This window comes from Solanum dulcamara, chromosome 10 (genome assembly GCF_947179165.1).
Source record: "Solanum dulcamara chromosome 10, daSolDulc1.2, whole genome shotgun sequence".
Classification (NCBI taxonomy): Eukaryota; Viridiplantae; Streptophyta; class Magnoliopsida; order Solanales; family Solanaceae; genus Solanum; species Solanum dulcamara.
This window is the reverse complement of record NC_077246.1, coordinates 66,457,280-66,601,458: the sequence shown is the minus strand read 5'-3', so window position 1 is coordinate 66,601,458 and position 144,179 is coordinate 66,457,280. Positions and strand designations below refer to the sequence as shown.

The window sequence follows — 144,179 nt, the reverse complement described above, 5'->3', positions numbered from 1 at the left end:
TGTACCAACTTCGGAGGCAGATTTTCGAGAGGCGATTGCTATGCTCACTCAATTAGTGGCTGCCCAAAATGGTAATCAGAGTTCGCCAACTCTTAGCTCTAGTTCCCAAGAGGCATCTACTGCCGCCAGAATTAGAGACTTTCTAAGAATGAATCCACCGGCATTCACGGGGTCTAAGGTTGATAAAGACCCCCTATATTTTATTGATGAGATGTGGAAGATCCTGAAAGCTATGCATGCTACGGAGATTGGGGGGGTTGAGTTAGTATCATACCAGCTTAAGGATGTGGCAAACATCTGGTATAACTAATGGGAACAAGGTAGAGGTGAGGATGCTAAACCTGCTATGTGGGGTGAGTTTGAGGGAACCTTTCTTGACCACTTCTTTCCTCGAGAATTGAGGGAAGCAAAAGTGGAGGAGTTTGTGAATCTGAAATAAAAAAGTATGACCGTTAAAGAGTATAGCCTGAAGTTCATCCAGCCATCCAGGTATGCTTCAGAAATGATCCCAAATATGAGGTCAAAGATGAGAAAGTTCGTCTCCGGATTAGGGAGACATATGAAGAAAGAGTGTGAAGTAGCATTGTTGATCTCTGACATAGATATTTCCAGATTAATGGTGTATGCTCAACAGGTGGAGGACGAGAAAAGGAAGGATAAGGAGGAGCATCTGAGCAAGAAGGCAAGATCAGCTGGGCATGAGAATGAACAGAAGCAGAACAAGGGCAACATGTCCTTCTTTCAAAAGAGGCCTTCCAACTATACCTCGTCCACCGCAAGTGCACATATGCCGCAGAACATGCTTGATCGGCATGGGCAGAGTCGCCACAATTTTGGACCCCAAGGTTCTCAATCCCAGGCTAGCGTGGGTCAAGGTTTGAAAGATAAGCCACCATGCGGCAAGTGCGGTAAGCTCCACTTGGGAGAGTGCAGAGCGGGGAGGGCTGGTTGTTATAAGTGTGGCCAAATGGACCATTTTCAGAAGGAGTGTTTAACATGGGGACACAGAGCCCAGTTTTCTACCACCGCACTGCTAGCTAGAGGTAATCAGAGGGGCACTACTTTAGGTACGAGTGAAGGTACAAACTGTCTATATGCCATGGGTAGTCGCCAAGATCAGGAGAACTCTCCAAATGTCGAGACGGGTATGATTCGAGTTTCTTCTCTTGACTGTTATGTTTTGATGGATCCGGGTGTCACCCTATCTTTTGTGACTCCTTACATGGCTAGTAAATTTAATAAAATTCCTGAATGTCTTCTTGATCCTTTCAGTATATATATTCCTGTCGGTGATTCTGTCTTAGCCGAGAGAGTCTATAGAGATTGCACTATGTCAATCTATCACAGGGATACCTTTGCTGACTTAGTTGAGTTGGACATGGTGTATTTTGATGTGATCCTTGGCATGGACTAACTTTATGTATGTTATGCCTCTATTGATTGTAGGACTCAGATTGTCAAGTTCAAATTCTCGAATGAGGCTGTCATAGAGTGGAAGGGTAGTCCTGTCGTGCCTAAGGGTAGTTTATTTCCTACCTTAGGGCCAGGAAGGTAATCTCAAAAGGGTGTATTTATCACATCGTCCAAGTGAGAGATAACAATGTTGAGTCTCCATCCTTTGAGTCAGTCCCGATTGTCAATGAGTTTCCTGAGGTCTTTCCTGAAGATCTGCTTGGAGTCCCTCCCGATAGGAAGATCGACTTTGGAATTGATGTTCTTCCAGATACCCAGCCTATCTCTATCCCTCCATATAGAATGGCTCCGGTTGAGTTGAAAGAGTTAAAGGAACAGTTGAAAAACTTGTTATATAAGGGATTCATTAGGCCGAGTGTCTCACCATGAGGTGCTCCTGTCCTATTCGTGCAAAAGAAAGATGGGTCCCTTAGAATGTGTATTAATTACAGGCATCTGAACAAGGTCACCATAAAGAACAAATACCCTCTCCCTAGAATAGATGATTTATTTGATCAACTTCAGGGTGCTACCTGTTTCTCAAAGATAGACCTAAGATCGGGCTACCATCAGTTGAAGGTGAGGGAGTGTGATATCCCGAAGATAGCTTTTCGGACCCGCTATGTCTATTTTGAGTTCTTGGTGATGTCCTTTGGGTTGAATAATGCCCCCACACCTTTTATGGATCTCATAAACCGAGTATTTAAACCATATCTTGATATGTTTGTGATTGTATTCATAAATGATATTTTGGTTTACTCCAAGAATGAGGAGGAGCACGCCCATTATCTTAGAGTCGTCTTGCAAACTTTGAAGGAATAAGTATTGTATGCAAAGTTCTCCAAATGTGAATTTTGGCTTGCATCAGTGGCTTTTCTAGGCCACATTGTTTCTAGAGATGGTATTCAGGTTGATGCTCAGAAGATTGAGGCAGTGAAAAATTGGCCCAGACCCACATCCCCGACAGAGATAAGAAGCTTCTTGGGTTTGGCCGGCTATTATTGAAGGTTTGTAGAGGGATTCTCATCTATATCATCACCATTGACCAAGCTGACCCAAAAGAAGGCTAAGTTCCAATGGTTCGATGCTTGTGAGAAGAGTTTCCAAAAATTAAAGACCAAGCTAACCACTGCTCCTCTTCTAACTTCGCCCAATGGAACAGAGGGTTTTGTGATTTATTGTGATGCATCTAGAATTAGTTTGGGCTGTGTGTTGATGCAGAGAGAAAATGTGATAGTCTATGCTTCAAGACAGCTTAAGGTTCATGAGAGAAATTACCTAACTCATGACCTTGAGCTGGCAGCTATGGTATTTGCGCTTAAAATTTGGCGCCACTACTTGTATGGAGTGCATGTTGATGTGTTCACCGATCACAAGAGTTTACAATACGTCTTCAGCCGAAGGAACTCAACCTGAGACAAAAGAGATGGCTTGAGCTACTCAAGGACTATGATATGAGCATCCTCTACCATCCAGGTAAAGCTAATGTTGTTGCTGATGCTCTTAGCAGGTTGTCTATGGGTAGCACTACCCATATAGAGGAGGGAAGGAAAGAATTGGCGAAGGAGGTACATAGATTAACTCGATTTGGGGTTCATCTTGAAGAGAACTATGAAGGTGGAGTTAATATTCAAGAAGGGTCTGCATACTCACTTGTGGCAGTGGTAAAGGAGAAACAAGATCAGGATCCTATCCTTCTCCAATTGAAGGAAGTTGTTTACAAACAAGAGGTGATGGTTTTTACCAAAGGGGGAGATGGTGTGTTGAGGTACCAAAATAGATTGTTTGTACCAGATGTCGATAATGTTTGAGAAAGGATTATGCACGAAACACATAGTTCCAAATACTCTATTCATTCTGGCTCTACAAAGATGTATCATGACTTGAGGGAAGTCTATTGGTGGAGTGGGATGAAGAGAGACATTGCGGAATTTGTTTCCAAGTGCTTGAATTGCCAACAGGTGAAAGTTGAGCATCAAATACCATGCGGTTTAGCTTAAAATATAGAGATTCCGGAATGGAAATGGGAGATGATCAACATGGACTTTATTACAGGTTTGCCGAGGTCCCGAAAGCAACATAATTCGATTTGGGTGATTGTGGATAGAATGACGAAATCAACTCACTTCTTGGCAGTTAAGACTACTGACACCATAGAAGATTATGCAAAATTATATATATAGGAGATCGTCAGATTGCATGGGGTCCCCTTGTCTATCATCTCAAACCGAGGAGCTCAATTCACTTCCCAATTTTAGAAATCCTTCTAGAAGGGACTGGGTTCAAATGTGAACCTTAGTACGACCTTTTATCCCCAAATGGATGGCCAAGTAGAGCGCATTATTCAGACATTGGAGGATATGTTGAGGGCTTGTGTGCTTGACTTTAAAGGAAATTGGGATGATCACTTACCTCTCATAGAGTTTGCATATAATAATAGCTATCATGCAAGCATTCAAATGGCTCCTTATGAAGCTTTGTATGGAAGGAGGTGTAGATATCCCATTAGGTGGTTTGAGGTTGGTGAAGTTGAATTGATTGGGCCTAATTTTGTTCACCAAGCTGTGGAGAAGGTGAGAGTTATTCAAGATAGGCTAAAGATAGCCCAAAGCCGCCAAAAATCTACACCAATGTGAGGAGGAGAGACTTAGAGTTTGAGGTGGATGATTGGGAGTACTTGAAAGTGTCACCCATGAAGGGTGTCATGAGGTTTGGAAGGAAGGGGAAGCTTAATCCTTGCTACATTGGTCCTTACCAGATTGCAAGACGGATTGGGAGTGTCGCCTATGAGTTGGAGTTACCCCTGGAGCTCGCCTCTATTCATTCGGTATTTCACGTTTCGATGTTGAAGAAGTGCTTAGGTGATCCCACATTGATAGTCCCAATTGATAGTATTGGAATTAAGGATAACTTATCCTATAAAGAGGTTTCGGTCCAAATTCTTGATCGCCAAATTCGCAAATTGAGGAACAAAGAGATCGCCTCAATCAAAGTCCTGTGGAGAAATCAGCTTATTGAGGAAGCCACATGGGAAGCGGAGGAAGATATGAAATCTAAATATCCACATCTATTCGTGCCTACCGATGAGAATGTTGAAGGTAATGTACATTTTCTTGACTTGAATTCATTTGTGCATTTTGAGTTTGGATAGTAATTTATTTGAGAATTTAATTGGTTGAATGAATGATTTCTGATTGTGATTTGTACCCCAAGTCCATCCTTGGTTACTTGTTATTCAAGGACGAATGATCCCAAGGGGGAGAAAATATAACACCCCCTAAAATTCTTCACAAAGATTCGGACCCTTCTTATATACGTGTAGGATCGAACTCGACTATTGTGAAATATATGCATGAGTTAGGATGAGTCCCTGAGTAATTAAAGAGTGTTAGAGGTGATGTGGGGTCACAAAGGACCCCTAGGAGCAAGCTAAGTTCAAAGGATTCATCGTGGCTAAGTTATAATATGAGTTTGTATAAGGGGTCGACTTCTAATGACCATATATTTTGAGATATGATGATTTGGGTGGCTCCTAACCTATTAAATTAAAGGTCTTCGAGTCTTCTTTCCAACGCTGCTAAGATCGTAATTTTTGGAATTCGGAGTCAAAAGTTATGACTATCCTAAGACGAACTAGCACGACAGGAATTTCAGGCCTGGGTTGCAACTGCTGGAAATCTGGGCTTGGCGCTGTAGTGGCGCGATGTGCCACTACCTCGCCAGGAACAAGCCTCAGTAGTTTGGTTCCTGGCACGGCACGCCACTACGAGATGTGCAGGGTTTTCAAGCCTATTTTCCAGAACCCAGAAAACTTAGGCTTGGTGCTGTAAGGGCGTGACGCGCCACTATCGCGCCATAAAATAGCCTCAGTAGTTTGGTCCCTGGCGCGATGCACCACTATTGGATTGTAGGGTTTTTTAAGCCTATTTAACTTGGCGCTGCAGTGGCGCGATGCGCCACTATCGCGCCAAGGGTGTTTTTGGCCTATTTTCTAGATTTTTGGAGAAAGGGCAATTTGGGTATTTCCTCAAATTATATATATACTATCCTTGGACATTTTGGGATCATTTTTTAGTCCTTCTCTCACTCTCTCTAAGCCCTAATATTTCCCTCTTTTCTTTTTCTTCTTCTCCAAATCCTTGGTGCCTTCAAGAGTTTTAAGAATTCAAGCCTTCCATTGAAGACCTAACATCAAGGTTCCTCTAAAGTCTTTATAAGGTATGTAAGGCTACTCAAAACATGGGTTGAGTCCACCCATGTGCCCCATACTTCTTGAGGTTAAATGTTCATAAGAATGGAGTTTCTTGATAGGCTTGTGTCCAAATAAGTCATGCCATCTATTAATTTGATTCTTGTTATGTTGATGTTGTTGAGCCAAGAAATTTCTAAAAAAAACCTCCATGTTAGTATGAGTTGGGTTGTTAAACATACTCTATTGATTTTCTTAATCATGATTGATTATGTTAAATGTGTTAATTTGCTTAATAGGTTGTTCACCTTGAATTGTTGGTTTAAAACCTTGGAGTTGAGATGAGTTCCAAAGATGTGTTAAATGAATAGAGGAATGATTGGATATGTTTGTATGTTGCTATAAATGTACATTTAATTTACTCTTGAAAGATATGTTTGGGATTGATCGGATAGTATGATTGAGAGATGTTTGATTGTGATAGAGTTGATGAGTTGGCAAGGTCCTAAATGAAACTTGTTGATGTGATTTGATTGAGTTGATTGGATGGAGTTTTTTGAGCATTGGTTCTTGGGAGGAGTATCGAGCACCGAATTGGGTAAGAGTAAGTAATAACTTGAATCCAATAACTACGCCGTCAAACGTAGGAGGGGATTCAACCGTTAAAGTCGGATGCTTCCCCAAAATTATTGTCATGATATTATAGGACTTGGTTGGATTGGATCCATGATTGGTTGATTCGTTCATACCCTGGCAAAGTATGAATGGACGTGGCAACAACGTCGGTTTGTTGTACTGTCACTGGCTCATAAGTGATGGTTGTCGGATAAGAGAAACTCCGATATAGGTCTTGATAGTACTCTGAGTCGGATTGAATTGAATTGTATGTGATTGGGTCCCGTTTAAATCATATTCTTGTTTAGACTTAGGGCGCTTGATTGAGTTGTTCTTCTTTCTGAGTTGAGATTCTCGAGTTGATTTGGTCTTTTCTGACGTTGTTTCATTCGGCCATTTTACATACTCGTACATTCCATGTACTAACGCCATTTGGCCTGCATCATTTCATGATGCACAGACAGGTACTAGAGATCATCAACCGGCGCACCATTGAAGATCTACTCACTCCCAGCTAGTTGGTGAGTCCTCCTAGTTTCCGGAGGATGCCGAGATCTTCTTTACAGCTTTGTTTTGTCTTTTTTATTTTGATTGTTGATAGCCATGGGCTTGTCATTAGCACCTCCCAAATTGTTGATAGAGGCTTCATAGACCAGAGTGTGGAAATGTTGAATTATTCTTTTGAATAGTTCTATTATAACTGTTTGTTAATTTGATAGTTGTTTGGCCTTCAGCCCTAAACTATGTATAATATTTCTATGATTGAGTCTTTTGCTGAGAGAATGTGATTGAATGAAAGTGTGACTAGATCAGGTGGTTCGCTTGAAGGCCAGAAATGGCTTTCGAGTGCCGGCCACGCCGAGGGTACCCTTTCGGGGCGTGACAGTTGTAGCTTGATCGATTTAAACCCGATTTAAGTGATTTTTGAGGCTAGATTATGGGGATTTTTGCAAGAATCATTATAGTATAATTTGTTTGGGTTGGAAGGGTCTTGATGTTTCAAAATTAGATGATCAAGAAGCTGTGAATTATGGTTGCATGCTCTTCCCGCATAGTTTCCCATCCCGAATTATGTTATACTGTTGATTTGTGAGTATAGGGTGACATTTGGAACCTATTTTCAAGGTCACTTTTGAAATTTCAGACACGAGTCCTACATCTCTAATTTTAGACTCCAAAACTGATTCATTTCCGAAAATTATGAAATTAGTGTTTAAATGACCATAATGACATTGTAATTCTGTTTTTGGAAGCATAGCAGCATTTCGAGGCTGTTCAAAAGGGAAAGCTTCGACACAGTTATTTGGAGCTCGCGTGTTTAGCCAACATGTAGGCTATGACTTTCCTTTCTATAGATTGAGATGGAATGTGTGAAATCATGTTGAAATTAATGGAATTTGGATTAGGTAGATTATCTATATATCTTAGGTGTTATACATCATGTTTAGACTTTTTATCGGGTTTTCAGGTATCTGGAAGCATGTGTATCTTATCGTTATTTGTCGGTATTGTTAGGAGAGTTGAATGAGCATGTTGTTGATATTGTGGAGTATGTTGGCCTTAATATAGGTTATAAACCTCCTTTAGTTGCCCCGGCGTCGCTTCAGCGGACTTAGATCCCTGTAGAATGGTGTAGAGAACTAGTTCATGATAGTTGACCTTAGCTAGACGATACCCTTGCTCTTAATAAAACCCTCATACATAACTCGGTATAATCATGACTTCGAGATGCATCGGTAATACTAGATTTCGTGACTATTTGGCTTTGACTCTGGTTCAAGTTTTGGCGGCATATCAGTTGGCACATTGGGGAGGAGATTCTTGGTACTGTTATTGTCTAGTTGGAAAGGAGAATATTTGGCAACATGGGCTAAATGACCTGCGAGCATCCGAGTACCTAGTCTCGACCTTTGTTCTAAATTATTGGAGAGCATCCTGGTACCCAGCCCCGACCTCTGCCAATTTGCTAGTATGACGAGCATTTGGGTACCCATTCCTGGCCTCAATCATATCAATGTGTTATGGCGAGCATATGGGTACCCAGTCTCAGCCGCGACTGCACCGATGTATTATGACAAGCATCCAGGTATCCAATCTTGGCCTTGGCCTTGTTGGACATTCAGGCAAGCATCTGGGTCCCAATCTCGACCTCGACCCCTAAGGCACCACTTATTCGTTGACTCTTGGAGATTCTGGGTTCTGAAATGATACAGTTCTTCAATTCATGATGTTGCAGATTCTTGGTTCCCAACCTTGATAGTTGTAGCTATTCTATGTACTCGGCGGGCTTATGGGGGTTCGTCCAGGTTTTTATTTAACTTGCACACGAGTGTCCTTGCTGGGCTTATAGGGGACCAGTTGGGTATAGTTAGCTGTAGTTCTCATAGACAATACTTTTTTCACTTTAGAGGCTTATGTTGATTCCTTTTTAGGCTTATTCCTTTTTTTCATATTGTTTTTATCTTTTCTGCTCAGTCGGCCCATGATGCCTACTGGGTACCTGTTGTCTTGGTACTCATACTACACTCTGCATCTACTTTCATGATGCAGGACTGAGCACCAGCTACCGCCATGGATAGATCGAGCCTATTGCATCAGCTTCGGAGACTAGGATGAGCACTTGGCATTTTCAAATCATTTTTGTTTCCTTCAGTATGGATGCCCGTCTTTTGCTTTTGAGACTAGCCAGTTGTTGTTATATATTTTTGATCCACTTTCGGGACTTGTACTCATATTTTATTTTATAGCATCTCTGTACTTGTGATTTCCAGGTTCTGAGAGGGATCTTTTGTTATTTATATCATATTTTGGTTTACTTCCGCTTATTCTTTCTGCTTATCTTTATAATTCGCCACTCTTATTTAGTTTCTCCCCTCAAACCCATTACTTGAAGTTCTGGGGTTTACGGGTTGTCTTACCTACCAATGGGTTAGTAGATATCATCATGACCTTAGGAATCGGATCATGACAATTATTGACAGTGCATAAGCATCCTTACATCTCTGTGTGTGATATACTTGATTCTTGTGATTGACCTGTGTGATACTTGTAATTTGTAACAATTGAACTGAGATTGTGGAAGTTATTTGAACTGTGCATTGTGAACTCTAGGTTGGGCTGATTTCTATGCAGGTTATACTTATGGAGGTTCGGTTAGGGTGAAAGGAGTTTCCGTGTTCTATTAGATTTACCTTATCTTAATAATTTACTTGTTGGGTACCGTATTGTTAGTACTCACTCCTTACTTCTACATTTGTGTAGGTTTCAAGCCCAGACTGTGAGTTATATAAAGTTTCTTCATGTTCATCGAGGCTTTGAGGAGATCTTGAAAGGTAGCTGATTGACGTCTCTCTTCTCCCTTTACTTATATTTTGTTCTATTTGAGATTATGAGACTTGTATCGATCTTTTGATTATGTTTTTATTAGCGGCTTGTACACATGACAATCAAATTATGGGAGTTATTTGAGATTGTTAACGTCTTCCGCATTTGTTTATCTCATCTATTACTTATTTTCTTGTTATTTTCCAAAATTGTAGGATTTAGGCTGACTTGTCCTGGTGGGATAGAACAAGTGTCATCACACCTAATTTCGGATCGTGACAAAAATAGAGAAAAAAATTAAAAAGTTTAAAGTGAGGAGGAAAATAAAATTTTACAAAGAAAGAAATGAAAATAATTAATATGTATAAGTTTTAATGTCAATGATTATGTGTACTAACTAATTATAAATAGACCAATTAAAAAAGGACATGTATCTAAATTTTTTTCTTTGTTCACTTGTCTTCAAGAGAGTGTGTACACTCTCTATTCGACGTCAGCTTTAATTTTAGGATTTATTTATTTTTATTTTAAAATAATTTTTTTTTGGGGGGGGGGAGAGGGTAATAGGACCCTAGTTAAATAAATGTGTGTCGATGTGATTTTGATCATAATTTAGTAGGAGACTTATGCCTTATCCCATATTTAAAATCTATAAAGAGCTACAAGTTTTAAACATTTCCTAACCAACTTCTTTCCGAACCTTATTGCTATTACAAGGAAAAGAAAATATGGGTGTGAAAGGGAAGTTGATTGCTTCAATGGAGGTGAAGTGTGGAGGACACTCGATTCATGATATTTTTCACACCAATTCTCATCATCTACCCAACATAACCCCTAGTAGGATCAATCATTTTGAGATTCATGAAGGTGAAATTGGAAAGATTAATTCGGTTGCTAGTTGGAAATATATTGAAGGTAACATACATTTCTCCTCTCTTGCTGTCAATATTATTTGCTTGCATCAATTTTCTATATTTAGGTGTATTTCACTTCACGAAGGTCATTATTCAAGAAAATTTATTCTGTGAAAAAGTTAGTTGATGGCATAATACATAAATATGTCTTTTGACCTGACCCCATTTCACATTTATGTCCTCCAATATTGAATGTGCACAAGTGAACATTTTAACTTATATAAAGTTGAACAAATATACACATGAGTTCTACGTGGCATAATACATGTAGGATGCCACGTAGGACGTGTGTCTCTATTTGTTCAACTTTATAAAAGTTTAAGTGTCTACTTGTGTACAACTAAAATTGGAGAATATAAATATAAATTGAGGTCAAATTAAAGGACATATTTATGTATTATGCTTAATTATTTCAGTAAAATAGTTCGCATCAAAGAAGGAAAAGTAACTTATTTTACTAGGCTGGAGTCATTTACCTCAATTAATACTATCTTAACTTGTAATTTTATTTTACTTGCTCCAACGAACACTTAAAAAGTTAAATATTATGATTTATCAACTCACATTCATCAATTTAAAATATTAAATATTACTAGTCTTTAATATTTGATTTTCATCTTATATTTTTCACTCACAAATCAAATAACTCAAAATATTTTTCGAACATTTTGCTGAAAAATTACTTCAGTCATCATTTCAATCTTCACGAGCATCAGATCATTTTTATTAAAATGAAAATGATAAAAGAGGCAAAATAAAATAAAGAAGATGAAGATGTTAGATTGTATATGTTTAGCTCTTGTATGATGATTTGAATTGGGAGTAACATCTATTGCATTTTCTGATCTTAATGAATAGATGGAAAAGAAATGTTTGCTAAGACTATGCTTGAAGCCATTGATCCTCAAAAGAAATCAATCACTTGGAAAGTGATTGGAGGAAATCTTTTAGAGTTGTATAATTTCTTCACTGTTATTTCATCTTGTGAGCATCAATGGACTACATTTACACTTGTGTACGAGAAGAAAACTGAAGATACCCCAGAACCCCTCGCTCTCTTGGGTCATTTAATTGGTGTGACCAAAGACGTAGAGGGTCACCTTCTCAAGAAATAGAAAAATTATGATGTTCAATGATCCTATATGTGTGTGATGAGTATTTGAAAATATTGGCTAGTTCTAGCTAGCGTGTAAAATAAATAATGTTATATTTGAAGAATAAATATATAATAAACTTACTTGTAATTTATCAAAAAATATTTCCTCCACCATATTTTAAAAGGAGATTTGGTAAAGTCCCATAAGTCTTTGGACAATTATTTTGGTACTCTCTCAAACTGGGTGAATAATCTTTGAGTGAATCCTATTCTAACTATCTGATAGTTACTTTTAAATTCATTTTTTACATTATTAATTAATTTAAATCATTTAATTCTAATCATATATGTAATCCCTTAAGCTATCTGGTAAAATTATAAATGACATTTATCGCAATGAATACTGATCATTAATTAGCTCATTACACATGATAAGATAATTAAGTACTCTACAAAAATGATATTTTATGTCCTGTTTTCTTGATTCTCGCCAAAGGTGGATACAAAAATTGAAGTTTATGCATTGCATTTTTACTGTGATCTCAATTTAGTATACAATAATAACTAAGTTCACATTTAAATATTTTTAGATATCTAGTGGATATTTTAAAGAGTAATACATGATTTGAAAAAATAAATATTACTATGTATTCCTGAAATTACACGTATAACACTCTGGATCCGCTCCTAATTCCAGAAGTTAAATGACTTACTAGGGGGTGGGGGGGGGGGCAATCCATTGTTAGGGAAGACCTCATTTACGTATTGATCTTGTAGGAAGATCAATATAAAATTTATGTGCTAGATGTTACATATAAAATTAGGACTATTATTGTTGAGAAGATGAACCAACAGACATTTTTCCAAACCAACCACCAACCAAAGTTTCATTTTTTCACAACTTACATCTATATAACTTGTTCAGACTGAAGCATAATTAAGTCATGAATTAAAGCATTAATAAAGTAGTAGTGTTCAAGAATTTTTCACCTTCAACAATGGCTTATTACCATAATCCAACTTTTTTCTTGTTATTACTCATCACTTTGTCGTTAGCAAGCAACTATGCAATTCAAGCAGAAGCACGCCATATTCTTGAAATAACTTTGCCTGAGCTTCCTAAGCCTGAATTGCCACATTTACCGGAAATCCCAACTTTGCCTAAGCCTGAATTCCCTGAAATTCCAAAACCTGAGCTGCCAACTCTGCCAAAGCCCGAATTTCCTGAAATTCCAGAGCCAAAGTTTCCACCAATCCCAAAGCCAACTGAACTTCCAACGATGCCAAAACTCGATATTCCTGTCATTCCCAAGCCTGAAGTGCCAACTTTGGCAAAACCAGAAATACCTCAAGTGCCTAAAAAACCTTGAGCGCATGGACGTATGAAATTTCTCTTTGCCTTATTGAAGCAACATTGTTAAAATGTCACATTTCATTATGTTATGTGATCATATATGTTTTCATTAGTTGTGCTACAATCATTTCCAGCTCCCTGTTTTGAGGGGATTATTTATGTAATTGGTTATGTAATTGGTCTGTTATCAGTTCACTAATATAATGTTCTTGTGTTTCTAGTGGTATTATACACACATTGTTTTTGTTATCAGAAAACTTCTAATCTTTGAGGTGAGTTTTACCTTTAACTAATTTTGTAGTTTCCAAAAACTGAAATTGGAGACAGACAAATTATGTAACTAAACAACTATTAGGAACGAATTATCAAAAAATTATGTTAGGTAGCAATTTAGCGACGGATTAGCCACAAAGTTAATAGCTAATTTGTTTTTTTGTAGTGTATTCACTTGCATTGACATATCTTATGAGTGATCAATGGCAGAGTCATGATTATTTATCAGGGAATTCCAAAATATTAAAGAAGTAATTATACGAAGATGGAAAGGAAATTCAGCATTTACTAAATATACATAAAATATAATATTAACCTTTTATATATGGTGTGAATTTCGCCGAAAAGGGTTAGGATAAACCCTCTTCCACCCAATTGGCTCCGCCCCTGTTTCTGTACAAACCATATTTTGTACTCCCTCCGTTCTATTTTAGCTGCACAATCTTTAAGAAAATATTAATTAGGAGCGTTATTTGAATAATATATCCTTATTAATTCTTTGATCTTTATCTATTTATGTGTCTCTTAATTTTAGAATAATTAATACTAAGGGTAAAGTAGGAAAAATATAATTAATTCTCTCTTGATTGTTTAAATTAACAACTATTTTGGGACAACTAATTTTAATATATACGACAACTAATATGAGACGGGAAAGTAATATTCTGTTTTGTTGATTCCAGCAACGGCTTGCTAGCTAGCAATCCTTTGTTAGGGACATTTTAAGTAATGAAATAACATCAAATTCAAATCGGATTGCAACGCTTATCACATTAATGGGAATTAATAAGGTAGAATAGATTGGTACCCTTCTGAACTTGGCGACTTTTATTAATTGCACGCCTAAACTTTACATTAGCCTGATTACCCTTAACCCCAAGATGATTCCAACCCATGAAAATGCCACACAAGCGCTACCACATGGATTTTCTTTTGTCAACATGGCATTTCATTACAACAAAAATAGCTTTTAGCGACAATAAATATTCATATTATCAAAGAGTGCTAAAGCCTTTACCGACATTTGTTAATTGTCATTAGATTCAATGTTGCTATTAGGGCTGTACAGGGCAAACCGATAAACCGCATCAAACCGACAAACCGAACCAAACCAGAAAAAAAATCCGACTAGTGGTTTGGTTTGACTTAGTTTGGTGTTTGAAAAAAAACCCCGACCATTATAGGGTTGGTTTGGTTTTAACTAAAAAAAGTCAAACCGAACCCAAACCAACCCGATTATAGATATACTACTTTTAAATTATGTTATACATAAAAATATTTATTAAAATGTAATTTATAAATATTTTTTAAAACTTTTTCATAATTTTTCTTTTCTTTCTTACATTTAGATTTAGATTTGAGAAGCTCATCTAAATAATATACAAAAAAAGCTCATCTTATAAAGTTATATTATAAAGTTAAAACTTCAAACAGTGTTCTGCATCCATCTTATATGTTGATATTTTGTACTAGAACTCTTTTTAAGAATTACTGCTCTGTGCTTTTTACTAGATACTATGAAAACCCGAGAAACCCAAAAAAACCCGAAAAAACTGAAAAACCCGAAAAAACCGAGAAAATTGATATAAAAAAACCCGACTTTTATTGGTTTGGTCTGATTTATAGATTTAATAACCAGACACAAATGGTTTGGTTTGGTTTGTAAAAAATTCGAACCAACCCGGTCCATGTACACCCCTAGTTGCTATAGACTTTAGTGACATTTACAAAAGTGGTAAAATGTAATTGTCAATAGTAATTGCCTTTAAAAAAATATATTTAGCGTCAATTAAGCTATTGCGCGCGTTAATTAATTGTCGCCCAAAATTATTTTTGTGACATAGTGTTTTTAGAATAAAATGTAGGAAAAATTACCTAATTACAAGCTTTTATTTATCATATTTTTCATTACTTTCATCCATTTTTAAAAATTACAAAAATCCCTTCTTTCCATCCGAATACATTAATTCAGTAATTTGGATACATTAATTCTGATTCATAAATTATCTCTATGTTCAATGTATCATGCTTTAAATATTACCTGCTGATACATAAAAACCTAATTAATGTATCCGGATTACTGAATTAATGTATCCGAATTATCATATTTTTAAGGAATTTTCTAAATTGAAAAATGTTACGAAAAATTGGTAATTAGTCCTATACACTATGTGATTTAGGTAAGTTTACTAAAATATATACACTTTGTTAGGTCCACCAACTACTATGCTCTCCATGCTTGATGAGAAGAGGAATGGAAGTCTATTTCGACTGCAACATCCTTGCGCCAAATTATAGAACAATTGAGAGTGTAAGCAAAATTAAATCAAACATTTCAGATAGATTCTCTTTATAGGTAAAACAAAGAAGGAAAAAAAAAGAGGTCAGGGAGCAAATAGTTTCTAAAGTGTCTAGAAAAAGAGGTCAGGGCTCATATATACATATATGGAACTAAAAAGAAATAGTTTCTAAAGTTTCTCACTGGCGTGTTTTTTATGAAGGAAAATGTTTTTCTGGGGAAATGATTTTCTAGAAAATATTTTTTTGAAAATAAATGGATCTCTTACTCATTTTTTAGTGTGTGGTAAGAAAATAAGAAAATATTAATCTAAGTATGTATGTGTATATATATATATATATATATAAATATGTTCTTAACTTGACCTTATTTCATATTTATGCCGTCCAACTTTGGGTGTGCACAATTAGGCATTTAAACTTGTATAAAATTGAACAAATATACACACGTGATTGCCATGTAGGATGTCACGTAGGACGAATGTGTCTATTTGTTCAAATTTTAGATAGTTAACGCACATACTTGTGCACTAATAAAGTTAAAAGTCATAGGTGACAGATGAAACCAAGTTAAGAGTCATATTTATGTATTATGTCATATATATATGTTACCTAGCAAAATATTATGGAGGGGGTGGGTTGGTAGAAGACAATAAATTTGGAAAACAGCTTGTTTTCCCTACTTCCATTAGAGAAGTCATTTTCCTTATTTTTAACGAACTTATTTTCTAGAAAATGTTTTCTTCGATACTTTTGCAGTTCTTAAAAAAATAGCTCAATTACTAGTCTAGAATACCGTCAAGCATGTATACAGAGGCATGTAAATTCACTTTTCTTGAAAAGCTTTTTCTCTTGACAATCCGGTAGTAGAGTGAAGAGTTTGTACATGTCAAACTAATTAGGAGGTTATTGTTGAGAAGATGAACTAACAAACATTTAGTCCTACCAAACCACACAACCAAAGCCTAATTCTCCAATTCCTATATTTCCACATATGACATATCTATATAAACTTGTTTGAAGTGAAGCATAATGCATAATCAACCAAACCATAAATTACTAGTCTTGAAACATTTATCACCTTTCAAAAATGGCTTATAAGTGTATCCCATCTTTCTTTTTATTATTCATCACTTTGTTTATAACAAGTAGTTATGTAATTCAAGCAGAAGCACGCCATCTTCTTGAATTAACTATCCCTGAGCTTCCTAAGCCCGAATTGCCACATTTACCTGAAATCCCAACTTTGCCTAAACTTGAATTCCCTGAAATTCCAAAACCTGAGCTGCCAACTCTACCAAAGCCTGAATTGCCAGAAATGCCAAAGACCGAACTTCCAACATTGCCAAAGCCTGAACTTCCAACGTTGCCAAAATTAGAGATTCCTGCCATTCCTAAGCCTGAAGTGCCAACTTTGGCAAAACCAGAAATCCCTCAAATGCCTAAAAAACCTTGAGCGCGTGGACGTATGAGATTTCTCTTTTCCTTATTGATGTAACATTGTTAAACTGTCACACTTCATCATGTAATGTGATCATATATGTTTTCCTTTGTTGTGCTACAATCATTTCCAGCTCCCTGTTTTGGACGGATTATTTATGTGATTGATTATGTTATTGTTCTGTCATCAGTTAACTAATATAATGTACTTGTGTTTCTAGTGGTATAATACACACATTGTTTTTGTAATCTGAAAACTTGGCATCTTTGAGGTGGGTTTTACCTTAGCTAATCTTGTAGATCACTATCACAACTAAAAAAAATGAAATTGGCGACCGACAAATTCTCTAACTAAACAACAAAATTTGTCTTTAATCCTATTTACCGACGGATTAGCGACAAAGTTTGTAGCTGGTTGTAGTGTATTCACTTGCATTGAAATCTCTTATGAGTCCAATGGTGGTACCATGATTTTTATCACGGGGTCCAAAATATAAATAAAAAGTAATATCCAAAGAAATTAATGGAATTCAACATTTTCTGTATATAAATAAAACATAATTTTCACTCTGTATATTTAATATTCGCCCCTATTTCTACACAAAGCATATTTTCTCTTCTGTTTTCTTGATTCAAGCAACGGCTAACTAGCTAGCAATCCTTTTTTTTTTTATAAAAAAGTTTTATTTATTTATTTTGATATGAATGAGTTACATCTTGGAGTTTGGCATACCAAACTTAATACAAGATCTTGGAGTACATAAATAAAATTAGAAGGTTTGACCTGCTGCATTCTGAAGGAAGGGAGCTCCCATCTATCTGTGTTAATTAATCCCCTAACTTTCCTAGAGAGATTAGCGAAAGAGTTGAAATCATGTGTTGCATCAATACAATAGCTCCAGGATGCTAATTTATCGGCAGGTTTGTTGGCTTCCCTAAAGCAATGACTGATGGTAAATCCATGAGTTTCAACTAATTGTTGTACTTCTTGGATCAACTTATCCAATCTCCAAGGCGTTTTCCATTCTCTTTTTATGCATTTAGCCAAGAATAAGGAATCAGTTTCACCCCAAACCTTATCGTAACCTCTACTAACACACCATTTAAGACCATAAAGTAGTGCTTGGGCTTCAGCCATGTTGCTAGTGCCTTGGCCTAGACCCAAAGAGTAAGCAAACATCATGTTGCCTCGGTTGTCTCTGATTAGCCCTCCTCCACCACAACTTCCGTTAACACAGCTTCCATCATTGTTGAGCTTTATCAAGTTTCCAGGTGGTTTGAGCCATTTGAATCTAATAGAAGTTATCTGGTTGATGTCCGCTTCAAAGATTTGATAGAGGCTATTCCAGCTTTCCTCTATCTTTGTTTTATCAAAATTCTTCTGAGTAACCTGCAATAGAGTGTAAGTGATGTTAGTTTTGGTTCTGAAAAAGGAAGGCTTTACAGCCTCAAATTATTGCTACACCTAGTTCTCCACAGTTCCTAACAAATGATGGAGGGTAGAGCTATAGTTATGAAAGCTGCAATGGGGTTTTTAGTCTTCAAGTTCCACCAACTAAGTAATATCATCTTGAGGGTGTTGTGCCTATGTCCAATTCCCAGCGGCCCTGCAAAAAAAATTCCATATTCTTTTAGCTTGAAGACCATGACAAAAAAGGTGATCAACATTTTCAATATTTGTGTTAGAGTCATCAGAAATGTAACAATGACATCCAGGGCCTATACTAATTCCAAACTTTTTAATAACTCTTTCATCAGTTGGAAGTCTATCTGGATTGCCCTCCAAGTTAAAAAAGTCATCTTAAAATGAATGTCCTTGTTCCATACATTTTTAGCCATAATGTTGATCTCCTTTTTATGCTTAATGTTATTCCAGGACGAGCTAGTGTTGAATTCCCTAATAGGGTTATCAGTCCAGATAGGATAGTCTTCTTTGTTGCTTTCCAGGTGGATACCCATACTGCTGATCATATCTTTATTTTCTGTGGGGAGCTGATAGTGCAATGTATCCCAATGCCAAATTCCCTCTCTCAAGAGAGAGTTGAGTTTGATATAACAATGGGAGTTGTCATTAGGGTGTAGAAGATAAAGTGGTCCCAAATTGGACTAGTTATCAAACCAAAATGACACATCCCCTTTTCCAACCTTCCAGTAATTTTTTTTTTTAGTGTTATGTTTGACCCTACATAGAGATTTTCAGTATTAAGAGTTGCCTCTTGTCCATTGGACCTTCATAGGGTGTTCATTGTTCCAGTACTTGGCTCTCACGAAATCACTCCAAAGAGATTTAGCAGTTCTGAGCTTCCACCACTGTTTGGACTTAAAGGCATTGTAAATAACTTCAATTCTTCTAAAATTGGCTCCACCTTCCTCAAATGGATAGCACAAGCTATTCCAAGAGATCCAGTGATGCTTGTTTCCAGTGTCTTTCTGGACCAGAAGAACCTAGCTAAGCATTTTTCAATAAGATCAAAAGTTCCCTTAGGAGGATTCACAGCACTGAGAAGATGAGTAGGAAGAGCGAGCAAGATATGTTTAATGAGGATGGCTCTTCCACCAGGAGAGAGGAGATTAGAGTGCCATCCTCTGATTCTGCTAGTAACCTTTTTGATAATATCATTGTAATAAGAAATCTTCTTTTTCCCAGTGATTAAGGGACAACCAAGATGCTTGATGGGAAATTTATGGTAAACCATATTGGTGAGCCTTTTCATTATAGTGATAGTGTTAAGACTAGCTTTTGATTTTAGGGAAAAACAACTCTTATTTCTATTTATGATTTGGTCAGTGGTGTCCTCATAATTCTTGAGAGTGTCCATAATCATTTTGAGGGATCTCTTGTCCCCATTGCAGAAGATTATAGTGTCATCGGCAAAGGTTAAGTGATTGATCTGGGGACCAATGGCACTCATGTAGAAACCTTCGTACATGGGGACATTTTAAGTAATGAAATAACATCAAATTCAAATCGAATTGCAATGCTTATCACATTAATGGGAATTAATAAGGTAGAATAGATTGGTACCTTTTATTCATTGCACGCCTAAATTTTACATTAGCCTAATTATCCTCTACAAGATATTTTATTATCCTCAACCCCCCAAGATGATCTCAATCCATGAAAGTGTCACACAAGTGCTACCATATGGATTTTCAGAGAAAAGAATGACCAAAAGTAGACCTGCCTAGCGGCGATAAATATGCATATTAACAAAGAGTGCTAAAGCCTTTACTGACATTAGTTAATTGTTATTAGATTCAATGTCTCTATAGACTTTAGCGGCATTTAAAGAAATACTAAAATGTAATTGTCACTAGAAATTGCCTTTTTTAAAAAAAAAGTAAAAATTAAGTTATTGCGTTAATTAATTGCCGCTAAAAATTATTTTTTAGTATAGTGTTTTTAGAATAAAATACATACACTTTGATTGGTCCACCAATTACTTTGCTCTCCATGCTTGATGAGAAGAGGAATTGAAGTCTATTTCTACTAAATCCTTGCGCCAAATTATAGAACAATTGAGAGTGTAAGAAAAATTGTCTCAAAATATTTCAGATTGATTCTCTTTTGTAGGTAAACAAAGGAGGAAAAAAGGCATAATACATAAATATGATCCTTAATTTGAGTTTCGCAGTCAACTATAACTTTTAATTTTATTAGTGCATAAATAGACACTTTAACTATCCAAAACTTGAATAAATAAATACATTCGTCTGACATCCTACATGAAAATTTTGTGTCCTATGTGGTGTTATGCGTGTATTAAGCCACGTAGGACACGCGTGTCTATTTATTTAATTTTTTACAAATTTAAATACGTACTTGTGCACACCCAAAATTTAAGGTCATAGATGTCAACTGACACCCAGTTAAAAAATATATTTATGAATTATGCCCCCCCAAAAAAGAGGTCAGGGAGCAAAGAGTTTCTAAAAAAAGGGCGCATACATGGAATTAAAAAGAATTAGTTTTTAAGGTTTCTCACTGTCTTTCAAGAATACAAGTTTGGTTGGAAGGAAAATGGTCTCTTACTTATTTTCTAGTGTTTGGTAAGAAAGCAAGAAAATATTAATTCAAATACATATATATTGAAAGCATGAAGACCCTTAAAATATTAATTGGATTTTTTGCGCTTCATTAAAAGACTCCACTTTAGATAAAATTGTCTTTGCATCATATTTATTATTTCTTTCAATATTTAGACATTTAAATCAATTAAAACTTTATTGCCTTAGAAAAATATTTTTGTTATTATTGTCCTCAAATAATTATTATTTAATTATTATCTTAATATATTGAATAAGATTATACTAATTTAGGATTTATATGAGATATACACTAGGATTCATATTCTACAATGAAGTTATTTACCACTATTTTCTTTATATTTTAGTAGTTTAAAATATCAACCAAAATTTGAGTATTAAGACTTTAAAATTAATAGCTTACCTTGTGTATGCTTTCTGTTCATCTTGTGCATATGAGTTGTGTAAGTTACCATTGTTTCCTTTATTTCAAACTTCCTGTATTCCTTGTGTTGCAAAATCATTGATCCTGTGGTGTAGATCCCCTTAATTTGAATGTCATTTTTCCTCTGCCACATAAAATCAATTGAGTAATCTGTTATATATCCGAGTGGCTTGCTTAGAAAAATCATGTCTACTATGTTTTTCCAGCACCAATGATAAATGCTTCCTGCTTTTCCTTGTGGCTGCTGTGTTTTAATTCTTTGGTGCGAATCCTTAGTGTAGCAATTTGTTGTTTGTCCAGATTTACAATCTTCTTAGCATGTGTAAGAAGATCTGTAAATGTAGAAAAACTGAACCTATTTTCATGCTCAAACGCAAGGTTTGCAAAGAAGTCTGCTAAACAATTCCCTTCTCGGTACACATGTTGTAGTTGCACCTCACATACTTGAGCAAAACACTTTATGTCTTCCACTATAATCCCTAAATTCCATGGGATTTCCCAGACTCTAGATAATATCTTAACTATAATCAATGAGTCGGTTTCAATGCAGACTCTATTGAGGTTCATGACAGTACAGTGATAAAGAGCACTGCCTCAGCCTCGATATTTGTTGATTCTTGAATCTCTTCCCCTTGTGCATATATTAGGTCCCCCGTATAGTCTCTCAAACAAAATCCATATGAGCTCCTGCCTGGATTGCCTCTTGAGGCTCCGTCTGTATTACATTTTAGGATTCCTTTCTCTGGAAGTTGCCACTTTACTGCCAAAAAGTGTGGCTTTGGCTTATAATTCTCCAACATATTAATCATGTCCGGCCATCCAGTCGGGTAATGAGGGAGTCTGGGATATAGAATCTTCATCAGTCTCCATAGTTCCATGTTAACTTTGAGAACTAGACTGTTGTAGGATACCCTTCTTCCATTTTTTAGACTGTTCCTCCACTTCCATAGATGCCATATAATAAAAGCTGGTACTGCTGAATATATGGGTTTCAATTTCGGGCAGCAAGGTGTTGTCCACCATTTGATTTGTGAGATCCATTTATTTTTATAAGGGTTTCTCTTTTTATCATAAATCATTGTTTTGATTTTTGGTTGTGAATATAGGTGCAATAGTAATTGGTTTCTCTTTTTATCTTAGACTATATTAGAAAAGGACTCTTATAACCACGTCTTAGAAAGGTAATGTTTGCTTTTAGAACTGACTAATCTTTTACCTTATATATATTTTATTTTGTTTTTAATTTGATCACTCTTGTGTATGAGCCCGTTTGGATTGGCTTTAAGTTGGTCAAAACCAACTTAAATCCCCTTTTTAGCTTTTGGACGTGTTTGCCTAATGCTGATTTTAAGCCATAAAGTTCTTAAAGTCAGTCAAAAATGAAAAGTTAGGATTCCTAACTTTTTTTTTCCAAAGTGCTTAAAGTCATTTTCTTTGACCATGGAAATTACTTTTATATCCCTTGTATTTTAACTAAATTCCCAAACTACCTTTTTTATTCTTTTAACCCTAAAATTCACATCATAAGCACTTTTATCCAAACACTCAACTGCTTATTTATAAAAATAACTTTCAGCACTTCAAAGTTCTAAAAGCACTTCAAACATAAAAGTTACTTTTTTTAATCCAATCCAAACGGGCTCTATATCTGTTTTTGATTTGGTATATATCTTGGTTAGGTTTAGTTTACAGCAAATACCAACTCACGAATAGAGTTCAAGAAATCTAAAATTAAATATTCAAATTTTTGAAAGTATTTAAGTTAACAAAACTATAACATAAATAATAAAAAAATTGTGTGGAAATATATTATGTAATAAAACAAAAGTGGTTATAATATAGCAGGTAAATCTTTTGATTGCTGAATTCCTTTGAATTTTTCTTTATGTGATTGGTCTTCTGAAAATTGGCAATTATTTCCTCAAATGAAGTATTTTTTAGGGGAGATTATGCTTCCAATACTTTTTATTTTTTGTATCTGTCATATGTAGGTCACTTGACCAAATCAAGTTAATATATTTTGAGTTTTTATTTTATTTTATAATTTCTCTTTATTATCATTGTTCAAGATTTCTTTTGTTAGCTTCGACATTCCATTATTCAAACCCAACAACATGATCATAATTTGAGTTCAATAATATTCTAAAAATATATTAAGAATATATGATAAAAGGTGGATCTATTGATCAGTCATGTCATATAGGTCCGAGTTGGACATTAAATTGCTTCGATTTGAATTATTCGGAAAATGAAATGCCTGATATATATCAAAAAAATGGACTCATTGTATGACATGGTTCGCGTGAACATCTTTATGTCTTTTTGGGATCCAAAAGTGATTAACAAGAGTGTACTGAAAGGTGGATCTATTAATCAGTCATGTCATATAGGCAAAAGGTGGATCTATTGATCAGTCATGTCATATAGGTCCGAGTTGGACATTAAATTGCTTCGATTTGAATTATTTGGAGAATGAAATGCCTGATATATATCAAAAAAATGGACTCATTGTATGACATGGTTCGCGTGAACATCTTTATGTCTTTTTGGGATCCAAATGTGATTAACAAGAGTGTACTGAAAAAGAAATTGAAGTGAACACGCGATCATTGTGTAATCTAATCAAATTTTATCGGCATAATACATAAATTGGACCTTTAACTTGGCTTCAAATTATAAATTTGACCTTTAACTTTGATAGTGCACAAGTAGGCACTTAAACTATTCAACGTTTAAACAGAAAAACACTCGAATCCTACTTGACAAAATGCGTGAAAAACACCTTAAGTTACGCACGTCAAAGGTAAAGTTGAGGGCCCTAACAGTTTAAAAAAAATGTTGAAAAGACAATTATATCCTTAATCAATTATTTATATATATATATATATATATATATATATATATATATATATATATATATATATATATATATATATATCTTCATTAATTAAATTTCCAATTTATTCTTTTTTTAATTTCTCGAACAGCTTTTTCTTTTTTGTTTTGGCATTATTTGTTGCTCATTGCTAATGCAAGTGGTGGCATTTAACTATTTTTTTGTCATTGTGGAAAAAAAAGTTATAATGAAGATTTCTTGATTTGCAAATAATTTAAGGTCATAATGTAATTTGTTTTGTCTATTATTGTCAAAGTTAAAGGTATTTTTAAAATTCTCGTGTATTTATTTTAATTAGGTGGCAGCCATTCAGTGTCTTAGTAATCCACGCCGGAGCATATGCATATCACGCGTTTGGACTGTTATATTCGAGTGTTTTTTTGTTTAAGTGTTGGATAGTTAAAAGTGTCTACTTGTTCACTGTCAAAGTTAAAGGTTATTTTTAAAATTCACTGTATTTATTTTAATTAGGTGGCAGTCACTGAGTGGCTCATTAATCCATGTCGGAGCGTCTGTGTATCATGCGTTTGGGCTGCAATAATCGAGTGTTTTTTTGTTTAAGTGTTGGATAGTTAAAGTGCCTACTTGTTCACTATCAAAGTTAAAAGTCAAAGTTATAATTTGAAGTCAAATTAAAGGTCTTATTTATGTATTATGCCAATTTTATGGCTTAATCTGTTGAGGCAGGTTATGCAATATCAAAAACAAAAAACATAGAAATTGTCTCCTAATCTATGGTATGTTCCTTTTTTATTTGTTATTGAGTGTGTAATTCTATAGATTGATATTATTTATAGCCATACATTGGTTATTGCATAATTCTCTTAAAATATATATCTTTCAAAGTATGCAATTTTATTATTGTCAATATGATCAATAGAATTAAAATATTTGCAACGTACACTTTTAACGTTTCTCTTAGTGTAAGACATAAGTTTTTTTAATCTTAAAAGAGGAATTTATCTTAAAATGCAATTTGTATCTTAAAAAATTTTACATTATTTTATTAAACTTTTATACTTAATAATATAAACACACAATAATATGTGTTTTTATATATATTTATTATTAGTTAACGTGATACAAACGTGCAAAACACGTACACTTTACTAGTATATATATATATATGTGTGTGTGTGTTGCCTAGCAAAATATTATGGAAGGGGTTAGGGATGGGGAGTGGGGGTTTGTGTCACGCCCCGGGAGGGTACCCTAGACATAACCGGCACTCAGAAACCATTTCTGGCTCCCAAGCGAACCACATAGCCTGATCACACGTCTGTTCATTCATTCATTCAGCGGAAGATTTAAAAATAAAGAAATAATTTGGCGGGCAATCCAAATTAACGCTCTAATTCAAGAAAGAAAGGCCATGAGCCAACAAATCAAACTCCGATTTTTGTCATTAAAATAGTTCGACAAAAATAATTCAAGAAAAGAAAATACTCAATCGACCCATCACTATCTAGTCTATGAAGCCTCTATCACTACTATCTATTTGGTGCCAATGACATGTTCATGGCTACCTCAAACAAAAATGAAAAGGCCTAACTCGATGTAAGAATGATATAAGCGGTGTCCTCCGAATGTAGGGAAGGACTCACCAATACGCTGAGTGTGAAATAGATCCCCAATGATGCTCATATTGACGATCTCTTAAAACCTGTCTCTGCATCATGAAATGATGCAGGTCCAAATGGACGTCAGTACGTGGAATGTACGAGTATGTAATATGGCAGAATGAAACATACCTTGAGGAAGAATAACATCGGTCCACATATCTCAAATCAGAAAGATAAGAGGGACTCAAATAAAGCATCGTAAATCTAAAGAAATAATTCATTTTTAGACCAAGATCAATCATATACCATACAGTCCAATCCAATCATATACAATACAATTCAATCAAATCATTTACAATTCGATCCCTTTCAATCATGTACCATCCGATTATATACACTCAACTCAATATTCAACTCAACAATCAGCTCAAAGGACTCAACTCAGTAAATATGCAAATTAAATCATGTAACGTTTCACAATTCAACTCAAAGGACTCGACTCAATGAATATGCAAATTAAATTATGCAATGTTTTTCAATCCAACTCAATCATCAACCAATCTCAATCAAACCAATCATATCATGCACAAACCACTCAATTTGGGAGTTTCTCTAACCGACAACAATCCCACCACCTATATATAGGTGATGCACAACGAGTCACGCCGTTGTTCCGTCCGCTCATACTTGCCAAGGTATGAACAGTTCAAACCAATCATGGATCCGTCAATCAATCAAGTCCTATCATTTCAGGACAATAAAGTAGGGAAACATCCGACACGGTACAATCCCTTCCTATGTTGGCGGCGTAGTTTATGGGATTCGAGTATGGACTATACTCTTACCCAATTCGGTGCTCAATACTCCTCCCAAGACTCAATACACGCATAGCTATTAAGTGAGTAAAATATTTAAAATACCCATTTAGCCTCATCGGACTCTTTCAAATCAACTCATTTAGTCTCATTGGACTCTCTTCAAAACTCAATTAAATCTGGCCTCATTGGACCCTCTTTCAAATCGACTCATCTCCAATCACCAAACTCTTCTCTTTAAAAATCTATATAAATCTCAAAATTTACATTTTTTTGGAAAATAATGATCAACTCATTTATACTCCAAATACTCATGTTCAAAAATATTTAAAATGACTTCTCAAACTCAAATCATGCTTAAACTCTTTTCAAATCGTAGATGAAAATAATCATTCTTTAAAACTCAAAATAATGTGTAAATAATTTATGCAAAAATGTTCACAAAACATTTATTTAAAACTCTTTCTCAAAAGATTATTTATTTTCAAAATATTCGTAAGACTCCAATCAACTCAAATTATGCACATCACATACCACAAAATCACATTAGACTCCAATCCACTTCATCACACAACATCGTCAAATACCATTATTAACATCGTCATCAAACGTCATCATCACATTATCATCATCATCAAACATCATCATCACATTATCATCATCATCAAACATCTACTCCAAAATCCTTATTTTAGTCCTATGTTCAATTTATAGAAGCAAAAGAACATTCTTAACTGTCTAATTCATTCTTTTTATTCCAATCAATACATATATACACGAAATCATCCATCTCAACTCAAGACCAATTATGACCAAAGAAATTTCATCTTGGGTTCATGTGAATGAAACATGAATCCATACCCTCAACAAAACTCAACTCAAGAACATCGTCAACATCTATAAATCTATATACAAAGATACATTTGTAGTCAAAAATATGAAAGATACCTATTTAGTAACTCAAGTCATTAAAATCATCAATCAACTAATAGTACTTAAAAACATTCTATAGTTTAGGAAAACTTTCAAGAAAACCTTCTTAGAAGGTTCAACTCTTTCACAACTTCTATCCAACACATCTATGGGCATATGGAAGAACTAAATCCATATTTTAGGTTAGCCTTACATACCTTATTTGAAGACTTTGAAGGAACTTGATGTTAGGTCTTCAATGGAAGACTTGAATCCTTGAAACTCTTGAAGGCAATCTTTGTTGGAGAGGGATTTGGAGAAGAAGAAGAAGAAGAAGAAGAGAGGGAAAAGTATTAGGGCTCTTTAGAGAGAGAGGGAGGACAGAAAAATGGTCCAAAAACGTCCAAGGATGGTGTATATATAATTTGGAAAAAGTCCTAGTTGCCCCTCTTCAAAAATCTGAAAATTGGGCAAAAAATCTTGCTGGCACTATAGTGGCGCGTCGCGCCACTGCAGCGCCAAGCCAAAATAGGCTTAAAAACCTGCACATCTAATAGTGGCGCGTCGCGCCAAGCCCCAAACTACTGAGGCTGTTTTCTGGCGCTATAGTGGCGTGGGGCGCCACTGGAGCGCCAAGCCCAAATTTCGCCCAGGCTTGAAATTTCCTACAGTACTAGTGTATAGTAAAATAGTCATAACTTTTGACTCCGAACTCTAAAAATTGTAATCTTGGTGGCGTTAGAAAGAAAACTCAAAGACCTTTAATTTGGTAGGTCGTGGGACACCCAGTTCTTTATATACTAGGAGATATGGTAGTTTGAAGTTGACCCTTATACTAACTCGTCCGAAAACTTAATCGATTGGAGTTCTTTGGACTCGACTTGGTGTTAGAGATCCCTTATGACCCCTAAACACATCTAACACACTTCAAATACTTAAGAATTAATCCTAACTCACGTGTAGAATTGCAAGTCCTCCGGTCCGAGTCTACCCACACGTAAAGAAATGTTCGAGTCTTTGCGAAAATATTTCTGGGGTTCCACAGTTTGGGGGTGGGATGATCAAGGGGTGAGGATTGGGGATGTAGGGTGGGTGGAGAGGAGACAATAAATTTGGAATTTCACTTATGGTAACTTGTTTTCCCAAACCGTCAAGCACATACAGAGGCAAGTAGATTCACTTTTCTTGAAAAAACTCTCTTGACAATCCGGTAGTTGAGTAAAGAGTTTGTACATGTCAAAATAATTAGGAGGTTATTGTTGAGAAGATGAACTAACAAACATTTAGTCCTACCAAACAACACAACCAAAGCCTAATTCTCCAATTCCTATATTTCCACATATGACATATCTATATAAACTTGTTTGAAGTGAAGCATAATGCATAATCAACCAAACCATAAATTACTAGTCTTGAAACATTTATCACCTTTCAACAATGGCTTATAAGTGTATCCCATCTTTCTTTTTATTATTCATCACTTTGTTTATAACAAGCAGTTGTGTAATTCAAGCAGAAGCACGCCATCTTCTTGAAGTAACTATCCCTGAGCTTCCTAAGCCCGAATTGCCACATTTACCTGAAATCCCAACTTTGCCTAAACTTGAATTCCCTGAAATTCCAAAACCTGAGCTGCCAACTCTACCAAAGCCTGAATTGCCAGAAATCCCAAAGACCGAACTTCCAACATTGCCAAAAGTCGAGATTCCTGTCATTCCTAAGCCTGAATTTCCAACTTTGTCAAAGCCAGAAATCCCTCAAGTGCCTAAAAACCCTTGAGCGCGTGGCGTATGAAATTCTCTTTCCCTCAATGAAGCAGCATTTATGTTAAAATGCTACACTCATTGTGTTGTGTTATTACTTTGTGGTGCTACAATCTATCATTTGAAAGCTTTCCTTTTGGAAAGATTATACATGGTTAAGATTTGTTTATGTAATTGTTTTGTCATCAGTTCATCAATGTACTTGTGTTTCTAGTGACATTATACACATTTTTTTTGTATTCTAAAAACTTGCTTTCAATTGAGCTAATTTTGTAGTTCACTGTTCACTTGCATTGTGATCTCCATGTGTTGATGATATTTGAAATCATAAGCTGAGGCTCCAATATGCTGATGCATCATATGACCAGTACTCTGCACAAACCATATTTTGTACTCCCTCTCGTCCATATTAACTGAATTATTGGAGTAAGGCGCACCGCACATTTCTTTAAAAAAATATTTGAGCACACAAATTAAAGAATACTTCACTATTACCCTTTTGATTATTTCTACACTCAAGACCGTGTCAACAAGATTGGGGCCTAAAGTCAAACTTCTTTAAGAGACCTTAATTTTTTTCTCTAGGTGACATATACAAATTCAATGACAAAAATAACAATAACATACCCTATGTAATCCTACAAGTGAGGTCTGTGGAGAATAGGATGTATATAGACCTTATAAAGTAAGAAAGTATTTGGCTCAAGAATTTAATAAATTGATATGTTGATATCGAAATAGTATTGTGCTAGCTAAATCTGATAAGTTGATATAATTATATCGAAATAGTATTGTGCTAGCTAAATCTAATAAGTTGATATAATTATATCGAAATAGTATTGTGTTGCTTCAATATAATAATAACTTGTTGCAATGCTTGAAATTTGAAGACGACATCAAAAAGCAGGTTTGATCTTTTTGAAAAACACATAACAATAAATTTTGTATAATATAAAAGGTTTAACCTTTGGAAGACTTCAGAATATTCCATAATAAGAGAATTGCTCAGGATGGTAAACATCCCTCACTTCCAATCCTAAAGTTGTGAGTTCGAGTCACCAAGGGATCAGAAAGGGTGGTAGCTCCTAGGAAGGACTAAAAAAGAAAAAAAGAAAGGGAAGTGGGTTCATGCTAGTAATCAATATATAAACGAGACAACAAAATAGCCACGTAAGAACAAATACTACAATTACCTAAAAATCATTGCATTTTTCAATTATTACAACGAAATACATATATACATATATAATACATTTTAAAGAAAAATTGGAGGCCTAAAAAAAATTGGGGCCTTAGCCATTGCTTTAGTGGCTTTATGATCGAGACTATCCTGCTACACTGGTCTTTTAGAAAATTTAAAGTAATTAAAAACCTTATTAAATGAAGTGTAAACATGAAAAAAGTGTCAATAATTTTCTTGAACTATGAATAATTTACATATTTTGAACTATGAAAAAAATCTCAACAATTCACTTAATATGGACTAGAGGGAGTATTATGTTTTCGGTTTTCCTGATTCCAACAATGGGAATTAAATAATAATCTCTCCTCCCAATTTATGTAGCATACTTTCCTTTTCAATCTAAGAGCCTATTTGAATTGACTATTGGCTTATAAGACAAAAGTCATAAGATAGAAATTCTAATTTATTGGATAGATCCACAAGAGGTAGAGGCTGCAGAGACCTGATATTGGCAGCAATAGCAGCAGTGGTATACCGGATATGGAAGGCACGTAACTCTTCCCTATGGGGGAAAAGTGTCCCACCACCATGGCGGATTATGGAACAAGTCAAGCAAGAATGCAGGCTAAGTAAAACAATATTCTTGGACAGGAAACAAGGAACAACACACAGGGATTGGATAGATACAGTACTTAAATAAAATATAGAGTTGTATAGGAGCAGGAGACATAGTTACTGGAGTAGATTTAATTCTGGTTGGTGCTAAGAGCATGTATGTTGGTTGTGGGAATTAATACAATTTATATCTTCAATCAAAAAATATATTCTAATTTATGGATTTTGGCTTATTTTTATCATTTTAAATTTAAAATCAAGTTATTAAATTTACCCAAACATTAAAAAAATGCTTAAAAACTCTTAAAATAAATCAATCCGAACATATTCTGATAATAGGAAAAAGATCCAAATTTGCTCTTGTGGCTAAGAGTTTTTTCAATGTTAGTGAACCATTTTAAATAAATTTCAGAGCAAACTTATCCCTTCGCCTGTAATATATTTTTCCACACTATATATAAATACCTAAATAATTGAAATATAACCTATGCGAGACTAAAGAGAAGAAAATTCAGTTTACGAAGGATTCTGAAAATCTACACATAATGTAGCCAATTGTGGTCATACGGTTCAATAATAACCTAATAGAAGTGTAATATCCCTCTATCAGACTCTGTATGTTAGAAGTCTTACATCAGTTGTTGGATAGATGACTACGGTGTCCTTATATAATTTGGAAATTCCCGATCTCTTGAGCTACATTTTAAAATTGAGTTAAACCTAATTTTCATTTCGTCATAGCGTGTATATGTATTCATGCTCGTGACTCGTGAGATATCAATATATATATATATATATATATATATATATATATATATAAAAGATTACTATATATTGTCGTCGTATTTTTTAATATCAATTATATGGTTTTATTTTTAGATTACCTACTGGAAGACCTTTCTTATGTGTTGACCTAATAGGAATATCTACATAAATTATGTGCTAGAGTATGTTACACAAGAAAAGTTTTTGTCAGATATAATTTAGGAGTTTATTGTTGAGAAGATGAACTAACATACAGTTTTTCCTACCAAATTCCCCAACCAAAGCCTATTTTTTCTCCAATTTTTATTTTTCCACAAGCACACATCTATATAAACTTATTTGAAGTGAAGCATAATGCATAATCAACCAAAACATAAATTAGTAATCTTTAATCATTTATCACCTTTCAACAATGTCTTATCACTACAACCCATCTTTTCTCTTGTTATTATTTGTCACTTTGTTTTTAACAAGCAACTACATAATTCAAATAAACGCACGCCATCTTCTTGAAGTAGTTGTGCCTGAGCTTCCTAAGCCTGAATTGCCACATTTACCTGAAATCCCAAATTTGCCTAAGCTTGAATTCCCTGAAATCCCAAAACCCGAGCTACCAATTCTACCAAAGCCTGAATTGCTAAAAATTCCAAAGCCTGAAATTCCAGCATTGCCAAAACTCGAGATGCCTGCTTTTCCTAAGCCTGAATTGTCAACTTTGCCAAAGCCCGAAATCCCTCAAGTGCCTAAAAAGCCTTGAACGTGAAGTTGTACGAAATCCTCTTTGCTTCATTGAAGCAATATTGTTAAAATGTTACACTTTATTATGTTATGCGATCATATATGTTTTTTCTTCTTTATTGTGCTAGAATCATTGTGCTATCAGTTATTTGTGTTTCTTATGGCGTTACATGTATATTATGTTTATACACAAAATCTTGAATTGTGGTGATTTACTTTGTTTTTTCCCTTAAGCTCCAATAATGGAAAACTTACACAAATATGCTATATTAAGAAAATATTTATCGTTTATAGCAATAACATTTTTTTTTCACTGAACACTTATAATGCACATATTATCGAGAATAATTTATAAAACACATATAATACAAGTTTTATTCATGGATAATACATTTATCACAGACTTTAATACACTTATAATATATTGTGTCAATTTCTTACCAAACAAACATAATATATTTTAAAACACTTATAATACATTTATATTGCATGCATAATTCAATTTTAATTGTAACGATCGAGCCTGTCGTTACCTAAAGATATCTGCGGTAAAGGTATAAAAATTTCATTCATCATAAGGTTAGGATCAATACCTTGGTATGTAAGTGCATTAGTTGTGAATTAAGGTCGTGCTATGCTCCTATCTCAAAGTTGAGCTAAAAGTGTCTTTCCGATTTAGTTTTGAACTTGAGTTTAAATTAAGGTCAACTTCAAACGACTATATCTATCATCCTATAATGAATTAGGTGGCCATGACTGTCACACCCCGATCTCAACAGGGTGTGATGGGCACCCGACCCCTTGCTTGGAGCCGAGCGAACCCGCTGCTTCATAGCACATATTTAATCTATTTAGACTTTTACATCAATAAGAAATAAAAAAAAACATAGCTAAGCTTTCCCAATCTATCATCCCATAAAACTCGTGACATACTACATAATAACATATCGGCTGGTGACGCCGCTTACAAAGCTGACACTCTATACCCATGACTCTGTCTGCAAAGTCTCTAACTTCGAATGAAACATCATAGTGCATATACTCTGACTCGGCAGCACTCCAGGAACAAGTGGAGTTGCTAACCCGGCTGCAACATCTTCTATAGTAGCTTCTACTTGTCTGGGTATACCTGTATGGCATGAAATGCAGCCCCCAAAGAAAAGGGGGCCAGTACGAGTAATGTACCGAGTATGTAAGGCATGAAAATCAGCATAATAAAGAACATAAGGTATGAAAAACCATATCGTAGAATCATAGACATATAGTGAGATAAGAGAGTAACCTGTACATATGAGTGCCCTTTTAGGCCGGATGCCATGCATGATTGTCTTTCATGTAAAAATATTTCTTTTTCATATACATAGAAAATAAAAGTCATATCACCGAACAACGTCAGCGTGCCCACATATGTCCCGCGTCCGGGCATCCCGCGTCCAGGATGAAAATTACTCCAACTAATCAGGTGGGAATGCGTCTATAGAGCCACATATACACCTCCCCATATCCCCCATATACATATACATATACATATAGACAGCATGCAGGAGAGCTCAACGAAAGTCATGTATCTATCGGAGTGACGGAAGGTCGGTAACCTCCGATTATATTATGAATTAATCACGGTCGCTTTGTCTCACCTTGAAGGAACAATTATTATAGGATGAGAGTATCAACGAAAGATAATATTAAGAGAACGTAGAATAAGGTCACAATCTTATAAGACGTCAAATCGTATACATATCCACATAGGACCAATTTCCAAGACTCGTAGAATAATCGGAATGAGCTATGATTCAAAATCAAGATAAGAGTCATGTCAAGTACCTTTCGAAAATTTCTATGGATTATATCAAAATAAAACTTTTGGAATCATATACACGTATCAAAGCACGAGAAAATATCCTTTGGAAACTCAAGAAAATTGTCCCTCCTAGTGGCTCTACGAATAAGACTTCCTTGAAATTGTATAAAAAGTCATTTACTTATTTCATAAAAACCATGCCCAAAAGAAAGAGTAGCTCTATATACTTATGTCAAATCATGTCAAGAGAAAGAAGGGTAAACCTTACATACATGAAGCCGTTCTTATCATATCCGTCATAGACATATTCTCATCCTCGACATCATCAATGTCGTTATAAAACATATCCATCGTCATTATTATAAAAGCTTGTAATATTGTAAACCTTTGTTTCTGGAAAACTATAGACATTTTGGAAACATTGACGGGTTATAAGAAGTCATTTCCTTGGGACCATTGACACCTAGCTTTTGAAAACAAAGAAAATATGGAAGCACTTATGAAACCATAACATCGGGAACATGCCTTGAAAGAAAAGGGTATGCCTTACATACTTATGCCAAAGACATGCCAAAAGAAGGAACGGTTAGCTTTACATACCTTGTCCGCTTCCTTAGTCACCACACCTAACTCTTGGCCTTTCCAAAATCTATAACAAGATTAATAAATGCCAACATTAGCTATAGGTATCCAAGAACCTCATTCTAAACTAACATTTTATCTACCGAAATTTCGACAGCACTTCCCTTGTAAATACACCATCTCCGAGAATTTAACTCGGCCACCATGTAAACAATCATATCAACAACAACAACCAGCAGCATATATACAATCAAATCACCTCAACTTTACACAATACAAGCTCCAAATAACTAGCATAAAACTACGATACCAAAATGGAGTTTTTAACCTTTATTTCGTAACATCTTTAACCATACCAAACGGGGGGGGGGGGGTCGTATGTCTGCAACCAGAAGCAACCGCACCCTTTTTAAAACAATTTAAACGCCTGCAACATATAACCCAACCAGCTGCACCCGCAGCGCCCCAAGGACAACACACTACGCGACTTCGATTTAGCTACTACGACTTTAATTTAGTAGTTTCGAACATCATGCCTCCTTATACATTTTCTCTGCTTCCAGCCATATTTAGGACACGTAATACACCTTATAACAACATCATAAACTCCAATTTGAAAGGAGAGACCTTACCTTTACCGAAACTCTCCAAAACTTGCCTCGGAAGCTCTCCTAATGCGGCTAAAACTTTGGGGCTGTTTGGTAACATTTTTGGGCTGTTCCAAATCATAAATTTACGTTACCAATACCTTCATAACACCTTGGTACACCCTATATAATTAATTCACGAAGCAAAATCGGAGACTTACCTTTTTTTTTCCTTGGCCGAACCTATTCTTTCTCTAGCTTCAAGTTTCTTCTCTTCCTTTCTCTCTAGAACTCTTTTGAATCCTCTTGTTGATAAAGAAAACTTAATGGATAAATATGACTTAAAAGTCATCAACATATATATATATATATATATATATATATATATATATATATATATATATATAAGCCACTTAATTAATGGGCTAAGTTCCAAGACTTGGGCCCTTTCCTTGTGTTGGGCCTCTCTTATTATTTTGATTTCTTTCCAAGCCCAATCCCTTGGCCCATATGTTTTCATAAACTACATTTTGTGAACTTCCAATATATATATATATATATATATATATATATATATATATTTCAATATTTCCATCTCCAAAATTCCATAACCAACTTATGTATCAAACAAGACCAAAACGTAGCATTATCCTTCACTTGTTACAATTATTCCAAATGTACAAATGTACAAAAATATGGGTTGTAACAATGACCTATCAAATTAAATGTCTTTGAGTCTTCTTTCCAACGCTACCAAGTTTGCATCATTTGAAGTTTGGAATAAAAAGTTATTACCTTTTTACTGAACACTGTCCGAACTGAGCCGCCAGAGCGGGATTTAGGATGTTGTGGCAAAACCGCCAGAGCGGGCTATGCGCAGTTAAATGTTATTTTCAGACCTAAAACATTATTTTACTTCCAAAACTCGTCCAAGGTCAGGTTAGGGCAAGGGAGGAACGATTTCTTTAGTTTTCCATCGATTTCCTCCTTCAAGGTAAGTCCTTTCATCATCTAACACTCGTTTGATTCTTTAGTCCTTAGAAAACATAATTGTGGTCTTAGGAGATGGTTTGAATTCATTCTAAGGTGGGGAAATTATGATTTTATGAGGATTTTAGGGTGTAATATCTTGGGCTAATCTTAAGAATAGTTAATCTCGATTTATTTATCACAATTCTGTAATATTACCATGAAATTGGTAGTTTAAGTAAATTAATGGTAGAAAAATCCTAGTTTGGGTGGAAAAATCATAAGTTTGGCATAGGGTTTGGAATTTGCATATAATCTGGAAATATTTAGATCATTTGTGATTGATTTTGTATTATACCATTTTTTTAGACTAAGAACAAGCTAAAGTTTTATTAAAGGAGTCAAGGTTCGTGATCAGACTTCTGCAATAGTTGCTTGGCACCTAGGTAGGCTAGATTTCTCTAATTGATTAGTTGTAAATCTATTCCCACACTTTCTATATTGTAGTTGATAAGAGATTTCATGCTAGGCCTTTGGGCACGGAGTTTGGATGGCTGAATGTATTATATTTGTTGTTTAGGGTAGGAATGTACAATGTGGGTATGATTATCTTGTGACTAGTGATGATAGTCTAGTTCTTGATTGATAACTATAATACTGCTTGTTGATATGATTGATGGTGTTGTAAAGATTGAGGTAAAGAAAATTATCAGGATAGAGTGAGATCCTAAAGCTTGTGATAGTCGAGGGGGAATCCATATAAATATAAGAGACTTATATATTTATATGTGTGAGTTCATATTGATAGTTCTATATGAAATATCTGAGTAATGTGAATCATGAAATAAAGGATGAATGTGAATGACTTATGTGATAGCCTCTTTCCATGAACCTATTTGATTACCTGTGGCTGTAGGTTATGGTTTAATCTATGTTATAAAGAGACTCCTAATAGTATTCGAGTAATGTTATGATGTCTACCATGGTTTAATGGTTGTGGTTGAGTGATTGATATGTGGATGTTATCAGTCTACGAGTTCAAGATCATGAAATCTATAATCTTGAATTTGCTCTACTAACAGTGATGCCTTGAATAAAGAAGGCTTGATGAAGTACTGTAGATGAAGGGAAAGATAGAACGAAACTAATGAAATGACTAATTGTGAACAACTGCATGCAATGAACCTATTACTTGATTGTGCAAGTAGGTGAACTATTCATTATGGACTGTGATTGTGGTTGTGATTGTGATGTTGGATTGGGTGTCACATACCGACACATATATTGGATCGGATGTCACATTCCGACACATATGTGACACCCTGGAAAAAATTTCGCAAAAACTCAAACATTTCTTTACGTGTGTGTAGACTCGAACGGAAGGACTTGTAGTTTTACACATGAGTTAGGATTAATTCCTAAGTATTCGAAGTGTTTAGATGTGTTTAGGGGTCATAAGGGATCTCTAACACCAAGTCGAGTCCAAAGAACTCCAATCGATTAAGTTTTCGGACGAGTTAGTATAAGGGTCAACTTCAAGCGACCATATCTCCTAGGATATAAAGAACTGAGTGGACCACGACCTACCAAATTAAAGGTATTTGAGTCTTCTTTCCAACTCCACCAAGATTGCAATTTTTAGAGTTTGGAGTCAAAAGTTATGGCCATTTTACTACAGACTAGTACTGCAGGAATTTCAAGCCTGGGCGAAATTTGGGCTTGGCGCTCTAGTGGCGCCCCACGCCACTATAGCGCCAGAAAACAGCCTCAGTAGTTTGGGGCTTGGTGCGATGCACTATTAGTAGATGTGCAGGGTTTTAAGCCTATTTTGGCTTGGCGCTGCAGTGGCGCGACGCGCCACTATAGCGCCAGCAAGATTTTTGCCCAAATTTTCAGATTTTTGAAGAGGGACAACTTGGACTTTTCCCTAATTATATATACCCTATCCTTGAACGTTTTGGGACCCTTTTTCATCCCCCACTCTCTCTCTAAAAGCCCTAGGAGCTTCTCTCTTTCTCTCTTCTTCTTCTTCTCCATTTCTAACAAGAAGGGTCCAAGAGCTTCAAGATTTGAGTTCTCCATTGAAGACCCAACACAAGGTTTTCTTCAAAGTCTTCAAACAAGGTATGTAAGGCTAACCTAAAATATGGATTTAGTTCTTCCTTATGCCCATAGATGTGTTGAATAGGAGTTGTGAAAGAGTAGAACCTTCTAAGAAGGTTTTCTTGAAAGTTTTTCTAAACTATAGAATGTTTTTAAGTACTATTAGTTGATGGATGTTTTTAATGACTTGAGTTACCAAATAGTTATCTTTTATATTATTGATTTCAAATGTACCTTTGTATATAGATTTATAGATGTTGACGATATTCTTGAGTTGAGTTTTGTTGAGAGTATGGATTCATATTTCATTCACATGAATCCAAGATGAGATTTCTTTGGTCATAATTTGTCTTGAGTTGGGATGGATAGTTTTGTGTATATGTGTATTGATTGGAATGAAAAGAATGAATTGGATAGTTAAAAATGTTCATTTTCTTCTATAAATTGAATATAGGACTAAAATAAGGATTTTGGAGTAGATGTTTGATGATGATGATAATGTGATGATGATGTTTGATGACGATGTTAATAATGGTATTTGACGATGTTGTGTGATGAAGTGGATTGGAGTCTAATGTGATTTTATGGTATGTGATGTGTAAAATTTGAGTTGATTGGAGTCTTACGAATATTTTGAAAATAAATAATCTTTTGAGAAAGAGTTTTAAATAAATATTTTGTGAACATTTTTGCATAAATTATTTACACACTATTTTGAGTTTTAAAGAATGATTATTTTCATCTATGATTTAAAAAGAGGTTAAGCATGATTGAGTTTGAGAAGTCCTTTAAATATTTTGAACATGAGCATTTGGAGTATAAATGAGTTGAGCATTATTTTCCTTAAAAATGTAAATTTTGAGATTTATATAGATTTTTAAAGAGAAGAGTTTGATGATTGGAGATGAGTCGATTTGATAAAGGATCCAATGAGGCCAGATTTGATTGAGTTTTGAAGAGAGTCTAATGAGACTAAATGAGTTGATTTGAAAGAGTTCGATGAGGCTAAATGAGTATTTTAAATATTTTACTCACTTAATAACTATGCGTGTATTGAGTCTTGGGAGGAGTATTGAGCATCAAATTGGGTAAGAGTATAGTCCATACTCGAATCCCATAAACTACGCCGCCAACGTAGGAAGGGATTGTACCGTGTCGGATGTTTCCCTATTTTATTGTCCTGAAATGATAGGACTTGATTGATTGACGGATCCATGATTGGTTTGAGTTGTTCATACCTTGGCAAGTATGAATGGACGGAGCAACGGCGTGACTCGTTGTGCATCACCTATATATAGGTGGTGGAATTGTTTTCGGTTAGAGAAACTCCCAAATTGAGTAGTTTGTGCATGATATGATTGGTTCGATTGAGATTGGTTGATGATTGAGTTGGATTGTAAAACATTGCATAATTTAATTTGCATATTTATTGAGTTGAGTTCTTTGAGTTGATTGTCGAGTTGATTATTGAGTTGATTGTTGAGTTGATTCTATATGACCGTATTAGGTGATGTGCGATGGATTGGATTACATGATACGTGCTTGGATAGTGTACGATGGAAGGGTATATTATTGGATTGGATATACGACATGATTAGATTGAATCGAATTATACATGACTGGACGGGATCGAATTGTGAATGATTTAATTAAATTATATTGTGTATGATTGGATTGGATGGTATGATGTGTGATTAGTCTTTGTTTACAAATGTATTCTTACTTTATACTTATGAAGCCTTATTTGAGTCTCTCTTATCTTTTGGATTTGAGATATTTGGACCGATGATATTCTTCCTTGAGGTATGTTTCATTCTGCCATATTACATACTCGTACATTCCATGTACTGACATCCATTTGGACCTGCATCATTTCATGATGCAGAGACAGGTTTAGGAGATCGTTAATAGGAGCATCATCGAGAACCTATACACACTCAGCGTATTGGTGAGTTCTTCCCTACATTCGTAGGACACCGCTTATATCATTCTTGCATCGAGTTAGCCATTTTCATTTTGGTTTGAGGTAGCCATGAACATGTCATTGGCACCAAATAGATATTAGTGATAGAGGCTTCATAGACTAGATAGTAATGGGTCGATTAAGTATTTTCTTATTTTGAATTATTTTGTCAAACTATTTTAATGACAAAGATCGGAGTTTGATTTGTTGGCTCATGGCCTTTCTTTCTTGAGTTAGATCGTTGATTTGGATTGTCCGCCAAATTATTTCTTTATTTTTAAATCTTCCGCTGATTGAATGAATGAACGGATGTGTGATCAGGCTATGTGGTTCGCTTGGGAGCCAGAAATGGTTTCTGAGTGCTGGTTACGTCTAGGGTACCCTCCCGGGGCGTGACAATATATATATAAGATTGGATGTCATGTTTCGACACATATATAGGATTGAGTGTCATGTTCCGACACATATATAGTTTGGGTATGGGTTCCATGAGATAATTAATGTGTGACTATCATCTGTGAATTGATCTTGACTATATGTGTGATGATAGAGAAACTGATCAGATTATAACTGAGCATGCCCATCCTGTGTAATAACTGATATGAATGGATCGAAAGTCTAGTGTTATCATGTTGACTGTTGTAATTGAGATTTCTCTTATGAAACTGTACATTTCTCCTGAAATGATAAATTGATATTGTGTTCATGTATATGCCTGATTGGATTATGTTATGGGTGCTTGATGCATCCGCATAGTAGATATGAGGTTGTGGATAAATCAGTGAAAAGCAGTCAGTGTGTTGTTAAGGGACATTAATGACTTAAAGGCAGTTATTGTTGTTATCCTGTAGGCACATGGGTGAAAAAGAGGATTGAAAGGTTTTCGGAGATTCTGTCTCTGGGCAGGCTACCCTAGCGGGAGGAATCCCACTGTGGCGAGGCCGCTAGAGTGGTATAAGTCTGGCCAGGGAGAAACAGTAGCGGTTAGGAGGTGAGCTTTAGTCTCCCTAATGGTGTCCTCTTCCAAGTGAGATGTTAATTATCCTAAGTCCATGTGATGGTATGAAACTAAATATAGTAGACGAGTAGTTTGAAAACTTCTCTATGTGATAGAAGGGCTAGACCTTGATTTGTATTAGAGTTGGCAGCAGACCAACTAGAAGGGATGAGAGTTAGGCTTGAACAAATTTAATGAGGTTATGAGAATGATAAGAGTTTTGCATAAAGTTTGGCGATGAATCTCTTAAGAGCATGTTTTCTTCTTGTCGATTCCTTTATATTATACGGTGGGTATCGAGTTGACCGATGATGCCTACCAGTATGTGTTGTTTGTACTGATACTACTCTTGCTATGCCACTTGACATAGTCTAGTTGTAGGGTCAGTGATGTTTTATAGGTGAAGACAAAGATGAGTCTCCAACAGCTTCTACTCTTCATTCCTTATGGTGGGAGCTGTGTCTTGCCTTTATTTATACTCTATATCTTTAGAAGCTCTTGTACCTGTTTAGACTAGTATCTTTGGGGGTGTTAAAGTGTTTTTCTTGTAACCAAACTTGGAGTTTTAAAAATTTCATTTACGGTGTTTTCACTACTCTTTTTGGTTATTAATGGATTTTTGGTCAAACTTCCGCATGTATTTTGTAAGGGTTCTCCTATATAGGTGTTAGAGTAGGTGCTCGCACGGCCCGATGGATTGTATCGTGACATTAATGCATAACAGATTTATCATACTATTGTTATGTATTACTATAGATGATAATAAATAAATAAAAATATCGTTAAAATCAATAATAATTTATTAAAAAGTACTCACTCAAGAAATTTTTCATCCAATAATTTGTCTTCTTTCATTTTCTTCGTGACTGAATAGAGTTAATTTTGTAAGGCTGCGTACAATAAACCTTGGTGGTCGGATCTTTCTCCGGACCCTGCGTATAGCGGGAGTTTTAGTGGACCGGGTTACCTTTTTTTTTTATTATTGATAATAACCTAATACTACTGGTAGTTGTGATATATTTGTTGGGCAACAAGGTCAGTAAATGTATTATTTATTGATAATTAAATATAAGTAATGAGTACTCCTCCGTCCCATATTAGTTGATCATTATATTAAAAATAGTTATTCCATTTAAGTTGTCCACCTTACTAAATCAAGAAAGTATTAGTTAATTTTTTTTCAATATTACCTTTGTAATTAATTTTTTTTGAAAGTGTTTACACTCGTTTGTAAAATTCTCAAAAAGTTTTTAAGGGATGAATTAATAAAATTATCTTCGTACAAGATTTTTTAAGTACCGTACAAAAAAAAAGCGATCAACTAGTATGAAATAAAGGAATCGTATCGGACGTTATCCTAAAAAACTATTTCGAACACTATAAAATGTTTTTTCCAGAATAAACAAACCTTCTTTGCAAGAGGATCAAAGACAATAAAATTTAAATAATTTAACATCAGCAAATTGAAGTGAGATAAATACTGATCGATCTAAGAGTTTTTTTTCACTTTTGGAGAAATAAATGATCAGGAGTGAGTTGGGTTTTATTTAAAAGAGTTCAGTTTTAATTTTGATTTTAATTAAATATTGAGTCTTTTTAATTAGGTGACGTGGACCTCTAATAAGAGGCCACATGACATACATGATTTTGCAAATTAGATATATTTTTTAGAGATAAGTGTGAAAAAACACTTAAATTATTACCTGTTTTTAGTTTCATATCTAAATTATTGGAAGTGTGAGTTTCATACCTAAATTATCACTTATTAATTTGAAAAAAACACATTAGTGGTGTGTAATATACTCTCTCTACTCTCTCTGTTTTTTGGAAAAAAAACCTTGTCACATGGTATTCCACATGAATAAAATATTCCGTCTTGACAAAAATTAAATAAACTATTAATATTAGTTAAAGATTAAAGACTAAAATATTTCTATCCCCCAAAAAGAAATTATTTTTTATAAAAGTAATTGCTTTCTAAAAAGAGAAATTATTTTTTTAAAATAAAATTTAAAATATTTTGCTCACGCACTCCACCACCTCTTCCCCTCCCCCCTCTCCCCCCTCCACAATCCCGATCCTTTTATTTTTTCAATTTTTTTTTAAATTTCTTTTATTAAATATTTTTTAAAAAATCCATACTTTATCCCCTCCCCCACTCCTTCCTAAAAAATGTTCTTATTTTTATTTTTTAAAAAAACAAAATTATAACCACCCCATTTAACCCTCTGCTCTTATATATATATATATATATATATATATATATATATATATATATATATATATATATATATATCCTCCCCCACTCCTTCCTAAAAAATGTTCTTATTTTTATTTTTTAAAAAAACAAAATTATAACCACCCCATTTAACCCTCTGCTCTTATATATATATATATATATATATATATATATTATATACACTTTTTTCATTTTGTATTAGATATGTACATATATTTTTAGGAAAATATTTTTTTCTACTTGTGTACTGAATATAACAAAAATAAAATTTTATTTTAAGAAAAGTCTTGCGGCAAGTGAAAAATACTTTTCTAAAATCATATGTATATATCTAACACAAAACGAGAAATTTTTTTAAAAGTGGAGGGTTAGGTGGAGCGGGGTAAAATTTTTTTAATTTTAAAAAATAAAAATATCTAAATTATTATTTGAAGGGGTGGGAAGAGACATGAAGTAAAAAAAATTTTAAAACATTTATAAAAGAAATTTAGTAAATAAAAATAAAGCTAAAAAATTGGGAGGGGGGGGGGTTGTGGTGAGAGAAAGTGGTGCAGTGAGGTAAGAAAAATATTTTATATTTTATTTTATAAATTTTTTGGGGATAAGAGATAATAATATTTTAATCTTTAATTTAACTAATTATAATAATTTATTTAATTTTTGTTAAGGTTGAATGTTTTGTCCATGTGAAATGTAATGTAACAAACTCTTTTTTAAATGAAAGAGAGAGTGTAGTACATATATCATGATGATAGTGAAATAAAAGAGAGAGGTGTATTTCTCAAACTAATAAGTGATAGTTTAGGTATGAAACTAAAAAAAGAGGATGTGTTTTTGACATTTATCTCTATTTTTTATTAAAAAATAACGATATACAAATAATTTTTTTTTGTAACGATAGTGATATAAATAAATCCATTTTTAACGAATAAAATAAATAAGTGATTTCTAATAGTTCGATAACATATTTAAATCTCTTCTCTTTAATAAAAACTGTGATACAAATACTCAATTTCTTCTTTATTAGTTAATTACCTTATTAAAATACACGTCCCAAATTACTGACCTTTTACTCTACTAAAGTCGTATGGCGATGAACTTGTAAGGCTTACCAAAACAAAGATGAACCGTAGTGACAAATGTTATTGTCTTGGAAATTTAGGGATATTTATCAATGCCTTCAAATGTGTGTATAACCTTTTTATGGGACTAATTGGATTTTGACACTTGTCCAAAATACGACACTAGTGTGAGGTATGTATAAAGTATGATAATTTAGAAATAAAATAGAGAATTATTTTATCCTATATTAAATACAAGGTATTAGACAATTCTTAAATAATTTATCCTAATATTTATATGATAGTGATAAGCTAAATTATTCTATACATTTAAAGAGATAAACTTGTTCTAACCGAATGACCCCTGAATCCGACCCAATATTTTTTTTCAGACCAAGTTGGTGATAGCATAGAAAGAAAGCTAATCAGGTCAAGTGGTATGGCTGGTCACTAAATTTAAGTCGGTGATACAAGGCTTAAGAATAACTTTAGAAAGTTATTGGATTCTCTAGAAAACACTATTAGAAAATAAAAAATGAATGATAGATAGAATTTTATTTAGATTTTTTAAAAAAAAATAATTAACTAAAAATTATTTAATGATAAATTAGTTGGAAATTAGGGACAAATTGTTTTGCAGCCCGTGAGAGTAGAAAGTGACAGATTCTTTAAGGTAAATAATGGACCGATGGTATAAGTTCCCATTTTCCTTTTTCCTCTTGGAATAATAATTGGATGATAGAATTATTCTCAAGTGATAAAGAAGAATAAAAACACACTAGAAATCAATACAAGGTCATGGTATAAATGGAAGTCATTTTCTAAGGCCATGGTATATTTTCCACCTTGATATATTATTGTGCCACATAAACCAATTAAGTTGAAATTTTCAAAAAAAAAAAAAAATCATTTTGAAGATGTTGGGACTTCTTAAAATTAGGGTGCAGAGAGGCATCAATCTGCCACTCAAGGATACATTTCATAGTGATCCTTATGTTGTTGTTACCATGGGTGAACAGGTACATGTTATAATTTCTTCTTCTTTAACAATAATTTTTTGCATATTTCATGCATTTCGACAATATTAAATGGTCAAATATATCGTATTTTTAGAGGCATATCTAGAGCAGATTCGTTAATGATATAGTTGGGCTCCTAGATTTCTAAATGAAAAATATTACAACCATTGTTTTCAGTTAAGGGGCAGACCTATATCATTAGTTGCGACTCTTGGCCCTCCCATGACCTTCTCTTTTTTAGAGAATTCTGTTTCTACGTCGCAGAATTTATAGTTTGGCAGTCCACTGGGTGGGTTTGAGAGAACCTACAGTTTGTCCTGTTTCACTTAATATACTCTCTTTGTCCAATTAATTATTCCATATTTTTTTAGAGGATTTAAAAATAATGATAACTTTTTATATTTAGTAATTAATTAAATTTAAAATACTTAGTTTACTCCTAATGTAACTATTCTTTTCATCTCATATTAATTGATCACTTTTTATTTTGTAGGGTGTTTAAAAATTCATAAATAATTTACAACTTTTTGAGTACTTTACAAATAAATGCAAACATTTTTATAAAGAATTAATTGCAAGGTAATATAGAAAAAAATTAAGTAATGCTTTCTTGACTTAGTAAGGTGGACAATTAATATAGGATAACTATTTTTAGTATAATGATTAATTAATATGGGACGGACGGACGGGGGAGTATCTATAGACACAAATATCAATTGCTTAATTTATATTATAAATTTCAAAAATTTATTTCCGTGTCCTGTCAAATATATTCACACAAATAGAGAAGGAGAAAGTATATAAATAATTTATCTCAAACCTGGTAAATTGTCTTGTTTGAAATCTAGAATTCATAAATTTAAAATCATAATCTATCTGTGTTTCATTATGTCAAGTTTAGATATATGTCTTTTGTACTGATATGCTGCATTTGTCTTATAGAAAGTGAAGACTAGTTGCAAGAAGAACAACTGCAACCCTGTCTGGGATGATGAATTGACCCTTGCACTGAAATATCCAGATGTTCCAATTGTTTTGGTGAGTATTCTCTCTTAATATTATTCTTCAATGAAACTAATTAAGCTCATCCAAGCATATGATTAAGGTGTGTTTATAAGAAATAACGATAAAGTTATTTTTATGTGATTTATTGGTCACTGTTTTAAATCATGAAATCAGTCGTTCATGCTTCGTCATAAATAATACCCCCTTAGGATGCAAGCCTTCCTAACTCGTTATTTTTATATAAACGTGGAATGTTTTATACATTGAATTGTCCTTTTTGTGTTAGGACTTTGCACTTGCAATAAATTATAACATGTGACTGATTACTTGTTAGTTACCACTTTTATCAGGTTAATCATCAAGTAATAACTTTGTGTGACATGATTGTGTAAAAACTATCGATGTATAGAACTGTTAACTCTTCGGAGTTGGAAGAGTAGTTTGTTGTGAGGTATAAGAATTGTTTGGTGTGAGGTATAAAGTATAATAATTTTAGAATAAAAAGTGGAATTTTGTTATCCTGCATTTGGTTGGAGGTATTAGATAGTCATGAGATTATTTATCCACTATTTATACCATTGATGGATAAGTTGTTCCATATAATAGTGGATAACTTATCCCAAAATAAAAGACACTAGGAAAGGAAATGAGGGAGAGGATTACATGGTGGGAATAGAATATACTCCCTCCGTTTTTATTTATTTGTTAAATATTTTCTAATTTGATTTTTCTTTTTACTTGTCAATTTTGACAAATCAAGAAAATATAATTTTTTTTCTTCCTATTATACCTTCAATTTATTAACACTGAGTTAATGTCTTTGAAAAATGTAGTGAGTAATTATGTTTAAAACTCTATTAATTAATAAGGATAAAATAGTAAAAATTAATAAGGATAAATAGTAAACTTACTATATCAATCATTGTTTTCTTGCTAAGTTAAAACTTGACAAGTAAAAAGGAATAGAGGGAGTAACCAATAAAATAAAAATTTAGATAGTCAACTAATTAAACTACTAAAATTCTTCGCACAGTATTTTATGATTTTTTGGAGGAATTTATAGCATCCATCTGCTAACGTGTAATGTGATATATTTAATATCCAGTTTAATGATGGTGATATTTTCAGACTGTGTATGACAAAGATACATTTAGTAAAGATGACAAAATAGAGGAAGCAAAGATAGACATCAAACCATATCTTGAAGCATTGGAAATGAGCTATCATCAAGACCTTCCAGATGGTGTCAGAGTTGACAAAGTTGAGCCAGGCAGAGACAACTGCTTAGCTAAGCAAAGTTTTATTATATGGGAAAATGGCAAATTGATCCAAGACATGACCCTTATGCTACAAAATGTGGAGTGTGGTGAAGTACAAGTCCAAATTGAGGTGATTCCTAAAATGTTATCTGAGGATGCATTTTTTGCATAAACAATAATTGCTTAGTAGATTTATTATTATATATGTAAGTGTTGGAATGAGCCTTGTATTAGGTCATTTTCTAAACTATAAATGTGCAAAGTCTAGTTGGAATTTGCCATAGGCTTTATGTAATATACAGGGCCAGGGCCATATTATTTTTGTTGTAATAAAATTACTGTGTTGAATGATTGGTAATGGAGTTCAATATAATCCTAATTTTATGTAATCTCAACTATAGCCACGACTAGGACTGTGACCGCCTCTCGAGATTCGATAATTTAATCAAATAATTGTATTATGGTTCTAAAGAAATTAACAATATCTATTTGGACATTCAGTCGAGTCTCTTGAATCAAGAGTACACGGTAAACGCTTTTGTTATGTCTGTACTTATGAAAGGTCAAGACACATGTTATTGCATTGCGAAAAGCTTTTCTTGAAATAAATGGAACATATATCATACGTATAAAATCTAAGGAAATTATATATATATATATATATATATATATAATGATGTTTAAGGGGTTGTTTCGATTTTGTGTTTGGGTTGAAGAATCATAGATTTCATCTGGGTTTTCTGAGAATTTTGAGTTTGTTGAGGTGGGGTTTTTGTAAAGTTGGGTTTTTTTCTGTGTTTCGGCTGTTGGGTAGGTTGAAATCTGGACGTTGGTGAAGAATTGTTTAGTGGGTCGTTGAGATTTTGGAGTTTTAGTGCTGAATTCATTTGTGGCTCTGCTGAAAATTGTGTTTGTTTTGAGTCCCTGCACGACTGTGAATCCCTGCACAGTCCGTGATTAGCCATAGTCATTGGTCCAAAGATTCGTTCAATCCAAGATCTGCTATCCACACAATCCAAAGGTCGTTGTGAATAGCATTTTGCCAAGTCTACGTAAACAGTAACTCCGAGTTTCCGACGTGATCAGTACTCCCACATAAACAGTGTTTTCTGGCGGCAACCAGGTTCATTTCAACTGGAGTTGGTACCTCCGGTCTCTATATCTTTCCATATCTATTCCTTGTTCATACACTTGTAGTTACATTTTGCCGATTTTAGGCCTTTGAATAATTTATTAGTTCATACGTGTTTTCATGGCTTTGGATAGTGATGGTAGACTAGGGTCATATTCTCGCTCAGGGACAGGGACGGAGACGAGGGTAAGTGGGTTAAAGGAGCGTCTAGACTGAGAGTAGGTTCTTGGAACATTGAGACATTAACGGAAAAATCCATAGAGCTAGTTAAGATTAATATAGCTTGTGTCCAAGAGACCAAATGGGTAGATTCTAAAGCTAAGGAGGTAGACGGGTATAAGCTTTGGTTCTCTAGTCGATCGAAGTATAGGAATAGGGTAGGCATTTTAGTAAACAGTGATTTAAGAGATCAAGTGATGGAGGTTAAGAGAGTCACTGATAGGATGATGTCGATTAAGGTGGTCGTTGAAGGGATCAAGTTGAACATTATTAGTGCTTATTCACCGCAAGCGGGATTAGGCGAGGAGGATAAGAGGCGCTTTTGGGAGGATTTGGATGAGTTAGTGCGAGGCATACCGCCTACTGAGAAGCTTTTCGTGGGAGGGGATTACAATGGGCACATCGGGTCTATTTTAGGAAGGTATAATGATGTGCATGGAGGCTATGGATTCGGGGACAGAAATGGATGAGGAGTCTGACTTTTGGATTTCGCAAGAGCTTTTGGGTTGGTGATAGCCAATTCGAGTTTCCCAAAGAAGGAGGACCACTTGGTAACCTTCCGTAGTTCGATGGCTAAGACTCAGATAGATTTTTTACTCCTTATGAAGGATGATAAAGGTCTGTGCTAAGACTGTAAGGTCATTCCGATAGACAACCTTACAACCCGACATAAGCTCTTGGTGATGGATTTAGGGATCAAGATGACGAGAAAGAAGAGGGTCGGGGATGACCGACCTAGGATCAGATGGGGGAGTTTAACCACTGCTAGTACCCTAGAGATGAGAGAGAAACTAAAGGATATGGGGTCCTGGGATAGTAGTGGAGATACGAACAGTATGTGGAATAGGACGGCTAGTTGAATTAGGGTTGTAGCAAAGGACGTGTTGGGAGTCTCGATGGGCACTCGTAGTCGGCATCGAGGGGACTGGTGGTGGAATAGAGAAGTGCAAGGGAAGGTGGAATCAAAGAAGATGGTGTATGCGAAGTTGATAGAAAGCAAGGATGAGGTGGAGAAGTGGACGAATAGGAAACTTTATAATATAGCGAGGAAGGAGGCGAAGTCGGCGGTTTTGACGGCAAAAACGGCAGCTTTTAGTGCCTTTATGCTGAACTAGAAGAGAAAGGCGGGATAGGAAATTGTTTAGGCTAGCCAGGGCGCAGGAGAGAAGGGCACGCGATGTGAATCAAGTGAAGTGCATTAAGGACAAGCATGGAAACGTATTGGTATAGGAGACCCTCATTAAACAGAGATGACAGTCATACTTCCATAAACTCTTGAATGAAGAAGGGGACAGAGAGATTGTGTTGGGAGATATGAAACAAATAGGAAGGCGTAACGATTTTGGGTATTGCAGGAGTATTACGGTCGAGAAGTTTAAAGGTGTTATTCGTAGGATGCGCTGGGGAAGAGCGACCAGACCTGACAAGATTCTTGGGAAATTTTGGAAGACCACAAGCTCGATAGATTTGGAGTGGCTGACTAGGTTATTTAATGTCATCTTTGAGACAGCAATAATGCCCGAAGAATGAAGGTCGAACGTAATGATACCTCTATACAAAAACAAGGAGGATATCCAGAGCTGCAACAACTATAGAGGTATCAAGCTTCTAAGCAATACTATGAAAGTGTGGGAAAGAGTGATGGAGCTGAGGGTAAGGAGAGACGTGTCTATTTCAAAGAACCAGTTCGAATTTATGCCGGGACGTTCAACTACAGAAGCCATCCATCTAATGAGGACACTAGTGGAGCAGTATAGGGAGAGAAAAAAGGGACTTACAAATAGTATTCATCGACCTAGAAAAGGCTTACAATAAAGTTCCACGAGAGATACTATGGAGATATTTGGAGGCTAAAGATGTACTTGTGGAGTACATTAGGGTGATCGAGAACATGTATGAAGGTGACAAAATCAAGATAAGGACAGTAGGAGGGAACTTAGAGCACTTTCCAGTTGTGATGGGGTTGCATCAAGGATCAGCTCTTAGTCTATTTTTATTTGCCTTGGTGATGAATGGATTGATGCGACAAATTCAAGGTGAGGTGCCATGGTGTATGCTTTTAGCAGAAGACATAGTCCTGATCGATGAGACTCGTAGCAGAGTTAACGCTAAGCTGGAGGATTGGATATATACCTTAGAGTTTAAAGGGTTTAAGTTGAGTAGGACCAAGACAGAGTATTTAGAGTGCAAGTTCAGTGAGACCTCAGGAGGTTGGCGCAGAAATTAGGCTTGGTGACCAGGCCATCCAAAAGAAAAGTAGTTTCAAGTACCTTGGGTCTATCATGTAAAGCAGTGGGGAGATTGACGATGATGTCACACATCGTATTGGGGTAGGGTAGATGAATTGGAGGCTCGCTTCCGGTGTGCTATGTGACAATAAAATGCCACCACAACTTAAGGGAAGTTCTACAAAGTTGTGGTTAGACCAGCTATGTTATATGGGCAGAGTGTTGGCCAGTTAAGGTCTCTCACGTTCAAAAGATAAAAGTTGCCGAGATAAGAATGTTGAGATGAATGTGTGGGCATACCAAGAGCGGCAGGATTAGAAATGAGGCTATTCGGGACAAGGTAGGAGTGGCCTCGGTGGAAGACAAGATGCGAGAAATGCGACTGAAATGGTTTGGGCATGTGAAGAAGAGAAACACAGATGACCCAGTGTGGAGGTATGAGAGGTTGGCCATGGATGATTTTAGAAGAGGTAGGGGTAGGTCAAAAAAATATTTGGGAGAGGTGATTAGACAGGACATGGCGCAGTTACAACTTACCGAGGACATGATCTTAGATAGGAGGGTGTGGAGGACCCACATTAAGGTAGAAAGCTAGTACATAGTCTCGTTATTCTTCCTTATTAGTAGGCGCATTAGCACACTATAATTTTTGTACCCTGATTTCTGTTATTATCTATTACTTTCTGTACTTTGATTACTCTATTTTTTTCTGTGTCGCTTTCGTTATTTGGTTTTCTATATTGCTTTGAATTTCTTAGCCTTATCTGACCTCTTTTTATGCTTTTATTGAGCCGGAGGTCTTTCGAAAACAGTCATCAGATATAAAGGCCCGCAAACAATGATAGAGGTACCTAAATCAATTTGATTATTACTCTTATGTTTATCTGAATTGAATTATATATGTAATTATTAAGAGCCCATTTGGATGTGCTTTAAGTTGGTCAAACCAACTTATAAGTCCATTTTTAGCTTTTGGACGTGTTTGACTAATGCTAATTTTAAGTCATAAAGTTCTTAAAGTCAGTCAAAAATAAAAAATTAGGATTTCTAACTTTTTTCTTCTAAGTGCTTAAAGTCATTTTGTTTGACCATATAAATTACTTTTATATCCCTTATATTTTAACTAAATTTCCAAACTACCTTTTTTATTCTTTTAACCCTAAAATTCAAACACGTATTTTCACCATAAGCATTTTTATCCAAACACTCAACTGCTTATTTATAAAAATAACTTTCAGCACTTCAAAGTTCTAAAATCACTTCATACATAAAAATTACTTTTTTAATTCCATCCAAACGGGCTCTAAATCTGGTCTACACCTCTTAGCTAGGCACCAAAAATTGTTAGATACTTCAAATCTGTTGACAGGATTGGGATCATGATATGATTATGGTTGAGAAATATTTTAGTTACAGAAAGAAAGGAAAAAAAGGTCTTTCGATTTTTGAAAAAACAACATTTATCGTCACCGTTGAGGGATGCGAGTGGTGAGTAGTTATGATTCCTTTATTTTTAATTAAAGATTGCGAATTTTAAGATTGAATAAGGAAAAAGTCTTAATAAAAAGTGTTTTCTTCATTTTAATAGATCGTACGCGACGTGAATTTAGATTAATTGAAGTTTTAATATAAATAATGTATCCAATGTAATTTGGAGTCTGGTGATATGGTATGTTCGTAGATTTTACTCTTATCCTTAGTCTGTCATTTAACTCGCTACTTTGTCAACTAAATTCAGATAACTAAGTGAAGTTTTAATACTAATAATAGATTCAATATAATTTCATAAATGAAATCAAGAGATATGGTGTGTTCTTAGATTTTACTCTTATCCTTACCTTATATGAAGGTAGAGAGATTGTGAGATTGTTTAATTTCGATAAATTATTAGCTCAATTAAAATATATCAAAATCAAGTATAGAAAAGAAATACAGTAGCAACATCTAAGAATACAAAATTGAAGAAAAGAAAATAATAATAAAATCGAAGACAAAAATAGTAGAAGAATATCCAAATTATCGACATATGGAGTGAAAAATAAAAAAAAATATTGTTGTTTCTGTTTGGGAGAATAATTCTTCCACACAACTCCAAACTCTTTTTGAACAATAACCAATTCTATGGCTCCCACTAAAGCTTATAATCCAATAATACCAATCAGTAGAAATTTCCCACACAATGGAAAAATTGTAAAAGCATCAAGCACAGCTTTAATATTTTCAACAGAAATATACAAACTGTTTTTCAATTGCACAACGGAATTAGAAATTACATCTTCACTCATTTCCCCTTTTATATTTTTATTCTTGTTACATATAGTAGACACTTCAAAGCACACTCATTAATAACACCACACGTTATTACAGAACTTGTGACAACATCTTAATTCCAAACATTTGCTAGACATTGCTCATACCTTTTTAAAATATTGTCACACATGGGATAATATATATCCGACGATATCTTCAAAGAGTTCGAACAACATAGACATACATAATATAATATATAGTAATATTTATGTATCAGTTGAGATGGTGAGTCTCAATATCTTTGGTGACATTGAGGCAGAAGTCCATTAAAGTATGTGGATCTGGCACATTTGCATTCTTCTTTTCATATTCCAAGATCCAAGTAACTAAGTTGTCTTCACCTTTTGTTTCAACATGAACAACGAAGTAAAATGAATTATAAACCTCCAATATATCTCCTCCAATCACTTTGAATTTAACCAACTTCTTTTCTTCATCTATTTCTTCAATTACTTCCTTTGCCACCTTCTCTTTCCCATCTACAAACAAAGATATATAGTCAAATTAATACTATTAATTCCTTTTGTCAATGCAAGTATTGGATTGAATCTGAACGAATTAAAACGATGAGTTAATAAACACATGAAAGCATAACTCATTAAAAATTTGATTTGGTTAATAGATCGAATGGGTCAATTTGAGCTAAACAATGTGTCACAATCCCATCTATCTAACTCAAAATCATTTCTTATTTCTTTATTATTTAATTACCTAATAAAACTAACCAAAGTTTTATCCTTCATTTAATTATCATGTCTATATCTAACCAATTGTCGCAATCCAATCTGTGTAACTCAAAATCATTTTTACTTGTTTATTATTTAATTACCTAATCAAACTAACCAAAGTTTTATCCTTCATTTAATTATCAGGTCTATATCTAATCAATCAAATGCAAAAACTTCTATATTTTTATATGTGACTATAAATTTGGACATGTCTAAGCTTTCATAATAATGGATTATGACATATTGTTTAATTACAGACAATAATGTACTGAGTATTGGGACAATTAACTTAGACATAAAACTTTTACTCTCCTATCTCAATTTTTTTCGTTCATTCAGAAAAGAATGTCATATTTTACATTTGAAACACATTAACTTTCAAATTTTCAATTTATTCTCACTGAGATATTTTATACTCATACAAATGTTTAAAATTTATTGTAAATCACAAATTTCAAAAGTCTTTTTTCTTTCTTAAATTTCATGTCCAATCAAACGGTGTCACATAAATTGAGACGAAAAAAATAACTGAAAACTTAAAATGCATATGATAGATCTCAGACTCAAAACTTCGAAAACATTTTCCCTTGGATCATATGCATCACAAATCTAGATTAATCGAGTCAATGAGTATCGAATACCAAATAATTGAAAGAAAGAAAAAAAGAGTAGGATGTAGGCTTACCATGGGTGAAGTTCCAAAAGATAACAGAGCCAACAGTGCCCCATTCACCTTCATGAATGTCTACATTTTGTATTTTATCAGGTGACATACTAGAAATATGATGTGGTCTGTACCTAAATATTTCATGAAACACATCACCATCAGACTTAATATTTATTTCAGAAACTAAATTCCCTGTTAGGTGATGAGTCTCAATATCTTTTGTAACATGAAGACAAAATTCCATTAATGTATGTGGATCTGGTACATCTGGATTCAACTTCTCATATTCCAAAATCCAGGTAACTAAATTGTCTTCACCCTTTGTTTCAACATGAACAGTAAGGTAAAATGATTTGTAAGCTTCCAATATATCTCCACCAATTACTTTGAATTTGACAAGCTTCTTTTCTTCATCTATTTCTTCAATTACTTCCTTTGCAACCTTTTCTTTTCCATCTGTAATATACACAAACTCAATTAGCATTGTTTTGCTCAATTGTCCTATTTGTTTAACATTTGCATCATTACATGTAATCAGAGGTGAATCTAGAAGGAATTTTGTGTGTTTGACAAAACATACACTGCTATCAACAAATGAATTAAAAGTGTATAAGAAATTATACTTATTGACTCTCTAATTAAATTTTGAATTCGCCTGCGTATATTATAATTTACACAATTTTTAACATGTAAAAAATACTTCCTTCGATCAAATAGAGTATCATTTTACCCAAATCAATTTGGTTCAAATTAAATAAGTGTAGCTAAACCAAGAAAACATTACTGATTCTGTTTTAATATAATTTATTTGTCTTACTTTTCTTTTTAATCTATTTAAAAAAATTATTTCCTTTTTAACAATTCTTTAATTTTAAAGATGTTTAAGACCTACAAGATAACATTCTACATATTTTTAATTTAATACTACAAAATTGTAAAAATTCTTCACTTTTTAAAACTCGAATCAAATCAAAACCACACAACCATATTAAAAGGAAGGGAGTAAGAGCCCGTTTGGATGGACTTTAAGTTGGTCAAAATCAACTTAAAGCCTCTGTTTAGCTTTTGGACGTGTTTGCTTAATGCTAACTTTAAGCCATAAAGTTCTTAAAGTTAGTCAAAAATGAAAAGTTATGATTCCTAACTTTTTTTTCTAAGTGCTTAAAGTCATTTTCTTTGACCATGAAAATTACTTTTATATCCCTTATATTTTAACTAAATTCCCAAACTATCCTTTTTATTCTTTTAACCCTAAAATTCACATAATTTTCCTCATTTAAACACTTTTATCCAAACACTCAACTGCTTATTTATAAAAATAACTTTCAGCACTTCAAAATTCTAAAAACACTTCATACATAAAAAATATTTTTTTAAACACATCCAAACGGGCTCTAATTCTTCTTCAAGTCAACCCTTTATCCAATAAATGATGTAAAAGTCTACAGGAGAGATAAAAAGTAATTTGAGCAAAGATAAAAGGTAATTTATTCAAATAATCATTGTGATCATAGGCGAATGCAACATTGTGGCATCAGATCTATCTAAGTCTAGTACTTTCAATGTAGATCATAAATTACTTATATATTTTTTATTAAATTTGTAATAAAAATAATAGATTTGAATCTATAATTTAAAAATACAAGAAGTACATTTAAGATTAAAATATTTATCATTTAAATTTATATATATTTAAATTTTAAATTTATTTCTATCAACACTAATAAATAATTTTCTTAATGAATGTATCAAAAACCTTAAAATGATACTTATTTTAGACTATAGAGAGTACCATAAAACGGAGGCTAACAATATAACAAAGGGGCAGATCTAGCTCTTACCGTATATATGGGTTCATTGAACTTGGTGACTTTCTTATTTTTATTTGTTAAATAGATTTTGAATCTAATTCAATCTCGAAAATTATCTCTTTTCAAAATAAAAAATTCACAAAATATTTATAAATAGACGATTATGAACCTAGTTATTATTTTACATTAACTTAAAATCAATATAGAACTTCATAAACTTCAAAAATTGAATCTATATTCTTCGATCATTATAACAATGAGTTAGAGTGTTATTCAAGAATGGTGACTTACCATGTGTGAAGTTCCAAAAAATGACAGAGCCAACGGTACCCCATTCACCTTCATGAATGTCCACATTTTGTACTTTATCAGAACTCATAGTTGAGATATGATGTGGTCTTTCCCTAAAAATCTCATGAAACACATCTCCATCACACTTTATGTTTATCTCTGAAACCAATTTTCCTTCAAGACTCATTTTTCCCCTCTCTCTCTCTCTGATGATGATATGTTACAAAGTTGTATTTAAGTAGTGTGTGTGGTTCATCATTAACATCAGTCTCTATGCCCTTTTATAGTTGGCCAATATGTTTACACTGTAAATTATAGTTGCTCCGTTTAAAAAAGAATGAATTCCTTTCTTTTTTAATCTGTTTCAAAAAAAATGTTTTTTTTTTTTGGGTAAAACTTTAATTTTAATTTTTCATGTGTTATATTTAAGGTTACAAGATTAAATGATATTTTGGTATATTTGACATAACTTTAATTTAGAAACACAAGATGAAAAAGTTTCTTTATTTTCTAAAAGAAACTCTGTGTCAAATCAAATAACTCATTCTTTTATAAACTGAGGGAGTATATATATGCTTCTTAGAATATAAATATAATAACAACAATGAAAATTTTTAGTAGTTAAGTTAATTGATTATCTAAACTTCTGACAAGGGTTCGATTTTCCACTCTGTTATGTCCTTCCCCATTTCCCCTTTTTCTTTCCCCAATTTTTTTTTTTAAGAAAAAAATAAATCTCAATTAAAGTAAAACATATCAAAATTAATTTTAAAAAATATATATATTAATGAACAAATCATGTAAAAAATAATAAAGAAAACACACAAACCATATTATATATGTATATAATATGTTACATGGTCGTCGATACAAAAACGGATCTTCGTCTACATCTAGCCCAACTCCCAAGCAATTAAAAAGATATTTCACATAATTGAAAATAAATGATATTTCACATAATTAAAAAGACATAAATGATATTTTTTTAATTTTATATTTATTTAAAAGAGAATTTTACATAATTAAGAAATTATTAAATGATACATCTTTTTTAAGGTACTTATTAAGAATAAATTAGTAAAAATATATTTTATTTTTTTAAAATGAGTAATTTTCTTTAAAGTGTGTTTAAGCTAAAAACATAATTTATTTAACAATAAAGAGAGTACAGTATATATTAGAGCTAGTAAAACGGATCATGTTTTTCAGTTTTTATTGGGATTGACCCATATTATATCGTAGTATAACTTATGAAGTAAGAAATAGTTTTTAGGCATATGTTTTTGAAATGATATTAAAAATTGAGGACAAAAATTAATTAGAGTATTTTATTTGTATGAATAATTTTGATAATAACAACAAAAATACAATCTATATAATTGAAAATACAAATAATAATTCTTTTCTTTAAAATATCTATTCAACGTATGTAATATAAAAAATAATTATAAAAAATAAAAATATGGACTCTTCGTTTATATGTAGTATATATTTAGCCAAAATATATTGAGTGGACATGGAATGACTAGCATAGATCACCTATATTTGTATGTGTGGTCCGTGACAGCATTCCCACATTTATTATCACTTTTAATACTAATTAATTTTCTATCATTTTACATTTCGTACTTCGCTATATATAATATTATTTAATATATACTCACAAATTACACCATTATATTATATTAAGCCTATAACATTTCTGTGAGTTGTGAACTTTGATTTATTTACGTATTACATTAAATAATCATTTTTGTCAAATATGTTTGAGAAGTGATCTTTCAAAATAATGTATTGAGTCGTCTACTGATTAGTTAATAGGATTTCAATGATAACATTAAATGATTCTTTTTTAAAATACTTATCACTTTTTTCTCTCCGTATATTTTTATTTGTATATTTTAAACTTTACATATTTTCTTAAAAAATGTAACTCGTAAAGTTGGTGTCACGTGACCAGGAGTTCGCGGATTTAAGCTTTGGAAACAATCCTTGGCAGAAATGAAAGATAAAGTTGCGTACAATAGATCTTTGTGGTCAGACCCTTCCTCGAATCATGCGCATAACGGGAGCTTTAGTACACTAGGCTGCCCTTTATTTTAAACTTTACCTATTTTCTTATAAAAACTAATATATAAATATTTTATCATAATATTTATATTAATTGATGTAAGTTTAAGTTTTCGGGAGCAATAATGATATGATGATTCCTAGGAAGATGCTTTCGGAGAAGCCACGTGCACAGGGCGGACATAATACGATATGATATTATATTAAATATTTTGGCAGTAATAATTTTAATTTTTAAAAATATAAAATTGTTACAATATAAAATTTATTTGGTACGATTGAGAAATTTTGAATTTAAATTTAATTTTTTTGTATAATAACTGGATAATTATAGTCTATTTGATTTTAATTTAATCTCTGCTTTTTTAAAAAAAACGCCTCCAATTTTTCATAATAACACCTATGTAAGAATATTCTAAAGAAAGTAGAAATAATTTTCTTCATTAATCGACTACACAAAAAAAAAATCAAAATTGAAAGTTTTATTTTAATAGTTTTTATATAGTAAATTGATAATCATAATTTATTTAACTAATATAACTATTATAACTATATTAACTAATTAATTAATATATATATTTTTATTTCCCATAATTCTCCCATTTAAATATTATGCCACATGATTCACGGGCATTGTTTGTCCATCACAATCATTGATTTGCATTTTATTCTGGCATTAGTTGGAGTTGTAAATGAATTTAAAGAGTTCATTTAATTGTTTCAAACTTGATTATGGAAAAATAATAGAACAATTGTAACACCCTCTAAAAACGTTGTATGTGGTTTTTCAATTCTCGACGAAAATGATATTGCTTCTGTATTTTGGGCATAACTTTTCATAGAATAGTTCAAATTAGGAGATTCAAATTTTTGAATAACCCCAACGGCATTAACTACAACTTTTATGAGACCATATCTTAAGATTCGTAGGATACATAGGTCAAATAAATTAATTTTTGCAAGACATGGTGCTGTGATGACATGGAGTATTTGTAGAAGAAAAATCATATCTCATGGCAAGATGCTCCAAATCGGTTGATTCTTAAACGACACGAAAGTATACTTCTAGATATACAAATCATATGAAGACACCAAATCCTAATTAGGAAGTTATCTTGTTCAAACGCAACTCCGAAAAAGAGTATTCCTTTAAAAGAAAGTTTATCTCACCAACCATGGAAAGATCTAGATCCATCTGACATCACCCGTGACATCGGTAGTCCTCCATTTGACATCATCCAAGAGATCATCCTTTGTAATTATTTTTATTTATTGTTAGGTCCCTCCTCCACACATATAAATACTCACCTTATTTCCTCATTTTATTCATCAACTTTCTCAAGCAACTCTTCTCTATGTAAACTTTTTTACTCATTCTCAAATATATTTTTAGTTTTTAGTAGTGTAGAAATATTATTTCGGTGATTCTTATACTTCGGATAGTACACAAAACGCTTAGGCGAGGAGAAAAAGCTAGGGGTTCAAGAGTGGTCATTGAGTTCTTCAATTCATAGTAAATCTTCGAATTCCAAGTATGTAAGGCTATTCATAGCATTTGATTGAGTTCGTTCATGCGCCCAATATTTAAATGTAACACCCCTCAAAAAAAATTTCCTAAGATTCGTACCTTCCTTGTACACGTGTAGGGTCAATCGTATTTATTTCAAAGTATGTGCTTGAGTTAAGATGAGTCCCTGAGTAATTGAAGAGAGTTAGAGGTGACGTAGGGTCACAGAGGACCCCTAGGACCGAGTTAAGTCCAAAAAGGTTCGTCGTGGCTAAGTTAGGATGAGTTCGTGTATGGGGTCGACTTCTAATGACCCTATCTTTTGAAAGACGGCAATTTGGGGGGCCCACGACCCATCAAATTAAAGGTCATCGAGCATTCTTTCCAATGCCACCAAGAATGTAATTTTTGGAGTTCAGAGTCGAAAGATATGACGTTCCTAAGACGAACTAGCACAACAGAGATTTTCAGGCCTGGGTTGAAATTGCTCGAAAACTGGGCTTGGCACCGCAGTGGCGTGACACGCCACTATCGCACCAGGAACAACCCTTAGTAGTTTGGCCCCTGGTGCGGCGCGCCACTATGAGGTGTGCAGGGTTTTCAAGTCAATTTCTAGAACCCAGAAAGATTTGTCCTTGGAGGTGTGTTATTAATATGCTTTGTTGATGGAGGTCCTAAAATCTTCATGTTAGTATGAGTTGATGGAGGTGATTTGTTAATATGCTTTGTTGATTCCTTTAACCATGTGATTATGTTGAATAAGTCAATTTTCCTTAAATGTGTTATTTCACTCGAATTGTTGGTTTAAAACCTTAGAGTTGTGATGAGTCCTAAGGATGTGATAAGTGAGGAAGGAAATGGGTTGTTATGTTGCGAGATGTTATAAATGCTTATCTATGTAGACTTGATTGGGTTGATTGGAGGGTATAATTGATGAGTGGACAAGGTCTTAAATGAGACTTGCCATTATGACTTGATTGAGTTGAGATGAGAATAGAGTTGATGAGTTGGCAAGGTCCTAATGAAACTAGCCGTGAGGGATTGTTTGAGATTATTGGATGGAGTCTTATGAGCCTAGAGTCATGGGAGGAGTATCGAGCACCGAGGCAGGCGAGAGTATGGTCTGTACTCGAACCCAGTAACTACGCCGCCAATATAGGTAGGGATGGAACCGTTAAAGTCGGATGCTTCCCGTGGGATCGAACCGTTTAAGTCGGATGTTTCCCATTTTATTGTCCTGAAATGATAGGACTTGACTAATCGATGGAATCCATGATTAGGGAGGCGTTCATGCCCTGACAAGGTATGGACGGACGTGGCAACAACGTCTGATTGTTGTACTATCACTGGCTCATAAGTGATGGTTGTCGGATAAGAGAAACTCCCATTTAGGTTTTGATAGTACTCCGAGTCAGTTGAGTTGGGTGGCATGAGATTTGGTCAAGTCTAAATCATTCCTTGTTAGATTTAGGACCCTTGAGTGAGTTGTTATGTATATATATGAGTGAGATCCTGAGTTGATATTGATGTTTTCTTGATGTTTGTTTCATCCAGCCATTTTACATACTCGTACATTCCATGTACTGACGCCATTTAGCCTGCATCGTTTCATGATGAAGGGACAGGTACCAGAGATCATCAACCAGCGTTTCGTTGAAGATCCACATACACTCTCAGCTAGTTGGTGAGTCCTCCTAGTTTCTGGAGGATGTTGAGCTTTCTTGTATAGTTTTGTTGTCATTTCCTTTATTTTGGATTATTGGTAGCCATGAGCTTGTCATTGGCACCTTCTAGACTTTGATAGAGGCTTCAAAGACTAGAATGTGGAAAGGTTGGACTGTTATTTTGAGAAGTCGTATTATAATTGTTTTGTTGAGTTGAAAATATTTGGCCTTCGGCCCCCATATTATGAATAGTGTGTCTATGATTGAGTATTCCGTTGAGTGAATGTGATTGAATGATAATGTGACTGAATCAGGTGGTTAGCTTGAAGGCCAAAAATGGTTTTCGAGTGTCGGTCGCGCCTAGGGTACCCTCCTGGGGCGTGACAAACATAGTATCAGAGCACAGAGTTCAAGAGACCTAGGGAGTCTATGAAGCCATGTCTAGTAGAGTCTTGCTTATGGGTGTGTTGTGCACCACACTTATAATCAGGAGGCTATAAGACATTAGGAATTGTTTCACTTCTTTCATACTCTGAATTCGTGGATAGAGTTAAACTCTATAAAACCCTTTTCTAATTCGTGCGTTCATACGTTACAGATAATGCCTCCTAAACGTATGGCTAGCCAAAGAAATATTGATAACGCCGAGATGCCCCAATCGGAGGTACGCCCAGTAAGGGATAGAGGACGACCTGCGAGATATGCGGAGGCACCTCAAGTGCCTGCTACTCTGCCTGCACCCATATCAGAGGCAGAATTCCAAAGGACAATTGCAATGCTCACTCAGTTAGTGACTACCCAAAACGGTAATCAGAGTTTGCCCACTCTTATATCTAGTTCCCAAGAACCGTCTGCTGCCACTAAAATTAGAGACTTCCTTAGAATGAATCCGCCGACATTCACGGGTTCTAAGGTTGATGAAGATCCCCAAAATTTCATTGATGAGATGTGGAAAATTCTGAAAGCTATACATGCTACGGAGATTGAGGGGGTTGAGTTGGTGTCTTATCAACTCAAGAATGTGGCAAACATTTGGTATAACCAATGGGAATAAGGTAGAGGTGAGGATGATGAACCTGCTATGTGGGGTGAATTTGAAGGAGCTTTTCTTGACCATTTCTTTCCCCGCGAATTGAGGGAAGCGAAGGTGGAGTAGTTTGTAAATTTGAAACAAGAAGGAATAAAAGTTAAAGAGTATGGACTGAAGTTCATCCAATTGTCTAGGTATACTCCAGAAATGATTCCAGATATGAGGTCAAAGATGAGGAAGTTCGTCTCCGGATTAGGAAGGCACGTGAAGAAGAAGTGCAAAGCAGCATTGTTGATCTCGGATCTGGATATTTCGAGATTAATGGTGTATGCTCAACAGGTAAAAGATGAGAAAATAAAAGACAGAGAGGAGCATCTGAGCAAGAAGTCAAGATCAGCGGGCCATGAGAATGAACAGAGACAAAACAAGGGCAACATGTCCTTCTTCCAGGAGAGGCCTACCAACTATGCCTCGTCCACAGCAAGTGCACCTATGCCGCAGAACAGGTATGATCGACAGGGACAGAGTCGCCAGAGTTTCATACCCAGGGTTCTTAATCCCAGGCTAGTGTGAGTCAAGGTTCGAGAGGGAAGCCACCATGCGGCAAGTGCCGTAGGCTCCACTTGGGGGAGTGCAGAGCGGGAAGGGTTGGTTGTTATAAATGCGGCCAAATGGATCATTTTCAGAGAGAGTGTCCAATAGGGGGAAACAGAGCCCAGCATTCTACCACCGTACCACCAGCTAGAGGTAATCAGAGGGGCACTACTTCAGGCACCAGCGGAGGTACAAACCGTTTATATGCTATGGGTAGTCGCCAAGATCAAGAGAACTCTCCAAACGTCGTGATGGGTATGATTCGAGTCTCTTCTCTTGATTGCTATGTTTTGATGGATTCGGGTGCCACACTATATTTTGTGACTCCTTACGTGGCTAGTAAATTCAATAAAATTGTTGAACGTCTTCTTGAGCCTTTTCAGTGTAGCTACTCCTGTCGGTGATTATGTCTTAGCTGAGAGAGTCTATAGAGATTGCACTGTGTCAATTCATCATAAGGATACCTTGGCTGACTTGGTTGAGTTGGACATGGTTGATTTCGATGTGATCCTTGGCATGGACTGACTTTATGTCTGTTATGCCTCTATTGATTATAAGACTCGGATCGTTAAGTTCAAATGCCCGAACGAGGCTGTCATAGAGTGGAAGGGGAGTCCTGTTTTGCCTAAGGGTAAGTTTATTTCCTACCTTAGGGCCAGGAAGCTAATCTCAAAGGGGTGCATTTATCACCTTGTTCGAGTGAAAGATGACAATATTGAGCCCCTATCTATTGAGTCAGTCCCGATTGTTAATGAGTTTCCCGACGTCTTTTCCGAAGATCTGCCTGGAGTCCCTCCTAATAGGGAGATCGACTTTGGGATTGATGTTTTTCCTGATACTCAGCCTATCTCAATCCCTTCCTAAATAATGGCTCCAGCTGAGTTGAAGGAGTTGAAGGAGGAGTTGAAGGAGCAGTTGAAGGACTTGTTAGATAAGGGATTCATTAGGCCGAGTGTCTCACTATGGGGTGCTCCGGTCCTATTTGTGCGAAAGAAGGATGGGTCGCTTAGAATGTGTATTGACTACAGGCAGCTGAATAAGGTTACCATAAAGAACAAATACCCTTTCCCCAGAATAGATGACTTATTTGATCAACTTCAGGGTGCCACTTGCTTCTCAAAAATAGACCTGAGATCCGGCTACCACTAGTTGAAAGTAAGGGAGTGCGATATTCCAAAGATATTTTTTCGGACCCGCTATGGCCACTTTAAGTTCTTGGTGATGTCCTTTGGGTTGACTAATGCCCCCGCAGCTTTTATGGATCTCATGAACCGGGTATTTAAACCATATCTTGATATGTTTGTGATTGTATTCATAGATGATATTTTGGTTTACTCCAAAATTGAGGAGGAACATGCCCATCATCTTAGAGTCGTCTTGCAAACTTTGAGGGACCAGGTATTGTATGCAAAGTTCTCCAAATTTGAATTTTGGCTTGCATCAGTGGCCTTCCTAGGCCACATTGTATCTGGAGATGGTATTCAGGTTGACGCTCAGAAGATTGAAGCGGTGAAGAATTGGCCCAGACCCACATCCCCGACGGAGATAAGAAGCTTCTTGGGTTTGGCCAGCTATTATCGAAGGTTTGTAGAGGGATTTTCATCCATATCATCACCATTGACTAAGCTGACCCAAAAGAAGTCTAAGTTCCAATGGTCCGATGCTTGTGAGGAGAATTTCCAGATATTGAAGACCAAGCTAACCACTGCTCCTGTCTTGACTTTGCCCCATGGAACAAAGGGATTTGTGATCTATTGTGATGTATCTAGAGTTGGTTTGGGTTATGTGTTGATGCAGAGGGGGAAGGTAATAGTCTATGCTTTAAGACAACTTAAGATTCATGAGAGGAACTACCCAACTTGTGACCTTGAGCTGGCAGATGTGGTGTTTGCGCTTAAAATTTGGCGCCACTACTTGTATGGGGTGCATGTTGATGTATTCACCGATCACAAGAGCTTACAATATGTCTTTAGCCAGAAGGAACTCAACCTGAGACAATGGAGATGGCTTGAACTACTCAAAGACTATGATATGAGCATCATCTACCATGCAGGTAAAGCTAATGTTGTTGCTGATGCTCTTAGCAGGTTGTCTATGGGTAGCACTGCCCACGTGGAGGAAGAAAAGAGAGAATTGGCGAAGGAAGTACACAGACTAGCACGATTGGGAGTTCTTCTTGAAGAGAACAACGAAGGTGGAGTTACTATTCAGGATGGGTCTACCTCCTCACTTGTGGCAGAGGTAAAGGAGAAACAAGACCAAGATCCTGTCCTTCTCAAATTGAAGGGAGTTGTTCACAAACAAGGGGTAATGGTTTTTACCAAAGGGGGAGATGATGTGTTGAGGTACCAAAATAGGTTGTGTGTACCTGATGTCGATGATGTTCGAGAGAGGATTATGGCCGAAGCACATAGTTCCAGATACTCTATTCATCCGGGCTCCACAAAAATGTATCATGACTTAAGAGAAATCTATTGGTGGAGTGGGATGAAGAGGGATATTGCGGAATTTGTTTCCAAGTGCCCAAATTGCCAACAGGTGAAGGTTGAGCATCAAAGGCCATGCGGGTTAGATCAAAATATAGAAATTCCGAAATGGAAGTGGGAGATGATCAACATGGACTTTATTACAGGTCTACCGAGGTCCCGAAGGCAACATGATTCGATTTGGGTGATTGTGGATAGAATGACGAAATCAGCTCACTTCTTGGCAGTTAAGACTACGGACACCACAGAGGATTATGCAAAATTAAACATATAGGAGATCATCAGATGCGCCACTATTGCACCAGGAACAAGCCTCAGTAGTTTGGCCCCTAGCGCGGCGCGCCACTATGAGGTGTACAGGGTTTTCAAGCCAATTTCCAGAACCCAGAAAGATTTGGCCTTGGCGCTGTAAGGGCGCGACGCTCTACTATCGCGCCAAAAATGTGCCTCAGTAGTTTGGTCCTTGGCGCGACACGCCACTAACTGATGTACAGGTTTTTAGGTGAAATTGGTCTGGCACTGCAATGGCGCGACGCGCCACTATCGCGCCAGGAGCATTTTAGCCTATTTTCAAGACTTTTGAGAAGGGGAAATTTAGGAATTCACCCAAATTATATATGTATCATCCTTGGGCATTTTGGGATCATAGTTTGCAGCCCCACTCTCTCTCTAGAAAAACCCTAGAAACCTCTCTCTCTCTCTCTTCTTCTTCTTTTCTATTTCCAACAAGAATTCTTCCAAGAGCTTCAAGATTCGAGTCCTCCATTCAAGACCCAACAAGGTTTTCTTCAAGTCTTCACTAAGGTATGTAAGGCTACTCAAAACATGGGTTGAGTCCACCCATGTGCCCTACTCTTGCTTTGAGGTTAGATGTCCATGAAAATGGAGTTTCTTGATATGGTTTATGTTTGAATGAGTTTTCTTTCCTATTAATTTGATTCTATATGTGTTGATGTTGTTAAGCTAAGAAGGTCCTAAAATCTTCATATTAGTATGAGTTGATGGAGGTGATTTGTTAATATGCTTTGTTGATTCCTTTAACCATGTGATTATGTTGAATAAGTCAATTTTCCTTAAATGTGTTATTTCACTCGAATTGTTGGTTTAAAACCTTAGAGTTGTGATGAGTCCTAAAGATGTGATAAGTGAGGAGGGAAATGGGTTGTTATGTTGTGAGATATTATAAATGCTTATCTATGTAGACTTGATTGGGTTGATTGGAGGGTAGAATTGATGAGTGGACAAGGTCCTAAATGAGACTTGCCATTATGACTTGATTGAGTTGAGATGAGAATAGAGTTGATGAGTTGGCAAGGTCCTAATGAAACTAGCCGTGAGGGATTGTTTGAGATTATTGGATGGAGTCTTATGAGCCTAGAGTCATGGGAGGAGTATCGAGCACCGAGGCAGGCGAGAGTATGGTCTGTACTCGAACCCAGTAACTACGCCGCCAATATAGGTAGGGATGGAACCGTTAAAGTCGGATGCTTCCCGTGGGATCGAACCGTTTAAGTCGGATGTTTCCCATTTTATTGTCCTGAAATGATAGGACTTGACTAATCGATGGAATCCATGATTAGGGAGGCGTTCATGCCCTGACAAGGTATGGACGGACGTGGCAACAACGTCTGATTGTTGTACTATCACTGGCTCATAAGTGATGGTTGTCGGATAAGAGAAACTCCCATTTAGGTTTTGATAGTACTCCGAGTCAGTTGAGTTGGGTGGCATGAGATTTGGTCAAGTCTAAATCATTCCTTGTTAGATTTAGGACCCTTGAGTGAGTTGTTATGTATATATATGAGTGAGATCCTGAGTTGATATTGATGTTTTCTTGATGTTTGTTTCATCCGGCCATTTTACATACTCGTACATTCCATGTACTGACGCCATTTAGCCTGCATCGTTTCATGATGAAGGGACAGGTACTAGAGATCATCAACCGGCGCTCTATTGAAGATCCACATACACTCTCAGCTAGTTGGTGAGTCCTCCTAGTTTCCGGAGGATGTTGAGCTTTCTTGTATAGTTTTGTTGTCGTTTCCTTTATTTTGGATTATTGGTAGCCATGGGCTTGTCATTGGCACCTTCTAGAATTTGATAGAGGCTTCATAGATTAGAGTGTGGGAAGGTTGGACTGCTATTTTGAGAAGTCGTATTATAATTATTTTGTTGAGTTGAAAATGTTTGGCCTTTGGCCCCCATATTATGAATAGTGTGTCTATGATTGAGTATTCTGTTGAGTGAATGTGATTGAATGATAATGTGACTGAATCAGGTGGTTCGCTTGAAGGCTAGAAATGGTTTTCGAGTGCCAGTTGCGCCTAGGGTACCCTCCGGGGGCATGACATTAAATTCATCATAATTGAGTTATAATTGAGTTTTACCCTAATTCTTGAGTTCTAAATGAATTAATTCTTCTTCTATTGAGTTAGATATATTTATGCATTGAGATTATATTATTTTTATCTCTCATATTATTGGAATTATTGTCCGTGGCTACTTTCTTATGAACCCTAATTGATTTGATGTTCATGAATATTTTTTTATGAATGTTTTGAGTAAAGATGTTGTCTTTTAATATTCATTTACATAAAGAGTGATTTGAATTAATACTATATATGTATTTTATTAAGTTTTGAAAAAGCAAAAAAATTGAGGTTAAATGAATTTGATTCTTTGGGTTAAATGATGTTTTGAAGCATAATGATTTGAGGAAGAAGTAATGATGATGATGATGATGCATTGAGATGAGTTTGATATTTTAAATTAAAGTCTAATAAGACTAGATGATGAGGTTAATATGAGCACATGTTTTGGAGTAGAATTGAACACTGAGTTGGGTAAGAATTTAATTGAATCAAACCCCAGAACTACCACTACTAAAAAAACTGCCAAAAAATGACAGAACAAAAAGCGATGGATTGAGTCGCAAATAAAATGTGACGGAGAAAACGACGCTATCCGTCATTTTTATTTATTTTTTAAAAAAAATTAATAGGAGCGACAGACAGTGACGCCTAGGGCGTCGCTTATTTTGGCAGGTTTTTCCGCTAAAATTAAATATTATTTTTATATAAATATTTTATATATTTTATTAAAAATAATTATTTATAAATTAAATATTATGACTCCGTCCGTCGCTTTTATTTTTTTTTATAGTTTTTTTTAACGTAGCAACGGACTGGGTCGCTAAGTCCGTCACTACTGGTCAAAATTTTTGGTCAACATATTTAAAATAACGATGGATGGTGTCGCTTTGTCCGTCGCTTTTTGTTCAAAATGGCGGTCAAATATTTTTAAAAAAGCGATGGACTTAGAGACGCTATCCGTCGCTTTTTGTTAAATATGTTCAACACAGAACACATTTTTTTCAGTTCTCTCTCTCTCTCTAAACTCTCTCTTCTCTCTTCCTTCTCTCTACAAATCCGTCGCCGCACTGCCTCCCACCGTCGTCCCTCCACCCCCTTCATTGTCCTCCGTCAGTCAACCGCCGCCGCCGCCGTCTTATGGTCCTTTAGGAGTATTATTCATTTTTAAGAGGTTAGGGCCTAAACCTAAAACTAAATTTTAATTTTTTTATTTGTCATTTGTTAATTAGTCGATTACATTTAGTTTGTTGTAGTTCATTTGTATATTGAATTGTAAAATTAGTGAATGTAGTTATAGTTTTGATTTTAGGACTTAATTTAGATTTGGGTAGTTGAATTAGATTGTAAATGTTTTAGTAATTTGTGATGTTAGTTAGTTAATTAGGTGATTACATTTAGTTTGTTGTAGTTCATTTGTATATTGGATTTTGAAATTAGTGAATGTAGTTATAATTTTGATTGTAGGGCTTAAGTTAGATTTGAGCTGTTGAATTAGATTGTAATTTTTTTAGTAATTTGTGATGTTAGTTAGTTAATTAGTTTATGCCATTTAGTTTGTTGTAGTTTATTTGTATATTGGATTGTAAAATTAGTGAATGTTGTTATAGTTTTGATTTTAAGCTTTAAGTTAGATTTGAGTCTTTTGAATTAGATTGTAAATTGGATAGTAATTTGTGATTTAGTAGTTACTTAATTAGTTTATTCCATTTAGTTTGTTGTAGTTTATTTATATATTGGATATTAACTTAGAAAGTTTTGAAGTTTGAAACTTAAAGAAAAATATTGGAACTTAATTAGAGGCTTGAGTTTTAGGACTTTAGAACTTATAATTAGAATAATTTAGATACTTGAAATTTAGGATACTTAAATTTAGAAGTTGAACTTAATTAGAACTTTGAAGTTGAAATTTTTGTTTACTTTAGAAATCTTGTTGAGGTTAAACTTCCTTTTGAACTAATTAAGCTAATGTTGAACTTTAGAATAACTTAGATACATGAATATAGGAAATTTTGAAGTTTGAAACATAGAAAAATATTGGAAATTGGATACTTGAATTATATATAGGACTTTAATTTAGAACTTATAATTAGAATAACTTAGATACTAATTTTGAACTTTAGATTTGTATAATATTTGAAATCTTTAGACTTTAGAATTAATTAAGCTAAGTAGAGTTAGATATTTAAAGTCATGAAGTTGAAGTTTAGAACTTTTGAAGTTAAACTTAGAATTTTTTTAGGTTTGTATAAATTTTGAACTCTTTAAACTTTATAGCTAGTTTGAATAACTTAGATACTTGAGTTTTAGGATATTTTAATTTATAACTTCAACCTGAATGTCATGAGGTTTGAAACTTAATTTTTACTTGAATTAATTATAACTTGAATTAATTAGAAATTGAAATTAATTATAACTTGAATTAATTAGAACATGAAATTAATGATAACTTGAATTAATTAGAATATGAACTTAATTATAACTTGAATTAATTAGAACTTGAACTTAATTATTATATGAATTAATTAATTATAACTTGAATTAATTAGAATATGAACTTAAGTATAACTTGAAATTAATTAGAACTTGAATTAATTAGAACTTGAACTTAATTATAAATTGAATTAATTATTATATGAATTAATTAATTATAACTTGAATTAATTATAACTTGAATTAAGTAGAGCTTGAACTTTATTATTATATGAATTAATTAATTATAACTTGAATTAATGACAGTTGTAGTCCTGATGAATTGTAGTCTTTATGAACTAATTAAACTTGAATATATGTAATTTTGTACATGGATCATCGTTTGTAGATGTATAACATGCATTATGAAGTTGGTGGTGGTTTGGAATCTGAATTTATTGATGGTGTAAGAAGTATTATCGATCATGTCATGACACTTGATGTTTTTAAGTGAAATGGATTGGTTAGGTGTCCTTGTCGTGAATGTAGATGCTTGAAATTTTTTAATCCAGATATAGTTATGGTTCATTTGTATGGTAATAGATTTAAGCCTAGATATTTTGTATGGGTAGATCATAGAGAAATAAATAGATTGAATAATATATTTTATAATCTGCTGTCCGTGGATGAATATAATATGTTTACATCACATGGTCAAATTAGGGTTGAACGTGATAGGGTTCTACTTGATAGAGTTCAACATTATACATTTCAACATGATAGAGTTCATGAAATGGTTAATGATATGTTCGGGGTTTTAGGTGGGATGGAACCCGAACAATATTTTGATAAAACTCCTAATGAAGAAGCAAGACGTTTCTATCAACATTTAGAAGAGGCTAGTCGTCCACTATGTGAAGGGAGTCTGCATTCTGCTTTGTCAGTTGCAGATAGGTTAATGAATATTAAATCAAATTAGAATGTTCCTCATGCGGCTATGGACTCAATGGTTGATCTTTTGGGCGAACTGGTTAATCATGAGTTTAACATACCTAAGAACTTCTATCAGGCAAAAAGATTGGTTTCCAAGTTAGGATTGTCGTATGATAAAATTCATTATTGTGTTAATGACTGTATGTTGTTCTACAAGACTGATAGTGAATTAGAAAATTGTAAGTTTTGTGGACAAGCTCGTTATAAGAGGACTCCTGCTGGAAAGATGGTCCCAATTAAGGCGATGCATTATTTACCTCTTATTCCCAGATTAAAGAGGTTGTATGCATCGATGAGGTCTGCCCCACATATGAAATGGCACCGTGAATATAGAAGGCCATTGGGTGTCTTGTCACATCCATCTGACGGAGAAACATGGAAACATTTTGATAACATGTATCCTAATTTTGCTAGTGAACCAAGAAATGTACGATTGGGGTTGTGTGCAGATGGCTTCACACCATTCTCTAATGCTGCCTCACCTTATTTTTGCTCGCCTGTATTTCTTACCCCGTACAACCTTCCTCCTGAACTGTGCATGACAAGTCCGTACATCTTTCTAAGTTGTGTTATTCCAGGTCCTCGCAATCCTACAAGTTTGATTGATGTCTATCTACAACCATTGATAGATGAGCTTAAACAATAATGGTTTGAAGGAGTAGTGACTTACGATATATCAACTAAGCAGAATTTTGTTATGCGTGCTGTTTTAATGTGGACTATTAATGATTTTCCTGCATACAGAATGTTGTCTGGTGGGATAACTGTTGGCAAGCTTGCTTGTCCTCATTGCATGGAACATAGTAAGGCATTCACCTTAAAGCATGGCAGAAAAAATTCATGATTTGATTGTCATCGTCAGTTCTTACCAATGAACCATGAGTTTAGAAAGATAAAACATGCATTCAAAAATAATATAGTTGAAAATGACCCTCCACCTCCATCACTGACAGAACATCAAATTTGGGAGAGAGTTTCTTAATTGCCTAAAGTTACAGAAACTCCACCATCTAGACTTCCTGGATTTGGTGTTGAACATAATTGGATCAAACAGAGCATATTCTGGGAGTTGCCGTATTGGAAGGATAATCTCCTACGACATAATCTTGATGTGATACATATTGAAAAAAATTATTTGACAATTTGTTTAACACAGTGATGGATGTTAAGGGCAAGACAAAAGACAACACAAGAGCTAAAATGGACTTACAGGAATACTGTAGGAGAAAAGAATTGTGGTTGCAAGAATTACAAAACGGTAAAACTGTCAAGCCTAAAGGCAGTTATTCATTCACATTGATGAAGGTGATAAGGATCCGATATATCCATCGATTTCAATTTTTAATCATTTTGGTCGAGGATCTAAACAGCATGGAAGATGAAGCTTCACTAACATGGAAAGACAATCAGCTGTGACACATGTTCTGCTTAACTATCCAAAAATTCAGTCATATCTTAAGTAAGTGTGAAATTAAATTATCAAATTATATATTAATAAGTGATTACTAACTATCAAAATTGTACATATAACTATCAACACGTTCGTAAGCACATAGAGCAATGAAGCCATATATATGAGGTTTTCCAAATGGCTAAAGAATTATGTAGGTGTAAAAGCTTATATTGAATCAATATGTATAATATTTTCACCTTATAGTAAATTGTATTATTTTTAATCAATTTGTAGGTTTATGATGAATACTCAAGTGTCGAACATTCGCCATTTGTGAGAGAGATCGCACTCAGGCCTGCATCTTATTTTCATACAATGAATAAATATTGTGTGAATGGTTTTAAGTTTCAAACTGAAGAAGTTTTTATGCATAAGAAAACCAATAATAGTGGTGTGTGCATTCAAGGTGATGTCGATGGTAATGGCCAAATTGTAGAATATTATGGTGTCATTCAGGAGATTATTGAAGTAAGATATTCAGGTTGGCTTAAAAAAGATAGTATTGTTTCGGTGTAAGTGGTTTGACCCATCACACAAAGGTACAAGAATGGACCAACAACATAATATAATTGAAGTTAAGCACACTAGACAATACGGAAGTTATGATCTTTTCATCATTATCCAAAATGCTAAGCAAGTCTATTACGCTCCATATCCATTGCGTAAAGATAAGGCTGATTGATAGGTTGTTATTAAGACAAAGCTTGTGGGAAGAATTAAAATTGAGAATGTATTAGATGCGGCGTACCAAAATTATGTTGCACTTGTTCAACGACAAGTTGATGTTGAGTTGGAAACCACACTAAAACATCCTCAACACATAGTAGAAGAGGTTTCCGATGATGAACTTATAATGCCAAATGTTGAGGAAGAAGTAAACGAGGAATATAAATTATTTAAGGGGGATGAATGGATTGACAATGAATATGAAACATCTAAGGAGTACGAATAGAAAGATGACGAAAATAAAACAAGTGAGGAGGAATAGAGTGGTAGATTATCACTAGTATGTAAGTTATTTATTTCTCTAACCCTAAATTTAATCAACTATGTGGTTTTTATATATTGTATTGTTACTTTACATGCAGATGTCATCTAATGATGGTGATAGATTCCGGGATCATCTTGGTGTTAGCTATTCTGGTAGAAGTAAAAAGAAGTCTAGGAGACCTGTTGATCCTGACGATATCCTAGGACATATTTCTTTAGCGTCGGAGATGCAGCACCGCCGAGCTAGTCCTAATACACATATTCATGTTATCATCTTCTTCTACTCCATCTCCCAGATCTCAGTCTCCTCACATATCTAATTTGAAACTTAGAGATTCTAGTGTTTAGACTGACACTCCCACAACATCACCTACACCTTCTTCTACTGCTAGAACAGAGGCATTACATGATGTGTCTGGGTTAGCTCCTGGGTATAGGGACAGACTTGGGGCAGTCATGATTGAGCCTGATTGATCCTCATAATTTTAATGTTTTATTTATTTATTTATTTATTTATTTTTGCTATATTAGTAACTTATTGATGATATAATTACATATTTATTATGTGTCTTGCAGGTGACATCCTTCGAAGAATGCTGCTAGGGATCTTTAGGAGAGTGATAGGAGGCTATATACTGAGCCCTATCACTCTTAGCGGGAGATTTCAAACAGTATTCGCCAGGCAATGTTTAATGAATTCAAGGTATATATATTTTTAAATCTAGTTTTTTAAGTTACGTTTAATATTTTTACTATACTTTACTTAACTAATTATTTCACGTTATTCATTTTTTTAGACTTTATGTACCTGGGAGCCAAGGTACAATATGGTCATTGCGATCACTTTTGAAAGAAAAGCGAGCGCCAGACTGTCTAGCTGGCTAAAGAAAGCTAGGGATGATCGGGCACCTTCGAGTTGGATGCTGCCTCATATATTTAAAGAATTATGCCGGTATTGGGATACCGAAGAATTCAAGGCCTTGTCCGATCAAGGAAAAAAAGCAAGAGTCAGCCTAAAGGATGGCTCGTTGCACACCGGAGGTGAAAAGAGTGTTGGTATGATTCAGAGGGAGATTGTAATGTTTCTAAATTTTAAGTTTAAATTCATTTTCCCAAATAAATTATTTCACAAAATATTATTTCATTAATTATATTTTTATTTATAGGAAAAAGAATTGGGACGCACTCCCTATCGCTATGAAGTCTTTAAAAAGACTTATATGAAGAAAAAGACTAATGAGTCAGATCCAGATGAGTAGATGGAGGAAAGGGCCGAACAAGCCTATGTAAGTTATTTAAGATATATTATAATATATTTTGATTCTAAGTTTTTTTTTTTTTTTATATATATATATATATATATATATATATATAGAGAGAGAGAGAGAGAGAGAGATAGATAGATAGATAGATAGATAGAGAGAGAGAGAGTTTGATTATAACATTTATTTTCTAATATGCAGCAATATTATGAGCGGCACGTACGTGAGATTGGAGATTCGGTTCAGCTAACGCCTGAACAGTCCACTCAAATTTGGACAGAAAAAGTGGTTGGAGGCAGCCACAAGGGCCGAATATATGGAATGGGCTCTAGGAATAATGTACGACGACTCCAATCAGGTTTAGAAGGTATTGGATCGTCGAGTCAACCTGAGGCCATTGACGGGGTTCAGATAGCTGCAATGTCTCAGCAAATTGCAGAACTTACACGCACATTGACAGAATCAGAGAAAAGAAGTATCGATGATCAAAAAAATATGAATGAACAAGTTGAGCAAATTAAAGAACAAGTGCTCAACCTCGCCCGTCAGCCTCCGCCCAGTTATTCAAGAGCATCTACTCCGGATGATTCCGACGATAATGATGAATATAGCAAATAGTCCTTAGGGTTCCCTTTGTTAGTTTATGAATATTTTGAATTTTTTTTGTTAACTTTGAAGTACTTTAAATCGTTCTAAATTATAATTTTATTCATTTTAAGTGTTTAATTATGTTTGTTATTATGTATTTTGCGAATTTTGTTTGTTGTTATTTGTGTTTGAATGGGCTGAATTGAATACAATTGAATTAAATTTTGATTGCAGGTGGGCAGTAGAAACTGCAGGTTTTTGCTGTCAAAAGTGTTGAAGAAAAGCGACGGCAGAGTCCTTTAGTCCGTCGCTTTTCTGGTTTTTATTTTTTTATATTTTTCCAGAAAAGCGACGGACATGGTCCTTTAATCCGTCGCTTTTCTGGTTTTTTGTTTCTATATTTTTCCAGAAAAGCGACGGACTAAAAGACCTTGTCCATCGCTCTTCTGCAAAATTTTCAGATAAACAAAGCGATGGACGGAGACTAAATGTCTGTCGTTTTTTATTAAATAATTTCTTTTTTTAAAAAAAATAAAAAAGGGAGTCCGTCGTTTTTATATATATTTTTTAATTAAAAAAATAAGGAGCGACGCAGTCCATCGCGTTTTACGACCCTGTCTGTCGCTCCTTCAAAAGCGTCGAGCAAAAAAGCGCCGAAAGTGACTGTGTCGCTTTTCCTTCGAGTTTGACAAAAAAAAGTGACTCAGTCCATCACTTTTTTGCATCATTTTTTGACAGTTTTTTAGTAGTGTACGTAGCCAGCGTAGGATGGAGGCTTTGCCTCTTAAGGTCCAAAAAGAGGACTTTGATGATTGGATCCAACATAGTGATGTCCTTTACCTTGGCAAAATATTGGATGGATGTGGCAATGACATCGCTTCGTTGTATCATCACTAGCTCATAAATGATGGTTGTCGGTTAGAGAAACTCCCAACTGAGTAAGCATTGCTTCTTCTTCTTCTTATTATTTTTAAACTTGCATTACATATTGATGTCGAGATGATGTTGAGTTCTGAACCGAGTCTTCCTGAGAAGAGTTTCTTGATATTTGTCCTTACTTTCCTGCCATTTTACATACTCTACATTCCATGTACTAACGTCATTCGACCTGCATCGTTTTATGATGCAAATACATGTGTTAGAGATCCTCAACAGACGCATCATTGAAGATAATTACTTTCCAACTATTTGGTGAGTCCTTGTATTTAGAGGAACTCTTTATTCTTTTATTATTGTTGAGTATTATGTTTTTTTTGAGGTAGCCATGGACATGTCATTGGCACCTTCTGATAGTGTTAGAGGTTTCATAGACAGAGTTTGATGATGTAGTTGGAGTAGTTCTCCTTTAAACCTACTTCTTCCAAGGATTATTTCTTTCATTTGATGTTGACGATGACAAGCCTACATAAGTATTTTTATTTTCACTTAAGTCTTTCGCTGATGTACAAATGAGTGATGAGACCAAGTGATTCTCTCGGAGGTCAGAGATGGTTTCTGAGTGCCGGTCACACCTAGGGTACCCTCTCGGGGCATGACAAAAATTTGTCATACATCATATATTTATCTCTCGAAAATATCCTTTCTACCTCCACTAAATAGTAATAAGATCGATATATATTCTATTCTATTCAAACTTCATTTATGAGATTTTATTGAGTATGTTGTTGTGGTTGCCCTAAACCATACACCTTTGAACTTTCATGAGAATTTAATTGGTTACATCACTTACAAGCATTTGATAATTTTTATTACATCAATATGATCATACTGAATATTTGTAATTTAATTTTAAGTTCGTTCAGAATATACAAGAACAAATTTTCAAGTATCCACTCTCAATCGTATTTCTGATTGGATAAGAAAGGAAAATAAATCTTCATCTCAAATTTTCAATGTTTCTTCATTGTCTTTGTTTATATATGGTAGGTCCAATGTTAATTTCACATTACCTCCAAAATTAAAGGGAGTGCATGGTGGGATGATGTGACTGCAAATTAATTTAATCGATCTATCGAGTCATTGAGTTCGGATATCAAATTGTTATAAAAAAAAATTAATTAATTTTACTTTGATTTTCTAGTTGACCGCCTTTTTAGGTGGATGTTTTGGTAATCTTTTCTTATAAGTAATATGTAAGGGGGATTTTTTTTTTTTGTCCCAAACAGAACAATTGAATGGAAAAAAATTGCTTTTTTTTCCGGTTCCAAAATAATTTGAGCCAAAGACCTGGTTCGGCACGAAATTATAAAGATTTGAGGGCCGTTGATCAAATATCTAGGACAAATGATAGGCTAATGAGGACATGTCAAGAAGAATCGAAAGACTTTTAAGTAATTTTTATTTTTTTTAGTTTTGAAAAAGCGAAATGTTTCATAAGGCGCAATACTTATTGATATCATATATATACTTTTGGGCTTAATATGGACAAATTTTTAAACTTTGAAAATGGACCATAGTATTATGTATTTGAACTGTGACAAATATGATATATACATTGTTAAAATTTGAATTTTAAATTTTAGGATAACGATATTAGATATAATGTAACTTAAATTTTAATTTTTTTTATATTCAACGAATTTCTTAATATAAATATAAAATTTAAATTAAAGATATTAAGTCCGATCTAACAATATGTTAATTTCTAGCTCTGCCTCTGGTCCCAAGTGATGGTGTGACCAAACGGAGGTACCCTTCCCTACATATTAAATACTTCAGTATGGTTTAAGCATTTTTGTATCAGATCTGTATATTTATGGTTGACCTAACAACACCACATTTATAATAGTGGTGGATGCAGCTTACAATACCATATTTAGAGCCCGTTTGGATTAGCTTATAAGCTGTTTACAAGTTGTTTTCAGCTTTTTTGAGTGTTTGACTGGCTAACTTAAAGTCATTTTGTACTTAAAATAAGCCCCAAAAAATAATTGAGTTTGTTTGACTAAGCTTATCTAAAACAGTTTATAAGCTGAAAACACAATTTATAAGTCAAAAAAAATAAGTTGGGTTACCCCAGTCTTTTTTAGCTTAAAATAAACATTTTTCAGCTTATAAACAGCTTAAAAAAAGTTTATCCAACAGGCCGTTAGTTGAACTTGGTATTAAATAAATATGGTAAAATTATATTACTGCTATATATATACTTTTTAAAAAATATTATACTCCAAAGCCATGACTTTAAAAGTTCAATAAATTTATTAATGCTAATAAGAACATTAAAAATCAAAATTTTCAAATTTAAATATTCAATCTGTCTCTACTTTATATAGGCTTTGTTGGTTTAAAATCTTAATATTCTTTAGTTTGAGTTCAAACGAAGAGATATAACCTTTTGTTTCAGGTTGCAACCCAAATAAATTGTTCACGTAAACGACTATTTTTTAAATACAATTAAACAATAACGTAAAATAAAACGTAAAAGTTGAGCAAGCGAGCGACGATGGCACAAGACAAACATCTTCTCAACTTTTGTAAAAATAGAAAAAGTGCGTTTGTATTTAAACTCAAAATTTCCCTTTTTCTCCTCCAACGTGCATGTGATAAAGTTCTTTCGTAAAGAAATCTTTTAAATTTCACTTTCATTCAATAAAACCCCAACATTAATTATTCCATGAAATGAAACATATCTACTTGATGACATGATAATATTTTGAACAGGTTTTGATAATGATAAAAGCATGAAAAATACAAAAACCGTAAAATCCTTATTATATAAAATTCAAGACTCCTAAATAAGAAAAGACTATGTAGTAACACTCCTATAAGGAAAAGTAATTAGCCAGATCTATAAGAAGGAAAATCCATTTACAAGAGAAACAGCTTTTGCAATCAAAAAAACGAGAATATCTTAAAGCAAGAACATGTGACGACGCATAAGAAAACAAAACTACAGAAGAAAGAAAAATTAGAGTTAGTTTTTGTTTTTTTCTGAAGTTAATTTTGTGTTAAGTTCTACTTAGAATCATTGTTAAGTGATAATTGTTCTATGTTAGAAAGTGAGTTTGTGAGGTTTTGTAATAAGAAATTGGTTTGACTTCTTGGAGAATAGAGAAAACAGTTATAGTTAACAATTAGAGTTGAGGTATTAGAGTTAATCTCTTTAATTATTAAGTAATAATTTAAAATTGCTTTTTGAAATTTAGTTGAAAATTATTGAAATACTACAAGATATAGGTCGTGATTTTTTTGCATTATTATTTTAATTCTCAGTAGTGGTCTAAGTTTCTTCACTACTATATATTTATTTTTCCTCCAAAAGATAATATTATATATAGATAGCTTCGATGTTGAGATGTAAAGGAAGGTGTTAAAGGAGTTAGAAAATCAGTTAGAGATAAGGGTATTGTAGTCACTTTAGTTAGGTACATAGTTAGAACTAACTAACTAGTTTGTTAGTCAGTTAATGAAATGTAACTAACTATATATACATATAGTAACTATGTACTGAGCATCACAAGGGGCATTTTTCTCAAGTCACAGAGAAGCCCTAAATAAACTCTCTTCCTTCTCTCTAACTTCTCTCTACTTCATCTTCTTCATCTTCCTCTCTGCTTCATCTACAGCTCGTTTATGGCTGTTCAAGAGCTCAACTAAGCTCATGGTATCAGAGCGTTGGTCGCTGAAAGAGATAACACAACAGAGTCAAAGGCTCAAAGATCTGAGTCAAAGAATCGGTTAAAGTGTTAGCTGGTAGTTTGCAGATCGGAGCTCCTTCGAAGCTAAAACTGCAACAAGTACACTAACTTCCGCAACAAAGAGCTCAAAAGGTTGGAAAATGACAGGTGAAGCTACAAATTTAACTCAACGAGTGAGTATGCCGAGTTCAACAAGCTCAACAGGTAACAATGGACAAGGTATTGACTATAATCATCCCCTATTTCTTAGTCCCACAGATGTGAGTGGTATAAGCATCATCTCATTCCAGTTGCAAGGTATTGAAAACTACACCTTGTGGAATCGGTCAATCAAATTAGCATTGTTAGGTAGAAACAAATTAGGGCTTGTAGATGGAACATGCAGGAAAGAAATGTATGGTGAAGAATTGTGGGGCCAATGGGAAAGAGCAAATGCAATTGTGTTGTCATGGCTTATGAATTCAGTCTCAAAGAGTTTGTTGAGTGGAATTGCATTTGCATCGAATGCTTCGAGTGTGTGGACAGACCTGCAAGAGAGGTTCGATAGAGTTGATGGTTCGAGAACGTATAGCTTACACAAAGAAATAGCTACTCTACAACAAGGAACAACCTCTGTATCAGCATATTATACAAGGCTGAAAGCACTGTGGGATGAGTTTGAAGTGTTAGTGCCCTCACCTTGCTGCAATTGTGAGAAGTCCAGAGGTTTTGTAGCTCACATGAATAGACAAAAGCTATATCAATTTCTAATGGGACTGAATGACACATATCATCAAGCTAGGAGTCAAATCCTAATGATAGATCCTTTACCTACTATCAATCAAGCATATGCTATGATAGTAGGAGATGAGAGCCAAAAGGCTGTGGTTACAGGAATCAACAATTTGGGACTACATGCATCAACTTCTGAGTCAGTTGCTATGTACTCGAGAATTGGAAACAGTCCAGGTATGAGCAATAGGTTCAAGAAAAACACATCATTAATCTGTGATTTTTGTAAGTGTAGGGGGCACACCAAAGAATACTGCTACAAGGTGGTGGGATATCCTCCAGATTTCAAGTCAAAAAGAAAGACTCAGAGTGCAAACATAGTTCATGCAAACACCAATAGCCTTACAAGTCAATCTCAGCAGTCAGATCAGGCCAACTTCTCCTATGGCTTGAACACAAATGTGACTGATGAAGCTTTGTGGAGTAGGAATAGCACAGTACAGCATACTACAGACAAATCACCAAACACTAATCCTGACAAGGTAGCTGAGAGAGAGATCAAACAACTACTTCAGGGTTGTACATTTACAAAAGATCAATATGAACAAATCCTTATGATGATGAATCAACAGTCTGGTTCTAGAGTCAATGTACCTGATTGCAATAAGGCAAACAATGCAGGTAAGGCTCTATGTGTAACTGAAAATAGTGATGTGTGGATAGTGGATACAGGGGCAACAAACCATATGGTGTCTAAACTGCAGATGCTACTAAAGGACTCTGTCCTTCAACTTAGTACTCCTAAGGATGTGTGCTTGCCAAATGGTGATATCACTAGAGTAACTCATATTGGTTCTTGTAGTCTACCATCTAAAAGCTTGATTACTAATGTGTTCCATATTCCAGAATTCAAGTATAACTTAATGTCCGTCAGCAAAATAACCAAGGAGTTGGGCTGCTCTGTCTCCTTCTTCCCTGATTTCTGTGTTTTCCAGGAACTCTACACTGGGAAGGTGAAGGAAGTTGGTAGAGAAGAGGGAGGTCTGTATCTGCTGGGGAATCAATTTACTCAAAGTGCTGCAAGTAAAGCTAAGGAATCTGCATATTCTGTTGATGCTGGTCCTTTCACAGAGAAGGAATCAGATATAGAGCTATGGCATAAAAGGCTAGGCCATGTGTCTTCAGCTGTACTAGCCAAGATGTTCAATATGAATAAACTCAGTATGTGTAAGGTGTCTGAATGCTTAGTGTGTCCTTTTGCAAAACAAACTAGAGCTGTATTTCCTTCTAGTATCATCAAAAGCAATAGCTGCTTTGATTTGATACATGTTGATCTCTGGGGACCATATAATACACCTACATTTGATGGCAATAAGTATTTTCTTACAATAGTTGATGATTTTTCAAGAATGACTTGGATATTCTTACTTAAACACAAGTCAGATGTGTGTGTGTCTATTAAGTTGTTCTTGCAGTATACTAAGAATCAATTTGACAAGGTGGTCAAGGTCTTAAGGTCTGATAATGGTACTGAATTTGTGAATTCAGTATGTGATAATATGTTCAAAACACTAGGTATTATCCATCAAAGGTCTTGTCCTTACACTCCTCAACAAAATGGAGTTGCTGAGAGGAAACACAGACATCTACTAGAGGTAACCAGAGCCCTCAGGTTTCAAGCAAAAATCCCTATCAGATTTTGGGGTCATTGTGTCCTAGCAGCTGCTTACTTGATCAACAGACTGCCTAGCAGTGTGCTTCAGTTCCACTCTCCCTATGAAAGATTATATGGCAAGAAACCAAGGTTATCTCATCTGAAAACTATTGGGTGCCTAGCTCTAGCCAAGAATCTAACTGAACATGACAAACTCATGCCCAGATCAAAGTCAGCTGTGCACATGGGGTACTCTGAAGTGCAGAAAGGTTATATTTTGTTTGACTTGCACAATAACTCATTCTTTGTTAGCAGGGATGTTCAGTTTAGAGAAGCCATATTTCCATTTGCCAAGGCTGATGACTCAGCCACCCAGCAACTCTTTGTAGATAACTTACAAGGTCTAGATGAGACAGTTCCATTCATAATACCAGGTACTGCTACTTCTGAGCCTTCTGAAGAGGCTACATGTGGGCATCCAGATGCTGGTGAACAAGAGTGTGTATCTACACAAATACAGTCTATTGCAAGTGATACTACTGTGTCTGAGACACCTATTACTAGAAGATCTGCCATGTCCAAACATCCACCCATGTGGCTGAAGGATTTTGTCTCTCTGAATGCTCAACAGGATGTTCAATATCCTCTATCCAACTATGTAAGCTACTCTCATCTGTCACCTTCTCATCAGTGCTTTATTGCAGCTACAACTTCTGTGATTGAACCTACCAGCTATACTGAAGCAGTCAAAGACCCAAGATGGGTTGAAGCTATGCAGACAGAGATCAAGGCCTTAGAAAACAATAATACTTGGGAAGTCACTTCTTTACCTGCAGGGAAGAAACCTATTGGTTGCAGATGGATATACAAGGTGAAATACAAATCCACAGGTGAAATAGAGAGGTTCAAAGCCAGACTGGTAGCAAAAGGATACAGCCAACAAGAAGGGATTGATTACAAAGAAACTTTTTCCCCTGTTGTGAAGATGGTGACTGTCAGAGCTGTTTTAGCCATGGCAGCTTCCAAGAACTGGCACATTCACCAGATGGATGTCTTCAATGCTTTTCTTCATGGAGACCTAGAGGATGAAATATATATGCAGCTGCCTCAGGGATTTGTCAGTCAAGGGGAGAATGTATGCAGACTAACAAAGTCCCTTTATGGACTCAAACAAGCTCCAAGGCAGTGAAATCACAAACTTACTGAGGCTCTTATTTCTCTCAAGTTCAAACAAAGCCAATATGATTATTCCCTATTCATTAACAAGTCAGCAGAAGGTATTGTCATTGTACTGGTATATGTAGATGACATGCTAGTCACTGGGAGCAGCCTAAAGCTGATAGAGGAGACAAAGAAAGCTTTACAAAGTGCATTCAAGATGAAAGACTTAGGGGAGCTCAAATATTTTCTGGGAATTGAATTTGCAAGATCCACAGCAGGAATACTTAAGCATCAGAGGAAGTACACTCTGGATCTGATATCAGAAGTAGGAATGACTACAGTTAAGCCAACATCAACACCAATGGATGTTAACATCAAGCTCACATCAAAACTCTATGATGATCATGTGAACTCAAAGCAAGAAGAGCTACATGATCCTCTAATAGATCAGGCAGCCTATCAAAAACTCATAGGCAAACTATTGTATCTCAACATGACAAGACCAGATATAGCATTCAGCACTCAGACATTGAGTCAATTTCTGAACCAGCCAAAGAAGTCACATATGGAGGCAGCATTAAGAGTAGTCAAATATTTGAAAAAACAACCTGGACAAGGTATACTACTATCCAGTCAATCAGACAATCAAATTACAGCCTTCTGTGATGCAGACTGGGCAGCATGTGCACTCACCAGGAAATCAGTTACAGGATACTTGATCAAGATGGGAAAATCACTAATATCTTGGAAAGCCAAGAAACAAACTACAGTATCTAGAAGTTCAGCTGAAGCTGAATATAGAAGCATGGCATCTACTGTTTCAGAACTTGTGTGGCTGCTGGGAATGTTGAAGGAGGTTGAAGCTAATGTAAAGGTACCAGTGCAGGTCTACAGTGATAGCAAAGCTGCAATTCAAATTGCAGCCAATCCAGTTTATCATGAAAGAACAAAACATATAGAGATAGATTGTCATTTTATTAGAGAAAGACTTCAACAAGGCATGATCAAAGTTGATTACTTACCAACTCAAGAACAACCAGCTGATATACTGACAAAGGGATTGTCTAGAGGCCAACATGAGCACCTTCTATCCAAGCTAGGAGCCTTAAATATTTTTGCACCTCCTAGCTTGAAGGGGAGTGTTGAGATGTAAAGGAAGGTGTTAAAGGAGTTAGAAAATCAGTTAGAGATAAGGGTATTGTAGTCACTTTAGTTAGGTACATAGTTAGAACTAACTAACTAGTTTGTTAGTCAGTTAATGAAATGTAACTAACTATATATACATATAGTAACTATGTACTGAGCATCACAAGGGGCATTTTTCTCAAGTCACAGAGAAGCCCTAAATAAACTCTCTTCCTTCTCTCTAACTTCTCTCTAATTCATCTTCTTCATCTTCCTCTCTGCTTCATCTACAGCTCGTTTATGGCTGTTCAACAGCTCAACTAAGCTCATCCGACATATCATGATATGTGGCAACCACCCTAAATAAGGAGAAAATGACACTTCAATATATTACTACAATTGTTTTTTGACTATACAGTGAGTGTTTTTTTTTTGGCATAAAATAAAACGATAATGGAGGCAATTAATTGGAGAAATCATTTTCAACTTTCTTTAATGGAAGTAGGATGTTGCTGAAATAATTTTTATTTTTATACTTAAGATTAGGATGGATCAGGAAAATATTAAATATTACTGAATTGGCAGACATTATTAACTATTGATGACGAGTGATGCACGAGCCCAACAATGACGATTATCAAATACTAGCTCTTTTGACATTTTCTTGGCATTTAATGATTTATTGGAGATATAATTAGTACAATTTCTTTCAGCATAGCACCGAACATATTCAATGCGGTTTACATAATTATTTAATAAATAGTGGTTAAGGATTTCTGAAGTTCTTGCATTCTAAATTATTTTAGTTTTTTGATGACTTTCATATTTAAATTATTGAGAGTGTGAGATTTTATTAGTTGAACAATTATTTAATGGTTAGTGAAATATACCTCGATTAATTTCTAATAATGTGTGTACTACATTTTTTCTTTTATTTAAAATTTTATCACGTAAAGAAATAATTTCATCATGACAAAACTAAATAAATAAATATTAGATTAAACATTAAGGTTAAAACAGTGGCATAGATATCTCTGGCTGGAAAAGGTAGAGTTTAGAGTTTTAAAAAAATTAATTAAAGAATATATAAAAATAATTAATGTACCAGAGCCATTATATATGCATGAGCAAACATTTTATGGATATACACGCCTAGAAGCATTTGTAGATAAATATTTTGGTCTAGTTATCGTCTAAGTGTGTTTTGCTAACTATTGAGTGATAGTTCAGATATTAAACTCATACTCTCAATAGTTCAAATGTGAAACTCAATAAACTAGGATAGTTTAGATGTGTTTTTGACCTTTAGCTCATTCTTAAAAATAAAATTAAAAAAAAATTATTTTAAACTCCCAAAATAATAAATATTTTGAGATAATTTTTTTAATAAAAATGACAAGTACTTTGAGATGGTGAAGTACTTAAGAATCCTACTTTCATATTTCAATCAAATAAGACCATAGTGATTTACGTCTTTCTTGTTTTGCGGGATTTATTGATAAAAAATATTGTTGATTGATATATTAATTGAGCATTTAAAGGAATATCCAGACAGATTTGAGATATCAACATATAATAATATGTGAAAATATTGAGAATCATATTGATAGAGGAAGAAGTAAAGTATTGTTTCATCTTGGGGTCCGATGGTAAGATATTCTATCATTTTTAACTTAAGTTCTTAGAATTAAATATTAAGAACAATTTTTTCTTTAATAGGAAACACTTAAATTTCAAAGTGAAATTTTTTGGCGTAAATTTGCATTAATTAAGCCTTAAAATAGATATTAAATATCAAATAAAAAACAAAAATAAAAAAAACCAAGATATGAAAAAATCTTTGATAAAGAACATATTATTATAAATAGACCTCTAAATATAATTGGGCTTCAATACAGATACTGATCATCGGACGGAAACTAATTTTTAAAAAAGGAAAAGATCTTAAATCAAAGGCGAATCATGCGAAATCAAAGAGTGGACTTCCGGAGAAACCATTTTTAGATCAAACTTTATGCACAAGAACAAATGCTGATTTAGGAATATATTCTTAAATTTTTCTTTGATAGGGTGGAAAAATAATAATATATATATATATATATATATTTGATTGGTCAAAATTTATCTCTCTTTTTTTTTTACGAAAATATTTCTTAAAAATGAAAAAAATGACTTTTCTAGTGAAAGTAGCAAAAATAAGTTTACAAGTGATATTCAATCTAGATTGTGTCCACCCCATCCTCCGCTCATATTCATCTCACCCTCATAACATCCATCCCCACACCTCTATCTTCCATAATGTTTGTCTAGATTATTTATAAATAATTTTAAAATAATATTTTTTTATTTATATATCAAACATAAAAAAAACAAAGAGTAAGAAATTCATTTATTTTCTTCATACAAATTTTCCGTCTTCCGTAAAGATTGGAAATTTCCAACGGCTAGGAAAGCTGAATATGGAAAGAACTTGAGGAAACCAAAGATGAACAACAAAATTATGGCTGAAGTTTCAATTTGAAGATTGTTTGATTGATGCTACAAAAAGAATAAATATTCTTAATCAAGGGTGTGTTCGACATGGAGTATTTTTTTAGAAAATATTTTTAAATTTTTTAATGTTTGATTGATTCAAAAGTTTTAAAAATATATTATTTCAAAGAAACTAAAATTTAAAAAATTAAGAATTTTTTTTCTACCCTCCCTTCTCACCCTATTATCTCCTCTAAATTTTTTTTTTAATTACATACAAATATTCTTAAAATAAAATTTTAATTTAATTTATTTTCAAATTTGAAAAGTTATTATTCTTTTTAAACACACTAAAAAACAAATATTATCATATAAACTTAATTGAAAGATATCTTTTGAAGCTAAAGGCGGAAATCCACTTCTTCTGTTAACTAGCATGTATGTATATATATGTAAGGTGCAAATTTTTTATTTGACGTTTGATATTTATTTTGGGATCTAATTACTTCATTCGCGTTGAATAGTTTCAACTTGAGAGATGAAGTGTTACTAGAGACGACTTCATTCTCACAATTCGAACCTTTAACTAATAAAGTAATAAAATAAAATTAATCATTCCACTACAACATTTAAGGACCTGTTTGGCAGGCAGTATTAAAACAAATACTCCTTGTAAAATTTAGTCCAGAAAATACATTGTTTAATTACTTTATTTAACTTAATTTATGAATTAGTTATGCATCATATGTGGTCTTATTTTATCCCTAGAAAATAAAGGGTTAATTAATTCAAGGTTTAACAATTCTTGGATAAGACCCCTAAATGATTAAACTATCCCTCAATTCCAAAATATATATATATATATATATATATATATATTGTAATTTGATGTCTCTTTTATTTTTATCGGAATGGTTGTAAATGTTCTTTTTAATTCTCCAAATCCATGCAATATAATTTGATGATTTTACAAATTAATATTTTTTTCCATGTTTGGTTTGCTATATTGGGTTGGTTTTTCTGTTTTTTTTTTTAAAAAAATGTAGTTTGTCGATTGATTACTTGAACTATTTGTTTTCTTTTTTGAATAAGCTTCAAGTATTTGAACATTAAATCTATGTTAAGTTTAAGGTACATTTGACCAACAAAAAATAGAAATACACTTTGCTATCAAGAATCTCTGTAGTGGCAGATCACACCTCAAAATTAATAATATTTTTAAATTATATTTTAGTATTTAACTTGACTAGTTAAATGAAATAGAAAATCATACAAAATTCAAGGGTATAATTGTAAAGAAGATTCCTGTAGAGTTTTAAATCAAATACAAAATTAAGTGAAAAGCAATGAACCAAACACTTGATTAAAACTAGTTTCTACATTATTAATGTATGCGTTACTAATTGATGCGTTATATTTTTGTGTTAGCAACTAATTAGAAACGCAAGAACTAGTTCCATATGATATCTGTTGGTTAATCTAAGAATTGAGATAAACTTTAAAAAAATCATGGAAATTAGATACGACCACAACTAACTTCTATTCTTCACAAGAATCCCAAATCAATTCATGCACCAGGAACAATGAAAAATTATGGGCTCAGTGTCTGAAAATGGGTGTTGCTTTCTGGGCTGGGCTCAGCCCAAGTATTATCATTTATTCTTGGGGAACTTTCGCATATAGTTACTCAAAAATATTTTAATTATGTTGCATAGTTATACTTTGCTAATTACAATTCGTAGTTATAGTTATAGCAGCGTTTGTATAATTTGCGCAACATTTGGATACATTTGTATAATTCTATATACAATTCACAATTTTTGTATAACGCTTGTATATTTCACTATACAATTCATGCACAACGTTTATGTAATTCGCTATACAATTTGTAGTATTTGTATATTTCTCTATACAATTCGATTCGCGCACAACATTTGTATAAATTGCGCGAATTATACAAAACTCAACCGTATAATCGCTCGAATTATACAAAACTCAAACTATAATTACAGCTAGATGTTTTCTGTGAGCCATAATTAATTCAAACTATAACTATTTTAGCTAATTAACTAGTATATATTTGTTTATCCGCATAATTTTCCCTTTATTCTTCTGTTTAGCCCACTTGATTCTACCAAACTATTACTGCAAACTTGTAAGACTAACTGGGATCCTCTATTTGTAATGATCATGATCAACACGCTTGAATTCCTGCTGTTGAGGCGGATCACTACAATAAAAGAGATATTTAGTAGCAATAGATTTTTCTTTTAGTAATAATTGAGTTAATATTACTGTATCCAGAGTCGCCAAAGTCTTTAGAAGCATTTTTATAAGCTTGATACAGTATAAGCAGTTGATTTCTGATTATTTAGATGTATAGCTATCAGATAAGTAATTTAGATGTATAATTATCAGATAAGTAATTATATCTGGGAGGAAAATATATTTTTTTAGAAAAATGGGTCATTTGAAAGTTGAAATCATTTTACACCAAAACTATACTAAACTTTTTATTTGAATTATGACAAATTGTGCCAAAATGAGTTTGAGGATCTTAATCGGGGTGGAGTCCATTCCCAGTTTGACTTGCCTAGCTAGTGCTTCCTAGCTATGGAAGATGCATTTTCTCTGACCGTTGCAGGGCATTGCAGCTGAATTAATCCCCCATGTGTCGGGACTTGAACCATGGTGGTGCTTTTCTACAGCTTCTTCTACATAGGCTCCTCTACTTCTGGAATTGAAAAAGGAAGCTTTTCCAAGCCCGAACAAGATCAAAAGAACTGATCACTTTCTACAATAAGTGTGCTCTGCGCTCTCTTTAATAAAGGCAATGAACGAATATTTGGTTCTCTTTGCATTTCCCTGGGTAGTAAAAATGTCATATCTTCCGACGGATCCAATAAATATATCAATTCATCTCTCCCTTTTTATGAAGGGGATTGGTGGAAGAATTCCATTGTCAAAGCAACTTCCTGGCAAAATGGCTACGGTTAAAAACCACCGATATGTGAAGATCTAAATTCGAATTGAAGACCAGGTTCCACACATATGAGACAGGAAGAAGGTATGGGAAGAGCAGTCCTTTAGGCAGCCGATTGCCCGTTTGCTTCCACTGACTTACGTCGTGAAAACCCATCAATGAAATAATGAAATGAAGAGAAGGGCTTTTCCCATCCTATGAGCCCTGCGAGCTCATGAGTCATCAATAGATTTGGCAACTTTCAGCTATACAAAGTTAGGTGATTTACCAGGTTGAACTTCTCTTTTTAATATGCAATTTAAAGTGAGAATTCAAGTTCTGCTTGTTCATTTTGGCTCTATAGGACTACCCTATGGTATGGGATGTTATCTCAAGGGAGGTTGAGGCACCCGTCCTACTCTCTTTGAAAGAAGGGGCGCTTTTGATTCTGTCGGTGCTTGAAAGAATTTATTCTGAGCAGATGTAAGAAGCGGAAAAACCATAAAAAACGATGATAGTTCGTGGAGGTTTCTACAGAAAGACCCCCCTTTACATCTAGGGCTCATCGAAGCCCTATTCTGTGTATATTCAGGAATAGGTCTATCAAATGGTCGATTGCGAAACCTATCAGGGTTCGCCAAAGAAGAATGATAATTGACAAAGTTTTCTCTAGCTTTTTCGCTTTAATAGCAGAAGAAAAGAAGACAAATCCATGCAGCTTTCGTGCCCAACCCAGCCTAAAGATCCTATCATCTTGTAGTTGGAGCTCTTATGCACTTCCAATCTACCTAGACTGGTAGTAGCAGCAAGCCTACTTCTTATTGCACTTGAAGGAGGAATATGACCAAAAAGAAGGAGAACTAAAGACGGGAAGAGAAGATAGTTAGTTTGTAAAGGCTGAACCAATCAAACCACGCGTCTTTCTTTTCGAAACTTACGAGATGCTATTTTTCCAAGGAGTCTGATTTTATCCCTTTTGCTGGATTGTTGGTCCGCAACGATTGACTGGCACCCGGCTTATCTTACAAAATCTTGCTCCAATCTGACGTAGCTAGCGAGCGATCCAATTTGCAAGATTCAACACCCTCCAGCTGTTGGCTCCATGCAGATTGCTGGAAGCATTTTTTAAGATTCGTAAATCTCTTAGTTAGGCCTCCATTCCATTTCAAATGGTTTTAGCTTGGAAGCAACCTGCTATCTATCGATTGGCGGCCGTTTCCTCTCAGAAAGATGCCCAATCAAGAAGGATGTGCCACCATGCCAAATGTTCTTGGATGGGTAGTTGAATAGGGGAATAAATTCTTTATTCTCCATTTTTTAAAGTAGCTGAACAATGGAATCTGTTGGCATTAGCACGAAGCAAAGGCATAGAGGCTAGCTAAACAGCAAAAGCCAACCATCAAAATCAAAATCGGCACGCTTGTGTATATGAAGATTTTTTTTATAATTGGGCTCCTTTAGTTGCGGCATGCTCCTCAGATTTTTCCCCTACCTTGGTGTTGACCCTAGGTTCGCTATCTTTCTTTCCATCTCGTATGGGGAGTAAGTTAAGCCATTCCAGTAAAAAGCATAGAGATAGATCACGTCTAAAAGCTGCCATCTGAATGGTTCGCTGCCTATTTAGTTACTTTTTTTGTTTTGATTCCAGAACAGAACTAGAGATCCTGGCCCCCTCCCTTGAAAGCTCATGGTGCTACTACTATCACCACTTTTTATCTTATTGCTAATTGGAAATCTGGATCCGGTAACCTCCTGAACATTATCCATTACGTTACCCTTCTTCAACAAGAATTGAGAAGAAGGAAATGAAGAACGGGAACAAAACAAAATAAGGCATTTCTAGCTCTAGTTTTGGATAAGCTTCTCCCAATTATGTCTGGTAATAGAATAGGGCGGCTTCTATCTCCTCTCCTGTTGATTTTCTTTATTTTATCACCTCGCTTCGTTGAGACCGAATCTCAATGACTGGAATGAATGGCTTTCTCCTATCTCATCATGAATCAACTATTAGGTTCGTGGGTTTGTGCGGCCTTCTCTTGTTCATCAACTCGAACCTCATTCTTCTGCAGTTGATGTTACATCAAATATAGGTGTGAGAGAATTTTATCGCTAAACCCTTTTCCTTACAGTCAAGTGGCTGAATGCCCCTCTCCAACTAAGAGAAGCCATCCTCCCCGCTGGCTGTTAATTCCAAGCTGTTGTAGCGCCTCAACCATGTAATTTCTTTTCAGATCCAATGGTGCTTGTGGATCTGTTGTGTATATGAATGTCCCCAGTTGTTCGGAGAGCACTTGTTGGATTAAATATTTTTTGGTTGCTAAATGTTACGGCCTAAATGCTAAACTATTGGCCCTACTTGTTTGGAACCAAGCTTTGAAAAGTCGCTAATTTGCTCATTTTGTGATAGGGCCTAGTCACCCCCTTCTTCCCGCCTTTGGCACTCAAAGCTATAGGGAGACGTGCTTCAGTCGCCCTAGCCCGGTCGCCCTACGTGACTGGCGCTTCAAAAGGAAAAACTCTCGGTCGTAGTTTGTGACCTATCTTCAGTAGGGGCCTTTAGTCTTTGATTAGAGTACGGGTCGCGAAATTGCGTAAAAAATAAATAATGAAATGGTTGTTTTATTGCTAATCCATCTCTTTCTTTCAATCGGATGCCATGTTTTTGTGGCAGGTACTAGTACATCGAAGCTCTTGTTGTTGCTGGAGGTACACATCCCTCTTCTCGATATGGAATGATATACGAGAAATAGCGATCGATCAGTGAGGTATTACGAACTCTTTCAAGGGTAAGCATACGTTGACGGTCCCTCTAGAGGGATATTCCTATAGGGGTAGGACTGGAAACACTGGAGAGTCGCCTTTTCCCAAGTGTGAACTGTAGACGACAGCGCTTGGGATGATTTTAGGTGCGGCCTATTCCCTTTGGCTATATAATCGTGCGGTCGACCTTAACAGACATCTCTTCCATTTTCGCAGATGAAAGATCCGGTGAATCAATTCAATTAGATGCTGCTTACCATACGAGTACAACTATTATTTGAACAAAGTGCAAATTTTTTTTAGGGAGGCAAGATAGGATCTTTCTTTTAGGATAGGACTACATACCCTAATTGAGACCCGGAGGGAGGATGGATCTACTCTAAAGTAGAGGTTTTGACCGCAACACCATATCTTGACCCTTTTCTCGAATTGGTAGGTTGGTCCACAGAATGAGAGTCGGCTTCCAACATTAAGTCCGTTGTCCTCAGTAGCTCAGTGGTAGAGCGGTCGGCTCTTAACCGATTGGTCGTAGGTTCAATCCTACTTGGAGAGATTTTTGAGTTATCACTTTTCTGACCTAGCGCTAGTCGAGATTCCCTAAGAGAAAGGGATCAAATCTGTAGTTGTAGTTTCTATACGCTAATCCAATCTCGCTTCCATTCATCATCCATTCTGAGGAAAGATTCTTGAATAACAGGTACCTACATCCAATCTTCCTTGAGAGCAAATTCCAGTCGCAAATGAAGAAAAGCTCAAAGTATTCGTTCCCAGTTGGATTCTCTAATTACTCTTTTTGTGTAATTGAATTGGATGGGCTTGCTTATTCAACTCGTTTGAGTAAACCCCGTCCATGCCCTTTGGTAGCACCCTTTAATTTTTCAAATATTTAAGTCTATCCAAATTATATTACTTTACTACCAGTGGCGGAATCAGGATTTTGTTAAAAAAAAGTTTAAAATCTGAAGAAGTAGATATACGAACTAATTGAAGGGGGTTCAAAATCTAATATATATACATAAAATATTATTTTAATCATATATAAATAATATAATTTTTTGACATAGAAGATTCGGATGAACCGTCTAACTACAAGGTGACTCCACCACTATTTACTACTATATTTACTACTACATAGAAGCGGCTTGAAGCAGACGCGTCGTGGTCGACATGTCTGCTTCAGCTAGGGGTAGTTTTGGTGTATACATTATTATTACTATGCTTGGACAAATTATACTTCACTATTTCAAAATTGTACTTTCTCATATTTTGACATAAAAGCCAGCTTGAATTTTCCTTTTTACCATTTGGTTCAGCCGAAAAGCAGACCTCATTCCAATGCATGTGAGGCTGTTCTTTTCCTTATTTTCACGTTTTAGTTTTTTTTTTATTGATTTTTATTTATTTTGTTTTTAACATATATGGACCTTACTTTTGAATTACAATTCCAATTCTCAACTTCTTCTGCCTCAATTTTGTTGATTTTATGTCAAATTATTTCTTATGAATGTAAATAATTGCATTTCTAATATCTTATTAATAAAATATATTAGAGCTGCAAATAGTGAATATTTGAAAGAAATAAATTTTTATTTTTAAAGTGAAAAATGATATTTGAAAATTAAAGTTCTATTTGATCATAACTATAAATTAGAGTTGTTTTTATATTTTGTGTGAGTCATTTTGTCACGCCCCAAGAGGGTACCCTAGGCGTGGCCGGCACTCAGAAACCATTTCTGACTTCTGAGAGAACCACTTGGTCTCATTTCTTATTTATTCATCAGCGGAAGACTTAAGAATACTAATGTGGGCTTGTCATAATCAAAGGAAAAATAGATAATTATTAGAAGAAGTAGTTTCTAAGGAGAACTACTCCGATTACATCATCAGACTCTCTCTATGAAGCCTCTAATACTCTTAGATGGTGCCAATGACATGTCCATGGCTACCTCAAAAGAAACATCACACTCAACAATAATAAAAGGATAAGGAGTTCCTTCGAATACAAGAAGGACTCACCAAATAGCTGAAAAGAAATGATCTTCAACGATGCGCTTGTTGAGGATCTCTAACACCTGTATCTGCATCATAAAACGATGCAGGTCGAATGACGTCAGTACGTGGAATGTACAAGTATGTAAAATGGCAGGAAAATAAGGACAGATATCAAGATACTCCTCTCAATAAAACTCAGCTCAGAACTCAACATCATCTCAACATGAATATGTAATGCAAGTTTAAAATATAATAATAAAAATAATAGTAATAAGCAATGCTTACTCAGTTGGGAGTTTCTCTAACCGACAATCATCACTTATGAGCTAGCGATGATACAACGAAGCGATGTCGTTGCCACATCCATCCAATACCTTGCCAGGGTAAAGGACATCACCATCTTGGATCCACTCATCAAAGTCCTCTTTTTGGGACTTAAGAGGCATAGCCTCCATCCTACGCTGGCTACGTAGTTCTGGGGTTTGAGTCAATTAAACTCTTACCCAACTCGGTGCTCAATACTACTCCCAAAATATGTGCTCATATTAAACTCATCATCTAGTCTCATTGGACTTTAATTTAAATCATCAAACTCATCTCATTACCTCTTCATCAATTATTATACTTTGAAAACATCATTTACATCTCATCAAAACATCTTGCTCAAAACATCATTTACTCAAAAAATCATTTAAACTCAATTCTTTTGCTCTTTCAAAACTCAATAAAATACATATATAGTATTAATTCATATCACTCTTTTTATCAATGAAAATATTAAAAAGCCAACATCTTTACTCAAAATATGTGTAAAAATATTCATGAACATTAAATCAATTAGGATTCATGGGAAAGTAGCCATGAACAATAATTCCAATAATATGAGAGATAACAATAATAATAATAATATTAATGCATAAATATATCAAACTCAATAGAAGAAGAATTATTTCATTTAGAATTCAAGATTTGGATAAAACTCAACTATAACTCAATTATAATAAATTTAAATATTGGGCGCATGGACGAACTCAATCCAATGCTATGAAAGTCTTACATACCTTAAATCCGAAGGTTTACTCCGGATTGGAACACTCTTGGATCCCTAGCCTTTTCTTCTCGCCGGAGCATTTTGTGTACTACCCGGAGTATAAGAATCACCGGAGTAGTATTTTTATACTACTAAAACTAAAACTATATTTGAGAAGAAGTATATAGAGAGAAGAAATGCTTAAGAAAGCTTGATGAATAAAATGAGGAAATAAGGTGGGTATTTATAGGTGGGAAAGAGGGACCTAACAATAAATAAAATAATTATAAAGAAAAATCTGAAAATTTAATGGAATATATTGATGTCATGGATGATGTTAAATGGAGGACAATTTATGTCATGCATGATGTCAAATGCATCTAGATGTTTCCATGGTAGGTAAGATGAGTTCTTTTTAACAGAATATTTGTTTTTGAAGCTGCGTTTGAATAAGATAAATTCCTTATTAGGATTTGGTGTCTTCATAAGAATTGTAGATATGGAAGTCTAGTTTCATATCGTTCAAGAATCAACCAATTTGGAGCAACCTATAGTGAGATATGAATTTTCTTCTATCAACACTCAATTCCGTCACAGCACTATATCTTGCAAAGATTAATTTTTTTGACCTACTTATACTCCGAATTTGAAGTTATGTTCTTCATGAAAGTTGTAGGTAAGGATGTTGTGATTACCCAGAAATTTGAATCACCTAATTTGGACCAACCTATGAAAAGTTATGCCTAAAATACAGAGGCTGTATTATTTTTGTCGAGAATTGAAATACCGACATACAACATTTTAGGGGTTGTTACACATTTAAAGTGAAAAAGGTGAAAATAACTTTTGAGTGTTTCTTCAGATTTCTGAAAATTATAGAAGAGGCTTGAAACACACAACTCATAGACGTGCCTGTTTGAGCTGCATGCTTCCAAATGGGTCCACCCAAATAAATTAATTTTTATTATTTTAATTTATTTATTTTATTTTCTTTTTTAATTTACTATATGTTTATTAATTATGTTAATAGTACTATAAATCTCTATAATTATCAATTTAATCCTTTTATTATATGTTTAAAAATTACTTAAAAAGTACTACAAAATCATAATAATTAAGAATATAAAATATTTCACTATCTAATAAGATACTACAAACAGACAACTCTTCAAATTTTCAAATACATTATACATTTGAAGACTACACTAAAATTTCTATACTCACAATAATTAACAACTTAAAATATTTTTAAAAACATATAAAAACTATGGTTGACTCTCTATCGGTGTTACATAAATAAGAACAGATGAATAACCATATATTATTTAAAAAATACGTAAAATATACTCTAAATCACAATAATTAACAACTAAAAATATTTACAAATCATAAAAGAAGTTGACAACTTAAAATATTTTAAAAAATAATTAAAAATTTTAATTGACTTTTTAAATTTCGTTTGTCTCACATAAATTAAGACATAAAAATAGTAGCATGGGCTTCTGTATCTAGTGAGTATACAAGATCATAAAATTGATTTGGTCCTTATCCAAGCAAAATCATAAAGGCTAGTTGAGTTGTCAATTCAAAGTAATAATAAGATATGGATCGGTTTTAAATCATACACAATTATTATTGGCAAAGGGTTTAGAAAAGTCCATGCAATTAAAAGTTCAAACGATTCAGAACGATACTCAAGTATTCCAAATAGTCATTGAGACAACGTCCAACAACTTTGAGCCTCTTCTATGTAAGGCCTACGGCAAGACACGATTTGAAAATCAGTTTTGGGTCTCCATCTACATTATGTCGGATTAGGACGTAGGCGGGCAGTGGTGAAATTTAAAAAATTGTAATTTATATACTTTATATAATTTTTTATATTATAGACTATATTTTTTGATGAAAGAAGTTCAATTGATCATTTTCACTTTATGTGAGTAGGCCACGGTAAATGAGCCTCATTTTTTTTAATAGGGTCAAAATATTAGATGGATCAAAAAATAAAACTTTTGTATTTAATTTATGTTGTTGTAAGAGGAAAAATATTAAGCCTGAAAATAATGCAACACATTGTCAACGAATTTAAGTTGTACGGAGAAATTGAATTTGGTCCCATACCTAACAATTAACATGATCTTGTTTTGTGATGAAGAGGAAGCAGATAGTCCACAATCTCAGACTCTTACCGGGTCGTTTGGATGGAAGCAAATTATTTTAAGATTGATTATTCTGAGATAAAATGGAATAATTTATTCTATTATATTATATGGTATAACTTATCACATTATTATAATATAAATAATAAAATAAGTTATCCAAGCTTGCCAATTAAATAAGACTTCAAAATTTTATTTCTAGGCTATTTTTTTATCCTACACCAAACGACTCCTTAAGGATATTTTTGTCCTTTTCTTCCCATACATGTTAATTACTTTCTTCGGTCATATTTACTTGTTCATGTTTAATGGGGAATATTTCTTAATAGATAGTAAAATAATCTTACAATATCACTCTTAATTATTAATAATCATCAAAGATGTTGAAAATAATACTTAATAATAAGGGTAATATATGTATAAAATGGTTAATTATCTTTTTGATTTTTATAAATTAAATAAGTAAAAATGAATATCTATTTTTAATATAATAAACATGTAAAAATGGACATATATAGGATAAAATCAGATAAGATCAAAGATTTTTTCGATAAAAAAATACACTATGATTAACTTAAAAGAATATAAGAAACGTTCCTTTAGAGATAAATTTAAAACGAATATATGACAAACCAATTAATACAGAGAGTATATAATATTTGGTCCTTATCTCTATGGGGTAACATCTCCCTATCCCTAACTAACTTATTCTTTATGAAGTTGGATCCAATGGGGATTAATTCCATGAGCTGGAATTGTGAAAGGAACAAGTGTCCTTGGACATGTGTCCATTTTGCAGGTCGGACACCTTTCTCTTGTGGTCCAATTGTGATTTTCTTATTGTTTGCCGGCCTCGAATAGACATTAGACATAAATATAATTTTTAACTTGACATCAATTAATATTAATATTCTTAAATTTTGGGTTTAAACAAATAGACAAAGTACGAGTGTGTTTGGAATGCAAGAAAATATTTTTCTTTTCCTAGAATTTCTTTTTTTTTTAAAAAAAATTAAGTTTGTTTCTAACATATTTTCTCATGCTTGAATGGTAGGTAAACATTATTTTCTAGTGTTTTGTTGGTTAATGAAAAATATTTTACACATAATATCTTTTATTGGCTAGAGAGTAGAAAATACTTTTTAGAAAAATAGTTTCTGACTCGAAAATCAATCTCGATAACCAATTTGAGACCCCATCCCAACACCCAAATCGAGATACAACCCCTACGATCGATCTAGGATCCGACCCCGACATCTAACCTGAGACCTGATCATGACTCCCAATCTGGGCCCGACTTCGATTTGAGACCCCGATCCCCATACCCGAATAGAAACATGACCCCGATGACCAATCTGAGATACAACCTCGAGATCGAACTCTGTATCTGACCCTAACTCCCTACTCTAGATTCAACATTCGAATTAAAATTTGACTACGATCATGACATCTGAACCTGGACACGACCCCAATGACCAATTCCGGATCCGACCTTGACATCTGACCCGCGAATTGATCTAGACTCCCAATTTGGGACTCGATATTTGAACTAGATTCGATCTAGATCCCGACACTTGATGATTGATTTGGGACCCGATCCCAATACTAGCCCGTATTTCACCACTTGAATCGAGACCCAGCTTCCAAACGAGGTCCCAACCCCGACACTAGACATAGCATACGACTTTCAAATTGAGACCCGATCCCAAAACATGTTTCGACCCTGACCCAAGTTCCGACTTTCAAAGCGGGATCAGACCTTGACTCCTGACTCGGGATCTGATTTTTGTATCGGGATTCAAATCAGATGATAGATTCAGAGCTCGAATTCGACTCTTGACCCAAAATAGACTCTGACACTCGACTCAAAACCCCACCTCGGCACCAGATCCCAAAACTTAATTCGAAATCCGACCTCGAATTCTGATTTGGGATTCAACACCTAAATTGGAATCCGACCCCGATTTGATCTGAGGATTGAGAGTAGGGTCTCGAATTGAGGTCGAGAGTCCGATCCCAAAGTGGGAATCAAGTTTCAGGTCCCGCATCTGGAATCAAGAGTTGGATCCAGGATTAGTACGAGGAATCAGTACTTGAGACTTGAGTTCGAGTGGAACATTGAAGTGTGAAGTTTGAAGAAAGAGTTTTGAAAAATGTTTTTCTTACTTTTTGGAGGTAAGTTATTTTCCTTAAATTTGAGAAAAATAAGTTGATTTGAAAAATATTTTCCAAAACATTTAAGCCAACCAAACATGAGAAAGTTGGAAAATATTTTTCAGAAAATGTTCCCTTCATACCAAACACACCTAAACTATCATAAATAACCAAAATCAACCAGGTCATCACATATCGTGTTCCTTGGCCTGGTTGTTTCTCCAAGTATCTCACATAATGTTGCCTCCATATGAATCTCTACAGGTTGTCGATATTGACTAAGAATTTGTACACTAAAGATATATCTGGCCTAATTATTTTTAGATACATAAGTTTACCTATGAGCCTTTGGTATAAACTTTCATCTGTTGTTGGATCAATGTCTTAGGATTGATCAATATAGATGCTCATCATATTCCTTTGTTGCATAAATATGCCTATGTCATTCACATCAACCAACACTATAAGTAATACCTTCTACAGTGTCCTTTGCGAAAGATCCAAACATAAGCTTCACAGTAGAATAATATTTCTTTTAAAAATAACTTTCCAATTTTTTAAGAAAAAAAATTCTGTTAAAAATAAGTAATGATAGTTCAGTAAGAGAGCTTTCACTTTTGCTGACGACAACTCAATTAATTCAATTTATAAACCAATCAAATGAACAAGATTAATTATAAATCATGCGCAACAATATTGTTGATATCTGATACGCCTAAATTACACTGTATGGAATATAAGCAATCGTTATTAAATATAGAATCTAACTAATAAAGTGAGAAATTATGTGATTAATGCATGGCCAACTTAAAGTCTATATAGAGCGGGGGGTGGGGTGGGGGGGGGTTGAAAGTGGGATAAATTTATTTGGATTTATAAAACTAATAACGTTTTGTCGAAAATGATTAATTCGATAAATTAATAGAAACTAGGGTTGTGCTTCCAAATAGGATGTAATGCAAGTAAATCTTCGTTTAGATATTCACATGTGCAAAGATGATGAATCGAAGATTTCTCTAAAAACATTCGACCCAATTGGCGAAATATCATCCTATATCATCCTAAGTCTTTTTGCCACTTGAATGTGTATTAATTAACCTCCATCATAGATTTTAGGTAGACTTTCCTTATAACAACTCGTCATTAGATGGGAGTTGAAACTCCCAAATCCCCGTTATTAACTCTTTTTCCTAATTTTGACTTTTTTTGTCAAGCAAGTCTAGAATAAAAGCAAATTTTAATGTTTGTTGTAACAATCTCTTTCTATCGTTATGGAAAAATCAATAGTTGAAAACTTTGTGTCACGTTCCAAAATCGAGTGTGATGACACTCGTCTTAACCCACAGAGACGAGTCATCCTAAAACCCAATAAGGAGTAAATGCGGAAGTAATAAGAAGATACAAGGCATAATGTAAGCAAAACGGGTAAATATACTAAATATCCCTAAGATTGATTGTCATGTGTACTAGCCGCTAATGTAATATATAAGATACGAAAAGAAATACAGTCTCAAATGTCTTTATCTCAAAAAAAACAGGACTAAAACAGAGAAAGAGTAGGAGGTGTCCGCCGAAAGAATGCAATTGCTATCTCAACAACTCCAGGTGATAGCCTCGGATATGGTAGGAATAGGAAGGAATCACACAGGTTCGGGCTTACAACCTATACAAGTGTAGAAGCAAGGAGTGAGTACCAAGCAACATGGTACTAAAGCAAGTAGACTACTAATGGTTATCAAAGCTAAATAGAACACAAGTATTCCTTTCATCCCAACCGAACCTCTTCAACTATAACCTGCACAAAAATCAACATAACCTAACAATTTATATATCATATAGCACTCAAGTCGATAATAACTCAACAACATCTCAGTCAAATCATATCAAGATCAAGTATATCAATCACACAAACACCAAGGGGTAAACACAGTCATAGATGACAAAAGATGTGCAATACAATACAATGAGATGTCATGTATAGTGATGCATGTTTGTCCTAATATACATATCCACTGACTAGTAGGCCAGAACCAATGGGGGACTCACATGGTCCAGGTATCCGCCGAAACCATTTTTCTTCAGTATAATCATTAATCCAGTCTCATCTCAATGTATCAGAACTAGTGCAAATAGGCAATGTTCACACGAATATTAGAATATCATGACTACAATAAGAACATGTATTTTATATCAAGATAACCACGTCATATTTCCACTAATGTATCAAAATCATCATCGCATCAATCACATCGATAAAAGTCATCAAGTTGCCTTTTTATTACCCTGTTTATCATTATTAAGATCAATCAAAGTGAGCAAGTACCCAAACCAATTCTCATTACTCCATAACACACATAACAAGAAACACATGATTCTTCAAGCTTTAACGAAGGTTTAGAAGTTTACTTGCCTCAACTCAATCACAAACTATCTCGAAACTTGGGTCTTCCCCTTCTATCGAGTGTCCAAATTAAAAAAATCTATTCAAATATGAATTTTCAATAAGAATACGAACACGATGATACCTAAATCATCAACTTTAGAAATCAGGCCAAAATCGATCCAAAAACTCAATTTCAAAAACAAAGGGGTATTTCTGAATTTTTTTTACATAAAAATGTTATCAATGTATTTGAAATCCATTAATAAAAATCATTTTGAAAACGAAATTAAAATCAGTTCATAATCCCAAAATTTGCAAAATTCCATGTTCTTGATGAAAACTCCCATTTTGGAATCAAAATCAAGGAATTAAAGGTCAACATCGTGATATAATCAATGAGTAACGAAGATTATGGATTAAAATTACTTACCCAACGAAGTTCCTTGAAAATTCTCTTTAAAATCGTCCATCCCAAGCTCTCAAGGTTCAAAAATGGTGAAAAATGGGAGAATCTTGACTTTTGAAAACATTTCACTGTTTAGTTGGTCCCTCCGCGAATGCGGTCCATTAACTCCACGGAGGCAATACACTAGAATCCTTCGTGAACGTGCCTCATGCTCCGCGAACGCAATGAAGGGAAAACAGATGCTCCGCGAACGCGGAGTAGGAACAACATGAGCTCCACAAATGGAGAGAAGGAAATCATAGGCACCAGAACAACAACTCACTTAGTATCAAAATCACTAAATGGACCCTCGGAATTCGTTTAGAACCCCGTGCACACTAACATTATATTCTATCCTACTAAATTTAATGTTTCGAATTTAGTAGAACCGTCGGAATCAAATTCGAGGTCTTCTTTACTCGAAATCTGAATAGTCGCAATTAAATTAAATTTAGGCTCAAAATTACAAAATTAAGCTCAAAAACTCTAAAACTTTCAACCTATGCTCTTTCTAGGCCTAAAATCATCCCACGAGTCTAATAAAATCGTTGAAAATCCATTTCAAGCATCGAATATTGAAAAAAAGTCAACACTTAGACTGAATTTTCTCAAACTTTTAACTTAAAACCTCAATTCCACAATACAACTCCAAAATTGAAATCGATAACTCTTTTAAATCAAATTCCAAATTTTGAAGCTAATAGAACTGACGAAATTCTATTTCAGAGCTCGTAACTTTAGTTGGTACCAAAAACCACTTTTGACTAAGTTAGACCTTTTGAAACTCACAACTTTCAAAAATCTTAACCTTTCAATAAAATTCCAAAACCAACTTAAAAATTGATCAAATATGACCCGGGGAAACTACCGAGAGAGGTAAAACAGTTATTTTATAAAATTTCTAAAAATGACCTTCAGGGTCCTTACATTTTGGCTAGAAAACGTTTTTGAGTAGTAACCTAAAAAATTTAGGTTAGGCCAGTCTCAGACAAAATCTGAGTAAGGTAAGGACTGTTTAAAATTAAATTCGGGTAAGTAGAACTCCTGATATCGAATTTGGCTTGAATAGGTTAGTTTAAAACATCAAGGTTCAAAGGTGTGTTGCGAAATGGGGAATTTTGGGGAGAACTCTGAGTTTCTATCCAATGCAACCATCTATAGAGGGTGTCCCGTTGTTACAGCGGGAAAATTAATTCCCGCTATAGTGGGTGGTCCTGCTATGGCGGAGCAGCTATAATAGACCCATAAAGCTATAGCAAAGTAGGTCGGGTTTTAGTGTAGAATAGTGCCACGATCTGAGACGGTACCCTAGGCGTGGCCAACACTCGTAGAACATTGCTGGCCCTAAGCGAATCACTTGGTCTGATCACACATTCAATCACTCAGCTGAAGTGTCACGCTTCGAGAGGGTACCCTAGGTGTGGCCGGCACTCAGAAACCATCTTTGGCCTCTGAGAGAACCACTTGGTCTTATCACTTAATCGTTCATCAGTGGAAGACTTAAAGTGAAAATAAGAATACTTAGGTGGGCTCGCAATCATCAACATCAAATGAAAGAAATAATCCTTAGAAGAAGTAGTTTCAAAGGAGAACTACTCCAATTACATCATCAAACTCTGTCTACGAAGTATCTATCAACTGTACAGAAGGTGATGACACAAGCCCATGCTATTTTAAAAGAACTACTCAAAATAACAAATGAAATAAAAATGATCATTCCAAAAGCAAGGAGGTCTCTCCACTATCAGAAATGAGATAAATCTTTAAAGAAGTGCTTGTTGATGATGTCTAGCACTTGTATCTGCGTCATAAAAAGATGCAATCCAAATAAAGTCTGCACATAGAATGTACGGGTATGTAAAATAGCTGGAAAGGAATACAATCGTCAATACTCAACCTCGTACAACTCAACTCAAAGGACTCACTCTGAAATGACTCAACTCAACAAGTATGCAAGTTTAAAAGTAATAAGCAATTCTTTGAAAATAGATTCAATGACATTCAGCTCAATCAAATCAAACTATTCATTTTAGGAGAGTTTGTCTAACCGACAACCATCACTTATGAGCTAGTGATGATACAACACTTTCCACCGTTGTTGCTGCAGTCGTCCAATACCTTGCCAGGTTAAGGAACGATCAACCTCATTAGATCCACAATCAATCAAGTCCTTCATTTTGGAACTTAGAGAGGCATAGCCTCTATCCTACACTGGCTACGTACGTAGCTTATGGGGTTCGAGGTATTTTTTACTCCTACCCATATCAGTTCTCAATATGACTCCCAAAAGACATCAAATCAATTCATTCAAATCATCTCATCTAGTCTCATTGGACTTTTATCAATCTCAATCTCATCTCAATCATCAACTATATGATTTAAAAAAACATATTTTCAGACTCATTTACAATCAATGCTCATGCTCACATTAAGTTCTTTTAGTAAAATATGCTTTTAAAAATATTCACATCTCGTCAAAATTCTTTTTCAATTTCAATCAATCATACTCGACCCTCATACTTATTTAGACTCAATATATATATAGTCCTTATATGTGTGTGTATATATAAATATATATCACTCTTCATCAATGCCTAAAAACCATCATTTTTACTCAATAATATGCATCTCAAAGTCATGATCATCACATCAGTTAAGGTTTGTAGGAAAGTAGCCATGAACAACAATTAGAATCAATTGAGAAATAGTAAACAATGATAATCTCAATACAAAATTCTACATAACTCAGTAGAAGAAGAATTAACTCATGAACTCAATGTATATAAGGACTCAAACTCAACTCTAGACTCAGTCTCGGCTCAATGAAGATGTAGGGCACGTGGAAGAACTTAATCCCACATTCATATAAGCCTTACATACCCACTAAAAATTGAAGGAACGATCAAAACTCGAATGAATTGCTTGAAAATCTTGAACTCTAGCTCTTCTCCTTCTCTCTAGTCTCTTCTCCAAAAGTTCTAAGCATTAATGAGAGGAAAAACCCTATTGGTTATGATAAGGGGCTAATTTTTAGTCCCTAAACATGCATGGTTTAGTTGGAAATAAGTGAAGAAAGACTGAAATGCCCTTCATTAGAAACTGAGTTGGGCACCTTCACGGAGGGCCACCACGACCTGTGAAACTCACCATAGGTCGTGATTGTGAGGGTTGGATTGGGTCAGGTTGGGGTCGACTTCATAAAGGTCATGATGGACCGTGAATCCCTCCACGATCCATGCAGCATGTCGTGGTCGTTACTCCACTTAAGGGGGTCTTGGGGTCAAGTTCACAGATGGTGTCACGGTATGTGGTACTCACCACGGATCGTGAAGCCCTCTATAGGCCCTTCCTCTCACTTCCCCCATTTTCTTCCGTCAATACGACCACTCTCCACGGGTCTTAAAGTTGAGTATGGTACGTGGTGGCTCTCGTGGTCCTTATTTGGTGAAATTTTCAAATCTTTTTAGAGTTAGATTAAGTTAGAAACTTTAAGGGTGTTACTAAATGTCCCCAAATCTGTCATTATTTTGCTATCTCGAGTTGGGGAACTACAAGAGTGACTTAGGGACGCAACCACCAGTTTTTCATCATTTTCATCGATAAAAATAAATTAATTACTCCCCCTAGCTTGTAATTTGTTCCTAAACCCTAGAATCTATGGTGGTTAACCTTAGAGGAGGGTTTTACCTTAAAATTAATGGTTGAAAAGTCCTAATTTGGGTGGGGTGGGATGATCATAAAATTGGTCAAGGGTTAGAATTTGAGTATAATTTTGATGGAATTTCACAATCTTCTTTCAAAAGAATATATAGAGGTAAGTCTATTTCATAAATCTTGAATAAATATATACATAAAATAATATGCTTAAAATAACCATAATAAGTGAAGATCATACCGTAAAAAGTACAAAAAATTTAAGAGTTCTTATAACTGACATATGGTATTTGAGCTCATGACGCCCAACTTATAATTTCAGTTGGATGGGTTGTTCTATACTTTCCCGTATATAAAAACTTATCTTATCTTATGTGGAGGCACTAACATTAGTCGAAAAGGGCTAAAGGTCAACTGTAATAATGGTGAAACATAATTCTACATTGGCACGTAGTTATGGGACTTGATTTTCTAAATTCACGTTCTCTCAGTACTAAATAGTCCTCCAAAAGAACACGTATTCATATAATGCTCTTAGGTATATAAACCTCTTATCATTCATATCACATGTGAGGTTAAGCTTAAAAATTATATCTTGAATCATAACTGAGACTAAGCTCAAAAATCATATCTTGAATCATAAGTGAGACTAAGCTGAAAAGTCATGCCATAACATAACCTATATTTAGGTTGGAAATCATATCATGTTTGATTTCATGTTTAAAAGTCATAAATACATAAGAGACCATAGGAAATCTTGCTAATTCAGTGCAATAGGGTTTTCAAATCAAAGTGAAACAATAAAAATAGTGATTTATGAAGAAAAATCATAATTTCATAAAAAACCCTAGCTTTGCTTCTAACAATCTTGTAGAATTCTTGAGAATCAAAAATACTTTAGGCATGAGAGTGAAGGGATACACTCATTGAAGCCTTACATACCTGATTATGATACTATTAGACTGAAATTTTTGGTGGAGACATGTTTTGCTTGAGCCTGAGAAAGAACACTAGCTTTCATGGAGGAAATCTTTGATCTAGGTAACCTGGTGCTTCATCTTGAGGAAGCAAACTCTTTGTGGGGTTATTAGATTGGAAGAACTTGTGAAAGCCTTGGAAGATAAATCCTAGTATTTATGTTTCTTGAAGTTCTTGGGCATAGGAATTTAAGAGTGAATGAGAGGATTTCAATTATAAAACTGATTTTTTACACGTTTAGGGGAATTTAGATGACTTCCCAAAGGATTTTAAGGCAAAAGTATCCTCAGAAAAATAAATAATCAGAGTTGGAAGACGAATTTATTCATGTGGGCAGTGAGGTCTGTTTTCACTCCATGTCGCGAAGCCATCACGAAACGTTTGCCAAGTTAAAGCGTCTCTAGTAAATCAGTCATAACCTTTTACTTTAGATTGATGCAAACTTGACATTATTGGAAAGAAGACTCATAGACCTTTAATTTGATAGGTGATGTATTTGTGTGAAAACTTAGGTGATAGAAATGTTTTGAACTTGGCTTAGTGTTAGAGATTTCTTAGGACCCTAAAACACATATAATACACTTAAAATACTTAGGAATTGATCCTAACACATATAGAATTAGAATTCATCATATTTGGACCTATACGCATATAAAGAATGACTCAAATCTAAGCTAAAATATTTTGAGATGTTACACTAATAAATACCTATGCAATGAACACTCTATAAATAGAGAAGAAACAGTGGACACGTGAATCTGGAAAAGCCGGAGAGATAAAATGGCTTATCAGATTTGAGGAGATATGAATACAAGTGTTCAAGAGAAAAATAAAAGGAAATAAGTGTTTGAATTTTGGAAAAAGAAAATAATTAGAAAGAGTTGGTTACATGTAGTAGCAAGTCAGTTTTACATGATGGTGTAAAAAAGTTATTTATTTGACCGTGCACAAAAGTTAAATTCTTGGTAAGTATTGGTTATATATTTTATTTGGTATTATGTTACGTATAACTGATATATAGAAAATCATGGTATTAGTAATGGAAAGGATTTTAATGTATCCTAGCATGATTAAAAATATAATTGACCCTTAAAACTTTTTTCACATTCTTTTCACCATATTTGTGAAAAGTATTTTTGTAAAACATATTTTTGTTAGAAATTATGTAATGTATGCTATTTTTAATACACCAAATCAAATACTACATAAGAAGTATAATTTCAGCATAATTAATGCAAACTTTGCTTACTTATATACCACTATATTCAACATTATTTTTATACACTCTTTAGTGTGCGTTCCTCAACTACATTCGACAAAGAATTCAAAATTTAAATTTGGTGAGATTAATATTTATATTTCGTTTATTATAAATCTATTATACTTTTGTAATTAAAATTTCATATTGATATTTTATAAGTTTTAATATTTTTTGTACAAATATTTATATTTTGCGTCATAAATATTGAATTTGATTGAACCTACTATTTAAATTCATCGCCACTGAATATAGTCATATTGTAAGGATTACACAAATCTCATAGTGTTAAGAGCTAATTACATAATATTCCTACTCTTTTTGAAATTACAAAAATCTCTTAAATTTAGTGGAATCGGGATACATCACGTAAAATGATGTATCTGACGTCCCGATACATCACTTATACATTGCGTTAAGTGCTGTATCCAATCGATACATCGCGTAAAGTGGTGTATCCGACCAATATATCGCGTAAAGTGATGCATCTGACGTCCCGATACATCGCGTAAAGTGAAGTATCTGAGAATAAGAGAGAATAGGTATTTTTGTAATTTTTCAAATGGTAGGAAGTTTTAGAGAATATGGTAAAATAAGTTGTGTATTTAGGAAATTTTTTTAAATTTTTAATATACCTTTTAGTTATTATTCCCTCTAATTTTTGAAATCTGTGATTTAAAATAAGTGATAAATATTTTCGTGATATAAATTATTTCATTAAAAATAAAATAAATATTTTAATTATTTTTTTAAAATTAATTAAAAAAAATAAGTCATATGAATTGAGACAAAGAAACTACTTTTATCTTTGTAGTCCTTATTTAACTATAAGTTTATGATCAAGAAAAGTTATGCTTGCTTTGCATGATGTTATTAGAACATAGAGTTGAGGGGGTGAAACTCTGAGTACATTTTTATTATTTATTTGTTAATTCAGTATTGTACCTATCTTGAGTTGAACATTTAGTTATAGAAGAGTGAGTTACCTTTTGGTATCAGCATGTGTAAGTTTGGTGTTATTTTGTTTAAAAATATTTTGGTGATATTTTTAGAGATCATTTCATAATTAATTGTCCACTCTTCTAATACAGTAAAATAAATAAGGTGTGTATATAAATAAATAATTTACATAATATGCTTTATTTATCTAGAGCATAAGTAACTATTACTTTTAAGTTGACATTAAAAAACAATATTAGTTTTCTCACATATATATAGAGATATATATTGCGCTTGTGCGTGCATGGACATTATTCTTCTACTATCAATGATATATGTCACGATTCTAACCCGCTGTGATTGGATCCCGCGCTAATCCTCTGGTGGGAGAACCATCCTTACAGTCCAAGCCATCACACTTGTGAGATATAACATTTAAAGATTTTGCGGAAGCAGGAATAAATCAAGAAATAATACTGAGTCCCATAAACTCAGAAAACTATCTAAACAACAAACTAAAAATGCGGAAACATCCTAGGAACTGAAAGACGTCCGTACCAAAACTCTAACCAAATATCAGCATAAGAAAGGGGAACACGCTCAAAATGAAGTCTTAGTACTAAAACAGTGTTTGAAATCTTAGTCCTGGAAAAAGGACTAGAACAAAGAAGAGTCCACAGAGGTTGAAATGAACAGCTCACCCTTGAACTTGAACAAGCCTCACTCTTCTAAATGAGGTCTCTCTGCAGCCAGTTGAATATACCCTATACTCAACAAAGGCAGAGCAAGTGTAATATCAGCACACAAAAACAACAATGTACTGGTAGGTTCATGCTGTTAGCCAGTAAGCGGATCATAAACAAGTAAATTCAACACAACAAGCATACATATATACAGAATAAGTCAACCAATCTCATCTTCAACCGTATTCAGCAAGATCACAATTCAATATCTTCAACATGCTATAACTTTACACAAGGATCCTCTCAGGGACCTGTAACCAATCAACTTTGTGTCGGAATGTGACACCCGATTCAAATATGTGTCGGAACATGACACCCAACCCACTTTATGTGTCAAAAAGTGACACCCGATCCAAACATACCACAATCACAAATATATTTACTATTTACAATGTTATATTCACCAAGAACACATTCATCACAAAACAGGCCAGCAAGTGTTCATTTCACAAATAATCGAGCATGTCATAAAGCAATTTAACAAGTATATGAAACACATACAGAAAATAAGACTATCACCTACCTTAAATTCAAGCTTCAACCACCTTACAGGGAAGGAGCTTTCCCTTTCTGGGTTCGTTCCTCTCATTCTTGGTCTAGAAACAGTAAATATATATAAAGGATCAGCACAATGGCCTAACTATCACGAAAAATAACACAATTCTCATCCTAAGCCAAACCTATGATCCTAACCCCACCTAGGGCTATTTTCAACCATTAGTTTCAGTTCAAACTCTCCCCCAATGATTACCAACCATAGCTTTTAGGTTCTAGGAATCAAAGAATGAATTTTGGGAGTAAAAATCCTTACCTTAAGTGTGAAAATCCATGGGAAATCAATGAAAATCACCCTAGGTCACCTCATGAAATCAATGAAAATCATCCTAGGTCACCTCCTGAAATAGATCGTTCTGGGGGTTTTTCCCGACTTAAGTCTCGCGACTGTCTCGCTCTAGCGCGACCATTCCGCACTAGCGGTCCTGATCTAGTGAGTTTCAAGGAAATAGAGAGCTTAGATTTTGAGCTACAAGCCCCCATTTCACAACACCCCCCTTTTGAAGACGTATTAAAATATATCATTCACGCCAAATTTCATTCTGAGAGTTTTACTCGCCCGAATGTGATTCCACGAAGCTGTAGATGCTTTGTATCGCCTTGGTTATCAGATTACTCAAATAAATCAAAGATTTAATCTTCCACCATTCATGTGATTACCCTAGAACTCACCTGACTCAGAATTCATCATAGTCTGGTCTAGGATAAATATTTCCAAAGTTACTACCCGAAGTATTTTGGCTCAAAATCCTTTCCCATTGGCCTATTCCTAACGGTGGGGACAGGTCAGTACAATAGGGACTAATTTACCCATCACTCCTCCTTGAGTGACTATCTAGGAAAAGCAGGGTTAAAGTAGAGATAGAGTAGTACCTGTTTCGTTGAATAGTTGAGGATACTTATCTAGCATGTCCTTTTTATTCTCCCAAGTAGCTTTCTCCACCGAGAAATGTTTCCATTGCACCTTAAACATATTGATCTCTTTAATCCTCAATTTCGGATATCACGACCAAGGATTACAACTGGCTCTTCCTCGTACTGAAGTTCCTTATCTAATAACACCGAGTCTCATTTAATGATGTAGTCCCCATCCGCATAGTACTTCTTCAGCATTGATACATGGAACACTAGGTGTACCCAGGACAAACTAGGTAGTAATGCCAATCTGTATGCCATTTAGGGGTGGGCATAAAATACCGAAAACCGAATTACCGAACCGAACCGGCTATTTCGGTATTTCGGTATTCGGTATTCGGTACTTGGGTCCGGTATTCGGTACCGGAATATTAAATTTCGGTATTTCGGTTTCGGTTTCGGTATTTATTAATTATCCCGTTCGGTATTCGGGATTTACCGAATACCGAATTATTTCTGTTGGGCTCCTAAAAATTCCTTTTAATTTTTAAACATAAAGGGCTATAGGCCCATTCCTATAATTTAATCCAGCCCAATTGTCTTCAACATACCCTAACCCTAACAGACTAACACATTACACACTGTATTCATCTCAATACTTCACTACTATTGAAGTTCTCCTTCTGCCATTCACGCCGCCTTCAGGCTTCAGCCCTTCAACTTCACTACTACAGGTATTTCCCTCTTCTAGATCTACTGTTTCTATGGACAGTTTTCTTTTCTTCAAGATCTATTGAAAGCTGAACACATTTATTTCCAGTTTGCCCCATGGAATCCATCAGAAGTGCTTATAACTTCAGCTGATTCTCGTATCAGAATTTTTGACGGATCAGATATGATCTATAAGTTTAGAGGTATTTTCTCTATTATATACTCTTTTGGAGAGTTCAAAACAACATCATACATGTGTTCTCTAAACCACATGTTCTATTTTTGTGGTAGCATCACTGCATCAGGTTTCCGAAATACAAGCAGCCAAATTGCAGCTTCATTTAGTTCGGACGAAAAGTATGTGATAAGTGCAAGTGAAGACTCTCATTTTTATAACCTCGTGATAAGTATGCATCTTGATGTAGACAAAATAGAGCACAAGAACTGAGTTTGACAAATATTAATCTTGTTGGAATATTTATCCAAATGTTTCCGACGTTTTCAACCATGACAAAATGTACATTACATTAACTTATTGTTGAAAGTGGTTGTTGCCTACATTCTATCTTCAATTGATAGTTGTGGAGTAAATGAAATCTAAAAAAATCCATTTACAGAAAATGCACGATGTTTTCTACCAAATATTTCTTTTCTTGTACACTGTCAACAGAGGCAACAATTTGAAATTACATTTCCTTCAAACTTAAGTAGCTTTGTGGATGCTGAAAACACAAAGTAATCAATTTGGAGAAAAATGCCAAATGCATTTCACAGGAAGAAACACAATAACACAAAAATGGCACTCAGCAGGGGTGGAACTACAGTTCTTAGGATGTATAATTGAGCAAAGGAAAGGATAAAGATAGATTTTGTTAGTCAAAATTCCAGTTTCATTTGCTCATTTTTACTATTTCCATAGGCTCATTTCTTTGGATCTAAAAATTTCTGACTTCTTAATTCCTTTCACAGGACAATCTGTTGACTGAAGTGGTGAAAAGGTTCAAAGGAAGAAACTGGAAAAGAATTGGTAATAAACCATTTATTCTTTCATGTTCTATACTTTTCAGCTAGTTTTTTGGATCAGGTTACTTTTCAGCTAGGTTAACCACAAAGACCAGCTCTTAGTAACTCACTGTATCAGCTCAAAGTCTCCTTCTTTGTTGCTTTGTTTCTTGCTTCCTTTCTTTCAAATGAAAATGATTGTTAATTTATGTCTTATAACATTTGTATTCTCTTCAATGTTTAGATGGAAGATGAAACAAGTCGAACGACCAATGTCATTGGAAGCGCACCGTTGCTGTTGCTCCTCCATGTTCAACTTCAGTTTGCAGATTGTAGTTGTTGTTGTGTGATGTTTGATGTGATATTCTTGATGAGCAGCTCCTTCCAGGGTGATGTGAATGCACCTTCCAATTTCCATAGTTGTATTTGTACCCTTGTCACACCTACACAAGAAAGATCAAACAAATGCAAACAACCAACCAAGCATAGTTGTCTTTCTCAGATTGTGCCAATGTGTTGTGAACTTGTACCTACAGCACCAATAAACAAACAACCAGAAAAAATCTCCAATGTTATTGAAATCCTTGAACCCTGATGGTGGTGCCATCCATAATGTGATGCAAGTGTTGATCTTATAAGATGCAAAAATTTGGGTATTACCGAATACCGTACCGAACCGAATTTTTATTTACCGATTACCGAATTACCGAACCGAAGTTTGAAAGTTCGGTATTTGGTATATACTTTGAATTACCGATTACCGAATTATCGAATCTAAATTTTGAAAATACCGAACCGAATACCGAACGCCCACCCCTAATGCCATTGGCCCTACACATTCAAGAATCTTAAAAGGGCTAATATAGTGAGGACTATATTTGCCCTTCTTGCCAAACGTCATCACCTCTTTAATGGCTAACACTTTTAGAAGTACTTGCTCACCAGCCTCGAATGTCATATCCCTTACCTTACGGTCAACGTACTCTTTTTCACAATTTTGAGTCGCTAGAGGCTTAGCTTGAATGCTTCTTACCTTATCCTGAGTGTACCTCATCAAGTCTACCCCCAATGGCTCTACTTCTCTAGCTTTAAACCACCCTATAGGAGACATGCATCCCCTCCCATAAAGGGCTTTAAATGGTGCCATCTCGATGCTGGAGTGGTAGTTGTTGTTGTAGGAGAACTCACATAAAGGTAAAAACTTATCCCAATGCCCCCCAAAGTGGATCACACATGCCCTCAATATGTCTTCCAACACTTGTATAGTCCTTTATGATTGCTCATCTGTCTGTGGATGGATAGTCGTGCTGAAAATGAGTTGATCCAACTATTTGTGCAACTTTTCCCAAAATTTAGAAGTAAACTGCGTACCACGGTCTGAAATGATAGAAAGGGGCACCCGTGCAGCCTTACTATCTCTTTCACATAAATCATGGCCAACTGTTGTGCATTATAGTCAACTCTAACCGGGATAAAGTACGCTGACTTTTTTAACCTCTCAGCTACCACCCAAATAGAGTCATATTTCTCCAAAGTCTCAGGAAGTCCCACCACGAAGTCCATGGCTATTCTCTCCCATTTCCATTCAAGAATGGATATTTTTTTAAGGAAACCTACAGGTCTTTGGTGCTCATACTTCATTTGTTGGCAGTTCTGGCACTTGGCTACATATTAAGCTATGTTTTTCTTCATACTCAGCCACCAATATAACCGTTTCAAGTATTGGTACATCTTAGTCACCCAGAGTAAATAGAGTATCTTGAACTATGAGATTCAGACATGATTTTCTGAATTAGTTGTAACACCCCTCAAAAAAATTTCCCTAAAATTCAAACCCTTCTTGTATATGGGTAGGGTCGAACTCGAGTATTAAGGAGCGTATGCATGAGTCGAAATGAGTCTTTGAGAATTTGAGCAGCGTTAGAGGTGAGGAGTCTTATTTTATTGTCTTGTTGGGTTGTAAATATTTGGCCTTCGGCCCCCATATATATATGATCAGTATTTCATTATTTGAGTTTTCCGCTAAGAGAATACGATTGTATGAATGAGTGACTGGACCAGGTGGTTCGCTCGGAGGTCAGAAATGGCCTTCGGCTAAAAGTTACGTCTAGGGTACCCTCCCGGGGCGTGACAAACATGGGATCAGAGCACAGAGTTCAAGTGTCCTAGGGAGTCTATGAAGCCGTGTCTAGTAGAGTCTTGCTTATGGGTATGTTGTGCACCACACTTATAAGTAGGAGGCTATAGGACATTAGGAATTATTGCACCTCTTTCATACTCTGACTTCGTGCGATAGAGTTAAACTCTATAAAACTCCTTTCTAATTCGTGCGTTTCTACGTTATAGATAATGCCTCCTAAACGTACGGCTAGCCAAAGAAACATTGACAATGCTGAGATACCCCAATCGGAGGTACGCCCAGCACGGGCTAGAGGCCGACCCGCGAGGTATGTGGAGGCACCCCAAGTGCCTGCTACTCCTCCTGCACCCATGTTAGAGGCAGAATTCCAAGGGGCGATTGCCATGCTCACTCAATTAATGGCTGCCCGGAATGGTAACCAGAGTTCGCCGGCTCTCAGCTCTAGTTCCCAGGAGCCATCTGCTGCCACTAGAATTAGAGACTTTCTGAGGATGAATCCACCGGAATTCACGGGTTCTAAAGTTGATGAAGATCCCCAAAACTTTATTGATGAGATGTGGAAGATCCTGAAAGCTATGCATGCTACGGAAATGGAGGGAGTTGAGTTGGTGTCCTATCAACTCAAAGATGTGGCAAACATTTGGTATAACCAATGGGAACAAGGTAGAGGTGAAGATGCTGAACCTGCTAGGTGGGATGAATTTGAGGGAGCTTTTCTTGACCACTTCTTTCCCCGAGAATTGAGGGAAGCGAAGGTGGAGGAATTTGTAAATCTGAAACAAGAAGGCATGACTGTTAAGGAGTACAGCCTGAAGTTCATCCAGTTATCCAGGTATGCTCCAGAAATGATCCCAGACGTGAGGTCAAAGATGAGGAAGTTCGTCTCCAGGTTAGGGAGGCATGTGAAGAAGGAGTGCAAAGTAGCATTGTTGATCTCGGACAAGGATATTTCCAGGTTGATGGTGTATGCTCAACAGGTAGAGGATGAGAAGAGGAAAGACAGAGAGGAGCATCTGAGCAAAAAGGCAAGATCAGCTGGGTATGAGAATGAGCAGAGGCAAAGCAAGGGCAATAGGTCCTTCTTCCAGAAGAGGCCTTCCAACTATGCCTCATCTACCGCCAGTGCACCGATGCCGCAGAACAGGTATGATCGGCAGGGACAAGGTCGCCAGAATTTCAGACTCCAGGGTTCTCAATCCCAGGCCAGTGTAAGTCAAGGTGCGAGGGGGAGGCCACCATGCAGTAAGTGTGGTAGGCTCCACTTGGGAGAATGCAGAGCGGGAAGGGTTGGTTGTTATAAATGTGGCCAAATGGGCCATTTTCAGAGGGAGTGTCCAATAGAGGGAAATAGAGTCCAGCATTTTGCCACCGCACTGCCGGCTAGAGGTAATCAGAGGGGCACTACTTCAGGCACCAGCGAAGGTACAAACCGTTTATATGCCATGGGTAGTCGCCAAGATCAAGAGGAATCTTCAAACGTCGTGACGGGTATGATTCGAGTCTCTTCTCTTGATTGCTATATTTTGATGGATCCGGGTGCCACCCTATCTTTTGTGACTCTATATGTGGCTAGTAAGTTTAATAAAATTCCCGAACGTCTTCTTGAGACTTTTTGTGTAGCTACTCCTATTGGTATATACAGGAGATCATCAGATTGCATGGGGTCCCTTTGTCTATCATCTCAGACAAAGGAGCTCAATTCACTTCCCAATTTTGGAAATCCTTTCAGAAGGGATTAGGTTCGAGGGTGAACTTGAGTACAGCCTTCCATCCCCAGACAGATGGCCAAGCAGAGCGCACAATTCAGACATTGGAAGATATGTTGAGGGCGTGTATGCTTGACTTCAAGGGGGATTGGGATGATCACTTGCCTCTCATAGAGTTTGCATATAACAATAGCTATCATGCGAGCATTCAAATGGCTCCTTATGAAGCCTTGTATGGGAGGAGGTGTAGATCGCCCATTGGGTGGTTTGAAGTTGGTGAAGCCGAGTTGATTGGGCCGGACCTTGTTCATCAAGCCATGAAGAAGGTATGAGTTATTCGACAGAGGCTAAAAACAGCCCAAAGCCGCTAAAAATCTTACACCGATGTGAGGAGGAGGGACTTAAAGTTTGAGGTGGATGATTGGGTGTATTTGAAAGTATCACCCATGAAGGGTGTCATGAGGTTTGGAAGGAAGGGGAAACTTAGTCCTCGATATATTGGTCCGTACCAAATTTTGAGGCGGATCGGGAGTGTTGCTTATGAGTTGGACTGACCCTCAGAGCTAGCTTCTATCCATCCAGTGTTCCACATTTCAATGTTGAAAAAGTGCTTAGGCGATCCCTCATTGGTAGTCCCCATTGACAGCGTTGGAATTAAGGATAGCTTGTCTTATGAAGAGGTCCCAGTCCAAATTCTTGATCGCCAGATTCGCAAACTGAGGAACAAAGAAATCGCCTCGGTCAAAGTTCTGTGGAGGAATCAACTTGTTGAGGAAGCCACATGGGAAGCAAAGGAAGCCATGAAGTCTAAATATCCAAATCTATTCGTGCCTACTGAGGAGAATATTGAAGGTAATGACCATTTCCTTGACTCGAATTCATATGTACCTTTTGAGAATTTGATTGATTGAATGACTGAGTTTTGATTGTGATTTGTACCCCGAGTCCATTCTTGGTTGCTCGTCATTCGAGGACGAATGATCCCAAGGGGGAGATAATGTAACACTCCTCAAAATTTTCCCTAAGATTCGGGCCTTCCTTGTGCACGTATGGGGCCCATCGTATTTATTTCGAAGTATGTGTTTGAGTTAAGATGAGTCCCTGAGTAATTTAAGAGCGTTGGAGGTGATATGGGGTCATTGAGGACTCCTAGAACCGAGCTAAGTCCAAAAGATCCGTCGTGGCTAAGTTTAGGATGAGTTCATGTACGGGTCGACTTTTAACGACCCTATATTTTGAAAGACGTCAATCTGGGTGGACCACGACCTATCAAATTAAAGGTCGTCAAGTCTTCTTTCCAACGCCACCAAGAACATAAATTTTGGAGTTTGGAGTCAAAAGATATGACGATCCTAAGATGAACTAGCACGATAGGAATTTCATTTGTTGGCCTGAGTTGCAACTGCTGGGGAAATGGCCTTGGCGCTGTAAGGGCGCGACGCGCCACTATCGCGCCAGAAACATGCCTCAGTAGTTTGGTCCCTGGCACGACGCGCCACTAAAAGTTGTGCAGGGTTTTCAGGCCAAATTCCCAGAATTCAGAATAATGGGCTTGGCGCTGTAAGGGCGCGACGCGCCACTATCGCACCAGAAACATGCCTCAGTAGTTTGGTCCCTGGTGCGACGCGCCACTAAAAGTTGTGCAGGTTTTAGGCGTGATTGGCCTTGGCGCTGTAAGGGCGCGACGCGCCACTATCGCGCCAAGGGCGTTTTAGCCTATTTTCAGAACTTTTGAGAAGGGGCAATTTGGGAACTTACCCAAATTATATATATGTAACCCTTGGTCTTTTGGGAACCCATTTGGCAGCCCCCACTCTCTCTCTAAAAAGCCCTAGGAGCTTCTCTCTCTCTTCTTCATCTTCTCCATTTCCAACAAAAAGAGTCCAAGAGCTTCAAGATTTGAGTCCCCCATTAAAGACCCAACATCAAGGTTTCTTCAAAGTCTTCAAACAAGGTATGTAAGGCTATCCAAAACATGGGCTAAGTTCACCCATGTGCCCTATTCTTGCTTGAGGTTAGATATTCATGAAAAATAGAGTTCTTGGTATGGTGTATGTCTATATGAACTTTGTCTCCTATTTATATAATGCTATATGTGTTGATGTTGTTGAGCCAAGAAGTCCTTAAATTCCTTCATGATTAGTATAAATTGATGGAGATGAATTGTTGTTATGTTTTGTTGACCTCTTTAGCCATGTGAATATGTTGTTTAAGTCAATTTCCTTAAATGCGCTATTCTATTTGAATGGTTGAGTTGAAGTCATAGAGTTGTGTTAAATCTTGAGGAAATGTCATAAATGTTCATATAGAGAAGGCTTGATTGAGTTGATATGAGGAAGGAATTGGCAAGTAGACAAGGTCCTAAATGAGACTTGTCATTGTGCCTCAATTGAATTGCAAATGAGAACCGAGTTGATGAGGTGGTATTGTACCACATGAAACTAGCCGTGAGGGCTTGTTTGAGATGATTCGAGGAGTTTTATGAGCATAGAGTCATGGGAGGAGTATCGAGCACCGAAGCAGGTGAGAGTACAGTCCATACTCGAACCCCAGAAACTACGCCGCCAACGTAGGTAGGGATGGAACCGTTAAATTTGGATGCTTCCCGAGGGATTGGAACCGTTAAAGTCAGATGCTTCCCGTGGGATTGAACCGTTAAAGTCGGATGTTTCCCACTTGTATTGTCCTGAAATGATAGGACTTGACTAATCGATGGTACTTATGATTAGAGAGGCGTTCATACCCTGGCAAGGTATGGACGGACGTGGCAACAACGTCGGATTGTTGTGCTATCACCAGCTCATAGGTGATGGTTGTCGGTTAAGAGAAACTCTCATTTAGGCCTTGTTAGTGCTCCGAGTCAGTTGAGTTAAATGGCTTATGAGTTAGTCCTGTCTAAACTATTCTTGTTGGACTTAGGACATTGAGTGAGTGGTGATGTATACATGTATGAGTTGAGGTCCTGAGTTGATATTGATGTTTTCTTAATGTGGTTTCATTCGGCCATTTTACATACTCGTACATTCCATGTACTGACGCCATTTGGCCTGCATCGTTTCATGATGCAGAGACAGGTACTAGAGATCATCAACCGGCGCTCTGTTAAAGATCCACATACACTTCAGCCAGTCGGTGAGTCCTCCTAGTTACCGGAGGATATTAGGCCTTCTTGTACAGTTTTGTTGTCTCTTCTTTTATTTAGATTGTTGGTAGCCATGGGCTTGTCATTGGCACCTTTTAGAATTGAATAAAGGCTTCGTAGACTGGAGTGTGGGGAGGATTAAACTGTTATTTTGAGGAGTCTTAATTTACTATTCTTGTTGGGTTGTAAATGTTTAGCCTTCGGCCCTTATAGTATGAAAAGTATTTCATTAATTGAGTTCCGCTAAGAGAATGTGAATGAATGAATGAGTGACTGGACCAGGTGGTTCGCTCGGAGGTCAGAAATGGCCTTCGGGTGCCGGTTACGTCTAGAGTACCCTCTCAGGGCGTGACACCCACATCCCCGATAGAGATAAGGAGCTTCTTGGGTTTGGCTGGTTATTATCGAAGGTTTGTAGAGGGATTCTCATCCATATCATCACCATTGACTAAGCTGACTCAAAAGAAGGCTAAGTTCCAATGGTCTGATGCTTGTGAGGAGAGTTTTCAGAAATTGAAGACCATGCTAACTACTGCTCTTTTTCTAACCTTGCCCGATGGTACAGAGGGTTTTGTGATCTATTGTGATACATCCAAAATTGGTTTGGGTTATGTGTTGATGCAAAGGGGGAAGTGATAGCCGATGCTTTGAGGCAGCTTAAGGTTCATGAGCGAAATTACCCAACTCATGACCTTGAGTTGGCAGCTGTGGTGTTTGCGCTTAAAATTTGGCACCACTACTTATATGGAGTGCATATTTATGTGTTCACCGATCACAAGAGCTTGCAATACGTCTTCAGCCAGAAGGAACTCAACCTGAGGCAAATGAGATGGCTTGAGCTACTCAAGGACTACGACATGAGCATCCTCTACCATTCAGGTAAAGCTAATATTGTTGTTGATGCTCTTAGCAGGCTGTCCATGGGTAGCCCTGCCCATGTGGAAAAGGGAAGGAGGGAACTGGCGAAGGAGGTACATCGATTAGCCCGATTGGGAGTTTGACTCGAAGAGAACAATGAAGGTGGAGTAAACGTTCGAGATGGGGCTATGTCCTCACTTGTATAAGAGGTAAAGGAGAAACAAGATCAGGATCCCATCCTCCTCCGGTTGAAGGAAGTTGTTCACAAACAAGGGGTGATGGTTTTCACCAAAGGGGGAGATGGTGTGTTGAGGTACCGAAGTAGATTGTGTGTAACTGATGTCAATGATGTTCGAGAGAGGATTATGGCCGAAGCGCATAGTTCCAGATACTCTATTCATCCAGGCTCCACGAAAATGTATCATGACTTGAGGGAAATCTATTGGTGGAGTGGGATGAAGAGGGATATTGCGGAATTTGTTTCCAAGTGCTCAAATTGCCAACAGGTAAAGGTTGAGCATCAAAGGCCATGTGGTTTAGCCCAAAACATAGGAATTCCAGAATGGAAGTGGGAGATGATCAACATGGACTTTATTACAGGCTTGCCGAAGTCCCGAAAGCAACATGATTCCATTTGGGTGATTGTGGATAGAATGACGAAATCAACTCACTTCTTGGCGGTTAAGACTACTGACACCGCAGAAGATTATGCAAAGTTGTATATACAGGAGATCGTCAGATTGCATGGGGTCCCTTTGTCTATCATTTTAGACAGAGGAGCTCAATTCACTTCCCAATTTTGGAAATCCTTTTAGAAGGGATTAGGTTCGAAGGTGAACTTGAGTACGGCCTTCCACCCACAAATAGATGGCCAGGCAGAACGCACCATCCAGATATTGGAAGATATGTTGAGGGCCTGTGTACTTGACTTCAAGGGAAGTTGGGATGACCACTTACCTCTCATAGAGTTTGCATATAATAATAGTTATCATACAAGCATTCAGATGGCTCCTTATGAAGCTTTGTATGGAAGGAGGTGTAGATCTCCCATTGGGTGGTTTGAAGTTGGTGAAGCTGAGTTGATTGGGCCTGACCTTGTTCACCAAGCCATGGAAAAGGCGAGAGTTATCCAAGATAGGCTAAATACAGCCCAAAGCCGCCAAAAATCTTACACCGATGTGAGGAGAAGAGACTTGGAGTTTGAGGTGGGTGATTGGGTGTACTTGAAAGTATCACCCATGAAAGGTGTCATGAGGTTTGGAAGGAAAGGGAAGCTCAATCCTCGATATATTGGTCCTTACCATATTTTGAGGCGGATTAGGAGTGTTGCTTATGAGTTGGAGTTACCCTCAGAGTTAGCTTCTATTCATCCGGTATTCCACGTTTCGATGTTGAAGAAATGCTTGGGCGATCCCTCGTTGGTAGTTCCTATTGATAGCGTTGGAATTAAGGATAGCTTATCCTATAAAGAAGTTCTGGTCCAAATTCTTGATTGCCAAATTCGCAAATTGAGGAACAAAGAGGTCGCCTCAGTCAAGGTCCTGTGGAGGAATCAATTTATTAAGGAAGCCACATGGGAAGCGGAGGAAGCCATGAGATCTAAATATCCCCATCTATTCGTGCCTACCGAGGAGAATATTGAAGGTAACGACATTTCCTTGACTTGAATTCATTAGTGCATTTTGAGTTTTGATTGATAATTATTTGAAAATTTGATTGATTGAATGAATGAATGTTGATTGTGATCTGTACCCTGAGTCCATTCCTGGCAACTCGTCATTCGAGGACGAATGATTCCAAGGGGGAGATAATGTAACACCCCTCAAAAAATTTTCCCTAAAATTCAAACCCTTCTTGTATACGGGTAGGGTCGAACTCGAGTATTGAGGAGCGTATGCATGAGTCGAAATGAGTCTTTGAGAATTTAAGCAGCGTTAGAGGTGAGGTGGGGTCATGAAGGACCCCTAGGATCAAATTAAATCCAAAAGATTCGCCGTGGCTAAGTTTGGGTAGGAGTTCGCATAAGGGGTCGACTTCTAACGACCCTATCTTTTGAAAGACAACAATCTGGGTGGCCCATAACCCATCAAATCAAAGGTCATTGAGTCTTCTTTCCAACGCCACCAAGAATGAAACTTTTGGAGTTCGTAGTCGAAAGGTATGACGATCCTAAGATGAACTAGCACATCAGAGATTTTCAAGCCTGGGTTGCCACTATCGCGCCAGAAACATGCCTCAGTAGTTTGGGCTCTGGCGCGGCGCGCCACTAAAAAATCTGCAGGGTTTTTCAGGCCAAATTCCCAGAACTCAGAACAATGGCCTTGGCGCGATAAGGGCGCGACGCGCCACTATCGCGCCAGAAACATGCCTCAGTAGGTTGGTCTCTGGTGCGGCGCGCCACTACGAGGTGTGCAGGTTTTAGGCGTATTCAGCCTGGCACTGCAATGGCGCGATGCGCCACTATCGCGCCAGGTGCAATTTTAGCCTATGTTCGGAACTTTTGAGAAGGGGCAATTTGGGAATTGCCCCAAATTATATATGTATCACCCTAGACTATTTTGGGATCACTTCTTCAGCCCCCACTCTCTCTCTAAAAGCCCTAGAAACCTCTTCTCTCTCCCTCTCTTCTTCTTCCTCTCCAAATCCTTCTCCAACAAGAAGAGATCCAAGAGCTTCAAGGTTTGAGTTTCCATTGAAGACCCAACCACAAGGTTTTCTTCAAGTCTTCACTAAGGTATGTAAGACTATCCAAAACATGGGCTAAGTCCACCCATGTGCCCTACTCTTGCTTTGAGGTTAGATGTCCATGAAAAATGTAGTTTCTTGGTATGGTTCATGTTTAAATGAGTTTTGTCCCCTATTTATTTAATGCCATATGTTTTGATGTTGTTGAGCTAAGAAATTCCCAAAACCTTCATGTTAGTATGAGTTGATGGAGATGACTTGTTATTATATTTTGTTGATCTCTTTAGCTAAGTGATTATGTTGCTTAAATCATTTTCCTTAAATGTGTTATTCTAGTTGAATTATTGAGTTAAAGTTATAGAGTTGTGATGAGTCTTGAGGAGATGTCATAAATGCTTACCTAAATGAGGCTTGATTGAGTTAATTAGAGGATAAAATTTATGAGTGGACAAGGTCCTAAATGAGACTTGACATTATGACTTAAATTGAGTTAAGAATGAGGATAGAGTTGATGAGTGGGAAATGTTCCACATGAAACTAGCCGTGAGGGCTTATTTGAGATGATTTGAGGGAGTCTTATGAGCATAGAGTCATGGGAGGAGTATCGAGCACCAAAGCGGGTAAGAGTATAGTCCATACTCAAACCCCAGAAACTACGCCGCCAATGTAGGTAGGGATGGAACCGTTAAAGTCGGATGCTTCCCATGGGATCGAACCGTTAAAGTCGGATGTTTCCCATTTTATTGTCCTGAAATGATAGGACTTGACTAATCGATGGTATCCATGATTAGGGAGACGTTCATGCCCTGGCAAGGTATGAACGGACGTGGCAACAACATTTGATTGTTATAATATCACCGGCTCATAGGTGATGGTTGTCGGTTAAGAGAAACTCCCATTTAGGCCTTGATAGTGCTCCGAGTCAGTTGAGTTAAGTGGCTTATGAGTTAGTCCTGTCTAAACTATTCTTGTTGGACTTAGGAAATTTGAGTGAGTTGTTATGTATATAAATATGAGTTAAGACCCTAAGTTGATATTGATGCTTCCTTGATGTTGTTTCCTCCGGCCATTTTACATACTTGTACATTCCATGTACTGACGCCATTTGGCCTGCATTGTTTCATGATGCAGAGACAGGTACTAGAGATCATCAACTGGCGCTCCGTTGAAGGTCCACATACACTTCCAGCTAGTTGGTGAGTCCTCCTAGTTTTTGGGGGATGTTGAGCTTTCTTGCACAGTCTGTTGTCGTTTTCTCCTATTTTGATTGTTGGTAGCCATGGGCTTGTCATGGGCACCTCTTAGACTTTGATAGAGGCTTCATAGACTTGAGTGTGGAGAGGTCGAACTGTTATTTTGAGGAGTCTTATTTTATTGTCTTGTTGGGTTGTAAATTTTTGGCCTTCGGCCCCCATATATATATGATCAGTATTTCATTATTTGAGTTTTCCGCTAAGAGAATATGATTGAATGAATGAGTGACTGGACCAGGTGGTTAGCTCGGAGGTCAGAAATGACCTTCGGGTGCCGGTTACGTCTAGGGTACCCTCCTGGGGCGTGACATTAGTCCATCTACCCAGGAAACACAAATCCTTTCCCGAAAGTGGAGTACCCCACATGCATCAAGTGTTGAGTCTAGAGCCTTGACCATCAACATTTTTCCTCTAATTTCATTTAAGTTAACATCCTCAAACTGCTTGGTCTTGATCTTTCCTATAAGAGTGGGCCTTAAATCAACTCCGAGCATTATCCCACCTTGCTCTGAGATGCCTAGCCTCATGAACCTGGCCTCCAAGTCCTGAATTTCTTTAGGCAGGGGTCTCTTAAGGGCCCCAAATAGGCTAGACTGCCCGTGCTCACCGAATTTTGGATCAATGCGTCTATTACTACAGTAGCCTAACCTATATGGTACTGGATGGTGTCCTCATAGTCGTAAACCAACTCCATCAACCTTCGATGTCTCAAATTTAAGTCCTTCTAGATGGACACGTGTTGTAAGCTTTGGTAATCAGTAAACACCTCACACTAGACGCCATACAGATAATCTCTCAAGATTTTTTCAATGCAAACACTACTGCTGCCAACTCCAAGTCATGAGTCGGATAGTTTCTCTCATGCACCTGTAATTGTCATAAAGCATATGTTATAACATTTTTATCCTACATCAACACAACACCTAAATTAGAATATGAAGCATTACAATAAATAATAAAGTCTTTACCTTCGACCGGCAGGGTCAAAATTAGTGTTGTGGTCAAAAGAGTCTTGAGCTTTTTGAAGCTCTCTTCACACTTGTCAGTCCACTCGAATGGCACCTCCTTTTTAGTTAGCCTGTCAAGTGAGTAGCAATAGAAGCAAAGTTTTTCACGAACCGACAATAATAACTGGTCAATCCCACAAAACTTTTAACCTTGGTTACGAAACTCGACCTAGCCCAGTTCTTAACTTCCTTAATCTTTTGTGGATCCACCATTACCCCTTCTTTTGAAACAACATAGCCTAAAAAGGCAACTGAAGGCATTCAAAATTCACACTTAGACAATTTCGCTTACAACTTTTGTCTTCACAAAACACCTAAAATAATTTGAAGATGATTTGCATGTTCCTGTTCACTCTTTGAATATCACAATATATCGTCTATAAACATTATAACGAACGAATCCAGGAACGGCTGGCTACAAGTGCATTGGTCAACCCAAAAGACATCACCAAAAATTAATAGTGCCCGTACCTAGTTCTAAAAGTTATTTTGGACACATCATCAAACCTAATTTTACACTGATGGTATCCATACTTGAGATCAATCTTTAAGAAGACTGAAATAATTTGCAACTGATCAAAAAGGTCATCAATACGAGGCAAAGAATATTTATTTCTGATGGTGACCTTATTTAGTTGTCGGTAGTCAATGCACATTCTCATACTACCATTCTTTTTCTTGACAAACAACACCGGACCACCCTAAGGGGAGGCACTAAGACGAATGAATCCCTTATCAAAAAGCTCAAGAATCTGAGCATTAAGCTCTCTCAACTCTGTCGGAGCCATGTGATAGGGAAGAATGGAAATTGAACGAGTACCCGGCTCTAAGTCAATACATAAATCTATATCTAGGAATACCAGGCAAGTCTGAAGGGAATACTTTTAGAAATTCACACACTACTGGAATAGACTCAATAGAAGGAGTCTCTACATCCACATTCTGGATATAGGCCAAATAAGCCACCATTTTTCTAGCCTCGAGAAAAGATATGACCTTAGCTGACTTAGGCTTGTACACCCCTTTCCCTCCTCGGAATCTCTAAAGCTACAGTTTTTGCATTGCAGTTAAGTATAACAAAGTAGGGAGACAACCAAGTCATGCATATTTTGACCATCCACAAACGTATATTAGTGATTGAGCTTCTTCAATTTTAAACAATATGAAGTAATTACTTTTATAAATACCAAAATATTTTCAAGTGTATTTTTAAAGAAATTTTTGTCATTCTTATATATTTCTATATAATTATTAATTTCTATAAATATTCAAAAATGATCTTAAAAAAATAATTTTATTGTTTTGTAAATTAGTAGCTTATATTTTTGAATTAATTAGTTTATAACAAAGTTAATTAATTTATTTTTTTAGAATTAAGAAGCTCTTTAATTAGTTATTATTGATTCGTCTTATCTAATTTTTTGTTGAATTCACAATTAAATCAATTTGGCTATTTTGTTAAGCTTAATTGGCTAACTTATCAATTTTTCTATGGCCATTTTTCTTACAAATCTAATCATTTTTATAGCTCACCCATAACCAAATTTCAAGTCAATTTTTAGCCCAAAATTCAGGCCTAATGTTGTCATCCACTCTCTACAAACTCAATAACAACAACAAACTACACTACTACATCATACTAATATCTACGCACCCAAAGCTCAATTCCTATAATAATTTCAACCCAATACCAACTCACTACAATACATATATATTATACTTATACAATACCAACCCCACCCATTCCTTCTTTTTCCTTTTCTATCTCCAAATTCCACCTAAACCTCTCTTTTTTTAAATTTCCAAACATCATAATTCTCCAACCCCCACCCTTTTCCTTTTTCTTTTTCTTTTTTCTTTTCCCCCTTTTCACCCCATCAAATCCATCATTATTCAAAAAGCGCATCATTACTCCCACGAACTTCACTCTTTCTTTTAAATCCCTTCATCCTCGTCATAAAATAAGAGGAACAAGAATATAAAAGAAAAAACATTCATCAATCTCAACAATCATCAAGATAGAAGAATAAGACTAAAAAAAAAAGCAAGAACAAAAAATACTGCAAAAACAAAAACAAAAAAGTAGAGAAGAGAAAAAGTAGCTAGATTTTACACAAAAAAACTTGATAAGAACAAAGAAGAAAATTTGTTTTAAAAAAATTGTATTCCTATAACAAAAAGATTTTGAGTCCATTTATTTTTGAGTTCAAGTTTTCATTGGAACTCTATTTGTGGAGGTGAGGAAACTTCAACTCGTTCATCTCAATCGCTACCCGGAAAGAGTTAAAATATTTTCTTAGTTTTATTTTATTTAATTATTTCATGTTTTCTATTTAGTTTTTTCGTATTCTTTTTTTTAGTTAGCATGTGTTAGGATTAATTAGATTAATGATAGAAATTTCTTGTCTTGGTTGAAGTGTAGTGATATTTTTATCAAATATGTATAAACTCTTAGTTTCGTTCATTATTTTTCCCTATAGTTTTCTTTGAAGATATAGATTACATGTTCACAATTTTTTCTTTTATCATGATTTAGCTATTAAATATATGCTTAAATTACTAATTAAGAATTTTTATTGCTTAATTGATTTAAATCTTGCTTTAAGATTGAGTTAGTATAATGTATAGGTTAATTCCATGTACTTTAGTTACTTGAATTTATTTCTATGTTAGTTTTTCTTTTTTCTACATATATGCAAGTTGTTAGTTACTATGTTATCTCATTATATTCAGGTGTGTTCTTTGTAAGTTATAATGCATATGTCATATATATGTTTGTTTGTTCAAAACCCGTTGCCTTTTTACTGGAATTTTCTGCGAGAGTTTTTTCCACTATTTTAGCGATTATGATTGAGATAAAGCTCTTTAGATGGTCTTTTCTATTGTATAATTTTCTATTGTCCGAGTTAGAGTTAGAAATACATCAGGATTTCCTATTCTTACTTGTCTGGATTTTGATTTTCGTATCATGGATCTTGGTTCGCACTTTGTGGCATTTCCACTAGAAAAAGAATCCAGACATTTCTCGTGTACCTATTATGGAAAGCGTTTGGACTCTGTCTCTTTTTCTTTCGTTCTCTTTTTTCTTTTATGAATTGTTGTTAGAAAGGGTAGACTGCGCAGGAAAGGATTCGGGTGGGGGAGCATCTACCTCCTCTCCCAAGCCTGATGAATGGGAAATGGCGCTAGATCTACCGGATAATCAAGTTGCATACAATAGCTCATATTTGTATTATTAAAGGCTATGAATGAATTAATATCTTAGTACAACACATGATTAATTAGAATTAATGAGGTATCTGGGTCTTGTATGCAATTTCATATTAGTTTTCTTTAGATCCTAGTGATTGCACTTAAAATAAGATGTGTAAGTATCCTTTATTCAATTAATAAGAATCATATCTTAATCGTTTTCTCTTTATTCATTTACTAATTTTATCCTTTTTTGTTTATTGCATGAACTATCGTCCGAGTCCATTATAAACTTTCTCCATTATTTGCATTTCGACATTGAGCCACGAAGGCCCAAATACCCTTTTTTTGAGTCATCCTCTTCAAAAAACAATGGAAAGGGATGTTGATTTACAAGTTCCTGTAGCTGAAAATAGGTTGTATAAAGTGTATATACAGTCCGATTTACATGAAAATAGTGTTGTATATACTGATATACAATGTATATACATCCGCGATATACAGTGAAATTAGGCCTTAGGTCCAAAACTCAGGTGGCCCAACAACTTTGTCCAGGCGTACAGAAATTAAGTGTTGGGTTAAATTTTCATGCTTTATTCAATTATATTTAATTCAAATTGTAATAATTTATTTATTTATATTTGCGTAGAGGTTAATTTAGTTTGGTTTTACCTAATTGAACTCCCCTAAAAGAGAAACCATTTTTTTTGTTAATTTATTCTGTAAAAATGATTTTGATTTAAGTATTTTCTGTTTCGTAGACATTTTGACAACAAGAATTTTCTTCCAAATTATCTTAAATGTTTCAAGTGATTTTTCTTATTTGATCAAAGTCTTAATCGCTTTTAATTTAGTTATAAAACATTAGATCTACTATTTGTCTTTAAACATATTTAAAAATTCTTTACTTAATCATTTAATAAAGTATGTTTTCTTGATAAATTATCTCAAATATTTCAATTTAATTTATTGCTCAAATAAAATTATTTATCTTTACTATTTACAAGTATTTTTCCAAAGTTAGTCAAATTAAATATTTCAGATTGCCGGACAACCGCGCGTTAGCAACCATATTGAATGCTTAACACTTTGTCAAAGTGGAAATAAGAACAATTTACCCATTTTTTCTAATTTTTTAAGACTTAAATCTGTTAAGGTCTTTTAAATTAACTTTTTTAAATTTCTTTAAGTAATTAAGTGGCGACTCTTTTTTTTTAAAATTGTTTTTTTCTCTAAAAGTGGAAATTAATTTTAAACTATCTTTTTTTGACATAACAGAAATGACGACTCTACTGGGGAATTTAATAGGTTCTAACCATTAGATGTGATTATTTGGTTATGTAATAATTATTATTTATTATTATTTATTTATTTATTGCAAATTATAACTGTCGCACTTGATGACATTGAATTCTGTCAAATGAGAAATAGTTTGCATTAGGAATAAGGATGGTTACGTGGTTACCTGCGACTATTTCTTCAGAAAATAACTATTACTTTCTTGAAGTAATAAATGGATAGTTGGTTTCTAGTCGTACAACGCCGTTTCTTATATTTACCTTTTTGTTTGTCCGACTCAGGTAATCAGTCTCTTTTCAAAGCCCACTCTAGACCATCTAGCGTAGAGCGAAGCCAAATTCATATTTAAGCATTGGTCTAAGATGACCCAACACCCAAGGTGTGTTGGGCCCGTTAGATAGACCACCTTGAGTCCAAAACGACCCTCGGCCTAAATGGACACTCATACTTAAGTGTTTAAAGCTGAAGTTTGTATGCATCGTTTGGCAAATCAATGTCTTTTGGGGTTGAGAGTTCATTTTAATTGCTTAATCTAGACGAATAAGATACTTCACAATTTTGTACTCTATCTAAAAGTCGTTGTCTTTCAGAGATGTCAAGAAGTCAAATATTAAGAATCTCTCATGGAGGCATAGTATAGGATCGTACCCCCACGTGAGACTGATTATTTATGTACCATTTTCCTATTATGTATCCCCATTCAATTTATTTATAAAGTTTGTATAAATATGATTTTTGGGGCAATAGAATGTTTTAAATGACGTTATACATCTTTCAAATAGTTAGGCCTACCATTGGCACAAAAGCATCACATATCTGTTTAGGACGCGCAATAACTGTTTATGTGCTATATGTTGTAACTGTTTGAATGAATATGTTGCTTTACTTGAAGACATTCCAGCCCATCCATTTTTGTGAAATTTTCTAAATCCCCCTAAGCACAAATATTAAGTCACTGTCTAAAGTGCATCCAAAGTCTTTAGTTTTCCTATAAAATTTGAACTTCACTTTAAAGTCCTAAATATGCGCAAGTCAACCTTCCTGATACATTAAATCCTAAATCTAATAGGCAAATTTTGTCGTTTCCAAAGATACCAATGGGTTATCTTGTTTTCAAACAAAACAACACTAATGTGTTTATTTTTCTCTCTATGTGATATTTTGTATTATTTGTTATGAACAAAGACTAACATGTCTGTCTTTTGAGTTATTTTTTTTTGTCAAGTAGTTAAAATTGATCTGTGTTGATAATTTGGCCGAGTATCCATACTTTACGAGATCAAAATTACCTAAAGATTCCTTTCCTAATAGAAATCTGATAATAGGAAAAAGGAAAATGACTGGCAATAATGAGGACACTGGTTTGATTGATATTCTTGTGACGGACCCTGTCGTCGTTGAACAAAATGAGGTGATTGCACAGTTGGTAAAACAGATCGCCAAGATGAGAGTTGAGATACAGTAAAATTGAGAATTATCAAATTTGACTATCGCCGGCAACATGTTGGTTCCAGGCGAAGGAAGACCTCCGCTCCATCTTCACCCTCAAAATCCTCAAAAATATATCCCAAATAATCCTCATGATGTTCCAACTCAGAGATCACCAACCAAGGACTTAACCACTCCTAACCCACATCATGCTAGCTCATCATACCAAGCACCACCTCCCTCCCCAATCCTATATGCCAATAATTCTCAGACCTCCCGCCCCCCTTTCAAGGATCAAATGTCAACAACTTCCAGGTTTTCCCTCCCCTTCAAGGCCTAAATACCAAGAATTCTTAAACATTTACTCCTATGTACCAGACTCCTTATCGAAATACTCAAAACCCACTTACCACTCAACCCATACCTTCAAAAACCACTTTCTATGTTCCAACACTAACAGAATCATATCCTCCTTACACTATATATCCTGATCACAATGAGGAGAAGGAGAAGGAGTCGAGGGCCAAAGAAGAAATGAATAAATAGAGTATGAAAGAGGAAATCATAAAATCTATGAAAGAGTTTTATTATATCCTGGATGTTGTTGAGTTGAAATATGAAGATCTGTGTATCCACCCGAATCTAGATCTTTCGAAAGGGTTCAAAGTACCAAAATTTGATACTTTTGGAGGAACTAAAAATTCTTTGACTTATCTGAGAGCATATTGTGATCATCTCGTAAGAGTTGGGAAGAACGAGGTTTTTTTAATGTGACTCTTTAGCTGAAGCTTAAGCGGAGAGACCTTGGAATGGTTTACTTCCCAAGAAATGAAAAAATGGTCTAGTTGGAATGCATTAGCAAGAGACTTCAGCGAAAGATTTGCTTACAATATGAAGATCGTTCCAGATCGTTAAACTTTGGAGAAAATCAAACAGAAGTCTACTGAAAGCTATCGAGAGTACGCTTACTGTTTGGGAAAAAAGGCTACAAGAGTTTGACCTCCCATGACTGAAAAAGAGATTATCAAAGTGTTTGTACGCATTCAAGAGCCTGAATACTATAACAGGATGTTGTTGCTCATAAAAGCAAAATTTACTAAGATAATAAAAATTGGTGAGACCATCAAAGATGGTCCTAAGACCGGAAGAATTACTCGTGTGGCTGTCCAAGCTTGGTCCTGAGGTTTGTTCAAAAATAAAAAAAGAAGATCTGTCCTTTATTTCTCACGCGCCTGATATAAGGATAAAGATATCGTCCAATTTTAGCGCTAGAAAATCCTCACCATCCCAAACCTATCCCCAGCTCCACTAAATCCCTACCTAATTTTTTACGTCTAACCAAGTTATCAAACTCTGCCTCCTAATTACCTACCTTCACACTACCAAAATGCTCCTCTTGGCTACTAAACTCCACAATACCCAAATTTCCAAATGCCAGCACCTACTCGTCGAAATTCTTTGAACTACCATCAAGTACCTCTACCTCCACAAAATAATTACAACCTTCCTCGCCAAAACCTTGAAAAGAAACCTTCTCGAGTTTTTACTCTTTTGATTGAGAGCCAAACACAACTTTTTGAGAGATTGAAAGCGGTTGGCATAATACAAATAATTGACCCAGAGAACATCAATGTCAATTCCAAACTTTATAGACCAGATCTTTATTGTGCTTATCATTTGGGAGGTGCTGGACATACCACTAAGGACTGTATCAATTTGAAGCATAAAATTCAAGACCTGATATATTAAAAGGTTGTTACTCTTCAAACTGACACTCCCAAATGTCAATAATAACCCCATGTCGAATCATAGAGGGGTGGTTATTAATATAATTGAAATCGAAGAAGATTGGTGTGTGGATAAAGCTATAATTCCATCCAACCCTGATAGTCTTGAGAAAGTTGTAGCTTCACTGATCAAAAGTGAGAAGCCCAAATTTGCGACCATGGCACCCCATCAGGATTTTGCTTTAGTGCCAAAGAAGGGTCAAAACAAGAAGAAAGTCGGTCATACTTCATCAATGCCTTTGCCCCACATGTGCCAGTCTTTCCTAGTGCAAAAGTATGACTATGACAATGGTCTCGAGGAAAGAACCAAAAATCTTTTTGAAGAAGGTGATGTTGTGCTTAATGTGCTGATCGAGAAGCCATGCCTGGAGATGCCAAACCAAAAGAGCAAGTGCCTAATGGACCACCACTCCGCTCTTGATTCCTCCATCATCTTGATAGATAAAGAAAAAATATATGTTTGTTTTTTAAAAAAAAGTAAAAATAATTCAAAACCTATCGATATCATGTCATGTCACAACTCGAATGAACAAAATAAGGTGAATAATGATGAGCTCGAAGAATGTGATAAGATTGCAATCGTGAATCGGGAAATGAAGAATGTGTCAAAGAAATCAGACTTGAATGAACTATGTCTGACTTGAATTCTCAAGAATGAGATACGTAGGCTACGTATGTCATCTTCGGTCACCCTGTTATATATCTTCAATATTCCCTTTTGTAATGAACTATGTCTGACCTAATTTCTCAAGAATGAGATACGTATGTGGTCTATGTCGGCCTTGATCATTTCTCTATTAAAATTCAAATCTTTGACTTGATTCATACCTCACCAGGATATGTAGGCTCCACAATGACTCGGTCATATTTCCCATAAGATTTCTATTTCTCTTAATAATGGATACTAAGACAGAATTTTTAAGAAGGATTCAAAAATACTAAAGAGAAAATTCTTTCTCCAACAAGTCACGGCTGAAGATGCATAATAAAAAGCAACTAGATAGAATTTTTGAGAGGGTCTCTAAAATTTCACAAGTCTCCCATCAATAGTTCGAGGTTCAATAAAACCTTTTAATTGGGACAGAAATTTTTGAGGACGACCTCAAAAATTTCATCAAGCGTCATCAGGAGATCTTAGTCAACTTCAAAAGTTCAAAGTTACCTTCAAATAATCTCTGGCATTGCTAGAAGTTCAAAGTCAACCTCAATGATATCCAATACCGTCAGATTTCAGAGTCAACTGTAAAACTTCTCAAGCTATAATAGATTTCAAGAGGACCATGTCAAAATTTCCAAGCTCAAAGGATCTCCAGAATCTTTCAAACAAGCTATCGAACATGTCAAAGCTTCGAACTAAAGGCTTTCATTCAAACTTTATGTGATATGATATTTGGCAGTGATCTTTTTCAAACTTATTTTTCAATAGTTTATTTTCTTTAAAAATCTTTCTATATACGTCAAAACATTTTGCCTAAAGCATAATTTTGTCTTATATATATCAATCAATGAGAGATTGGAGCGATCAATCGAAAATAGCAAGACAAGAAGGAAGTAGCTGAAGAAGTCAACATAAATCAATTTGTTTAAAACTAACAAATTTTCTGTGGCTGCATGTTTATAAGGATGTCAAAGATCATCCTATTCCTTCGTTCAGCAAATACGGAGAAGTCAGAAGAACAAAGAGAGCCCATGGACGTCTTTGGGCATACAAAAAGGAAAAGTTCAAAATACAAGCAACCAAGCCTTGTTCAAATCTCTAGGAAAACATGAGCCTCAATGAACACAAAGTGTTCAAAAATGAGGGTGGTATTAGTGCACTAGTGTCGAAGTGATCAGACACTTTGTACACATTCTCAAGAATTTGTCCTTATGTTTTTTGGCTCAGTCGCTAGTTAGAGCGATCATGTGTACTAATTATTTTGTTTTGAGTATAGAAACAGGTAAAAGAGCTACTTTCAAGACATGCAAGTATGTATAATGACGTCAAATTGCATTTTCCAGCGTCAAAGACGTCTGATGGGCATGCATAAGTCGCATTAAATACCCAAGAGGATTTGAAGCGCAACTTGCCAAAATATCTGCTATCATGCCGAAAATCGATCTAAGAATGTCATTTGAAGGATATCTATTATCACCCTTCCAATAGAGTAACATCATTCTACCAATGGAGAATCATCATTCTTACCAATAGATATCTATTCGTCCTACCAATGAGTACACATTTATATCCTATCGATGGAACATCAATTTATATCCTATCAATGGAGAAACATACATCTTACCAATTGGATACTATTATCCTACTGATAGAGCAACAGATGTCCTATCGATGGAATATCATTATCATCCTATCGATGGATTATTTTTATTCATCTTACCGCTGGAAATTCATTATCGTCCTACCGATGGATCATCTTTATTCATCCTATCAATGAACATGCATTTATATCCTACCTATGGATCATATTTATTCATCTTATTGATGGACATACATTTATATCTTACCAATGAAACACATTTATCCTACCGATGGAGCAATAGATGCCTTATCGATGGAATATCATTATCCTACCGATGGATCATTATCATCCTACTGATGGATCATCTTTATTTTTCCTATTGCTAGACAATCATTATCATCCTATCGATGGAATATCATTATCCTACCGATGGAACATCATCATCTCACTAATGGATCTCTATTCGTCCTACCAATAGACACATATTTATATCCTACTGATGGAATATCAACTTATATCCTATCAATGGAACAACATCACCCTACTAATGGATCAACATCATCTTACCAATGAAGAATCGTCATCTTATCAAAGGAGCATCATCATTCTTACTCATGAAGCACCATTATCATATCATTTGCTGAGAGGGTCATTCATATTATATTATCGAAAATGGTGATATTATTTGCCAAGAGGGTCATTTATATTATATTACCGGAAGAGGTGATACCATTTGTCAAGAGGTCCATTCATATTATATTACTGAAAGTGGTGATATTATTTGGCAAGAGGGTCATTCATATTACCGAAAGTGGTGATATTATTTTTCAAGAAGGTCATTCCTATTATATTATCAAAAGTGGTGATATAATTTGTCAAGAGGTCCATTCATATTACCGAAAGTGGTGATATTTTTTGTTAAGAGGTTCATTCATATAATATTATCGAAAGTGGTAATATTATTTTTTAAGAAGGCTATTCATATTATATTATCGAAAGAGGTGATATCATTTGCCAAGAGGGTCATTCATATTATATTATCAGAATAGGTGATATTATTTGCCAAGAGAGCCATTATCATATCATTTGCCGAGAGGGTCATTCATATTATTACCGAAAGTGGTAATATTATTTGCCAAGAGACCATTCATATTATATTATCAAAAGTGATAATATCATTTGCCAAAAAGGCCATTCATTTTATATTACCGGAAGTGGTGATATCATTTGCCAAGAGGGCCATTATTATATCATTGCCGAGAGGGCCATATTTTATCATCGCCGTGAAAAATATCATCATGTCAAAAGGTCATCATCATCATATTATATTGCCAAGAACTATTGTCATATTGCATTATATAAAATCACCATATATTGCATCAATACTGAAGGAGACTGACGTTCATGAAATATATTATAAATCATCTCAATTTTGGAAGTGTGTCTTGTTCGCTCTACATTAGAACCGGAGGAGGCTGACGTGCCTACATAGTAAAGACACTGCTTTCCTATTTTAATTATAATTTCTACTAATGATGTTTATCTCAATATTTGTAGAGAGCATCCAAAAGGATGAATTCTCAAACAAACCACAGGTGCAGACGACATCAAAAGGGATGTAGCACAACGTGGAACCTTTTCTTAGCAACGAACTGAGACATAGTTCGAAGAGGAGTATCAAACTCTTAGGATACGAGTTGAAGGGAGAATTCCACCACAATCAAACCACACCCCTATCAGAAGGCATGTGGGTATTTCTTTGAGCTTTATCAATTTCATTTTCACATCCAAAAAATATCAACTCTCACCGGAAGCAACTTACGATCCAAGTGATAATGCATCGAGAGATATGAAAATTATGTCCGTGTAAGTTTTTAATTATGAATGTGAAGTGTACCATATTCATGGCTAAGAGGTTGCAAGCCTCTTTTTCATACTCGATTTATTTGTCATTTCTGCCAACTGAAGGTTATCTTAGTATAAAAGATTTCATTTTCATCCAATTGAGTCAAACTACAAGCAGTTTGATTCCCATGTGTAGGGATATATAGGCGGCCACGATATTGAAAACTCGACTGTACTCCAATAAACTTTTTCATCTCATTTTCGAGCATTCTGTTTCTCCGTAATTCAATACCAGGATAGCTTTTGTATTTTTTCAAATTCGTGCTTCAAATCAACCGTATTGAACCACAAGTGCCCTGAATTCTTATATGACCTGAAATAAGTAGGAAATATGATACTTGGGTCCGACGATAATTCCCAAAGTCCATACCAAACCACCTTTCAGGATGATGAAAATGTAGTTGATCAAAACTGATTTTTTAATTTTTCTTTGTCTAGGATCTCTTTCATCGACCCTACCCTAAAAAGAGACAGTTGTTGACACCCAATTTTGACCTTCGACAGAGTATATTAGTTATTAAGCTTTTTCAATTTTAAACAATTTGAAGTAATTACTTTTATAAAATACCAAAATATTTTTAAAGAATTTTTTGTCATTCTTATAATTTTAAATGATATATATATATATATATATATATATTATAGTTCTATATAATTATTAATTTCTATAAATATTCAAAAATAATCTTTAAAAAATTAATTTTATTATTTCGTAAATTAGTAGCTTATATTTTTGAATTAATTAGTTTATAATAAAGTTAATTAATTTAATTTTTTAAAATTCAGAAGATCGTTAATTAGTTATTATCGATTCGTCTTATCTAACTTTTAGTTGAATTCACAATTAATTTGGCTATTTTGTTGAGCTTTGGCTAATTTATCAATTTTCTTGTGGCCATTTTTTCTTTAAAATGTAATCATTTTTTCTGCGCACCCTTAACCAAATTTCAAGTCATTTTTAGTCCAAAATTCGGGTCCAAAGTCATCCAACCCAATATTGTCATCCACTCTCTATAAACTCAATAACAACAACTTATACTACTACACCATACTAACATCTATGCACCCAAAGCTCAATTCCTGTAATAATTTTGGCCAAATACCAACTCACTACAATACATATATGTTATACTTATACAATATCAACCCCACCCATTTCTTCTTTTTCCTTTTCCACCTCCCAATTACACCTTAACCCCTCTTATTTTTAAATTTCCAAACACCATCATTCTCCAACCCCCACCTTTTCCTTTTTCTTTTTTGTTTTCTCCCTTTTCACCCCACCAAACCCATCATTATTCAAAAATTGCATCATTACTCCCACCAATCTCACGCTTTCTTTAAATCCCTTCATCCTCTCCATCAAAAAAGAGGAACAAGAATATAAAAGAAAAAACATTCATCAAGATAGAAGAAGAAGACCAAAAAAAACAAGAACAAAAGTACTGCAAAAATAAAAACAAAAAAATAGAGAAGAGAAATAGGAGCTGAATTTTACACAAAAAAATTGATAAGAACAGAGAAGCAAATTTTTTTTAGAAAAATAGTATTCCTCTAGCAAAAAGATTTTGAGTCCATTTATTTTTGAGTTCAAGTTTTCATCGGACTCAATTTGTGGTGGTGGGGAAGTTTCAACTAGTTCGTCTCAGTCGCTGTCCCCGAAAAGAGGTAAAATCTTTTCTTAGTTTTATTTTATTTAATTGTTTCATGTTTTCTATTTAGTTGATTCATAATCTTACTTTTTTAGTTTGTATATGTTAGGATTAATTAGATTAATGATAGAAATTTCTTGTCTTGCTTGAAGTGTAGTGATATTTTTATCAAATATGTAAAAACTCTTAGTTTCGTTCATTATTTTTCTATGTAGTTTTCTTTGACGATATGGATTTCATTTTCGCAATTTCTTCTTTTATCATGATTTAGATATTAAATATATGCTTAAATTACTAATTAAGAATTTTTATGGCTTAATTGATTTAAATCTTGCTTTAAGTTTGACTTAGTATAATGTATAGGTTGATTCCATGTACTTTAGTTACTTGAATATATTTCTATGTTATTTTTTCTTTCTTCTACATATATGCAAGTTGTTAGTCAGTATGTTATCTCATTATGTTAATGTATGATCCTTTTAAGTTATAATGCATATGTCATATATATGTTTGTTTGTTAATATACAATAGCTCATATTTGTATTATTAAAGGCTATGAATGAATTGGTCTCTTAATGCAATACATGATTAATTAGAATTAATGAGGTATCTCGGCCTTATATGCAAGTTTCATATTGGTTTTCAATAGATCCTAATGATTGCATTTAAAATAAAATGTCTAAGTATCCTTTATTCAATTAATAAGAATCATATCTCAATTGTTTTCTCTCTGTTCATTTATTAATTTTATCCTTTTTGTTTATTGTATGAACCATAGTCCGAGTCCATTATAGACTTTCTCCATTATTCGTATTTTGACATTGAGCCACAGAGGCCCAAATATCCTTTTTTGGAGTCATCGTCTTCAAAACAAATTGGAAATGGACGCTAATTTACAGTTTGCTGAAGCTGAAAATAGGTTGTATATGTTGTATATACAGTTCGATATACATAAAAATAATGTTGTATACACTGACTATATACATCCGCGATATACAGTGGAGTTGGGCCTAAAGCCTAAAATGCAAGTGGTCCAACAACTTAGTTCAGGCGTACAGAAACTAAGTGTTGGGTCAAATTTTTATACTTTATTCATTTATATTTAATTTAGATTATAATAATTTATTTATTTATTTACGTTTATTTATACTTGCATAAAAATTAATTTAATTTGGTTTAACTTAATTATACTCCACTAAAAGAGAAATCATTTTTTTATTAATTTATTCTGTAAAAATGATTTCATTTAAGTGTTTTCTGTTACTTAGACATTTTGACCAAGAAAATTTTCTTTCAAATTATCTTAAATATTTCAAGTTGATGTTCTTTCAAATTAATTGAGTTTGAAATGTCTTTCTCTAAATTGATTTTTTCCTAAATAGCTCAAATGATTTTCCTTATTTAATCAAAGTTTTAATCACTTTTAATTTAGTTAAAATACATTAGATCTACAATTTATCTTTAAATATATTTAAAATTCCTTTACTTAATCATTTAATAAAGTATATTTTCTTGATTAATTATTTCATGTATTTCAAGTTGATTTATTGCTCAAATAAACTTATTTATCTTTACTATTTACAAGTATTTTCTCAAAGTTAGTCAAATAAGAGTTTTCAGATCGCCGGATAACCACACGTTGGTGACCACTTCGAATGCCTAACACCTTCTCAAAGTGGAAATAAGAACTTCTTACCCATTTTGTCTAAATTTGTAACACTTAAGTTTGTTAAGGTCTTTTAAATTAATTTTTCTTAATTTCTTTAAAAAATTAAGTGACGACACTTCTTTTCTAAAATTAATTTTTTCTCTAAAAGTTGAAATTAATTTTAAATCGTCTTTTTCCGACATAACACTCTCATGTGACTATCCACACACACACTTGGCCCTCTCATAGGGCCCAAACTCAGTCATATATGTGTCGCAACGTGACACCCGATCCAAAAATATGTCGAAATATGACACTCGATCCATTAATGTGCCGAAACGTGACATCTGATCCAATAACATGTCAGAAATGACACCTGATCCTCACAATCACAAATCACCATTTATAATTAAATAGGCAGACAAAAACAATGCATATAAAATCACCCAGGTCATGCACTCAATCAAGAAAGGTTGTTAACCCGTAAGGTTTATCATAATTCTTCTCATATTTTATACCAAGGTACGTACAGTTTTAGCATCTACCGATACACTGGTCTAAATGCGACAATACCACCTCCAATTACCTCAAAACCATTACAATACTTTCTTACCCTGGTCACTTTCCGTTAGACCACCAACAATACTCGAATTCCTACCGTAACAAGTGAACTAGAGCCTAATCATGCAACCTGTCATTAAATCCCTTTTTATATACTATGCAATGGGTAAAGATTTAACTACTCAGGTAAGAGAAGTCTAGCCTACTTGGGTGCTAAGCAGCAGCGGAGAGATAACACGACTCCAATCCTTGGTTACAGATGTCTGACGGGC

The 144,179-nt window shown here is 35.0% G+C and overlaps 7 protein-coding genes, 2 long non-coding RNA genes and 1 other non-coding gene across 10 annotated transcripts; 9 read left to right on the top strand and 1 right to left on the bottom strand.

Moving 5' to 3' along the window:
• The first annotated feature begins 10,251 nt into the window (after positions 1-10,251).
• On the top strand, positions 10,252-11,787 carry LOC129870967 (kirola-like). The gene is made up of 2 exons (XM_055945836.1): positions 10,252-10,495; positions 11,353-11,787. The coding sequence occupies exons 1-2, from the start codon at positions 10,309-10,311 to the stop codon at positions 11,607-11,609; spliced, it is 444 nt and encodes a 147-aa protein (XP_055801811.1). The 5' UTR covers positions 10,252-10,308; the 3' UTR covers positions 11,610-11,787.
• Positions 11,788-12,520: 733 nt separating this feature from the next.
• LOC129870968 (protein PELPK1-like) lies at positions 12,521-13,175 on the top strand. Its single transcript, XM_055945837.1, has one exon. The coding sequence runs from the start codon at positions 12,589-12,591 to the stop codon at positions 12,958-12,960; it is 372 nt and encodes a 123-aa protein (XP_055801812.1). The 5' UTR covers positions 12,521-12,588; the 3' UTR covers positions 12,961-13,175.
• Positions 13,176-16,555: 3,380 nt separating this feature from the next.
• Positions 16,556-17,184, top strand: LOC129870971 (protein PELPK1-like). Its single transcript, XM_055945839.1, has one exon. It carries the CDS (start codon positions 16,606-16,608, stop codon positions 16,969-16,971), a length of 366 nt encoding a protein of 121 aa, XP_055801814.1. The 5' UTR covers positions 16,556-16,605; the 3' UTR covers positions 16,972-17,184.
• An 11,814-nt stretch (positions 17,185-28,998) lies between these two features.
• On the top strand, positions 28,999-29,610 carry LOC129870880 (protein PELPK1-like). The gene has a single exon (XM_055945762.1). The coding sequence runs from the start codon at positions 29,049-29,051 to the stop codon at positions 29,388-29,390; it is 342 nt and encodes a 113-aa protein (XP_055801737.1). The 5' UTR covers positions 28,999-29,048; the 3' UTR covers positions 29,391-29,610.
• A 2,699-nt stretch (positions 29,611-32,309) lies between these two features.
• LOC129870983 (protein PELPK1-like) lies at positions 32,310-32,886 on the top strand. The gene has a single exon (XM_055945850.1). The coding sequence runs from the start codon at positions 32,350-32,352 to the stop codon at positions 32,692-32,694; it is 345 nt and encodes a 114-aa protein (XP_055801825.1). The 5' UTR covers positions 32,310-32,349; the 3' UTR covers positions 32,695-32,886.
• Positions 32,887-45,810: 12,924 nt separating this feature from the next.
• LOC129871541 (protein C2-DOMAIN ABA-RELATED 7-like) lies at positions 45,811-48,611 on the top strand. Its single transcript, XM_055946482.1, has 3 exons — positions 45,811-45,996; positions 46,939-47,034; positions 48,130-48,611. Exons 1-3 carry the CDS (start codon positions 45,895-45,897, stop codon positions 48,430-48,432), a joined length of 501 nt encoding a protein of 166 aa, XP_055802457.1. The 5' UTR covers positions 45,811-45,894; the 3' UTR covers positions 48,433-48,611.
• A 5,418-nt stretch (positions 48,612-54,029) lies between these two features.
• On the bottom strand, positions 54,030-57,937 carry LOC129870359 (kirola-like). Its single transcript, XM_055945117.1, has 3 exons — positions 57,647-57,937; positions 55,563-56,000; positions 54,030-54,628 (listed from the first exon to the last, which is right to left on the bottom strand). The coding sequence occupies exons 1-3, from the start codon at positions 57,831-57,833 to the stop codon at positions 54,363-54,365; spliced, it is 891 nt and encodes a 296-aa protein (XP_055801092.1). The 5' UTR covers positions 57,834-57,937; the 3' UTR covers positions 54,030-54,362.
• A 37,090-nt stretch (positions 57,938-95,027) lies between these two features.
• Positions 95,028-95,098, top strand: TRNAK-CUU (transfer RNA lysine (anticodon CUU)). The gene has a single exon. It is a non-coding gene; the product is annotated as a tRNA-Lys (tRNA).
• An 18,927-nt stretch (positions 95,099-114,025) lies between these two features.
• On the top strand, positions 114,026-114,997 carry LOC129870757 (uncharacterized). Its single transcript, XR_008762123.1, has 3 exons — positions 114,026-114,425; positions 114,512-114,605; positions 114,708-114,997. It is a non-coding gene; the product is annotated as an uncharacterized LOC129870757 (long non-coding RNA).
• A 371-nt stretch (positions 114,998-115,368) lies between these two features.
• Positions 115,369-116,085, top strand: LOC129870758 (uncharacterized). The gene is made up of 2 exons (XR_008762124.1): positions 115,369-115,429; positions 115,649-116,085. It is a non-coding gene; the product is annotated as an uncharacterized LOC129870758 (long non-coding RNA).
• The last annotated feature ends 28,094 nt before the right edge of the window (positions 116,086-144,179 follow it).

Excerpts from the sequence above, each read along its gene's own strand:
- LOC129870971 (XM_055945839.1), top strand. The coding sequence starts at position 16,606 with ATGGCTTATAAGTGTATCCCATCTTTCTTTTTATTATTCATCACTTTG.
- LOC129871541 (XM_055946482.1), top strand. The coding sequence starts at position 45,895 with ATGTTGGGACTTCTTAAAATTAGGGTGCAGAGAGGCATCAATCTGCCA. Across the intron at positions 45,997-46,938 it reads TTGTTACCATGGGTGAACAG|AAAGTGAAGACTAGTTGCAA; the intron begins GTACATGTTATA and ends TTTGTCTTATAG. Across the intron at positions 47,035-48,129 it reads CAGATGTTCCAATTGTTTTG|ACTGTGTATGACAAAGATAC; the intron begins GTGAGTATTCTC and ends TGATATTTTCAG.
- LOC129870880 (XM_055945762.1), top strand. The coding sequence starts at position 29,049 with ATGGCTTATAAGTGTATCCCATCTTTCTTTTTATTATTCATCACTTTG.
- LOC129870359 (XM_055945117.1), bottom strand. The coding sequence starts at position 57,833 with ATGAGTCTTGAAGGAAAATTGGTTTCAGAGATAAACATAAAGTGTGAT. Across the intron at positions 56,001-57,646 it reads TTTTTGGAACTTCACACATG|ATGGAAAAGAAAAGGTTGCA; the intron begins GTAAGTCACCAT and ends TGTATATTACAG. Across the intron at positions 54,629-55,562 it reads CTTTTGGAACTTCACCCATG|ATGGGAAAGAGAAGGTGGCA; the intron begins GTAAGCCTACAT and ends CTTTGTTTGTAG.
- LOC129870983 (XM_055945850.1), top strand. The coding sequence starts at position 32,350 with ATGTCTTATCACTACAACCCATCTTTTCTCTTGTTATTATTTGTCACT.
- LOC129870967 (XM_055945836.1), top strand. The coding sequence starts at position 10,309 with ATGGGTGTGAAAGGGAAGTTGATTGCTTCAATGGAGGTGAAGTGTGGA. Across the intron at positions 10,496-11,352 it reads TAGTTGGAAATATATTGAAG|ATGGAAAAGAAATGTTTGCT; the intron begins GTAACATACATT and ends CTTAATGAATAG.
- LOC129870968 (XM_055945837.1), top strand. The coding sequence starts at position 12,589 with ATGGCTTATTACCATAATCCAACTTTTTTCTTGTTATTACTCATCACT.